Source organism: Ranitomeya variabilis, chromosome 1 (assembly GCF_051348905.1).
Source record: "Ranitomeya variabilis isolate aRanVar5 chromosome 1, aRanVar5.hap1, whole genome shotgun sequence".
Taxonomy (NCBI): domain Eukaryota; kingdom Metazoa; phylum Chordata; class Amphibia; order Anura; family Dendrobatidae; genus Ranitomeya; species Ranitomeya variabilis.
Window position 1 is genome coordinate 321,094,962 of NC_135232.1, and position 130,922 is coordinate 321,225,883.

General features: G+C 46.1%; 3 protein-coding genes across 9 annotated transcripts; 1 reads left to right on the forward strand and 2 right to left on the reverse strand.

The window, feature by feature from the left end:
• Window positions 1-20,834: 20,834 nt before the first annotated feature.
• PIP4P1 (phosphatidylinositol-4,5-bisphosphate 4-phosphatase 1) lies at window positions 20,835-28,026 on the reverse strand. The gene is made up of 7 exons (XM_077298002.1): window positions 27,696-28,026; window positions 25,602-25,789; window positions 25,372-25,478; window positions 25,172-25,277; window positions 22,594-22,646; window positions 22,419-22,509; window positions 20,835-22,333 (listed from the first exon to the last, which is right to left on the reverse strand). Exons 1-7 carry the CDS (start codon window positions 27,850-27,852, stop codon window positions 22,190-22,192), a joined length of 846 nt encoding a protein of 281 aa, XP_077154117.1. The 5' UTR covers window positions 27,853-28,026; the 3' UTR covers window positions 20,835-22,189.
• Window positions 28,027-35,614: 7,588 nt separating this feature from the next.
• On the forward strand, window positions 35,615-44,597 carry EMC4 (ER membrane protein complex subunit 4). 3 transcript variants are annotated; one of them, XM_077298032.1, is made up of 6 exons: window positions 35,615-35,752; window positions 36,531-36,619; window positions 36,942-37,053; window positions 42,250-42,403; window positions 42,504-42,664; window positions 44,457-44,597. In XM_077298032.1, the coding sequence occupies exons 2-6, from the start codon at window positions 36,540-36,542 to the stop codon at window positions 44,490-44,492; spliced, it is 543 nt and encodes a 180-aa protein (XP_077154147.1). In that variant the 5' UTR covers window positions 35,615-35,752; window positions 36,531-36,539; the 3' UTR covers window positions 44,493-44,597. The 3 variants fall into 3 exon arrangements, with proteins under 3 accessions (XP_077154147.1, XP_077154129.1, XP_077154138.1); XM_077298014.1 differs by lacking the exon at window positions 35,615-35,752 and adding an exon at window positions 35,757-35,827; XM_077298023.1 differs by lacking the exon at window positions 35,615-35,752 and adding an exon at window positions 36,033-36,104.
• A 44-nt stretch (window positions 44,598-44,641) lies between these two features.
• On the reverse strand, window positions 44,642-114,585 carry SLC12A6 (solute carrier family 12 member 6). 5 transcript variants are annotated; one of them, XM_077297972.1, is made up of 26 exons: window positions 113,851-114,585; window positions 113,121-113,393; window positions 92,392-92,436; window positions 92,230-92,318; window positions 86,777-86,899; window positions 86,526-86,672; window positions 86,381-86,435; window positions 85,959-86,089; window positions 84,555-84,796; window positions 83,954-84,168; window positions 83,709-83,867; window positions 82,474-82,572; window positions 63,324-63,381; window positions 63,079-63,253; window positions 62,832-62,950; window positions 59,308-59,406; window positions 57,465-57,584; window positions 57,268-57,372; window positions 57,013-57,181; window positions 55,000-55,195; window positions 54,726-54,895; window positions 54,402-54,533; window positions 54,202-54,309; window positions 53,459-53,643; window positions 52,987-53,120; window positions 44,642-45,588 (listed from the first exon to the last, which is right to left on the reverse strand). In XM_077297972.1, exons 2-26 carry the CDS (start codon window positions 113,353-113,355, stop codon window positions 45,497-45,499), a joined length of 3,402 nt encoding a protein of 1,133 aa, XP_077154087.1. In that variant the 5' UTR covers window positions 113,356-113,393; window positions 113,851-114,585; the 3' UTR covers window positions 44,642-45,496. The 5 variants fall into 5 exon arrangements, with proteins under 5 accessions (XP_077154087.1, XP_077154074.1, XP_077154079.1 ...); XM_077297959.1 differs by lacking the exon at window positions 113,851-114,585 and adding an exon at window positions 113,741-113,758; XM_077297964.1 differs by lacking the exon at window positions 113,851-114,585 and adding an exon at window positions 113,578-113,596.
• Between the last annotated feature and the right edge of the window lie 16,337 nt (window positions 114,586-130,922).

Sequence of the window (130,922 nt, forward strand, 5' to 3'; positions counted from 1 at the left end):
CATGGCAAACATTAGGACCACAAAATCATGATCTCATGGTGCCAATTGGGATAAAGGGGAAGCCCCCACACTCTTTTTACCATTTATAATGATGTAGTCACTACTTACAGCAGCATCTAAGGGGTTAAACACATTTGGACGGTGCAAACACTGATTGTGGCTGATGCAGCAAGTTGTCAGCTATAGTGTACAGCCGACAGATGCTGGATTGTCACCTGTATGGGGAGGCTATTCTCTTATATCTCAGGTCAGTTAAAAGACGTATTGGCTGTCATTAAGGGGTTAAATAACATTGTACTTTTAATAATCCATAACAGTATTTTAGTAGTTTCAAAATAAGGATTTTAATGGCAAGAGGTTGGGTGCAGAAATAATATCTGAAGCTATCCCTTTCTAAACTTTGTTTCCATTATCGTGCGTTCTAGGACATGGTGCTAAATCTTTTCCTATTACAAGATTTAAGGATGAAATGTGGAGTTCAACTCTTACATACCAACCTTAAAATATAGTGTGGGTGGCACAGCCGAAACCAATGAGAAGTATAACTGCAGCAAAGTAACCAGAAGACCAAACCGTCTACTCCGCATTGTCTAGGATTCACATGAGCTTTCACTAGAGAGCAAGTTTTATTATATACTGTATATATTTAAGGATATACAGATGATATTTCTATTATAGTATGTTGCTTTATAAATATGCATGCTGGACACTGCCGAAATAATTCCCCATGGGAAAGAACTAGAACACTGAAATCCACCCTGCATGTGCTGTTTTTCTATAATGTCTGGAGAGATGGATTAGACGATCTTTAGGAACCAACTCACCAGATTTGTTTTACAGGCACCATGAAAGCTACATTTTTAAAGGGAATGTGTCGGCAGGTTTTTGCTATGTAATCTGAGGAGCACATGAGGTAGGGGTTAAAACACTGATTTCAAGGATGTGTTACATGTCTGCTGGGTGTTGTGAGGTTTATTTAAAATAAAGGTTTTGTCACCTTGTGGTCATAATTGCTGGGACTACAGTAGCACATGCCTTCTGGTCTGACCCTGCTGTGATCAGCAGCTCACTGTCTATAGATAATGTACATATAGAGCCTGGTATGGGTGGGGTTAGCTGTCTAGGCTCAGCATTGTTAATCTAAAAACTCCGTTTAATGGGTGCAGCCGTTCTGACAAAGTGACACATCATTGGATTCAGCTTCTCTTTGCCTACATTAGGCTGCTCTCAAATTTGGTAGCAAAAACCTGCTGACAGATTCCCTTTAACCCCTTAGTGACATGGCAAATTTTTAAAATCTGATCAGTGTCCCTTTATGTGGCAATAACTCTGGAATGCTTCGACATCATGTGATTTAGTGTTTTTTTCATGACACATTATACTTTATGATAATGGTAAATTTAGGAAGATTTGTTTTGTCTATTTATAAAAAAATAAATCAGAAATTTGACAAATATACAAAAAATTGCAATTTTCTAACTTTAAATGATCCTTTAACCCTTTTCTGCCATCTGACGTACTATCCCGTCGAGGTGACATGGGACTTAATTCCCAGGGACGGGATAATACGTCATAGGCGACCAGGTGTCAGCTGATTACAGCTGACATCCGGCACTATGTGCCAGGAGCAGTCACGGACCGCTCCTGGCACATTAACCCCCGGTTCCGGCGGCATAGGGAAGCATCGCGCAGGGAGGGGGGTCCTTGCGTGCTTTCCAGAGACCCTCAGAACAATGCGATGTGATCCGAGTGTCTCCTCCCTGCAGGCCCCGGATCCAAAATGGCCGCGGGGCTCCTTCCGGGTCCTGCAAGGCGCCGGCAAGCCTGCAGCACTGCCTGTCAGATCAGTGATCTGACACTATACCATGATGTCCCACCCTGGGACAAAGTAAAAAAGTTAAAAAAAATATTTCAGTGTAAAACAATCCTAAATAAATTTAAAAAAAAAAAATTGTTCCAATAAATACATTTCTTTATGTAAATAAAAAACAATAAAAGTACACATTTAGTATTGCCGCGTCTGTAATGACCCGACCTATAAAACTGTCCCACTAGTTAACCCCTTCAGTGAAATATTTTTTGCAATAAAAAGTGTCTTTTAGTGTGTGACAGCTGCCAAACATAAAAACCCGATATAAATAGTAAATCAAATCCCCCTTTATCACTGCTTTAGTTAGGGAAAAATAATACAATTTAAAAAATTTATTTATTTCTATTTTCCCATTAGGGTTAGGGTTTGGATTAAGTTTACGGTTGGGTTAGGGGTGTGTCAGGGTTAGGGGTGTGGTTAGGAGTGTGGTTATGGTTGGGATTAGGGTTAGGGGTGTGTTGGGGTTATGGTTGGAGTTAGGATTGGGTTGTTTCCACTGTTTAGGCACATCAGGGGCTCTGCAAACGCAACATGACGTCCAATCTCAATTCCATCCAATTCTGCGTTGAAAAAGTAAAACAGTGCTCCTTCCCTTCTGAGCTCTGCCGTGTGCCCAAACAGTGGTCTCCCCCACATATGGGATATCAGCATACTTAGGACAAATTGCACAACAACTTTTGGGGTCCAATTTCTCCTGTTACCCTTGGAAAAATACAAAACTGGGGCTAAAAAATCATTTTTGTGGGAAAAAAAGATGTTTTATTTTCACGGCTCTGCGATATAAACTTTAGTGAAACACTTGGGGGTTCAAAGTTCTCACAACACATCTAGATAAGTTCCATGGGGGGTCTAGTTTCCAATATGGGGTCAGTTGTGGGGGGGGTTCTACTGTTTAGGTACATCAGGGGCTCTGCAAACGCAACATGACGCCCGCAGACCATTCCATCAAAGTCTGCATTTCAAAACGCCACTTCTTCCCTTCCGAGCTCTGCCATGCTCCCAAACAGTAGTTTTCTCCCACACATGGGGTATCAGCGTACTCAGGACAAATTGGACAACAACCTTTGGGGTCCAATTTCTCCTCTTACCCTTGGGAAAATACAAAATTGGGGGCTAAAAGATCATTTTTGCGGAAAAAACATTTTTTTCATTTTCACGGCTCTACATTATAAACTTCTGTGTAGCACTTGGGGCTTCAAAGTGCTCACCACACATCTAGATAAGTTCCTCAGGGGGTCTACTTTCCAAAATGGGGTTACTTTTGGGGGTTTTCCACTGTTTAGGCACATCAGGGGCTGTCCAAACGAGACATGGTGTCCTGTCTCAATTACAGCCAATTTTGCATTGAAAAGTCAAATGGCGCTCCTTCCCTTCCGAGCTCCGCCATGCGCCCAAACTGTGGTTTACCCCCACATATGGAGTATCAGCGTACTCAGGACAAATTGCACAACAAGGTTTGGGGTCCAATTTCTCCTGTTACCCTTGGTAAAATAAAACAAATTGGATCTGAATTAAATTTTTTGTGAAAAAGTTAAATGTTCATTTTTATTTAAACATTCCAAAAATTCCTGTGAAACACCTGAAAGGTTAATAAACTTCTTGAATGTGGTTTTGAGCACCTTGAGGGGTGCCGTTTTTAGAATGGTGTCACACTTTGGTATTTTCTATCATATAGACCCTTAAAAGTGACTTCAAATGTGATGTGGTCCCTAAAAAAAATGGTGTTGTAAAAATGAGAAATTGCTGGTCAACTTTTAACCCTTATAACTCCCTAACAAAAAAAAAATTTGGGTTCCAAAATTGTGCTGATGTAAAGTAGACATGTGGGAAATGTTACTTATTAAGTATTTTGTGTGACATATCTCTGTGATTTAAGGGCATGAAAATTCAAAGTTGGAAAATTGCAAAATTTTTCACATTTTCGCCAAATTTCCGTTTTTTTCACAAATAAATACAAGTATTGTCAAGGAACTTTTACCACTAACATGAAGTACAATATGTCTGAAGAAAACATTGTCAGAATCACCGGGATCCATGCAAGCGTTCCAGAGTTATAACCTCAAAGTGGACAGTGGTCAGAATTGTAAAAATTGGCATGGTCATTAACGTGCCAACCACCCTTGGGGGTTAAGGGGTTAACATGTGTAAAAAAAATAAAAGTTAAAAATTCCTAAATAAAGAAAAAAATATATTGTTCCAATAAATACGTTTCTTTATGTAAATTAAAAAAAAAAAGTACACATATGTTACTACATGCGTCCGTAACGACCCGACCTATAAAACTGTCCCACTGGTTAACCCCTTCACTGAACACCGTAAAAAAAAAAAAAAAGAGGCAAAAAAACAATGCTTTATCATCATGCTGCCGAACAAAAAGTGGAATAACACGCAATCAAAAAGACGGATATAAATAAACATGGTACCGCTGAAAACGTCATCTTGTCCCGTAAAAAACGAGCCGCCATACAGCGAAAAAAATAAAAGTTATAGCCCTCAGAATAAAGCGATGCAATAATAATAATTTTTTCTATAAAAGTTTTTATTGTATAAAAGCGCCAAAACATAAAAAAAGATATATAAATGAGGTATCTCTGTAATCATACTGACCTGAAGAATAAAACTGCTTTATCAATTTTACCAAACGCGGAACGGTATAAACGCCCCCCAAAAGAAATTAATGAATTGCTGGTTTTTGTTCATTCTGCCTAACAAAAATCAGAATAAAAAGGGCCATGTGCCCAAAAATGGTACCAATAAAAACGTCAACTAGTCCCGCAAAAAACAAGACCTCACATGACTCTGTGGACCAAAATATGGAAAAATTATAGCTCAAAATGTGGTAACGCAAAAACTATTTTTTTTTATAAAAAGCGTCTTTTAGTGTGTGACAGCTGCCAATCATAAAAACCCGCTATAAATAGTAAATCAAACCCCCCTTTATCACCGAATTCATTAGGGAAAAATAATAAAATAAAATAAATTTATTTATTTCTATTTTCCCATTAGGGTTAGGGCTACAGTTAGGGTTATGGTTGGGATTAGGGTTAGTGGTGTGTTTGGTTAGGGGTGTAGTTAGGGTTGGGATTAGGGTTGTGTTGGTTAGGGGTGTGGTTAGGGTTGGGATTAGAGTAAAGCAACGTTCACACTAGTCTGTTGGTACGGGCTGTCGCAAACAGTCGGCCCGACGTACCGACGGACAGTGTGTTAATGTAGCTCAACGTGGGCAGCGGATGCAGTTTTACAACGCATCCGCTGCCCATTGTGAGTTCCGGGGAGGAGGGGACGGAGTTTCGGCCGCGCATGCGTGGTCGAAAATGGCGGACTCAACGCACAAAAAAAGTTACATGGAACTTTTTTTGTGCCGACGGTCCGTCAAAACACGACGCATCCGTCACACGACGGATGCGACGTGTGGCCATACTTCGCAATGCGTCACTAATGTAAGTCTATGGGAAAAAAATGCATCCTGCAGACAACTTTGCAGGATGCGTTTTTTCTCCTAAACGACGCATTGCGACGTAGGCAAAACGATGCTAGTGTGAAAGTAGCCTTAGGGGCATGTTCGGGTTAGGGTTGGGATTAGGGTTAGGGGTGTGTTCATGTTAGCGGTGTGGTTAGGGTTATGGTTGGGATTAGGTGTAGGGGTGTGTTGGGGTTAGGGTTGGAGTTAGCATTGGGGGGTTTCCACTGTTTAGGCACATCAGGGGCTCTCCAATTGTGACATGTCGTCCGATCTAAATTCCAGCCAATTCTGCACTGAAAAAGTAAAACAGTGCTCCTTCCCTTTCGAGCTGTCCCGTACACCCAAACAGGGGTGGGGTATCAGCGTACTCAGGACAAATTGGACAACAACTTTTGGGGTTCAATTTCTCCTGTTACCCTTGGGAAAATACAAAACTGGGGGCTAAAAAATAATTTGTGTGAAAAAATATGATTTTTTATTTTTACAGCTCTATATTATAAACTTCTGTAAAGCACTTGGGGGTTCAAAGTGCTCAACACACATCTAGATAAGTTCCTTAGGGAGTCTACTTTCCAAAATGGTGTCACTTGTCGGGGGTTTCACCGTTTAGGCACATCAGGGGCTCTCCAAACGCGACATGGCTTCCTATCTCAATTCCAGTCAATTGTGCATTGAAAAAGTCAAACGGCGCTCCTTCCCTTCCGAGCTCCACCATGCGCCCTAACAGTGGTTTACCCCCACATATGTGGTATCGGGTGTATTCAGGAGACATTGCACAACAAATTTTGTGGTTCATTTTCTCTTTTTAGACTTGTGAAAAAAAAAAAAAAAAAATTGGTTCTGAAGAAAAATGTTAGTAAAAAAAAAAAGTTAAATGTTAATTTTTTTTCCTTCCACATTGCTTCAGTTCCTGTGAAGCAAGTAAAGGGTTAATAAACTTCTTGAATGTGGTTTTGAGCACTTTGAGGTGTGCAATTTTTAGAATGGTGTCACTTTTTGGTATTTTCTGTCATGTACACCCCTCAAAGTGACTAAGTGTGAGATGGTCCCTAAAAAAATTGGTTTGGTTAATTTTGTTGTAAAAAATGAGAAATTGCTGGTCAACTTTTAACCCTTAACTTCCTAACAAAAGAAAATTTTGTTGTTTCCAAAATCGTGCTGCTGTAAAGTAGACAGGTGGGAAATGTTATTTATTAACTATTTTGTGTGACATATCTCTCTGATTTAAGGGCATAAAAATTCACACTTTTGAAATTGCTAAATTTTATAATTTTTTGCCATATGTTTTTTTTCATAAATAAACACAAGTCATATCGAAGAAATGTTATCACTAACATGAAGTACAATGTCACGAAAAGTCTTAGTTACTCACCGGTTAATGGTGTTTTTCGAAGTCCATGACAACACCCCCCAAGAGAGGGGATCCGCCCTTCAGGAACAGGAAACCTACAGGTACATAAGGGCAGCACCTCTCCCACGCATCAGTTGGTTTACAGAGCACAAGAAGACCACCAAGGTTAATGACATTATTTATGTACAATACTATTAATACTAACTATTCCACCAAAATGTGGATCATAAGAGGAAGAATTGCACACCCAGAACTAGAAGGGAGGGAATCTATGGGTGCTGTCATGGACTTCGAAAAACACCGTTAACCAATGAGTAGTAACTAAGACTTAACATCCATGACAGCACCACCTGAGAGAATTAAAGAGAACAATAACTAATTTAGGGAGGGACTACAGCCTGCAGCACCCTGACACCAAAAGAGAGGTCTGAGGAAGCACCCGGATCTAGTCTGTAATGATTGAAAAACGTGCTTGGAGAGGACCAAGTGGCCGCCTTACATATTTGGTCAATCGAAACCTCCGATCTCTCCGCCCACGAGGTTGCTATGGCTCTAGTGGAATGCGCCCTCAGTCTTCCAGGTGCCTACCTGCCCTTTGAGATGTATGCTAGGGAAATAGTGTTTTTTGATGCCCTTCCTAGTGCCCTGATAGGAGACAAACAAGGCATTATCTTTTTTCCAGGGATCATTAACTGCTAGGTATTCTAGGAGACATCTCCTAACGTCTAGGGTGTCTAGTTTCTTTTCCTGTTCCATACCAGGATTAGGGATGAAGGACGGAAGGACTATTTCCTGTGTTCTATGGAAACTGGAGACTACCTCAGGCAGGTATGCTGGGTCAGGTCTAAGTAAGTAATACTCTATCTTCCCTGAATTGTGTATAAGGAGGAAGCCTGGATAATGCCTGGATGTCACTTACTCTATGAGCTGACGTCAGTGCTACCAGGAAGGCTACTTTGAGAGACAGGATTTTTATGGAGACTGCTGTGATAGGTTGAAATGGGGCCTCAGTCATGGCTGTGAGAACTAGGTTTAAATCCCACGGCATGACCCTATCTTTCACTACTGGTCTGGACCTGCTCGCGCCTTAATGAACCTATTGATCCAGTATTACTGGCGATGTTACAGCTAAAAAGGGCTCCTAAGGCTGACACTGCACTTTAAGGCTATGTGCACACGTCCAGAAAGTATGCAAAAAAATCCTGAAGTTTTCCGCAGGAATTCTGCACGTGTTTTTGTCCTGTTTTTTGTGTGGATTTTTAGCGTCTTTTTTCCGGAGGTTCCCAATGCAATAATATAGTGGGAGATCCGCAAAATTAATGAACATGCTGCGTATTTTTCTGCATGCGTTTTTTTTTAGGGAAAAAAACGCAACATGTGCACAATAATTGCGGAAACCATTAACAATGAGGGGATGCTTAATGTATGCGTTTAAGCGTTTTTGCCGCGGAAAGCCGCCGAAAAACTCGCAAAAAATCTGCGAATAATCCGGAACGTGTGCACATACCCTAAGTGGATAGCCCCATGGCCAGACCTCCTTGTAGGAATACTAGAATCTGATTTATTGGTGTTGATTGTCCAGCTACCACCCCCGAGTCCTGAAGGAGCCTTTTCCAGATTCTGACATAAATTTGGGTTGTAATAACTTTCCTGCTTTTAAGCAGGGTATTAATCAACCCTGGGGAAAAACCTCTATACCTCAGCAGTGACCGTTCAAAATCCACGCCGCCCTGGGATAGGAGATCTGGGATGTCTGGTAGGACCCACGGGTCGGACACTGACATAGTCCTGAGACATAAGAACCATCCCCTCCTGGGCTAAAACGGAGCGATCACTATAATTCTCGCCCTGTCTTTCTTGATTTTCCCCATCACCAGGGGTAGTAGATACACGGGGAGGGAAGGCATATGCAAGTCTGAAGTCCCACTTTATCAAAAAAGCGTCTACTGACAAAGGGTCTTCTCTGGGATTTAGTGAGCGAAACCGACTCACCTTCCTGCTTTCTCTGGTGGCAAAGAGATCCACCTCTGGCTGACCCCACTTTTGTACAATCAGGTCAAAGATTGAGGTTTTTAGGGACCATTCCCCTTGTTTTAGAGGATTACGGCTTAAGTAATCCGCTGTCGTGTTTTCTTTCCCTTTTTTGTGCAGAGCGGTTAAAGACAGAAAATGCTGCTCTGCTAGTTGGAACAAACGTTCTGCTACATTCATCAGGGGTCTGGAACCAGTCCCGCCTTGGTGATTTATATATGCCACGGTGACCTGATTGTTGGAGAACACTCATACGTGATGACCCTGTAGATACACAAGGAGTCTTTTAGCCACCTGTTCCACTGCTGTTAATTCTTTCAGGTTAGAAGACATCTCTACCTGGTGATGCTCCCATAGTCCCTGGACTAAAACCTCACCCATATGAGCCCCCCAACCGGAAGAACTTGCGTCCGTAGTGACAATACGGGTTATGTTATATTCCTGGGGACCCCTTTGGACAGATTATTTCCCTCTAGCCACCAATCGAGGGATTTTATAGCATTTCAGGATAAAGTAAGCTGGCCTTCTAGATAACCCCCCCAAATCTTTTGATGTAATAAAACCTCGCCCTGTAGTTTCCTTGTATGGAACTGGGCCCACCGGACCGCAGGAATACAGGATGAGAGCCCAAAAGAGACATGGCTTTCCTGAGGGACATGGTAGGGTTATTGGAGGCACTCATGACCTGATAGTGTAGGCCAGGGGTGTCAAACTGCATTCCTCGAGGGCCTCAAACCATGCGTGTTTTCAAGATTTCCTTCTCATTGCACAAGGTGCTGGAATCATTCTGTGCAGGTGATTAAATGATCACCTGTGCAATACAAGGAAATCCTGAAAACATGACCTGTTTGCAGCCCTTGAGGAATGCAGTTTGACACCCCTGGTGTAGGCGAACTAACTTTTCGGGAGGCAGACGGCATTCCTAATTCTGGGAATCTAAGATTAGGCCTAAGAATTGCTGAACTCTCATGGGCTGTAGTCGGGACATTTTGATGTTTAACAGCCACCCTAACTGCTCCAGGGCAGACATTGCTTTTTGTAATTGTTCCAAACAATGTTCCCCTGTTTTGACTATAATAAGGAAGTCATCAAGGTAGGGGATCACTAGAATGTCTGACTCACTCAGATGGGCCATAACCTCAGCTATAACCTTAGTGAACACTCGGGGGGCGACCACAATAGCAAAGGGAAGGGCAACATATTGGAAATGTCGGACCGACCCCTCTAAGGCTACGTTCACATTTGCGTTGTGCGCCGCAGCGTCGGCGACGCAACGCACAACGCAAACAAAAACGCAACAAAACGCACGCTAAAACGCTGCGTTTTGCGACGCATGCGTCCTTTTTTGCTGAAAGTTGGACGCAAAAAAATGCAACTTGCTGCGTTCTCTGCGCCCAACACTTGCGGCCACAAAAACGCATGCGTCGCAAAACGCAGCACAACGCATGTCCATGCGCTAAACGAACCACCACTCTAAGGAAATCGCTGGTGATCTGCATGAATGGGTATATGGTAGTAGGCGTCTTTGAGATCTAACACCACCATAAAGCAGTTTTCAAACAATTTTATTGTGGAATTGATTGATTCCATTTTAAACGGTCATATGACCAGAAATTCATTGAGGGCTTTCAAATTTATTATGGTCCTAAAGGAGCAGTCTGCCTTACGGACTAGAAACAGACGGGAGTAGAAACCTTTGCCCCTATCTTCCTCCAGCACTTGTATCAGGACTTTTTTGTTGCAAAGGTCATGAATTTCGGTTTCCAGGGCCGCCTGCTCCGATGGGGAAGAGCTAAGTGGGGTAATCTTAAAACTGTTTCAGGGGATACCGGAAAATTCTAATCGTAGTCCCGTGGCTATTAACCCTAGAATCCTTTTGCTATTGGAAATCAGGGACCAGGCCGGGTAGAAGGCAGTTAGCCTACCTCCTAACGGAGCCGCTAGACATTGGGGTGGTTTCTTAGGCTCACGGGATGCTCCTTCCTGGCACCCCCCACCTTCAAACATAAATCCGGTGCCTCTACTTTTTTAATCCCATCTGCCTTGATCTCTGGATGACCTTCTTTGATAAAATCTTTTCCTGGGGAAGGGACGTCTATAAGAAGGGTCCGGCAGACTGGGGAATTTCTTTTTATCGTCTCCAGCTTTTTCCAGACGTTCGTCCAGAGCCAAATAGATATTTTCCCTCACATGGAATGGAGCAGAGATGGGATCTGGCCTGGATGTCCCCTGGAAAACACTTTAGCCACAGAGCCCTTCATGCAGCATTTGATAGTCCTGGCCCTGCCCTGGCCGCCATCCTTGCAGAGTCTGCCGAAGGATTGGCTAAAAAGGCTGCAGCGTTCTGAATTATTGGCAGGGAATTCAGGATGGATTCTCTCAAGGCTTCATCTTTAAGCTGGGATTCAAGCTGGTCCAGCCAGAACATCATGGATCTGGCTGTACATGTAGCAGCCACCGCTGGTCTTAGGCCAGGTTCACATTACATTTTGGTCGTCCGTTAAACGGACTATGTTACACCGTGGCATAACGCGGTGTAACGCAGTCCGTTAACTCCGCCATTACTTCCTATATCGGACGCATCGCTAGCGCACGCCCACAATGGGCGTGCGCTAGCGATGTGCCATCATTGAGTGACGGACCCTGGGACGCGGGCTGCAGCATTTCCGGGTCCGTCACTGCTAGCGCAGATAGAGCATCTGCTAGCTCTATCTGCGCTAGCGCGATGTCATGCCGGCATTTGCGTTAACAGCAGCCCGTTAACGCATGTGTTGAACGGGCTGCTGTTAGCACAATGTGAACCTAGCCTTAGGGCACCAGCTGACATTTCCCATGTCCCTTTAAAAACGGGTCCGCTTTCTCGTCCAACGGATCTTTTAAAAAGGCCATATCATCAAACAGAATGGAGGATTTTTTAGAGGCTTTAGCTACAGCTGCGTCCAGCTTTGGGGCTTTATCCCATCTGTTCACCAAGGGGTCCTCGAAAGGATATCTCTGTTTGAAGGCTGGTGGTAGAGAGCCATTTTTTTCTGTTTTTTTCCACTCTATTTATCAAGCCCTGAACTTTGTCATTTAGCGGAAAAGATTTGCTTTTCCTAGGGTCAAGGCCGCCGAACATCAGATCTTGTGCTGAAAGATCCAGTTTTGTGTCAGTTACCCCCATAGTGGACCTTACTGATTTGACCAATCTGTCCATCTGATCTAGGGGGAAGCAAAAACGGTTGGAGTCTTCTTCTGAAGATGATGCAGAAGAAGAGACCGAAGCCTCTGAAGAATGATCCCTTTACCTAGGGGCAGCTGAGGACTCTGACCCTGAGAAATTTGCTCCTCTTTTCTTCTTAGAAGATTCCCTTGAGATAGGGACTTTAGTGAATCCTTAACTTCCATCCTAATAATTTCCCTTAGGCTTGCGGTGAAGTCAGGGGCTTCTTCCGACACCTGTAGAAGTGGGGGAAAGAGTAAAGGACTACCGCTCCCCCTTACTTGACCCCCTACAATCTGTCGCAAACATGGCTGACAACTAATTAGGGCAGGTATTTGGCAAAGGGCACATTCCCTGTTTTTTATTTTTCCAGAGCATTTCTTCTTCTAGAAAAAATAAATAAGGGTACATTCACAAAGACTTCTCACCCAAGCAGTAGCGGTAGGTACCGGATCACGGGGGAGTGAGCTGAATCCTTCATCCTAGAAGAACCTTTGCTGCTGGGCTGCTCACTTCGTCCTCAGTTTTTTTTGCTGGGGGTTTGCATGGGACCTCTCTGAGGCATGCTCCTGCTCCAGCTTCATGGGAGCCTCCAGCTTCATGGGAGCCTCCAGCTCATCCATTGCTGCAATGGGCTAAAGCAGCCCTGCAGCATCTCCTGTGGCTTATTATAGCCCTCCCCCGGACTCCGGGTCAGCAGGTGTGTGGCCAGGGGACTCGCTCCCCCCATTCAGGACGCTCCGCAGTCCATCCCACCGTGCTCCACCCCCCCACATCGACGCAACCCAGTGGTGCCCACAAGGAAAAAAAAGCCAACCGGCATCCGACTTCCGGGCCGGCGCCGCGGCACATCCGGCGCTCAAGGGGACACGCAGGACAGCGGCGCCAAGGCCCGGCACGGCTCCAACCCCACTCGCACCACTACGCCACCTGGACTGCAGGAGGACCGCACACCAGGAGGACCAGGACGGACCCGGGGGGCATACTTGCGTACCGGCGCTGGCTCTGGAGACTGCTATCCTCCGAACCCCGCTCCACCTGCTTCGCACTGTCGTGGAGCCCTGCCCGGGCCCACCGTGGCGCTTCCAGGGACCCCGCACTGAGAGGTAGGAGACACCCTGCTACCTGAGTCGGACAGCCAGCCTGGGAATTCCGCCGATCGAAAAATGGACGATCTGTAGGGCATTCTGTCCTTTAGGAACAGGAAACCAACTGATGCGTGGCAGAGGTACCGCCCTCTTGTATCTGTAGGTTTCCTGTTCCTGAAGGGTGGATCCCCTCTCTTAGGTGGTGCTGTTATGGACATTCGAATAAAAACAAACAATCTCAGAATCATTGGGATCCGTTAAAGCGTTCCAGAGTTATAACCTCATGAAGTGACAGTGGTCAGAATTGTAAAAATTGGCCTGGTCATTAAGCTGCAAATTGGCTTCGTCACTAAGGGGTTAAATTTCAAATAATTTGAAACTTCATTATACTTGTGACTTTATTGGAGTGCTGAAGGTTACCTTTTTATATCAAGTACAATATGTCACGAGAACATGTCAATCACCGGGATCCGTTGAAGCGTTCCAGAGTTATAACCTCATAAAGGCACAGTCGTCAGAATTGTAAAAATTGGCCCGGTCATTAACATGCAAACCAACCTCGGGGGTAAAGGGGTTAAAAAACACCCCTTGACATACTGAAAACTGCTGTCAGGTAGTTTATTAACCCTTCAGGTGATTTTCAGGAATTAACGCAAAGTGGCAGGATAGGCATGAAAATAGAATTAGACTTACCAGTAATTCGGTTTCCAGGAACCTTCCACGACGGCATACGGAGTTTGCCTCTTTGCCCTGATGGGGGACACGAAACACAGAGGTTACAAGGCCCTCCCAGTGACTTATAACTGAGACAATAGCACCCGTTTACCTTCTGAATCTCAGATTTTACCCAGGAATATAGGGGGGAATTAGTGCCATCGTGGGAGGTTCCTAGAAACCGAATTACCGGTAAGTATAATTCTATTTTCTTTAGTCACCTTCTACGACGGCATACGGAGGAATACCAACTAATTTGGCACTAGGGAGGGACAACGTCCGGAGTACTTTACGGCTGAAGATTAGGTCCCTATTGCACAATACGTCCAGTCTATAATGTTTGGAAAAGGTATGTAGTGAGGACCACATTGCTGCCCTGAAGATCTGCTCTGCAGATGCGCCTGCTTTTTTTGCCTAGAAAACTGATGTGGGCCTTGATACCCGCTGGGGGTGACTTATTCTGAGCAAGATACGCTTCCGTTATAGCTCTTAACTCAATTAGAGATGGTGTTCTTAGCCACCTTTTTCCCTTTTATTCTGTCCTAAGAGGTGGACAAATAGGTTCTGATCAAATCTGCAAGAACGGGTTTGGTCTAAAGGTACCTTCACACGAAGCGACGCTGCAGCGATAGCGACAACGATGTCGATCGCTGCAGCGTCGCTGTTTGGTCGCTGGAGAGCTGTCACACAGACCGCTCTCCAGCGATCAACTATGCCGAGGTCCCCTGGTAACCAGGGTAAACATCGGGTAACTAAGCGCAGGGCCGCGCTTAGTAACCCGATGTTTACCCTGGTTACCAGCGTAAAATCTAAAAAAAACAAACAGCACATACTTACATTCACGTCCCCCTGCGTCCACTTCCTGACTGACTGAGCGCCGTACAGTGAGAGCAGAGCGGTGACGTCACCGCTGTGCTGCTTTCACTTTCACTTTGCGGCGCTGAGTCAGAGGAGGAAGCAGACTGCAGGGGACGCAATGTGAGTATGTGCTGTTTGTTTTTTTTACATTTTACGCTAGTAACCAGGGTAAACATCGGGTAACTAAGCGCGGCCCTGCGCTTAGTAACCCGATGTTTACCCTGGTTACCAGTGTAAAATATCGCTGGTATCGTTGCTTTTGCTTTCAAACACAACGATACACAGCGATCGGACGACCAAATAAAGTTCTGGACTTTATTCAGCGACCAGCGACATCACAGCAGGATCCTGATCGTTGCTGCGTGTCAAACGAAACGATATCGCTAGCGAGGACGCTGCAACGTCACGGATTGCTAGCGATATCGTTATAATGTCGTTTCGTGTGAAGGTACCTTAAGTAATGTAGGACACAGAGTGTGTTGCATGTTCCCTCTTATTTTTCCAGGTTCTTGGCAAAAGGATGGTAGAATGATCTCTTGGGAACGGTGGAACTCAGAGACTACCTTTGGAAGGAATGATAGATCAAGACGAAGGACTATTGAGTCATCTCTATTCAATAGATAAGGCACTCTTATTGATAAGGCTTGTAATTCTCCTACTCTCCTAGACGTAGTTATGGCTACCAAAAAAAAAGTTTTGTATGCGAGGTTTTGAGAACAGGAAGACAAGGGTTCAAAGGGTGGACCTGTGAGTCCCTGGAGTACTAAGTTAAGATCCCATGGGGGAACTACAACCTGTCTCTTAGGATTCATCCTGATTGCTGATGTCATGAATCTTTTGATCCAGTGATGACCTGCTAGATCCTGGTCAAAAACAGAGCTGAGAACAGACGTGGACCTTTAAAAGGTACTAGGTCTAAGACAGATCTCTAAGCCTTTTGTAAAAAATCTAGAATTCGCTATATATTTGGGCTAAGCGGAACTTGAAGATGGCGTTGGTTGGTTACAGGCTTCCTGGATCTCTGCAGGGTAGCAATTACTGGGTTTGATAATCCTTTGGCTTTCAGTACCTGGGCTTCAGTAACCACGCTGCTAGATTCCACCTCTGAGGATATGAGTGGAGAATGAGCCCCTGAGAGAGTAGGTCGTCTTTTACTGATAATAGAATCAGCCCATTCGCCTGTAGTTGAATGATCAAGTTGAACCAACTTCTTTTGGACCATAATGGGACTACCAAGATAGTCTGGGTCCGGTCTTCTCGAATCTTTTGTAGAACTTTTTCCAGAATTGGGATCGGCAGGAACGCATAGGCCAGGTGAAAATTCCAACTCTGGACTAGGGCATCTACTCCCCTGGAATTGTCCCTGGGGTTTAAGGAGAAGGTTTAGACTTTCGCGTTTTGATGAGAAGCGAAAAGATCGATTTCCGGCAGGCCCCACCTGTCTACCAGAACTTTGAAGCTTTGATTGTCCAAGTTCCATTCCCACAGGTGGATGTCTTGGCGACTTAGATAGTCCGCCTGGATGTTGGAAGAGCATTTTAGGTGGACTGCTGTCAGAGACAGTAGGTGTTTTTTGGCCCAACAGAATATTAGAGCAGAAACACTCTTTAGGCCGGAGACACACTGGTGCGAGATACGGCCGAGTCTCGGTGGTTAAAAGCAAGCTGTGGCACCGGCACTCCGGAGCGGAGCGTGCGGCTCCATGTATTGCTATGCAGCTGCACGCTCCGCTCCGGAATGCCGGTGCCACAGCTTGCTTTTAACCAGCGAGACTCGGCCGTATCTCGCACCAGTGTGTCTCCGGCCTTAGGCTGTTGATCCTTGTACTGCCTTGGTGTTTGATATGAGCAACCGTGGTCATGTTGTCCGAATATATTTGGATGTGCTGTCCAGTAATCGGACGACTTACTGCCAGAAGGGCTTCTTCCACAGCCTTCAATTCTCTGAAATTTGACGACTTTCCACTCATTGTCTGGTCCCAGAGACCTTGGAACGGAATATGGTTTATCATGGCTCCCCAGCCTCTCCTGCTGGCATCTGAAGTGATCGTAGTCAGCGGGACCTGAGTCCAGCTTACGCCTTTGTGGAGGTTTTTGGAATTCATCCTCCATGCCAAGGAAGCTTTCACCCGACCTGGTGTGTGAATCCTTTTGTTCAGAGTACCGGGATGACCGTTCCAGTTCTCTAAAGTGTGATCTTGGAGGACTCTGGAGTGGGCTTGTGCCCAGGCCACCGATTTGTATACAGGCTGACATGGAGCCTAAGACCGACATGCCTTCCCGGAGAGTAGGATATCTCATCTCTCTGAACCTTTTGACCTTTGCTATTAATGCTAGCCGGTGGTCGTCCGGAAGAAAGGACATCTGTTTTGCAGAATACAGAAGTATTCCCAGAAATTTTCTAGTCTTGGAGGGTCGCAGCTGAGACTTTTTCAAGTTTGGGATCCATCCCAGGGACCTCTATCTCTAGGGTGACTGACATGTGGGATTTCAGGATTGTCTCGGTGGAAGCTACTATCAGAAGGTTGTCCAGATAGGGCATTATACAGACACCTTGTCTACGGATAAATGACACTACCTCTGCCATTACTTTGGAGAAGACTCTCGGCGCTGAGGAAATGCCAAATGGAAGGACTCTAAACTGATAGTGCTCCACGAGACGACTCCCCTGTACCGCAAACCTGAGATATTGTGTGTCTCGGGTGGATTGGGATATGGAAATAGGCATCTTTTAAGTCAATGGTCGACATAAGGAAGTGAAGCCCAACCAGTGGAGTGGCTGATCATACAGACTCCATCTTGAACTTGCGGTATTTTAGATGTTGGTTCAGTCCCTTCAGATTTATAATACGAGCCTCGCTGATGGTTTGAATACCAGAAACAACCGAGAGCAATGGCCCAGACCCCATTCCGATTCTGGAACCGGTGAGCTCACGTTTGATTTTATAAGGTCCCTGAGACCTACTAGCAGTGTTGTGTTATCTTTTGGAGTTGGAAGGGAAGTGATCTTCAGACCCTGTGGAGGAGAGGAGATGAACACTATCAATAGGCCCTCCTTGATAACAGTGAGGACCCAGTGGAAACTGGTGATGTTTTCCCACTGATGTGCATATCTTGAGAATATCCCCCCACCGGGTCAGAGTCATTGCTTCTCCTGTTGTGACTGCTGCTGCTGTGGGACGAAGATATTTTTACCCCTACCCTTTGCATAGCTCCATCTCCTGGTCTTGCCCTTCCCTCTCACCTGGGAGGTTCGAGACTGTGGGGCGGGTAAAAAACTTTTTTTAAGAGGTTTTTGCTCTGGGAGGGCTTTTTTCTTGTCAGTGACCTTATCTAGGACTGGTCCAAAGACTTAAGGCCCCGTCTCACACAGCGGCGCTGCAGCGATACAGACGATGCTGATCGCTGCAGCGTCGCTGTGTGGTCGCTGGGGAGCTGTCACACAGACAGCTCTCTCCAGCGACCAACGATCAGGGGAACGACTTCGGCATCGTTGAAACTGTCTTCAACGATGCCGAAGTCCCCCTGCAGCACCCGGGTAACCAGGGTAAACATCGGGTTACTAAGCGCAGGGCCGCATTTAGTAACCCGATGTTTACCCTGGTTACCAAAAAAAACAAACAGTACATACTCACCATCTGTTGCCCGTCAGGTCCCTTGCCGTCTGCTTCCTGCTCTGACTGAGCCGCCGTACAGTGAGAGCAGAGCGCAGCGGTGACGTCACTGCTGTGCTCTCACTTTACGGCGGCTCAGTCAGAGCAGGAAGCAGACGCCAAGGGACCTGACGGGCAACAGATGGTGAGTATGTACTGTTTGTTTTTTTTGGTAACCAGGGTAAACATCGGGTTACTAAGCGCGGCCCTGCGCTTTGTAACCCGATGTTTACCCTGGTTACCAGTGAAGACATCGCTGGATCGGTGTCACACACACTGATTCAGCGATGTCAGCGGGACCTCAATGACCAAAAAAAGGTCCAGGCCATTCCGACACGACCAGCGATCTCGCAGCAGGGGCCTGATCGCTGGTACGTGTCACACATAGCGAGATCGCTACTGAGGTCGTTGTTGCGTCACAAAACTAGTGACTCAGCAGCGATCTCGCTATGTGAGACGGGGCCTTTACTCTCCTTTAAAGGGTATGGTACACAACTTGGCTTTGGAAGTAATGTCGCCACTCCACATTTTGAGCCGAGCCATAGATCTCCTGGCAGAGTTGGATTGTACTAGTGACCTGGCGGTAACTAATAGTTTCCATAGAGGTATCCGCTATGAACCCGGCAGCCCGTCCAGCATTTCACTTCTGGAGGTACCCTGAGAAATATCAGTTTCTAGTTTTTCTAGCCAGCGGGAGAGGGCTCTAGCTACACAGGTGGAGGCGGCGTCAGCCTTCAAGGCAGATGGAGATGTCTCCCATGATTTCTTTAGGAGACTATTTTTCTGTCCATAGGATCCTTCAATTGCAAAGAATCTTCAAATGGGAGAGCAGTTCTTTTCGCGACTCTAGCCACCTGAACATCAACTTTGGGAGTATTCCATTTGACCTTCCAGGGGAAATCTATTTAATTTCCGAAGGGGTGCTAAGGCGCTTCTCCGGTAGCTCCCATTCCTGATCAATCATACCAAGAATGTTAGCATATACCGGGAACCCCAACCTTTTCTTCATTTTCAGCCAAAACATTTGATCCTGTATGAACTGAGGCTCAGATTCCTCTTCTAGTCCCATGGTGTTACATACTGCGGACACCAGATCTTCAATATAGTCGGACACCAGATCTTCAATATAGTCAGAGAAGAAGAGATACTTTCTGGCTTCAGCCCTGGGTGATACGGGATCCTCCAATCTACCTGATGACGAAGTATAGGACAGGTCTGACTCAGACCCCTCGACCTATAATTTCCTCTTTTTTTCCCGGAGAAGGTGGTGGCGGAGGTGGAGGAGTAAAAGCTGCCAAAGAAGATTGCACCTCTTGTTTAACCAGCGAGCAAATTTCCTCTAACAGGGATGGTTGCTCCGCTCTGACTGGTCTGTCAGTGTATGACTGGCAGAGCTTATTATCCCATAGCGTTGGGAGAGAGAGAGCGATAGAGAGAGAGAGTCACGACAGGGGATCCCCTAAAAATCAACCACCTCCCGAACCTCTTCCCTGCATACACTCACTGTAGCAGGGTCAGCGCTGGGCTCTGCAGACGCAGGGCATGAAGCGCCATCCATACTGAGGGTTAGTCTTACCTCTGTGGCGACTTCAACAGGATTTTTATAGCCATCAGACGCCAGCACCTGCCTCCAGCGTGGTTACACTCCCCCCTCCCGGATCCATGTGCCGGCGTTTCCATCGTATCAGGCATGACACGCCGGCCACATGACAGCTGGAAGCCGATGCGCTCCAGCTGGAACGCAAGTCCTGGAAGTGACACACGCGCACCCGCTGACGTCACCTCCAGGATGCCGAGTGCCCTGCATTGGGGGGGGGACAGACCGGGGAGCTCCGGGAGGCCCCCGGCCAGGGATCCCTGGCCTGCTTTGCCCTCTTGGGGGGCGCAGAAGGCCAGGAGGGGTCCCGAGGTCACCGCACAGGGGACGATGGAAGCAGCTTCGGAGAAGGCGAGGAGCAACCACCCGCTGTCCAGCTACGCAGGTAATGCCTGCACCCAAGGTACTGCAGTCTCCGGCCACCACAGTATACGGAACCTCTCTCTGCCCCATGGGGAACAGGAAAGACACTGGCAAGTGGGAGATGGGAGGGCCTTTTACCCTCTCTGTGTTTCCTGTCCCCCATCAGGGAAAAGAGGCAACCTCCGTATGCCGTCGTGGAAGGTGACTAGAAAAAAGTGTATTTTTACCACCTAAATGTCACCAACTTCTGAACAGGTCATTGTAGCTGGCAGACTCTAAAGGCGGTTATTTGGTCGTGAATTGCCATGGCAACCATCAGGACTACACAATCATGATCTCAAGGTGCCGATGGGGATAAAGGGGAAGCCCCCACGCTCTTAAGCATTTATATGATGTAGTCACTATTGACAGCAGCATCTAAGGGGTTAAACAGATATGGACGGTGCCAACACTGATAGTCGCTAATGCAGCAAGTTGTCAGCTAGAGAGAACAGGAGAGAGCTGCTGGATTGTCACCTGTGCGGGGATACTAGACTCTTGTATCAGGTCAGTAAGGGGTTAAACCTGTAGATGAAGTATTGTCCATAGTAGCATGAAACTGCTGGTAAGCAAGGTCTCCTCCCACACATTAATAAAAGTCCTACAAACATGTCATTTTTCTTTATTGTTTTAGGAACAATGTTCAGCACAATTCTGGAAATAAGCCAAGACCATTTATAAAAAAGGAAAAAAAAATAAACATTTATATTTTCAAGTGAAATAAAGTTTGCAGGAAGCACAGCAGCAACAGAAAAGGAAAAAAAAAATCAGATTATTTACAATTCTGCACAATCATAAAAACAGATTGGACCCTACAGACATCACAATGGATTTCATCCTCCACAGCAAGTCCCACTTACTTTCCCACCCAAACTGCCACCATTTAATTCCCTATTATAAAATCAATAATGCCCTCATACAGAGCAAGATAACACAGGAGGAGACTTAAGCACCACATGTAATGGTGTCTGCGGCCCTATGTAGTGTCCTAGAGGTAGCAACAACAAAAAAGGTCTAGCCATCTAAGGCTCTCAGTTTAAAATATTAGATTGCAAGGGTTAAAATTCCAGTGTTCTAAAATTTGGTGAAACGATCAGTACTGGGCAAACCATGGTTAATGTGACAAATCATATGAGTGACGCTGTTATATTGGGGTTCAGATTCTAGATTACCAGTGGCCGCTAATTAGGAAATAGAATGGATTTATAGCAAAAGGAATAATAAAAAAAAAAGATTCTTTGTAAATTCACCTAAAATCGATGTAGGGGCTTGCGTTGGTCTCTTCATGCAGCTATGCTACTGGTGGTTTGAAGCAAACAGAAAAGGTCCTTCTCATAGTGATATAGTGTTCCGAAGGCTTTTCTGAAAAGGCTGGAGGTGAAATGGTAAAGCCTTAATGCTACTCCTTCATTACCCCAAGTACCCCTTCCTCCCTCTATCAAAAAATGAAAAGGTGCAACAACTAGGATATGACACAATGTAGCGAAACATCGTCCCACAAGGCTGTCTAAACCTCACTGTCCCCTATGCCATTGCTTTTTGTACAGTCACCCTACCTAATGCTCGCTTTCAGAAGGGCCTGCTCCTCCTCAATGTAAACAATACCCTGGATCTGCTGCAAAATGAAAATGGAGCGTGCAGCCCTTACCTGTCTCTATAGTGGCCCCTACGCCCCTGAAGGTTCACACCATTATCAAAAAGCCATCAACCCCTTAGCAGCTACAGGGTCCTGCCACATTTTGCAGCCCCTGGCGGTGAAGAGGTTAACATCGGGTAGCAGTAAATATATTAGCAGGTGGTTCGAAAATTGTCAAATCATCATATTCAGTACTGCTTCATAAGGCAGCAAGGGTTTAGTCCTCTGATTAATGGCCATAGCAATGACGGTCCTCTGCCTTTACAAGGTTACTAGCCATTCTGGCCACCAAGGGGGGAGCTGGAGGAGGTAGGGCTAGGTGGGTTCACGAGAAACTCTGGATGGGATGACTGACTCTCATACATGCCCAGTAAATAGCACGACCCATACAGATCAATGCCAACAGCAGCAGCAATGCCCACGAGGCATAAATTCCACCATACTGATGTGCCGGTTTCCATGTTCCAGCCTGCAAGACAGAACATTCTCAGGTAAATAGAATATGGCTTCACTTGGTGCTGGACCACCTTATAAGATTGTATTTGGGTGCTCACCACAAGTCCGGCTGCAGCTACTACAAAAAAAAAGCCCAGCAGAAAGCAGCAAATGCATCTTTTTCTTGGGTACCTCTGTCCAATAGAGGAGCTGGAAGTGTAGAAGAAAAAAGTCAGAACCAGAAATCCTTGCATAAGTATCCCACCCTTAAGTGATCACTTCTCCCATGCTTACACTTTTCGGCAGTGTGGGCAGCGGGCCAAGGTCCGGTCTGAAAAATCTGTCCACTAAGAGGGAGAGAGGGAACCAAAGTGTGAATTTTAACATTTAAGTTATTTTAGTCTTTTCTGCAGGTTTTCTACAGATTCCCTCTGAGTATTAATCTATTGTGCCAGAGGAAGAATAAGGCTACTTTCACACTAGCGTCGTGCACTGCAAGTCGCTATGCGTCGTTTTGTTGAAAAAACGCATCCTGCAAAAATGCTTGCAGGATGCATTTTTTTCTGCATTGACTTGCATTAGCGACGCAGTGCGACGCATTACCACACGTTGCAACAGTCGTGTGACGGTTGTGTCGTGTTGCGTCGGACCGTCGCCACCAAAAAACGTTGCTTGTAACGTTTTTTGGTGCGTCGTTCCCGTCTTTTCCGACCGCGCATGTGCAGCCGGAACTCCGCCCCCGCACCTCACAATGGGGCAGCGGATGAGTTGAAAAACAGCATCCGCTGCCCCCGTTGTGCGGCGCATTCACTGCTAGCGTCGGTACGTCGCAACGACGCAATTCGTCGTGCGTCGTCCGACGCTAGTGTGAAAGTAGCCTAACGGCTAAAGGACTATATGCCAGAACTATAGAAGAAAATAAACACAACATGGAACGCACATCAAAAAAATCTTACAAAGATCCAGTGCCACTAGGCAAAAATGACAAAACTGAACATGAGGTTCTTAAGTGTAACATTCTGATCAGACTGTAGGAAGCCCACTAGCGCGTCATTGCGAACCTCTCAGGGGGTCCCTAATCTATTGTAGCCTAAAGGGTGTGGGGACGTGCGCAAGCCAGCAGTCTGGGCAACCTGGTGCCTCACAGCACCGATGCTGCAAGGCCGAGTCCCCATGACTCCAGGCCACACCGCCCCACAGGCTCAACACCACAGCAACAATGGCCGCCACACTGCACCAACACAGGTGAATAGGTGTAAAAAGGACTCCCCTTCCACAAGCTCTAAGACTGAGCTGAGAACAAACATAGGCGGAACTCCTCTTGCACTTTCCTAATTTGGGGTTCCCCCTATTTCTGCCCTCAGAACAGAGGCTGAGAGCTTGAGGAAGGTGAGGATTTTTTTGCTCCTTTCACTTTGCATTGGTGTTGTGTGGCAGTCATTGTCGCTGGGATGGTGCTTTTCGCATGGCGCAGCACCCTTTGGTCTAGAGACCCACAGAGGTTCACCATGACATGGCAGTGGGCTCCATACAGTCTTATGTTAAATTAAGAACCTCATGTTCAATTTTGTAATTTTTGCATAGCCCAGGACAGGGCAAACTGTGGGCTGCGGCCACATCCGTCCCGCTGGCTGATACATTCTGGCCTGCGGAACAAGACAGTTGAATGGCTGAAACCGTGACCCAATGGTGGAAAATGGGCCGCCGGCTCCATCTTCCATTAATCACCATGCGAGACAGCTGACGTCATTTCATCGTGCTGCTGCCAAGACTCAGCGCACAGGAAACAGGAATAGAGTGCTGGAGGAACAGGTGGGAGACAAGTGTTTTTTTTTTTGTTTTTTCAAGTGTATGGGATATTTGTATGTATATGGGGGAAGCCACGCGTGCTGGCTCACACGGTATATGGGAGAACATCCGCATACTTAATTCTGTTCAATATTAAGTGATATTAATTACTAATATTGAGGATAATTTTTTTAGTCTATTGGTTTGGCCTCTACAACGGTCACAGTCCCTCATGTGGCCCCTCTGGAAAATAAATTGCCTAGCGGCATCAGAGAAATGCATGATTTTTGGATGTGCGGTCCATGTCTTTTTTTTTCCTCTTCAGTTCTGGCTAATGTAAATTATACTCCGCTAGCAGACCTGCAGAGCAATGATTTTGATATCAGAAAGCTAGATGATAAAGAGTAAAGATAGTCTTGTGCTTGGTGCAAGCGGTGTAGCCTCTTCCCTGCTTACAGCACCTTGCCCCTGGTTCATTCTCGCCTGCCCATTTTTTAGCAGTTAAGCAAGATATTGCAGTGTTGTTCTTTCTAGTAATAGGAGAACGTTTCATTACCTTTCATCACTGCTGTGAAATGCACAAGTCATCCTACAAGTTGCTGTAAACGGTGGAGAGGACATCAACTCAAATCTGCTGTATAACCCCTTTAACTATTTGGAGTTTAGATGTTTCAAAACTTCAGCAAGCAGCCCAGTAAGTGACACATTACTGGAATCAGGTTCTCTGCCCCTACATTATGCTGCTATCAGACATACCAAAAAGCTAGTGACAGATTCTCTTAAAATGATATAACGACTGCAGTTGGGGGAAAAAAGTGATTTCTAATATATGCAGACTTGCCAAAATTTATGAATTTTCTTACTAGTCACAATATGAAGATTTCATGCAAGCCACTGTGTAGCCCTAAACTTATCTTTGGTGTGCCAGCTACATTTCCATGTGACTCCTTCATGTTGCTTTTATAAGGGTGAATAATTACAGAAAATGCCCAACCCAGCACAAGTCAGCAGTATGTGTAGCTCGATGTGTGAAATGGACAAGCCCTGCCTACAGTGGATATAATGCTAAATATACAAGAAATACCAGAAAGTTGTTCTTGCAGTGTCCACAGATGACCCTGACTCCGACAGGCTGTGGTTCTGGGCTCAGGGGTCCGGGATGTACGGGGCCCAGGTTAATGATTCTTTTACTGGTAAAGAGACAGACCTGTTACTTCTTGATCAACAGCTTAATATCAGCTCCTACGATACAGCACGTGATCACTCTGCTCGGAGAGCACTTACCAATATGGTCTTGGACAGGCTATCCTCTGGGACGTGACTTTACAGATCAGTAAGCAGTTACAAGGACAGCGGACATACTTCTTCCCCTGGGGAGCATTCTTTATTGGCTGCAGATATAAATGGCATGTCACTGATGTATTGCTACTGAATAATAAGATCATCCAATGAACTTCCGACAGCATCAATCTCCACTGTTCAGTGTCGGCACAATCGTCGTTTCCATGTCTTACCGTGGCTTCATTGCAGACTCCACACTTCACCACATGTTGGTGCATCTTTCCTTCCACATTGATGAGTGACTGGCAAACTCTGCATGTTATCATGGGGGCTGAGCCACTTTCTGGACTTGTTAGTGGAGAATAGGGCGGGGGGTCTTCACCAGGTAACACAGAGCCAGCGGCAGGGAACACCTGAAAGCCTGGACAATGAAGGGTTACAAAAAGGTCAAAAGCAATATTTAACAGCAAGGAGCAATCATAGGCTCCTGATAAGAGACCAGAAGTGGCCTACAGAATCTAATTACTGGCGAGAACGTCTCAGTGCTGCTGGGCTGGTGAACATGGCCCTTGTAAACATGCCAATAAATAAGTCAGCCATCCTTCAGCCACTGTCTTGGGACACATGTACTAAATATGAAAAATAAGGAAACCTACCGACAGAGGGGTCTGGCATCTACTTACTCTACTCTCCCAGTGGAAAGCACATTTCAAAAGTGCTTGTGTATCAAGGAAAAAGGGGGCCAGAAAGAAGAATTTGCTATATGTTTCCTCAACAGTACTAAGGCTGCGTTCACACCTTGTGGTTGAAGTGCGGTTTTATGCCACAATCCAGGTAAAACAGTAACTTTTTATAGGAGATTGTAGTAACAACAAAAAAAAATAGCCTCAAAGCAACCCATCTGGTGTATGGCCAACTAAAGGGGTTCTCCAAAAGTGTCGTAAAACGGCCCCCCCACACATAATTCAAATGATAGCCTGCAGCCTGAATTAACACAGTCCCCGTGGAAGACTAGCATCATAAGCACACATTCCTTCATGAGCCAAGGAGCAGGGCTGCAACATCAGACGAAATAAATCTTGGCGGACTGAGCATGCAGGACTGAGGCTGGAAGAAATCCTCCCTTCTCAGTCAGCAAGAAGATTGGTTTCTTCTGATGTCGCAGCCCTTCTCGGCTCACGGAGTTGTGTGTGCTTACAACGCAGCTCTTCTGTCAGTCTGTCTTCTGTCAGTGAGACACGGCTCGGGCTGCATTTCTTCACCCCGTAACCGTCCTGTCGCATTACTAAGATGGCCTGCTGTTAGAGCACTTTGTTACATTCTTGGAGAGCCCCTTTAAGGCTGCCAGTAGATTATCATAAATGTGACACCAACTCTGTGAATCAACTTCAGAGGGAGAGTGTAGCCAGGACAGGGTGCAGGACACTGGGCAACACCGATGTAACAGGGCTGCCGCCATCTTGGCCAAGCATGTATGAAGCATTAGATGGCTGTGATCCTGTGCTGTCGGCCAACATCAATTCCATGAGTATGGAGAGCTTTACAGTTAAAGGGGTTTTCCAGTTCTGGAGAACTTCTGTGCACTGGCGGCAAAGTCGTTAAAAATAAATAAAACTGCCTGTGCTTCACTCCCCAACCCTGGGACCTGTACGGTCTCCACTCCCAGCATGTAAACAGCCAGGGAGCACAACACTGGACCTGTGGAGGGTGAGCAAAGCGCCGTGCCTTCTTAAAACAAACTGCAATGGTACAACCATTTGTTTTCTGGGGCCGAAAACCCCTTTAAAAGGTTGTTCCCCTCCCCAAAGAGGGGGTGACTTGCTGCTGGATCCTTGCAGAGCCCTGTGGCTGGGGCAGAGGTACCACCTCTCCTCCATGTACAGTGGGGCTCTGCTGGGCGCCAGCCCTGTGACCCCTCAGTGGGGTAATGCTCCTGGGCACAGGGCTATATGGAGGCGACCCCGCACTGTGGGCCCGGACAGGTGCATGTGATGATGCGTCCCCCGGGCACCATGACCTCACAAGTCCCATGACTGCTGTAAAGTGCGCTCCCGGTCACATGACAGGTAACGCCACACGTGTCTGCACCCCCTCCAGAAAGGCGGCCTGGACCTGCCTCCATGCCAGGGACCGTATAGCCACCCGGCCACACAGCAGAGCAGCACCACATGTCCCAGCAGGACGCACGGCCGGGCTGGGTGCGACCTTCTCCCCACTCTCTCCGCCAGCCAATCAGGAACGCTCACCCGAGTACTCCGTGACCTGATTGGAAAGCGGGCGGGACCAAAAGGCTCACTAATAAACAAATCACTGGGGGCGGGGCTTACCTTGCGGCTTGTTGCTGGGGGCGGGCCCGGGACCACCGTATGGAGGAGCTGAAGGAAGTGTAGTCCCCGGTGAAGGGGCCCCTGGACCTATCGAGGCTCCCATGCCGCCTCCGTCCCCGAGATCGGAGAGGAGAGGGGAGCGCTCTCCATCCGCCATGGCCCTCGCTCCCACCTAGTACCGGCACACACAGGTCTTGCTGCTGCTTCTCCTGTCTGCTGACGCACCTCACAATGCGGCTGCGCGGGACGCCTGTGCTGAAGTCGGGGAGGGGAAATTCCAGGAAGCATGCGCAGTACAAAGTCACGTGCAGGCTAATTGCAAACAAAGGTCTTGACTTCACGTGACCGCCACCTGATGTAATAATTAACTCTGTCTCCCCCGCCCCCACCCTGGCTGCTCACATGATGACACACAACTTTATTGACTGTGCTGTTTAGGACAGCGGCTGTGACTAAAGACCCAGGGATATATCTGAGTCACGTTTTTTAGGGGAGACTTCTGCCTCTAAGAACAGTAGCTGACAAGACAAGCGCCCCTCTAATGACTGGCATTCCTTCTGGGGGGGAGTCACCGTGGAGGATCTGCCCCAGTTACCACAGCGGTGTCCGTCTAGAGTCCATTTCATGGCACGGACGGAGTTTAGGACTCGTGACTGGCGATACCTCAAAGTGCCAACGGTGGTGTAAGAAAACCCCACAAAGCTAGGGCGCCGATTAATTCCACCCTCATACACGTCTGCAGTCACGCCGTGCCGCTGCAGACTTGTCCCCCCGTGGGCTGTGCGGATTCTCTGGGGCCGGCGGTAGGCACACGACCTCAAGTATGTGATTTGTGTCCATGCGATGCGTCTAGTCGGAGTGTGGCCGGGAGTATGCATGGCGCATGTTTGTGGTCACATGACCACCTCCTGGCACCGGAGAATCCTCGCAGTTCACACAATGGACGAATTCACAAATTTGCAGTCGCATAGAGTGACAACCTGTACCCCAAGGCCGGACAGCCCCTTATAATAATAATCTTTATTTATATAGCGCCAACATATTCCGCAGCGCTTTACAGTTTAACAGCTTCAAACACAACAGTCATAAGTAACAACGTTAACAATACAATAATAAAGCACAATAAGACGACCCTGTCATGAGAGCTTACAATCTACAATGAGGTGGGGGAGATACAAAGCACAGGTGTGTGTTTACAATGATGGTCCAGCCATCTTCAGGGGGTGGGGGATAGATGGAGATAGTGAATGGACTACACACACACAAAATATCTGATTAGGGAACATGATAGGCCGATCTGAACAAAAAGGGAATCTGTCCCCCCCTGGACAATTTTTATATATTACTATGGGCATACAGGTAATAGAATGGTTAAACCAGTCTAACCTGTATGCCTGATAGCTGCGGTGTAGATGTTGAGGAATGCACTCTTAATCTGTTATGTTGATGATTTCTTCCAGACTTCGGGGCGAGCAGTGCCTGGAAGAAATCTCTGCCTCCTCTACATTACAATAGCATCCCCTCCCATGTATGTCAGACTGCCCTGTGACGTGCAGTTGTGGCGCCGTTATCCCGCACATGCGCCATGCACCCGCACGGTTATGGGACCTTATCTGCCGTTCTCTGGGCAGCATCTTTATCCTGATTTGGCACAGGCGCCGACGAGTTACTGCTAATTTCAGGTGCACAGTGCGATCAAACTAATGCTGCCTGGCGTGCCTGTTGCTCAAGTGAGTGGAGTTGAAGCTAGATCAAACCTCTACATCAGACTCGTGGGGATGTTCAGAAGACGCCGCTCCCTCCTATAATCAAATGTATTTGCGTCTTTCAGACATGATTACATTTAAAGGGAACCTGTCACCCACAAAATCAAAGATGAGCTAAGCCCACCAGCATCAGGGGCTTATCTACAGCATTCTGTAATGCTGTAGATAAGCCCCCGATGTATCCTGAAAGATGAGAAAAAGGTTAGATTATACTCACCTGGGGGGGTGGTCCGATCCTATGGGCGTCGCAGTCCGGGGCCTCCCATCTTCTTACGATGACGTACTCTTCTTGTCTTCACTCTGCGGTTCCGGCACAGCTTGCCTGTTGAGGGAAGAGCAAAGTACTGCAGTGCGCAGGCGCCGGGCCTCTCTGACCTTTCCCTGCGCATGTTTGGTGTCTATAAACTTGTAATTACCTGGAGAATCATAATGGTTGGGCAGTTTTAGCATTTAGTGACCATGGTAAGAAAAAAAAAAAAACTGTGGGATTGCACTTTTTTTGCAATTTCACCGCACTTGGATTTTTTTTTCCCATTTTTCAGTACACGATATGTTAACCCCTTTCTGACATTAGACGTACTATCCCGTCGAGGTGGGGTGGGCCCGTATGACCACCGATGGGATAGTACGTCATATGCGATCGGCCTCGCTCACGGGGGGAGCGCGGCCGATCGCGGCCGGGTGTCAGCTTACTATTGCAGCTGACATCCAACACTATGTGTCAGGCGCGGTCACGGACCGCCCCCGGCACATTAACCCCCGGCACACTGCGATCAAACATGATCGCAGTGTTCCGGCGGTATAGGGAAGCATCGCGCAGGGAGGGGGCTCCCTGCGTGCTTCCCTGAGCCCCCCGGAGCAACGTGATGTGATCGCGTTGCTCCGAGGGTCTCTTACCTCCTCCTCGCTGCAGCAGGCCCGGATCCAAAATGGCCGCGGCATCCGGGTACTGCAGGGAGGTGGCTTCACAGTGCCTGCTCAGAGCAGGCGCCGGGAAGCCAGGAGCTGTGCACGTCAGATCGCTGATCTGACACAGTGCACAGCAAAGTGTCAGATCAGCGATCTTACACTATAACATGATGCCCTCCCCCCCCCCCCCCCCCCCCTCAGGGCAATGTTATAGTGTAAAAAAAAAATATTCACATGTGTAAAAAAAATTAAAAAAAACTCCAAAAAAATATATATATTGTTCCTATAAATACATTTCTTTATCTAAATTAAAAAAAAAAAAAAAGTACACATATTTAGTATCGCCGCGTCCGTAACGACCCAACCTATAAAACTGTCCCACTAGTTAACCCCTTCAGTGAACACCGCAAAAAAAAAAACGAGGCAAAAAACAACGCTTTATTATCATACCGCCAAACAAAAAGTGGAATAACACGCGGTCAAAAAGACGGATATAAATAACCATGGTACCGCTAAAAACGTCATCTTGTCCCGCAAAAAACGAGCTGCCATACAGCATCATCAAAGAAAAAATAAAAAAGTTATAGTCCTCAGAATAAAGCGATGCAAAAATAATTATTTTTCCTATAAAATAGTTTTTATCGTATAAAAGCGCCAAAACATAAAAAATGATATAAATGAGATATCGCTGTAATCGTACTGACCCGAAGAATAAAACTACTTTATCCATTTTACCAAACGCGGAACGGTATAAACGCCTCCCCCAAAAGAAATCATGAATAGCTGGTTTTTGTTCATTCTGCCTCCCAAAAATCGGAATAAAAAGCGATCAAAAAAATGTCACGTGCCCGAAAATGTTACCAATAAAAACGTCAACTCGTCCCGCAAAAAACAAGACCTCACATGACTCTGTGGACCAAAATATGGAAAAATTATAGCTCTCAAAATGTGGTAACGCAAAAAATATTTTTTGCAATAAAAAGCGTCTTTCAGTGTGTGACGACTGCCAATCATAAAAATCCGCTATAAAAGTAAATCAAACCCCCCTTCATCACCCCCTTAGCGAAAAATTAAAAAAATGTATTAATTTCTATTTTCCCATTAGGGTTAGGGCTAGGGTTGTGGCTATGGTTAAGGCTACAGTTAGGGTTGGGGCTAAAGTTAGGGTTGGGGCTAAAGTTAGGGTTAGGGTTTGGATTACATTTACGGTTGGGAATAGGGTTGGGATTAGGGTTAGGGGTGTGTCAGGGTTAGGGGTGTGGTTAGGGTTACCGTTGGGATTAGGGTTAGGGATGTGTTTGGATTAGGGTTTCAGTTAAAATTGGGGGGTTTCCACTGTTTAGGCACATCAGGGGCTCTCCAAACGCGACATGGTGTCCGATCTCAATTCCAGCCAATTTTGCATTGAAAAATCAAACGGCGCTCCTTCCCTTCCGAGCTCTGCCATGCGCCCAAACAGTGGTGTACCCCCACATATGGGGTATCAGCGTACTCAGGACAAATTGGACAACAACTTTTGGGGTCCAATTTCTTCTCTTACCCTTGGGAAAATAAAAAATTGGGGGCGAAAAGATCATTTTTGTGAAAAAATATGATTTTTTATTTTTACGGCTCTACATTATAAACTTCTGTGAATCACTTAATGGGTCAAAGTGCTCACCACACATCTAGATAAGTTCCTCAGGGGGTCTACTTTCCAAAATGGTGTCACTTGTGGGGGGGTTTCAATGTTTAGGCACATCAGGGGCTCTCCAAACGCAACATGGCGTCCCATCTCAATTCCAGTCAATTTTGCATTGAAAAGTCAAATGGCGCTCCTTCGCTTCCGAGCTCAGCCATGCGCCCAAACAGTGGTTTACCCCCACATATGGGGTATCGGCGTACTCAGGAGAAATTGCACAACAAGGTTTGGGGTCCATCATTTTCTCCAGTTACCCTTGGTAAAATAAAACAAATTGGAGCTGAAGTAAATTTTTTGTGAAAAAGTTAAATGTTCAGTTTTATTTAAACATTCCAAAAATTCCTGTGAAACACCTGAAGGGGTTAATAAACTTCTTGAATGTGGTTTTGAGCACCTTGAGGGGTGCAGTTTTTAGAATGGTGTCACACTTGGGTATTTTCTATCATATAGACCCATCAAAATGACTTCAAATAAGATGTGGTCCCTAAAAAAAAATGGTGTTGTAAAAATGAGAAATTGCTGGTCAACTTTTAACCCTTATAACTCCCTAACAAAAAAAAAATTTTGGTTCCAAAATTGTGCTGATGTAAAGTAGACATGTGGGAAATGTTACTTAGGCCTCTTTCACACGTCCTGATTAGGGTTGAGCGACCTTTACATTTATAGGATCGGGTCGGGTTTCACGAAACCCGACTTTTTCAAAAGTCGGGTCGAGTGAAATCGGCCGATCCTATAAAAAAGTCGGGGTCGGGGTCGGCCGAAACTCGAAACCCAATGCAGTGCATTGGGTTTCCAATGGTTCCCAGGGTCTGAAGGAGCGGAAACTCTCCTTCAGGCCCTGGGATCCATATTTAAGTGTAAAATAAAGAATTAAAATAAAAAATATCGCCATACTTACCCTCTGATGCGCCCTGGTACTAAGCGGGAACCTTCCTTCCTTAGAATCAGCCTTCCAGGACCTTGCGGTGACGTCGCGGCTTGTGATTGGTCGCGCGGCCGCTCGCGCGACCAATCACAAGCCGTGACGTCACCGAAGGTCCTGGAAGGGCTGATTCTTAGGAAGGAAGGCTGCCGGAAAGAAGCCGAGGGTGAGTATATTCCTATTAGGTATATACTCACCCTCGGACGCGCCCTGCTTCTTTCCGGCAGCCTTCCTTCCTAAGAATCAGCCCTTCCAGGACCTTCGGTGACGTCACGGTGACGTCGCGGCTTGTGATTGGTCGCGCGGTCACATGGGCGGCCGCGCGACCAATCACAAGCCGCGACGTCACCGCAAGATCCTGGAAGGCTGATTCTAAGGAAGGAAGGTTCCCGCTTAGTACCAGGGCGCATCAGAGGGTAAGTATAGCGATATTTTTTATTTTAATTCTTTATTTTACACTTAAATCTGAATTCCGATACCAATTCCCGATATCTTAAACATATCGGGAATCGGTATCGGAATTCCGATTCCAGATTCAGAAGATCGCCGACTTCATGGCCAACCCCACACAGGGGTCGGGTCGGGTTTCATGAAACCCGACTTTGCCAAAAGTCGGCGACTTCTGAAAATTGCCGACCCGTTTCGCTCAACCCTAGTCCTGATATTTCCGGTACTGGAAAAACCGGTACCGGAGATATCCGTGTCCGTATGTCCGTGTGCTCAAGTGGCACATCAGTGTGGCACACGTGCGGCATCCGTGTGCCGCCCGTGTGCCGCCTGAGGACCACACGGACCGTGCAGGAGAGACAGCGCTACACTAAGCGCTGTCCCCCCTGCATGTGATGCGGAAGGCAGAATTCATCTCTTCTCCCCCAGCGTTCGTTGGAGAGAAGAGATGAAAGATCGATTTTTTTTTTTTTTCTTGTGAAAATTAAATTTTGCATGTGCCCCCCGCCTCCCCCCTCAGTGCGCCGCCTGGTCCCTTGCCGCAGAAATACTCACCTAGCTCCCGCGATGTCTCCTCTGTCCTCTCCGCGCTGGCAGCTTCTCCTGTGTGAGCGGTCACGTGGGACTGCTCATTACAGTCAGTGAATATTCCCTGACTGTAATGAGCAGTCCCACGTGACCGCTCACACAGGAGAAGCTGCCAGCGCGGAGAGGACAGAGGAGACATCGCGGGAGCTAGGTATTTCTGCGGCAAGGGACCAGGCGGCGCACTGAGGGGGGAGGTGGGGGGCACATGAAAAATTTATTTTTCACAAAAAAAAAAACTTGATCTTTCATTTCTTCTCTCCGGCGGGGGAGAAGAGATGAATTCCGCCTTCAGCACCACAGCGGGGGGGACAGCGCTTAGTGTAGCGCTGTCTCTCCTGCGGGCGGTACGTGCACACGGAGGAGAGTCCACACTGTTCTCCGTGTGCACGTGTGCTGTCCGTATTGTGGTCCGTGCTGCCGGTCAAAAACGGACATGTCTACGTGTTTTCAGCACGGACATACGGTCCGTGTGAAAACACGCACATGTGCATAGACCCATTTATTTAAATGTGTCTACGTGTGTCAGTGTCTCCGGTACGTGAGAAAACTGTCACTACACGTACCGGAGACACTGACGTGTGAAAGAGGCCTTATTAAGTATTTTGCGTGACATATCTCTGTGATTTAAGGGCATAAAAATTCAAAGTTGGAAAATTGCGAAATTTTCAAAATTTTCGCCAAATTTCCGTTTTTTTCACAAATAAACGCAGGTAATATCAAAGAAATTTTACCACTATCATGAAGTACAATATGTCACAGAAAACAGTGTCAGAATCACCGGGATCCGTTGAAGCGTTCCAGAGTTATAACCTCATAAAGGGACAGTGGTCAGAATTGTAAAAATTGGCCGAGTCATTAACGTGCAAACCACCCTTGGTGTTGTTCAAAAGTACAATTCGTCGTGCAAAAAACAAGCCCTCACATGGCCATATTGACCAAAAAAAAAGGCTCTGGGAAGAAGGGGAGCAAAAAACGAAAACGCAAAAAATGTAAATACCTCCGGTCATGAAGGGGTAGGCTACGTTCACATTTGCGGTCAGCGCCGCAGCGTCGGGCGCCGCAACAGCGCCGCATGCGTCATGCGCCCCTATATTTAACATGGGGGCGCATGGACATGCGTTGTGCTGCGTTTTGCGCCGCATGGCCGCAAGCGTTGGACGCAAGAAACGCATCAAGTTGCATTTTTTTTGCGTCCAACTTTCGGCCAAAAAGGACGCATGCGGCGCAAAACGCAGCGTTTTAGCGTGCGTTTTGCCGCGTTTTTGTTTGCGTTGTGCGCTGCGGCGCCGACGCTGCGGCGCACAACGCAAATGTGAACGTAGCCTAATAGCCGCTGGGGGGGGACGTATTGCATACGAACTGCAAGAAAAAAGTGGTCGGCGTTTCGGATGATTTTTTATACTGTGGTGTGAACCTGGTCTAAGTCTCACTCGTGGAATCAACCAAAATCCAAAACTCCACCGTCCACACCACAGCGACATTTCCTTCCCACCGCGCACCACCTGCGGAGCCCTCCTCAATGCTGATCGCTGGGCACTAGTACTCGGGGCGGCTACAGTTCATGTCCTCAGAAAACGCGAGACTTCACACACGAATTACTGCGCTTCGGCAAAATGGCCGCCGCGGCAGCAGTGAACGTCTCCGCTAACCTTCCCCTGGTGCTGGGAGAGGATAATTGTGACGTCACTTAAAAGTGTCTGCTCACGTCAACATCTGTGGTCGCTGCCTGCGGAAGAGTCTGACGGTAATGAGCCGGGTGGCGATGGGTTGTGTTAGCGCCGCCTGCAGGTGCCGGGGTGTATCGCCCTCCATCTTACAGGCAGGCTCCAGTACCTCCGGCCGTAATATAACGTCTTCTGTCCTTAATGTGCCCATATTGTAAGGTCCCAAATTCCCTGTTCCTGGCCTGTTCTCTTCCCCAGCCGCTCAGTGATGGGGGCCATGTTCTGTATATAGATAAGGAAGCGAGGAGACAAGGAATGCTGAGTTTGGGATTGTACAGTAGCAGCAGCCATTCTGGAATCGTTTCTATAGGTTGAATGGCTCTTTTATACGGTGACATCCTCTCCCCCTCATTGTGTCCTGCTGATCTAGTGGTCAGTGATGGTGTGCAGTGTGTGGGTTACTGCTGAGGTTGGCGATTGGCTGCAGTGGTCCCATGAATGATGTATGTGACGTCACTACTGCACAGAATAAATGTTATCTAACTGGACTTTTACTGATAATAAAGATGGCGGCGGTCCTCTTACTGAGTGACTCTAGTATGCCTGTACACTGCCATATTAGTGACCCGGGGTCTAAATGTCTCCCTTCCGACTTGCTTCACTTGTTGTGGAAGATTCGGGGCTGCGGAGAGGTGACGTTCGCCCGCTCGGCTCTGCGGAATGGCTGGAGACACAGGTGGCAGGAGAGCGACACTGTTACCATATGTTGTGCATTTCCCAGGGGGCAGATCAGTGGGTGCAGTCTGGAAACTAATAATGTGTGAATAAAACACTAATATTTCTATATTCTCCCGTCAGGACACAGACATGGCAGCGTCATCACATTTAATTGCAAAAAGTGGACGGCGATTTAAATGGGCCATTGAGTTCAGTACTGGTGGAACCAGGTATGTTCCATCTTTTCTTATGGAGCCGCAGCCCTAGAGGACATCAATGCTCCTCTGATTTCCTGCCCCCACAATAACTCACACATCATCAGGTGCGGGAACATTTAGCACCTTCTTGGGAGCAGATAACTTCCTGTGCATCAGCAGCTCTAATGTTCATCACAGGGGGTTTCCACCTGGAGGAGGACCCCCACTATGAAGCAGTTGTCCAAATGGGACGGCCCTTTTTAATCATTGTCTTTTTGTTTGTACCATCCTCCTCTGCCTATTCTGTTCTGTTTCCCCCCACACTGCTATGAATTCCTTCTTTCCATGTTGTTAGGGGCCGCGGTGAGAGGAGCGCCACACAAGACAGCATGTATCCTGTGGGATATTCTGATAAGCAAGTCCCAGACACCAGTGTACAAGAGTCCGACCACATTCTAGTAGAGAAGGTAATTCTCACGGCTGGGGATTATTAGAAATGTAGCTTGTCTGACAGGTACACCATTCATTATATAAGGGTCATGTGAGTATGCTGCACTATGGAATGCAGTAGGAGAATAGCTAAAAGCAGCGATCAAGGAATGCAATGGAGTTATAGTAAGAGGGGATGTCGGTAGGGATGAGTGCATTTGCTCGGGTTCCCTCTTATTTGGCACGCTATAGCACTTTCTGAATAAGCTGCAGAGAACCCGGATACATGGAGAGCACCGGCCGATCAGCTGTTCGGCTCCGCAGCTGCATGTGTCGCGGCTGTGTGACAGTCACATCATGTATGACCTGTCGGGCTCTCCATGAGTTGCTGTGACTGTCACACAGCCGCCACACATGCCGCTGTGAAGCCGGACAGCTGATCGGCCGGTGCTCTCCAGGTATCCGGGTGCTATAGCTTGCCGAATAAGAGGGAACCTGAGCAAATTCACTCATCTCTAGTTGTCAGAGAACAAAATGTTGATGACTTACCTTAATGCTAGATCAGTGGGGGGTCCAACACCCAGCACCACCACATATCCGCTATGGCTGCCACCTCTGAGAACTACAGATCAGTTCCCATTCATTTGAATAGGGGCTGATCTATAATACTCATAGGGCAGCTGCTGCATAATATACTGAGCCGTGTTGTCCAGCTTCATTCATTGTTCACATCCCGTCCAGAGATAACGACAGCTGGTTTTGATGGTGGTCTGATATGCATGACCTATCATGAGGATAGCTCCCCTGCCACTTCTCACCATTGATTGAATGCCGTTGTCTACATATGCAGTTAGATGTGGCAGCACTGTTTGTTCTGGGCCACTGTACTCTCTCTTGGGCTACTATTGGCCAATAGCACAGATGCTCTTTGGGCTAATAGTAGAGCAGACACGTCCTGTAATATTCTGCCTTTAAAGGGAAGGTACCGCAATCTTTATTTTTCTATTAATCATTATTGACTATATAATTATTTTTAATACAAAATTACATTCACTTGTAATAAGTTTTTTTATTTATTAATATTTTCTTCAGCTACTGGGGGCTGGCATTTGCTTTCAGGGGCTGTAAGTGTCTGAAAATGACACTTTCACACCTCAAATATGGCATTCCCTGGGCATAAGAGACTACATTCCCGTCCAACCACATCTCTTGTATTGAGATTGCCTTAGCTGTGACCTAGGCATGCCCCCTGGGCTGTCCAGGTCACAGCCATCTTTGTGGAGCCCGCAGTGTATGCTGCAGGCTGCACATTCCCCTTGTCATCGCACACACTGCACAGTGCATGTGATGACGAGCTGCTAGGAAGCCGAGGTCCTGCGTGAGGTGAGTATCATCGGCAATGATCAGCAGCCTGGGATTAGTAGTACATTACCAGACGCCAGCTCACCCCTGTGACCGCAGTGTTCAGAGCACAGCAGAGTAATTATCACCCTTCCGTGCCCTGATCACTGGCACAGCTTTGCTATGGCACTGTAACGCCTCTGAAGCAGGCATGCACTTCCAGAGCTGTGTATGTAATGCTATCATTACACCTGACAAACAAGTGTATATGTGTGTGTATATATACGCACACACACACACACATACTAGATGGTGGCCCGATTGTAACGCATCGGGTATTCTAGAATATGCATGTCCACATAGTATATTGCCCAGCCGCGTAGTATATTGCCCAGCGACGTAGTATATTGCCCAGCCACGTAGTATATTGCACAGCCACGTAGTATATTGCACAGCCACGTAGTATATTGCCCAGCGACGTAGTATATTGCACAGCCACGTAGTATATTGCCCAGCGACGTAGTATATTGCCCAATTATGTAGTATATTGCCCAGCCACGTAGTATATTGCCCAGCCACGTATGTCACAGGTTAAAAAATAAACATATACTCACCTTCCAAGGGGCCCCTTGTAGTTCTGTCGCCTGTGTTCGGTTCAGGCGGCAGCTTCCGGTCCGAGGGTGTGATGACGTCGCGGTCACATGACCGTGACGTCACGGCAGGTCCTTCTCGCGCAGGGCCTGTGATGACGTCGCCGTCACGTGACCGTGACGTCATGGCAGGTCCTTGTCGCACACCAACCTTAGCACCAGAACCTGCCGCTTGCATGGACCGGTCACTGGAGCGTCGGAAAGGCGGCGGAAGGTGAGTATATAATGATTTTTTTTTTTATTATTATTATTTTTAACATTAGATGTTTTTACTATTGAGGCTGCATAGGCAGCCTCAATAGTAAAAACTTGGTCACACAGGGTTAATAGCGGCGGTAACAGAGTGAGTTACCCGCGGCATAACGTGGTCCGTTACCGCTGGCATTAACCCTGTGTGAGCCGTGACTGTGGGGAGTATGGAGCGGGTGCCGGGCACTGACTGCAGGGGAGTAGGGAGGGACTAATCAGACTGTGCCCGTCGCTGATTGGTCGCGGCAGCCATGACAGGCAGCTGGCGAGACCAATCAGCGAATGAATATCCGTGACGGAAGTTGCCGACAGAAAGACGGAAGTACCCCTTAGACAATTATATAAATTAAAATTGGAACAGCACAGTGCTCACCGGTGGGTGCCAGGCCTCCTGGGTCGAGTGGTCCTCTCCTCCACCCAATATGTATACAAAAAGAGCAAAAGAGGGCAGCACTCCAAGTCCTTTTCAGGGTGAAAAAAGTGAAATTTATTCAGCCCACACCTCTGTGCGACGTTTCGGCTCCCACTGAGCCTTCTTTTGCTGTGTGTGTGTGTACGTAACTCACAAGACATCAGAGAACAGCAGTGCACGTTGAGAGCACTCATATCTGTTGTATGTGGTGCCCTCTGCTCAGCACACTCCAGGTAACCTGTGCTGCTGCTTTCCATCTCCCATTTTGCAAATTATTGACCATAGCAGGTTAGGCTGTGTGTTGTACTATGTGTATTTTCCTGTGTGTATGAGCATATGTGGAGACACGGCAGGTCAGCAGGTGCTCTAGTCTGCTAGCCCAAAACCACATGTACCAGGACTCATCCCACCGAACGCCCGCTCTTCTTTTGCTGTGGGCATAATACTACTCAGACAACACAGGGTGAGGGTAAAATAGTGTGGAAATACTTTATTGCACCACAAAACAGGCAAATAACACATAGAACAGTCCCAGCAAAATACCCAAGATGGTGCAAAATTACAGAGTCTCACCCTTCCGCTGACTCGCCATGATAATAGCACCTTTGACTTCCCCCACCTGTGGCACACACAGAGAGGAGATACCGACAAGTCCATGTAGATACAAGGCCAGGTGACCGGAGGGTCATAACCTGGCTTTCCCAACCGTGTCCATGGTGACAGGTGGGTCCCAATCCTGGCTTTCCCAAACGTATCCATGGGGCTCAGGTGACCGGTGGGTCCAAATCCTGGCTTCCCCAAAAATATCTATGGGTTCAGTGATGTCAATGGAGCAGATCTGTATTCTTCCAGGCTGGGCCGTAGTCCCCCTAAGCTGGCATCCTATAGAATGTCAAATCTATGTCCCTCGTGATGGAGCCATGATGTTCTGGCTGATGTCCTGTAGAGTTCCTGGCTGTCGTTTTGTAAAGAGTCTCTGGTTCTTTGGATCTCTTGGATAACCTGTTACAGAGGCATATCCCATTTATATATTTCACAACTGTTGACCTTCAAGCCATCATCCCAGAGGTGAGGAGGAAGATGTGATGAAATTTATTTGCATTGTTTGAGTATTTAATCAGTTTGCATAGTTTTTACTCCTCTGTTTTGCAAGTCAACAAACCAACGAGTCCCACACAATGGTCAATCAAATATTATCAAACATCCATTGTTCAATGACCCTGCATCCTTGTCTTGCAAAGATAGCAGACAATATGCAATAGGTGCTGGCATAAGAGCCAAACAGCAGCCATTCAAAAATCAATGTTTAAGACTCATATGACAACAGTCTATGGTTCTTAACAAACTGAAAATAGACATGTGGATAATTAAGATTAAAAATGTTGCATTGTCACAGCGTGCATGTGTATTTTTATGTCTGTTTTCCTTTGTGTATGAGCGTGCATGTGTTATTTACTATGTATAATAGAAAAGATCACATCTTCAAGTAAGATATAGAGTATAAGGTGAAAAGATGTCTGAACCAATCATGCGCGATGCTCCCTAGACCGCTGCGTCTGAACCAATCATGCGCGATGCTCCCCAGACCGCTGCGTCTAATCCCGTCATGTGCGATGCTCCCCAGACCGCTGCGTCTAATCCCGTCATGCGCGATGCTCGCCAGACCGCTGCGTCTAATCCCGTCATGCGCGATGCTCCCCAGACCGCTGCGTCTGAACCAATCATGCGCGATGCTCCCCAGACCGCTGCGTCTAATCCCGTCATGCGCGATGCTCCCCAGTCCGCTGCGTCTAATCCCGTCATGCGCGATGCTCCCCAGACCGCTGTGTCTAATCCCGTCATGCGCGATGCTCCCCAGACCGCTGCGTCTAATATCGTCATGCGCGATGCTCCCCAGACCGCTGCGTCTAATCCCGTCATGCGCGATGCTCCCCAGTCCGCTGCGTCTAATCCCGTCATGCGCGATGCTCCCCAGACCGCTGTGTCTAATCCCGTCATGCGCGATGCTCCCCAGACCGCTGCGTCTAATATCGTCATGCGCGATGCTCCCCAGACCGCTGCGTCTAATCCCGTCATGCGCGATGCTCCCCAGACCGCTGCGTCTAATCCCGTCATGCGCGATGCTCCCGAGACCGCTGTGGTTAATCCCATTACGTGATACACTACACTGTGCACTGAATCTAGATACGTGTAGTGTATCACGTGCTTCAAATAATCCCAGCGTATCTAACCCCAGTTTATGATACAGTGAGCTGCACCAACTAACAGTATTGGTGCCGCCGTCCATCTTCAGTGACACTGTCTACTTTTCTGTATCACTGTGATCTTAAACTTCCTCCTTTATCTTTTTACAAACCTCCAGAAGGGGAGGCGAGGGGTAACGTTAGACACTTCAGCAGATTCCGACCAAATTTACTGCAGTCGTAATGTGAGCTAGCTGTGCATTAGGTTTTGTGGCAAATTTCAGCAGCTGCTCCATCTAGTGTTTAAAAGTGGAAATACCAAACCTTTTAAAATTATTTTTCATAATTTACTTAATTAAAAACAAATGACATTTAAAAAAAAAATGTTATTTTGAACAGCGTTGCTGGGACATCGCCCTGGGACCACTCAAGCAGATCCCCATGAATTTATTCATAATGTATATGGCTGGGAACACGATTTCCATCTTCCCCATTATGATGGTGTGTATGATGGCATGGCGACCCATACAAGCACTGCTGGCGACACCTGCTAGTAAGTGATTATTTTGTTTCCATTCAGTAACTGGTATGAGCCATGTGTTTTTTAAAAAGAAAACATCCATTTTTACTGCCTTTTTTTTTTTCCCCATAAGCCTTTAAACTCCTGGAAAGCTCCGGTCAGCGGTTTCTCCAAGGCTTGGTTTATCTCATTGGAAACCTTCTGGGTCTTGCATTGGCGGTTTATAAGTGTCAGTCTATGGGACTCCTGCCCACGCATGCTTCTGATTGGCTGGCCTTTATTGAACCACCTGAGGTTAGTCGTCATAATTTATAATAAAGTGACATTATTCTGCTATCCGAAGCGACAGAATGGGCATAAAAAAGCAAAATGGAAACCAAGACACTAATGTGATCAGGGCCTTGGTGTTTCAATTCATCACCAATTGTAATGATATATATAAATTATTTTTATATAGCGCTAACATATTACGCAGCGCTTTACAGTTTGTACACATTATCATTACTGTCCCCGTTCGGGCTCACAATCTAAATTCCCTATCCGTATGTCTTTGGAATGTGGGAGGAAACCGGAGTACCCGGAGGAAACCCACACAAACACGGAGAGAACATACAAACTCTTTGCAGATGTTATCCTTGGTGGGGTTTGAACCCAGGACTCCAGCGCTGCAAGGCTGCTGTGCTAACCACTGTGCCACCGTGCTGCCCATACTGCTTACTATTAAAAGAAACCTGACATTTTATACGTGCTGACTAGTGAAACAAGCAATCCCTGCATGTGTTGTGGCTGTCGGATATGCAACCGTGGGGACTCAAACTTATTTTCTGAGCACACCGAAGACACTTGGTTAGTACATGAGCATGCTCAGATAACACCTTATCTGAGGATGTTCACTAGTGCTGCCCGAGTCACTGGCAGCATGTCTCTGACATTGGCCGCATGATTTCAGCCAAGTATATTTCACTATGCTGCGGCATTTTAGAGAAGAAAAAAAAAACACTTTAAAAACTGCAGGGGACCCAACCCCAATGGAGACCAGTTGCACAGGTTTCTCACCGCCCGCTGCCACTGTCAGGTCTTTCCCTGCACATGTCTGTATAGGGAGACACCTGTCACTGAAGGAGAAACTGGTGAGGAGAAGCCGCCAGGGAACCACATGGTGGATTTAAATTTTTTTTTTTTCTCTGAAATGCCATAGCAGAGTCAGATAATTGGCAGTAATACATGCTGCCCATGGATCAGTCGGCTTGTATTATCGGTCAGGTTCCCCTTAGTTTACATCCAACACCCTCATCATTCCCATGTGACAGATGGCTGGCTTATATGGGCACTGTGTACTCCGGCCAGACCATTATGATCCTTAGGCCGGCGTCACACTGGCGTTTTAAAAGGCCGAGTGCAATGCGTTAAAAAAAATCGCATTGCACTCGGACCAATGTTCAGCTATGTGGCAGCTCCCACCAGCCGACTTTTTGTCGGCAGTTTTCCTCGGTCCGAGACAATCGCAGCATGCTGCGATTGTCTCGGACCGAGGAAAACTCTCAGCTCACTTGCACCCATATAAGCCTATCGGTGCGAGTGAGACAACGCACATCACTTGGATATCATCCGAGTGCTGTGCGTTATAAGCGGACCCCAGCAATGGAGGAGATGGATTAATTCATTTCTCCGCCTCCTCCGCAGCTGTGCTCCGATCCTACCTGTGCGAGAGAATCGGAGCACAGACGCATGACACTCGGCTCCTGCTCTGCTGCGAGCAGGAGCCGAGTGTCATTAGCATATCGCATCCGATGCTCTCGCATCGGATGCAATATGCCAATGTGACGCCGGCCTTAGGGAAGAGTCAGACGGCCGTATAACTTGGGCGAGGATTGCAAGGCTCGGACTGGCCCTCGGATCTCATGACCTGCGCATGATACTATGTATTTCTATGCAGCTGTCGAGAGCACCGCCGGCCAGTCCATGCGTTACTTTGTGATCCTCATACCTTACCTTTAGTGATGAATCGCTACATTAACAATCCATTGTGAACCTCATTCTACTTGCGGCCATCGGCTTACTTATTACTTTACCTTTCTTCTTTTAGAGAATGGAGTACAACGGAGGCGGCCTCTTACTATGATTCCTTGCCATAAAGAAGCATACCCAGGGCAGCGGCTGGCACCTCCTTTTCAGATTCCTGCTGTATTTTTAGTTCTGTTCCCTTGTAATAAATTATTATACCTACTGTATGGTGTGGATTATATCATGCAAAATAATAATCACAGCCGGCTCTATAGAAAACGTTTTATTCCAGCGTTTGTTTGGAACATCCTATAACAATGAACAGTGACTGACGCAAACACTGACGAGCGAGGAGGAAGCTGCTGCGTCGCTCAGTCCTAGCATCATTCCCTTGACAACTGCTTCTTCCCACACTTCATTAATGATCATTACAGAAACATGTAACCCGTGGAATGACGCATCTACCAATAAATTAAATCTGGGTGACTTGTTCTATCCCGCTAGACATAAAAATGTGCAATACAAGTAAAAACATGAAACGTTTACTTTGTTCCTGCTGCTCTCGGTGTACAGCTCCAGTACGTGGGACATTCCCGCAGAACGAGGACAGACACATGGGTTTTAATGTACAATTTGGAAAGGAGTATCTAAAAAAAATGCATACTGACTAGGGTCATTTGAATGGCCATGTTCCCAGCCATGTGCGGAGTTAAGGCGTGCCGACTCATTGTACCCTTAATGAATGAACCCCTGGTTTCTCTACCCCACCCCCTATAAAAACTGTTCTGAATGACTGGGGGTCCTTTCTGATATGTTGTAGAAGCATTTCATGCTCGCTGCTGCATAGAGTTCAATGAGGGATCTCTGGACAAGGCGAGAATTACTGTTCTAGTCATCCCTTTTGTTACCCGCCATGTGCCGCCAACTTCCAATCAATAACACCATGTTTTTTGGCTTGTAAAGGGTTCAGGGTTTCTTTAACTTCTGTAAGGTTTCTAGTTTTCTGTTCCTCTCACAGAAACACTTCTATGAATGGTTTGTAAGTTCAGTAAAGCAACATCTTCATCAATATCTGTTGTCTTCTGCTACGGCTGGAGTAATGCCCCGTGTACCCTACGTGCATTAGGAGTAGATGGTGATGACCTCTGTGCCACCACCTCTCACCAGCAACACTCGCTCCAGGCCTTCAGTCAACACTTCCAGGAACTCCATATCTGGAGACATCTTTGGTTAAGGAATAATGTGCACCAAGTGTATATGGAAACAAACTGGTTTTATAAAGTTTGTCTTTGGGCTTGTTCACATGCTGCGTTCTTGCCACTTTTATTCCTGTGACATGGAAAAAACAAGACAGCATCAGTAAAGCAAGTGAAATTTCTGAAATCTCATGCACATGTGCTACTTATTTTTTTTTCTTGAAGATTTGAGCCACAACATTTTTTCGATTATGCGGCATGTCAGTTCTTTCAGAGGTTTTTTTCAGCATTTTTCTCCCATTTAAATGAATGGGGAAAAAATACATAAAAACTCATGTATTTCAAACCGCATTTTTCCTGCCAACATTCTGCATTTTTGAGTGTGTGTACAAACTCTTAGGGTATGTTTCCACGTTCAGGAAACGCTGCTTGTTTGACCCTGCGCAGCGCTGCAGCGTCAAACAAGCAGCGTCCAGATGTTCCTGCATAGTGGAGGGGATTTTATGAAATCCCGTCTCCACTATGCGTGGAAACCCGCACGCGGCGGCCCTGCGACTACGGACATGCTGCGCGTCTTTTCAGATCGCAGCATGCCCGTACACCTTGCGGGGACGCAGCGTCCCCGCAAGGCATATCACAGGGCCCTATGGGAGAGAGCGATCATCCCGGATGTGAAGAGTTAACACATCCGGCATGATCGCGTCCCATTAAGGGGGCGGGGCTTAGCGCCGAGCGGCTTCGCCGCTGCGGCGATACCGGCCCCCATCCGTACCGTGGAGACATACCTTTAGGCTGTGTTCACGATGAGTTTTTTTTCTGGCCTTGAGTTTTTCAAGCAGAATCTTGAAATCGGGAAACTTTCTGGTGGGGGAGTCTTTCTGATGCGATTTTTAAAGGATTTTTTTCCTATAGTGTTATTTGATTGGACAGTGTCATGTTTGGAGAGATATCACTTGTGATCTGCTTCAAAGAAGAGCCATCCACTATTTTTTCTCACCACGTGGAAGCTCACTATACCGCAGTTTTTGTTTGTTTTGTTTTTTCAAGGCATTAAAACATGGCGAGTTCTCTAGTGGAAGCCATTTAAAAAAATGCTCCTAGTTTCCTGATGAAAAGCCACAACACTGATATAATAAAAATATATGAAATCTGTGAGCTCTGTAGTTGTACTGACATGAAGAATCAGGTCACTTTTAGCAGACAATGAATCTCATAGACAAGAAACTGTACTGGAGGTCGCCAGTTCCTCATCAACCTGAAGGGACTGGTTGACGGCCTCAATGAGACTATAGAGCTCATCAGACTCCGGTTCAGAGTCCTGGTCGGAAGGGGTGCCTGGGGAGCGGGAATCGGAGCTAACGGACACCGAGGCACCAGAGAGCCTGGGGGACGAGCTATGGCCGCGCTTCCTAGATGGCCGCTTGTGCTTAGAATGAGAGCGACCCCTGCAGGCTGAAGATTCCGCAGCCGTAGGGGGTTTCCTGAATAGGCGGAATAGTGGTCCTGCTCCTGGATGGATCCTGGAGGGACTCGATAGCTTTAGTCAAAGAAGCATTAGATTGCGAAAGTGACAAAGCCCACTCAGGGGGACTGGTCACCATGGAGTCGTTTGCAGCGGGGGGCTCCTGAGCGCATTTAGGGTTACAAGCATAACAGAGTGGAACAGTATGCCCGCTTGGTAGCGCAGCATGACAGTAGGTGCAAGAAGTGAAGAACACCGTATGTGTTTTTGCAGATTTTTTGGAGGGTTAAGGCAGAGACATGTTGTACTGTTAACCCCCGTGCTGGGCTGATGTGGGGCACTTGTGCAGCTAAGGCTACTTTCACACTAGCGTCGGGAACAACCCGTCGCTGTGCGTCGGGCCGCCGTTCCCGACGCTAGCGTGGTCTCCGCCGCACAACGGGGGCAGCGGATGCATTTTTCCCACGCATCCGCTGCCCCATTGTGATGTGCGGGGAAGTGCGGGGAGGTGGGGGCGGAGTTCCGGCCGCGCATGCGCGGTCGGAAAAAGCGGACCGTCGGGAGCAAATAACGTTACATGTAACGTTTTTTTCTCCCGACGGTCCGCTACCACACGCCCAAGCGTCGCAAAACGGACGCGATGTTTTGCAATGCGTCACTAATGTTAGTCTATGACGAAAAAACATATCCAGCAAGAACTTTTGCTGGATGCGTATTTTCGGCAAAACGAAGCATTTGCGACGTATTGCAGTTAACGCTAGTGTGAAACTAGCCTAAAAAAGCGGAGCGCTGTGTATGCAGGAGAAGGAGGGCCTGTCGCAGATGCAGCGCACCTACCCAGGTCCTGTTGCAGCGCTGTGACGGGGAGAAGGTGCAGCTGGCGTCCTGAAGCTCCTTGTATTCAAGATGGCCGCCAAGAGTATGTGGAGCGCTTCTCGCAGTGTGCGAGAAGCGCTAAACCGGTGGGCGGGCCCTTGCGCGTGACGCGCGCTGTGGGCGTAAACGTGGTCTAGCTGGCGCCGAAGACTAAATTAGCGGTGCCCGGCCGCAAGATGCGGCCGGGCCCGCGGTGCGCTCGGGAGCCCCCCACCCCTGCCAGACTGCTCCTCTTCAGGCGAGGTGTGAGGGGGAGGTGCAGTAACCCTCAATCCGCCGCCCTCTTGATGAGGAGGTGGAGAGGGACTGGGGAACTCCATGCAGCACCGCTGTTCTTCAGTGGTGGTGCAGAGGGAGGGCGGCCGGACTGTGCCTATGGATGGTGGCCTCTGTGTATCCTAAGGGTTCGCTGCCCTAGGATTTCGCTGCCGTCCATCCCAGGAGAGGGTACGGGGAGTAAACTCACCGTGCTCGCCTGATGATGTTTTGGGGGAGATTGGCCCCCATAAAAGGGTCCATTGTCCCATCATCCTCTTGCGTAAAGTTAAAAATAAGAATGTCTGGAGAAAAACAGACGCAGTGTGCCTCCTACGGACACTAAGCAAGAACTGGTATTATCAGGAGCCAGTGGGCGGTGTATACTGCAGAGGAGGAGCTAACCCTTTTTGTATTTACTTAGTGTCAGCCTCCTAGTGGCAGCAGCATACACCCACGGTCCTGTGTCCCCCAATGTGGCGATGGAGAAAACAGTGATATTTTTTGTTTTTTTCCCTCAAAGTAATATTACCGCACTTGGATTTCATTCCAGTTTTGTAGATAAAATGAATGGTTAAATTCAAAACTACAACTTATCCTGCAAAACCAAGTCCTCATAGGGCCATTGACAAAACTAAGAGTTATGACTTTGGGCAGAATGGAAAAAAAAAAGTGTAATAAATGGTAAAGTTCAGAAGGGGTTGAATGGAATCTGTCAGCAGGATCCACCTCCCCTCCCCCCAAAAAAATATTTAGACGTGCATGTAGTTCAAAGACATGTCCAGCAATGCCTTTACATTCTCAGTCCATTACTGAGAAATCAGCAATTGAATTGACATGTAAATGAGGATGAGGATCTATTTGTAGACCTGAAGCCTCTGTCACTCCAGCTCTATTCCCCCTTCCCCTATATTGCTGCCTCCTGCATGATTGACAGTCTCTATGCTCTGTGACGTCAGGCAAAAGAACCCTCAGTCAAACAGCATCTATGCAGTGTCCAGCCTGCTATTAAAGCAAAGTGGATGAGATTTCTAGAAATCCCATGTACACTGTGTCTATGTGCGCCTGCGAACACGGACATGCGGCGCTTCTTTCAGGACTGCAGCATGTCAATTTCTATTGCGTAGGTTCTAGTTTCTGCAACAAATTTCACCAATGAAATGTATTGAATGTGGTAAATCCGCACAGTTCAGTGAACACATGCGGACTCACCTGCGTTCAATAGACGGCAGCGAAAATACGCTGCGTCCAAAGTGCTGCTACTTCCGGATTGTGGGCACATAGCCTTATACTTTTCCTCTGATTGTGCCACTCCTGATTTTGGCTTAGATATAGGAAGATCAAATGCTGAACGTGGCCTAAGGCCGGAGTCACACTACAGCGAGATACGTCCGAGTCTCGCAGGTTAAAAACAAGCTCTGGCACCGGCACTCCGGAGCGGAGCGTGCGGCTCCATGTATTGCTGTGCGGCCGCACGCTCCGGAGTGCCGATGCCTGAGCTTGGTTTTAACCTGTGAGACTCTGCCGTATCTCGCTGTGTGTGATCCCGGCCTAACAGTCTGACTTGCAATGCATCAGAGTGAATTGTAGAACCTAGGAAACCTCCGAACGATCGATAAAACAAATTTTATTGATAAAAACAAAAGCGCAATAAAACAACACAAATGAGACGATGTGTATAAGGAAACAATCTTACCAAGAAAAATAAGGTGTGAGGTTCCCAGATAAAGCTCAAATTTAAGGAGACACACATGGGTATAAACAGTAAAGAGGTGTTCCCCTAAAATGTCAAATATGGAGGAAATAGCACTGGATAGTCAGAAAAATATACAATATTAGCTGACTTTTTATTGATAAGAAGTCCCCAAACAAGCCCAAGTGAAATGTGCGTTGGGACATTGAGGCATACACCCTGGGATATGGGTAAGGTGTCCAGATTTACTTGGTACATCTCATTCTTCATGTTTAGTGCTTGTGTTTATTATATTGCTTGTTTATAGTGCAACGTTGCATTTGTACACGTGTACATTATACATTTATCTTAATACACAAGTATCCCTATTTGCTCTGGAGTTTTATTGAATAGTTAGGGGTTTATCTCTGTGAATAACTATCAATATAGTCAGCTAATATTGTATATTTTTTGCATATTTTTCTGACTATCCTGTTCTATTTCCTCTCCATATTTGACAATTTGGTGGAACACATCTTTACTGTATATACCCATGTGTGTTTCCTTACATTTGAGCTTTATCTGGGAAACCATACCTTACTATTCTTCGTATTATTGTTTTGTGATACACGGTGTTATTTGTGTTTTTTTGTGGAGCTCTCATTGTACTTTTGTTTTTATTAATACAATTTCTATTTTATTTATACAATTTCTATTTTATTTATCATTCAGAGGTTGTGACTTCATAGTTTTCTAGGTTATATACAGTATGTTTTTTTTATTCCTCTCCTTTTTCTAATGACTATTTTGGTTCAGAATATCTTATTCCTTAAATTAATCAGAGTGAATTGTGCCTGTATCGCGCTTTTTTTTTTTTAATAAAGTCAGACTAAAGTGTTTTTTTGTATGTTTAACCATCTGGTGCTGGAACTAGACCTTGCCATCACAGTTTTAAAAGGTTGCATGGTCTGGGAGAGGTGTCATGTGGACAAATTGCCTCTGGTTTCCCCCCAACCTGTTTGATTGACAGGTCTTACCCCATATGCAAATAGGGCACATGACAGAAAACATAGTTCTTTGTTAAAAAAGAAAGAAAGGGGGTCTGTATGTCTTGCTACAGCTAGTGGTGGCTTTCCTTGAGGCCATGTGCACACGTTCAGGATTTTTCGCGTTTTTTTCGAGATAAAAACGCGAAAAAAACGCTAACAAATGCCTCCTATTATTTACAGGGTATTCCGCATTTTTTGTGCAAATGTTGCATTTTTTTCCGCGAAAAAAATCACATCGCGGAAAAAAAAGCAACATGTTCATTAAAAATGCGGAATTGTGGGGATTCCGCACACCTAGGAGTGCATTGATCTGCTTACTTCCCGCACGGGGCTGTGCACACCATGCGGGAAGTAAGCAGATTATGTGCGGTTGGTACCCAGGGTGGAGGAGAGGAGACTCTCCTCCACGGACTGGGCACCATATAATTGGTAAAAAAAAAAAAGAATTAAAATAAAAAATAGTGATATACTCACACCTTCGATGGCCCCGGAGGCATGCTGCCGCTTCCGTTCCTTTAGATTGTCAGTGTGAAGGACCTGCGATGACGTCGCGGTCTTGTGATTGGTCGCGTGACCGCTCATGTGACCGCTCACGCGACCAATCACAAGCCGCGACGTCATCGAAGGTCCTGCACACACACAGCATCTATAGGAACGGACGCCGCTGAGGAGATCAGCTGTCTGCAGGTGAGTATAACCTTTTTTTTTATTTTTTTAAACATTCTATCTTTTACTATAGATGCTGCATAGGCAGCATCTATAGTAAAAAGTTGGTCACACTTGTCAAACGCTATGTTTGACAAGTGTGACCATCCTGTCAGTCAGTTTTCCAAGCGATGCTACAGATCGCTTGGAAAACTTTAGCATTCTGCAAGCTAATTACGCTTGCAAAATGCTAAAAAAAACGCAAAAAAAAAAAATGCGGATTTCTTGCAGAAATTGATCATTTGCATATGCATTTTCGCCATTTCAAAGGTGTTGTTTGGTTACAAATTGTGGTTAGATGTGTCCCTAATGCAGACCTATATCACTTACTAATTTACTTCGGTTACCAAAGCTCCTCTGATGTCCTCCTTTCACTTATGGTCCTGTCAGCTAAACTTCCAACCTTGTGCTCCTGTCTTGCTGTATCATTATGTTCAATGGATATACAAAGAAAAGAGTGGATGCAGGAAACTCTCCCGTTTAGGCTATACAGGGCCGAACGTGGAGCTGCTGCGACCGCAGGTACAAAATATAGGCCCAACTCATTAAGACTGGTTTGTACTCCAGTCGTAATGATGGGCCTGCAGGAATAAGATGCGCCAAATTCATGTCCCTAGCTAGAAATGTTACTCCAGTCAGCAACTGGCATAATGTATGCTGCCACTTTTATTAAAAGGCTGTTCCCATCTCCAAGATCCTAGATGTAATAATAATGATAATAATATTGGCAAATACCTCCAATTAGAAATGTAGTATAGATTTTCTGATTTGCTGTGTCTTTCTTCATGTGCAGGCATTGCAGGACCTTAGGTATCCATGATTAAGACCACTAGCAACTAGCTAACTGTCACTATATTAGTGGTTGTAACCATAGATGCCTAAGGTCCTGCAGTGCCTGCACAAGGAGTAAGCGACATATCTAATCAGAAGAACTATACTAAATTTCTAATTGGAGGTATTTGCTAATATTATTATTACTACATATTGGGATAGGATCTTGGAGAAGGGAATACCCCTTCAATTTGTTACATGGATGTTGCCACCCCTAGTCCTGCCTGGCTCCTCCCACTTTGCAATTTTTTTTGCACAAATTCACGTTGCACGGAAATTGTGTAACTTTTCAAAGTGTTTTACACCAGAATTCTGGCATAAACACAATTTGAGCCACTTTCACTTTCTGAAGATTGCACCATATTTCTGCAAACTAGAACAGATAAAAGCAGCAGTGATGTGCACAGGACCAACACAGCTCCGGTAGCCCAGGTTAGGAAATAAAAGCATAGTCCAGATTGTGCTGCCCCGTGCAACTTCTTTTAGTCTGCACTAGATTTTAGAAAGGAGACTGTGTTGTCCGTCCTAATGTCATGAATGCGCACGTCTGTGTAGGAAAAGGATACAGTTTTCATCACCCTGAGGGTTGCGTGGGGGTCCCGGCATATTCAGCAGAACCAGTTTAGCATCATGAGATTTGTTCACAATGACCTCATTTAGCTTGACAGCAGTGTGCATGCGCCGAACATTTGACTGATCCCTGGAGAAAACAAGGAAAATCATCAAAACCAACGGTAAATTGGCCAATCCTAAAAAGCGTAGCTGTCACTTCTGGTGAACGTCTGTGTCTGCCTCCTCCCATCTCCATGGAATCCTAAGGCAGCAACTGTCCTCTCCTATCACAGTAATATGAATACAGATTTCACCACTGAATACAGCGTTTACAGAACGATAGATCAGTCCAAGAGGAGAAAGAACAATGGTTTCCTGATAAGATATATTAAAAAGTTTCTTATCCCCACTTCTACTATTGATTTATGACAACAACAAAAAAATTGAAACGGCGGTTACTCTTAAAAAAAAAAAAAAGACTCTTACGGGCGCATGCTGAGCAAGTCTTGAAAACTGGGCATCTGCTTGCTTTGGGCTACACGCACAGATTGATGTTTATCCTTGGTCCACGTCATATGTACTCTGTCTGGGGCGGCATCTGTTTCATCATCTTCGTCGGAGCCCACACTAGTCAGACGGAGCATGGAATTTCGGTCTTTCACTAACTGGGCCTAAAAGCATAAGTGAGCGGTGTAAGGATCGCACAGATGTCCATTACATTCTTATCAGATCTGCACGAGCGTTGTTGGCCGCCTTCACACAATATGCCAACGTACATTTTCCTGGACCAGTCCTATAATGGTTTGGGTCAAACAGACCCAGCCTTCCAATAACGCAGGGAGTCCGATATTCCCATTACTCTTATGGTACATATACGCATTCAAATAAAAGCTACTTTATTGCCACTTTTGCTTAATGTTGGTGCAGAGCGTGTCTGATAATATGCCGGCTATTACAGTAGATTATCAGAAGCGCTACGCTTCAGGAGAATAACATTACTGCCATAATGTCATTCTCTTCTCCCTTATCTTTCTATCATGCCAGCAGATCTGAGTGCTGGCGTCGGTCCTCCAGTTCTAACGTAACACTTTGTGGATATTGTATTACATCCTCATTTCCTTATCTTCTCGCAAATGTGATCCGGGGGTGTCACTTGAAATAAAATTACAAAAATCGAGTTACAAATTCTAGAGAAGCTGAGGACATGACATGGCTACAAACATTCCCACCTCTCGTTCTCGGTCCGTTTTTGACAGTCGCATCTGCCGTAGCATCTGTGATCTTTGCTCCATCATAAGCGTCCGCTCATACGTATAGGCTGAAATGTCGCTGTCATGCTGTGTAATACAGAGGGTTTATTCGAATGAGACATTTTTTAGGTTTCCCGCCACTAGCTTACTTTATGTTTCGGGTTATTTTTGTTTCTTACCATCTCCACTACCTCCACTTCTGCCTGAATGCGTAGATGGTAGAGGAAGGTGGCTAAATCTTTCTTCATCTGAATGCTGTTATCTTCCATTTGGGCTACAGTAAAAATACGCATCTTGCATTTACGCCACACCTGGTCACGACATACCGCGAGGAGACAAAGATCTGTTAAGTTACGACCTTTGGATTTACCATCATCAAGTACTTTTCCTTTACAGTAAATCACAGAGCTTGTTTTTAGTGTAAATCCAGAATGCAGGTGGACAGTAAAAGTTGGGTCATTCTGAAGGAAATGTGAAGTGCTGGTGGACTGTCCTAATCTTACCTTGTGTTGTTTCAAGAGGAAAGGTAGAAGCATCAGCATGCCTCCATCATGGACGACCCACCACACATCTATGTTGCCCTCTGCTAGAGTCTCCCGAGATCCAGGGAATAAGGAGATGTTCTTAGCCACAAGCAGGGCTTGCCGAGCAGCTGTACAGATACGCACCGTGACTGGAAGAAAGCAGGGGGTTACATGGAGGATTTCACAACCACAGAAATTACGGGAGAATAAAATTGGCACTAATAAAAAAGGGAAAAGCAAATCTGATTCTTACTGATGAATGTTTTCCAGGCCCGAGAGTCATCACTCTGCCTCCACCCACTCGGCCAGCCCATGATCACGGTGTTGTGTCTCATTCCTCCAAGACCACAAGACTGGATAAGGTGGGATAAACCTTCTTTTTGTTTCTGTGCCACAACCACCTGGCAGAAGCCTTTTACCCTTTCCTGCTCCATCAGCATCTTCAGTGCCTGTAATGAAAGATAATTATATATCCACTGTATATATAGTATAATTATATATGTCAAACTGTCTCTAAGGTTTTGGGTTTTCCATCTCATTTAATTACCATACATACTCGAGTATAAGCCGACCCCCCTAATTTTGCCACAAAAAACTGGGAAAACTTAATGACTCGAGTATAAGCCTAGGGTGGGAAATGCAGCAGCTACCGGTAAATGTCAAAAGTAAAAATAGATACCAATAAAAGTAAAATTAATTGAGACATCAGTAGGCTAAGTGTTTTTGAATATCCATATTGAATCAGGAGCCCTATAAAGTTTATGATGGCCCCATAAGATGCTCCATATTAAAATATGCCCCATATAATCCTGCATAAAGGTTAATAATGGCCCCATAAGATGCTCCATAGACATATTTGCCCCATATAATGCTGCACAAACGTTAATTATGGCCCCATAAGATGCTCCATAAAGATATTTGTGATATTTGCCCCATATAATGCTGCACAAACATTGATTATGGCCCCATAAGAAGCTCCATACAGACACTTGCCCCATATAGTGCTGCACAAACGTTGGTTATGGCCCCATACAGTGCTGCACAAACGTTATGGCCCCATAAGATGCTCCATACAGACACTTGCCCCATTTGCTGTTGCTGCGATAAAAAAAAAAAAAATCACATACTCACCTCTCCGTCGCTGAGGCCTCCGGCGCTTTCAATATTCACCTGACTTCGTTCTGGCGCCGCTCCATCTTCAGCGTCTTCTGCACTGACGTTCAGGCAGAGGGCGCGCACTATCCACGTCACTGCGCCCTCTGACCTCAGCGTCACTGCAGAAGACGCTGAAGACGGAGCGGCGCCGGAACGAGGAGCAGGTGAATATCACGCAGCGCTGCGCTCCCCTCCCATTATACTCACCTGCTCCTGGCGCGGTGCAGTCCCTGTTTCCCTGGCGCCGCAGCTTCTTCCTGTACTGAGCGGTCACCGTTACCGCTCATTACAGTAATGAATATGCGGCTCCACCCCTATGGGAGGTGGAGCCGCATATTCATTACTGTAATGAGCGGTACCATGTGACCGCTCAGTACAGGAAGAAGCTGGGGCGCCAGGGACCGCGCAAGGAGCAGGTGAGTATGATTAGACAGCTCCCCCTCCCCTGCCGACCCCTGGGTATGACTCGAGTATAAGCCGAGAGGGGGACTTTCAGCCCCAAAAAATGGGCTGAAAATCTCAGCTTATACTCGAGTATATACGGTACCTTCTTTTTATAAAGAAGAATAATAGAGCAAAATAAAAAGAGAGAATTAATATGTTAACAGCTCAAATTTGCCTTTTTGGAGGAGAGTACATGAGGCACATTTTCCATTCTTGGCAAGTGAACGGGACCCCTGTCTCAAGTATATGGTATTGAGTTGCAATAATTCCAGGAGTGGGATTGTAAAGGGAAAAGTTCCGAATAAGTTGCAGTGCTCGACACAGCCCCTTCATTTTTCCCATCGGATTCCCACCTATTAAGAAGTGGCTGCAAATAAAAGCTATTAATTGCTCTATTGGGAAAGCCCTCTTTAGGTATTGCCAGTTTTAAATGATTATCGTCTGCGGACAGCACATTAGGCTTATAGGCTGCATTTGACGGACTAGTGTCTTCTTTCAACCTTAAACTAAAGGACTGTATATAGGATGTGAAGCAGGAGCACGCTGTGAATGAATATCCGAGGCTGCGCTGTCCTCCTGTGATCCAGATAATCAGCTTAGTCTAGGAAACACAAGTAAACATGCTGTAAACACCAAGAAAGAAGTGACAGGGTCTGAATGGTTCTACCTGCTCCGCTGCCAGGGCTTCAGCATAGTTCTCCAAGTAATCACCAAGCAGAACAGATCCCACAATTGTTAAACCTTTCCCAGCTTTCAGCTGAGAAGCAAAAGAGAGTAGACGTGGCTGGGAAACATGGAGATCGGAGTCTAGCTTAACCAAGACAAGCAGCTGGGGTCTAGAGTGGGAAAAAAATGCTGATCAAATAGAAGTAAAGTATGTACATGCACATGTTACTACTACACAGATGAACTGATCATTTACCTCCAGTTTTTAGTATGCGGAGGGCCTTCCTCCAGCCGCAGTAAAGCAAAACGTGCTGCACTCAGAGAAAGTCCTCGTATGCCATCTCCCCATTCTTTCTCAGCTCTATATACAAGGATAAAAAGGTATTCAGGGAAAGAATATAGGAACAACATTTATAGAGGAGAAAAGTCTATAAAACTGGGAAATCTACTCACCCATGATACTCTATGTACTTGTAGATCATTCCGGCAATCACCATGGAGATGAGAGCATAATACCACGAGGAGATGAACATCAGAGCCAGACAAAGTGCCATACCCAGAAATGATAAAGTCCTGCAAAAGGCAAAACAAAAATAAATGTGGTTAAATGACCTAGTATAATTACTTTAAGAACTCAACAAGCAAGTTCTGTACTGTACCTATGAATATCAGCCAACATTTGCCAGATCTGACACAAGACTATGCTGACTACATCAGCTCTGGACCCAGTAAACACGCAGCCCCCAGAGGAAGCCAACGCGAAACGCACGCTGGGGCTGCATGCACAGTGTCCTAAAGTGGAGACTATGGGTAAGAGCAGCCTCTAGTATGGTTTAGGTTGATTTTGTTCCCTTAAAGTGATATACACCCTTTTTTCACTATTGGTTTATGATTCTCTAGTGTTGATTTTATTTCACTCACTGACTCATCAGTTTTGCATTTTTCACATGATTTATTATTTCTATTACTTTAACTTGTGTATTGTGAGACAGTGAGTGTTTTTATCTCCAGAGTTTCATACCAATATGGGAACATCTATAAACTCGTTGCACTTGCACTTTAATCAATCTGCTGCTATATTCTTCTCTTCCCTTTCACTATAATGGAGGTAGACTCTGTGTGTTACACCAGTGATATCAACTATCCAACTTTGTCTCTAATCTGATTACTACGTTCTATTTGTTGTGTTTTATATGTTTTTTTAATAAACTATGATATAATTTTATTTGGGGACTTTTTGTGCTCTTTTTCTTTCTGTGTGGTTATGTACTATAGGAGCGTCTTGAGCTATTATAGCTTCCCTCTCCACTTGGTGGTATAGGGTGTAATGGACTAAAAATATGTTTTCTATTATGAAGATTTTGTTAATATCTGTCACAAGACTATACTGACTACATCAGCTCTGGGCTCAGTGTACGGTCTGATCCTTCCTAACCAAAAGGTACAATATGTAGTAGGACAGTAAACTTGCCCCCATACTATGCTGCCTTGAGATAGTGTCACTAGGACCCCGAGACAGAGAGAGGCCACAAGATCGAAGCGTCTGGTTATACAAAATCCTGCACTGATTAGTACTGCTTCAACATCTTATTAAACAGTGCAGATTTTTGCTGTCATTGCAAGGGTTAATCAGTTCAGTTGATCTCCTGGAAGTCTCCATCCTGAAGTGTCTCAGCTGTTCTGTGTTGGCTACTCCCCTCAGGTAAATATGTTCGCCACTGGCACTTGGGGATTGCCAGTGATAGTTCTACTTCCTGGTTAGGTGTTGGTGGAGAAATTCATTGTTTCAGTCAGTAGAATTCTGCTTGGAGTTGGTTTTCATGCTTATCCTCATCTTCTCCCATTTGGTTTCTCCTACCTATCCCTTCCCTATGTTCCACTCTGTTTTTTTGTGAGTATATTTGCATGATTATAGTTTTCTTTCATCCCTGTCTGTCTACGCTTGCCTGTCTGTTTAGTGTAATCCTATAAACTGCAGCCTACACCTCCCTGGGTGGGGGAGAGAACAGATAAGGGCTAATTTATGAGCACAGCAAGGTACATGACCCCGGTGTCTCCAACTTCCAGAGTAATCCGGGGGACAAGGATAGACTAGGGCGCCGCCTAGTTCGAGGATCGGGTAGGCGGCCACCGTCCCTAGTCACTACGTGACACAAAGACACATGACATATCCACTTTAATTGATCTTCAATTCTATATCAGATGTCCATATAATGACCAAAATGCTTTTAAAAGTCAGTAGTTTGAAGTTGTAGATCACAAATTACAGCGAGTTTGTAGAAAATCTAAGACTTACCAGTGGTAATACTGAAAACGGGGGCGCCAGTTTGGAGATCGAAGCAGAGTCTGTAAACCACAGGCCAAGTTTACAAAAAGGTAACACATAAGGAAAAACCTAAGTGAAAGAGGGGTGGATAATGCTGGGGTTAGCATAATCAGAAGATATAGGTTGCAAACTCTTCAGCAAATGATAAAATTAAATTATTTCCATTAATAAGAACTAAAGGATTGCTTTGTTTAAAAGCAAAATCTCTATAACAATGCATTAGGGATTACAGTCATGGCTGAAAGTGTTGGCACCCTTGAAATCGTTCCAGTTAATGAAGTAAAAGGAAGTATTTCTCCCAGAAAATTATTGCAATTACACATTTTGTTATACACGTTTATTCCCTTTGTGTGAAATTATGCCTAATTTGCTTCTTTTTTCTATCTTTTTTGTACAAAGGAAATAAACACGTGTATAACAAAACATGTGTGATTGCAATAATTTTCTGGGAGAAATGCTTCCTTTTCTGGAACAATTTTAAGGGTGCCAACACTTTTGGCCATGACTGTAATTATAATAGCGTTTAAATGGTTGTCTTATTCCACATTACATAATAAATGGTTCTGTAACTAATACACTTTGGCGTTTTTAAGATCTGTTTCTTGTCATCACTCATGGTACTTGCAGCTAAAAAAAAAAATCTACAGAATCTTCACTTTTCTTACAATGGAAACAGCAAAAATTCTTATTGTCACTCTGATTCATTCTCATCTTGACTACTTTAACTCACTACTAATCAGTCTCCCTCTCACAAAACTCTTCCCTTTTTGTATTCTTAATGCTGCAGTGAGAATATATTACTGTCCAGCCACTACACCGCTGCTACCACCCTATGCCAGTCATTGCACTGGTTGTTTATCCACTATAAAATAAATCTGCTCCCTCATCTGTTTACTAACTAAACATCAAGGAACTTGACCCAGGCACAGTGAGGAGTATCTGCTCAGTATCTACTGACTAGCTGCGGTTATCTCATGACTACCCTTCCTTGCCCTATGGTGATGCCAGCAGTTTGTTGGGGAACACAGCTGTGACAGAAGAAGAGCAATGTAGGATGGGATTACAGATTTTTTCTTTATTTTGTTACACCCCAGTGGAGAAAAGGAGTTTTAGTTATGTAGTGGAAAACCACTTTAATTCCTGACATCCATATATTTAAGTGTGCTTTAAAAGCATATATAACATATCTTATTCTGATGTTTAATGCTGCATATTTGAATATATGAAATATAAAAAAATACTTTGATGCTGAATTTACATTTTCCTTTATTGTTCCTGGAACTTACAAGATTTCCTTGCATCTACAAACATGTGAGCCGACTTAGGGTACCGTCACACATTGAAATTTCCATCGCTACGACGTTACGATTCGTGACGTTCTAGCGATATCGTTACGATATCGCTGTGTCTGACACGCTACTGCGATCAGACACCCTGCTGAGAATCGTACGTCGTAGCAGATCGTTTGGAACTTTCTTTCGTCGCTTGATCACCCGCTGACATCGCTGGATCGTTGTGTGTGACAGCGATCCAGCGATGTCTTCGCTTGTAACCAGGGTAAACATCGGGTAACTAAGCGCAGGGCCGCGCTTAGTAACCCGATGTTTACCCTGGTTACAAGCGTAAACGTAAAAAAACAAACCGTACATACTCACCCATCGGTGTCCTTCAGGTCCCTTGCCGTCTGCTTCCTGCTCTGAGTGCCGGCCGGAAAGTGAGAGCAGATCACAGCGGTGCTGCGCTCTGCGCCTCTCACTGTACGGCTGCACTCAGAGCAGGAAGCAGACGGCAAGGGACCTGAAGGACACCGACGGGTGAGTATGTACTGTTTGTTTTTTTACGTTTACGCTGGTAACCAGGGTAAACATCGGGTTACTAAGCGCGGCCCTGCGCTTAGTTACCCGATGTTTACCCTGGTTACCCGGGGACTTCGGCATCGCTCCAGCGCCGTGATTGCAACGTGTGACCGCAGTCTACGACGCTGGAGCGATGATTATACGACGCTGCGACGTCACGAATCGTGCCGTCGCAGCGATGAAAATTTCAGTGTGTGACAGTAGGGTTACGCTCACTCCTTTTTAGAAAGACCTTTCAAAACATTTGACTACTCTAGCTTTCATCTCTTTCCCCCTTTCTATCTTTCCTGGTAACCTGGCTGTTTCGTTCCACAGTATCCAGTAGATCTTCTAATCTACACATACATTGATAAGATCATATAAGAAAAAAAGCGTACAAAGAACAAATAATATAACAATCTTTATTAGAAAAAACCCCAAAAAGGATATAATCCTTATAAAGCATACAAAAATCTTCTTTACACTATACGTTTTTTTGCACTATATGACATATATTTTATGTGCACATTTTTTATTTATACTATTAATTAAATTTATATATGTCCCTCCTTTTAGGAGTTTCTGTGGTATAGGAGGTAGAGGACGTTATAATCTTTGAGGTGTTCCTACCAGTTTATTATCATGATTTCCTCTAAAGATTCCATCCCGATATATACTTTTAATGCGGGTGGCCTTTGTGGCGGTGATTACGGCCGGTGTGCATGCGCTCTGCCATCCTGGGAGTGTGGTTGACGTTGGTGTCTGTCACCGACGGTGGGCGGTTTGCTGGGTCGAGCTTCCTTCCATGTACGGCCGAGTGGTTGGTTGCTTGTATCCGGCGCCTCGCCGACCGCTGGAGGCACGCCTGTTCACCTCGTCTCCCTGAGGAATGTCAGCGTCGCGTGCGCCGTGACGAGATTAGTCTATGGTAATGTTTGCGGCTTAGAACCACTTATACCGAGACTACAAGTCCCGGCATTCCATTCACGCCGATACCATGTGTAGTTTGTTGGGCGTAACCCTGCCATTATTGGTCTCCCTCAGCTTAAAAGGAGCTTCCTGGAATATGATGCCACTCCCCCTGACGAAGGCACGCTGCCGAAACGCGCGTAGGGGCTGTGGCACCATCTTCTGAGTGTTGGTAAGGCATTATGTAGCTTTTCTCTGATTGTGCAATTTTTATGTTGCTACTAATTTAATACATGTAGATTTGTGCAGTGGGTGTCGGCACACGCCATGGTGGCTTGATACAATGGTCGATATAATGATTGTGTGTCTGCAGTCCCACTTAGTACTATTATAGTTAAAGCAACACAGTTAGTCTATTAGCTTGTACCTTTACTCTTCTGCCATAATATCCACTCAGCAGTGGTGCCACTTATATCTTTTTGGCTCACTATTCGGACACACCTGTGGCTACCAGTTTTAGATTTTTGTATGCTTTATAAGGATTATATCCTTTTTTGTTTTTTTGCTAATAAAGATTGTTATATTATTTGTTCTTTGTACGCTTTTTTTCTTATATGATCTTATCTATTTAGCGTTGAACGTATATCTACTACCAGTTATTTTGGATGCTGCACGTTTCCCACTACTGGCTGTTGACTATAGTGTTAATGCGTTCTTATAGCTGGGGGTAACTATTTGATTTTCACATACATTGATAAGATGGGTGCTACCAGATCCAAGGAGGCAATTAGGATTCCCAACTCCGCAATCACAGCCGTGAGAAGCAATGCCCAGGTAGGTTCTCCATTCTTTTTTCCATGTCCAAACACCTTTTGAGTTGAGGAAAAAAATAAAAAGTTATAGCATGTTCAGTGACCCCTTTGTTCTAGATCACCTTCCTGAAGTTTTCCTTTATTTTCTACCATACCCATACATACTCATCTCTGTAAATTCTTACCCGCAAAAAGGGGATAATTCCATCTTTAGCTATCGCCTGCAACAATCTCGGGGCCCCCGTCAGACTCTGCAGTCCAGCTCCACACGTGGAGAAAAAAGATCCAATCACTATGACCCATGGTGATGGCCAGGAGATCGCTCCTACCACAAGGGTTCCTTTTACTGCATCTCCGAACCTAAGAGACAAGATCAGACGGCGGCTCTGGACCACCCATCCTCCAGAGCCGCTGAGCACATCATACTTACTTATCTCTGAGGACCACCCCATCGATACAGGCTCCAAATAGAAGAACATTGCTCAAATCTGATGTTCATTTACAGTCAGAGGAATTAACAGAAAATGGATCAATATCAGCACTTCACAGAGATAAAAAATAAATTATATTATTGCGTTATCTACTCAGTGTTCCATTAGAGGGGTTATCTAGCCTTAGAAAAAAAATGTCAAAAGCAAGAACGGTGTTGTAAAATAACAAAAAAAACTACACTAACCTTGCCTTTCTCCCAATAAGGGAGCACAGAATCTCTGGCAGGCCTTGGTCAATGAGCGCTGCAGCCGATCAGTGACATTACTGGCATCAATCGGTATCGCCTTAATACGGCAGATGACGGCTACAGCGGTCACATAAAGGCCAGATGAAAACAAAGCACCTCTGGAGATTCTGCACCAACTCACCGAGAGTAAAACAGATAGAAAATCTAATATAAAGAATACTTATCACATCCCGTTTCTTTTACATTTTTCTTCTAATGCTCCCAAATTATACACACCCATAGAGTGTAACAGATCGGACAAATACCAAAGAGTGGCATCCATAGGCAGCGCGCCACTCACTGAAGGACGCAATAAATGCACGAGACACTGCTGAATGGAAATGATAACATATGGCCAAACTAAAGCCGTGTCATGCAATAATATGGGGTGTCCACACTGTATTCTCGCCTAAAAGCAATGCTTCCATAATACTGTGTGTGATAAGACATGGTAATATTTTTTTCCTCATGGGTTCACATATTTAATGCTTTAATATAATGTTTTAAAACTTTAAAAATAATCTGTCAACCCCAAACCTGGATTTAATCTACTTCTACAGTCCTGTGGGGGACGTCACTCCTATATCATAATGCCTGCAATATACATTTCTCTTTTTTAGCTGTTCAAAAAAAAAAGGAGATTTTTGTGTACTCACCGTAAAATCTCTTTCTCTTAGCCTCTAATTGGGGGACACAGGACCATGGGTGTTATGCTGCTGTCCACTAGGAGGCGACACTATGCATAATCTGAAAAAGATTAACTGTGGCTCCTCCTGTGCAGTATACACCCCTGGACGGCATCAGCCTTCTCCAGTTTTGTGCAAAAGCAGTAGGAGGAACGTAACATGAATAACATAATTATGCCTGTAAGAAGGCAACTATGTACGAGCTCAAGAAACAATATGAGAACTCAACAGTTACAACAGCCCGGAAAGGGCAACAGGGTGGGAGCGGTGTCCCCCAATTAGAGGCTAAGAGAAAGAGATTTTACGGTGAGTACACAAAAATCTCCTTTACTCTGTCGCCTCATTGGGGGACACAGGACCATGGGACGTCCTAAAGCAGTCCCTGGGTGGGAAGCAATGGACGAATATTGTGCAGACAGGCCCGTACACTTAGGGCACCGCCGCCTGCAGGACACGTCTACCCAGGCTCGCGTCCGCTGAGGACTGGGTATGAACCCTGTAGTGTTTAGTAAACGTGTGTACGCTAGTCCAAGTGGCCGCCTTACACACTTGTTGTGCCGAAGCCTGGTGCCGAATGGCCCAGGAGGCCCCTACCGCCCGTGTAGAGTGTGCCGTAATGCCGGCTGGAAGAGGAGAATTCTTAAGGCGATACGCCTCTTGTATGGTGGATTTGATCCACCTGGCAAGAGTAGCTTTGGAAGCTGGCATACCCTTGTGGCCGCCTTCCGGAAGGAGGAAAAGGGAATCAGACCTCCGGAAGGACGCAGTCCTAGACACGTATATACGCAAAGCCCTGACAAGGTCAAGCGTATGCAGAGCCTTCTCCACTCTATGAACCGGAACCGGACAAAGGGATGGTAGTGAAATTTCCTCATTGAGGTGGAAGTCGGACACAACCTTCGAGAGGAAGGATGGGACCGTACGAAGAACTACCTTGTCCTGGTGAAATGCCAGGAAAGGCCGTCTGCAGGAAAGTGCTGTCAGTTCAGACACCCTGCGTAGCGAGGTGATTGCCACCAGGAAAACCACCTTCTGGGAAAGAAGGCGGAGCGGGACCTCCTTAAGAGGTTCGAAGGGTGGTTCCTGCAATGCTGTCAGGACCAGGTTGAGGTCCCACGTTTCTAGTGGTCGTCTGTAGGGGGGAACCAATCGGGAAACCCCCTAAAGGAAAGTCCTTACTTGCGGCTTGGTAGCAATGCGCCTTTGGAAAAGCACTGAGAGGGCTGACACCTGGCTCTTAAGCGAGCCCAAGGACAGCCTGGCCTCCAGACCCGATTGGAGAAAACCAAGTAATTTGGGTATGGAATAAGGGAGTGGGATCTGGCCACGAGATTCGCACCAGGTAAAGAAAGCTTTCCAGGTACGGTAATAAATCTTGGCAGAGGCTGGTTTCCGTGCTCTGATCATGGTTCCAATGACATCTGCCGAGAGCCCTGCCTGGGTTAGAACCCAGGTCTCAAGGGCCACGCCGTCAAATTGAGAGCCCCTGAGTTCTGGTGGTAGAACGGCCCTTATGATAGAAGATCGTGGCGGTCGGGGAGACGCCAAGGGGCGTCTGCTGTGAGTTGTACGATGTCGGCGTACCATGTGCGTCTGGGCCAGTCTGGTGCAATGAGGATGGTTGGAACTCCCTCTTGTTTGATCTTCCTCACCACTCTGGATATCAGGGGGAGAGGTGGAAAAATGTACAGAAGCTGGAACTGGGTCCAGTCCTGAACCAGAGCGTCTGCTCCGAGCGACCGTGGATCGTGTGTTCTGGCAATGAAGTTGGAGACCTTGGCATTGAAATGGGATGCCATTAGGTCCACATCCGGGGTCCCCCAGCGGAGACAGATCTGTTGAAAAATTTCGGGATGGAGAGACCACTCTCCCGAGTCTATTCCTTGTCGGCTGAGGAAGTCTGCTTCCCAGTTGTCCACACCCGGAATGTGGACCGCCGAAAGAACCGACCCTGTGTCCTCCGCCCAGCGGAGGATATGTGACACTTCCCGCATCGCCTGGGTACTGCGGGTCCCCCCTTGATGATTCACATATGCCACAGCCGTGGCATTGTCCGACTGTATCCTGATGTGAGAGGCTGCCAGTAAGTGATGGAAGGCCCTCAATGCCAGTAGGATGGCACGAATTTCCAGGATGTTGATGGGCATGGTCGCTTCCGCTGGGGACCATTTGCCCTGTGCCCTGTGGTGTAGGTGCACCGCACCCCAACCCGTCAGGCTTGCGTCGGTGGTCAGGACCTTCCATTGACCTGAGAGAAAGGATTTCCCCATTGCTAGCGAGGTTGGCTTGAGCCACCAGTGCAGGGACCTCCTGGTTGACGACGTTAGCTGGAACTCCCTGTCGAGAGACAAGGGATTCCGGTCCCAGGACTTGAGAATGGCTAGTTGGAGAGGTCTGAGGTGAAACTGGGCAAATGGGACAGCTTCTATTGCCGCTGCCATCTTGCCGAGAACTCTCATGGCAAACCGGAGAGATCGAGGGGGTTTGCGGAGGAGGGTGCGAACTGCTAGTCGGAGAGCCAGTGCCTTGTCCTTGGGAAGGAGCACTAGACCCCTGGAGGTGTTGAATAACATTCCCAGGAAGGTCAGGGACTGACTCGGGGTTGGTGATGACTTTTGTAGGTTGATTAACCAGCCCATGCGACTGAGAGTATCGGTTGTGATTGAGACGCTGAGCTCGCAGTCCTTGAAGGTGGGAGCCTTGATGAGTAGATCGTCCAGGTATGGAACGACTACTATGCCTCTGGAGTGCAGGACGTCCATGGTGGCTGCCATGACCTTGGTGAACACTCTGGGAGCCGTGGCGAGTCCAAAGGGGAGAGCCACGAATTGGTAGTGGTCCTGGCCTATTGCGAACCTGAGAAACCTCTGATGGGCAGGTGCAATGGGTATATGCAGGTATGCGTCTTGTATGTCTATGGAGGCGAGATATTCTCCCTTCTCCATGGACGCAATGATGGACCGAAGGGACTCCATGCGGAAATGACGGACCCGTACATATTTGTTGAGCTGTTTTAGGTCTAGTATGGGCCGTACACTGCCTCCTTTCTTGGGAACTACGAACAGATTGGAGTAGAACCCTCGGAAACGGTCGGTCGTGGGTACCGGTACTATGACTCCTGATTGACAAAGCGAGGAGACCGCTTGGTGGTAGGCTCGAGCCTTGGCTGGCGGTTTTGGGGGGACAGAGAGGAAGAACCGGTCCGGTGGGTTGGAGGTGAAGTCTATTTTGTATCCGGAAGACACTAGTTCCGTGACCCACCTGTCTTCTGTAATAGGCAGCCAGACTTGATGAAAGAGCAAAAGTCGGCCGCCTACTGGTGTGGTGTCTTCCGGAGTCCGTGAGTCATGAGGAGGAGAAGGTCTGAGATTTTCCTCCTCTGGGCTTAGACTGGCCTGCTTTTGACTGCCAGGTCTTGTCCGACCTTTGCGTCGATCGTGAGTTGTCCCTGCGTGGGGAACGGTTACGATTTTGTACTGGACGCGAGACGGACCAGCCGGAGGAATTCCGAAAGGATCGGAATCGAGTTTGGTTACGCTTCTTGTAAGTGCGTTTAGGTTTCAGTTGGGGAAGAGAAGTACTCTTACCCCCTGTGGCGTTGGATATCATAGTGTCCAACTGTTCACCGAAAAGTCTCCCACTGAGGTAGGGGAGGTGCGTGAGGGACTTCTTTGAGGCTGCGTCCGCTTTCCATTCCCGCAGCCAGAGGATACGCCGAATCGTGATGGCGTTTGATGCTATCCCCGCGACTCCCCTTGCTGAATCCAGAGCTGCATGGAGCATGTAATCTGCTACAACAGCAATTTGAACCGCTTGGTCCGACAGTTCAGGAGCGGATGCTTGGAAGGCTTGTAAATTGTTTGCCCAGGCCAGGATGGCCTTGGCAGCCCAAACTGAGGCGAACGCGGGAGCCAGGGATGCCCCTGCAGCCTCGAAAATTGAACGAGCCATGCGTTCTACCTGCCGGTCTGCTGCGTCCCTTAGGGTTGAGCTATCTGGCAGTGAAAAGGAGGGTCTGTGCTGCTAGCCTGGAGACTGGGGGATCCACTTCAGGTGGATCTGTCCATTCCTTGGTGTCCTTCTGTGGGAAGGGGTACCTCGCCTCCAGATATTTGCGATTAGCGAATTTTTTCTCAGGCTGTGAGAGCTGTTTTTTTAAGGATCGCCTTAAACTCTGGGTGGTTAGAAAAAACCTTAGGCGGCTTCAGAGGTCCTTCAAAGGAAATCTGATGTTCTGGGGCCTCTGGTGGCGGATCAGAAATGTCCAGCACCCGATGGATGGACGATATTATGTCCTCAACTAGCGCTGTATTGCTAGGAGGGATTGGGATCAGGGACCCCTCAGTTTCTCTGTCTGAGTCAGAGTCGCAGATGCCTTCCGAATTCTGTGTATCACTGAGGCGTCCCCTGCTGGGTGAGCTGGGGAGGAGGCCTTCTCTGGTTGGGGATTGCGGAGATCTGCATTGTCTGTCCCTGGAATGGGACGGTCTAGATGACCTGGAGCAACGGTGTCTCTCCCTAGAGGGGGATGACCGTGTGCTATGGGATGACGCAGATGGACTTGATCTATGGATCCGCTTGCGTCCTGACCTAGACGTGGATGTGCCAGGGGCATCTTGTTCCTGAGTCAAGCTCTCCCGTTGTTGGGTAACGGTCATAGCCGGGGCATGACCCTGCAGAGCCTGAAGCAATGTGGAAGTTAGGTTATCTATAGACTGCGTCATAGATTGCGATAACTGAGTAGCCCATTCCGGTGTGGCATTAGACACCGAGGCATTGGCAGGGGCTTCTTGAGGCTGTGACACAGTAGTTTGTATACAGTTCTGACAATGCGGGTACGTGCTGCTACTGGGGAGAGCGGTCCCGCAGGCTGTGCAGAATGCATAATAGCAGTTCTGCCTGGTTCTCTTAGACCTTGAGCCCGGCATAGTGCACATAGTGCAGAAGTGCTGCCAGCAGATGGACCTTACAGGGGTAGAGAACCTACAGGGGAGCCTTATAGGTAATATGGATTCACAGCTGAGTAAAGATAACCCAGCTGTGATCTTACCCCACCAGTGTACCCCTAGGTCCAGCGCCGAAAATCCACAGTCCTGTGCCCCCCGGAGACTGGCTGCCTGGTCCTGCAGACCGGGAGATGCAGGGTTAATCTGCAGCCGAAAATGGCTGCAGAGACAGAGGAGAGAGGAGGAGAAGGGGGCGGAGAGCTGGAAAAAGGCGGCAAGGCTATAAAAAACCCGCCCTTTCTGTCTCGATCCGCCCCTTGTATGACACTGTAGAGTGTCATATTTGTCATCCGGGGGGCGGGCCGGGGGGCGGAGAGGAGGCTGCTGCTTCAGCTAGGCCGAAGCCGGGGCCTAAATTAGATGCCTGAGGCCCAGAAGGGCTCCAGGCCGGCGCGAAAGTCCGGGAGGGGGTCGGATCTGAACCGGACCCCTCCGGATTTGAAGGCAGGATGGCGGTGGGGCTATAAGCGGAAGGGGGAGCCCGGCTGGGGTCCCCCTGAGGCAGTATAGAGCTGGTGCTGCCGCAGAGACAGGGACGCAGGGAACCCTGTGTCTGTATGTGCCATGCCTGCCTGCACTCCCCCCGGCCCCAACAGGAGCCCGCAGCTGGGCTGGGGTCCCTGGATGCAGGCGCAGTGTGCTGGCCCATTGCTGGGAGCTGTAGGATGCTGCCTGTACAGGCCTTACCTGAGGTGTCTCAACCTAATACCCCCAGAGGGGGATAGGGAGGGTGCTTTTGTCACACACCTTCAGGGGCCTTTATCCTCGCCTCGACCTCAACCCAGAAACCAAAAGGAATTGGGGAAGGAGGGGGGTCTCGACTTCGAACCAACACCCGAGAGGTTGGGGAAGGAGCAGCATGGGGAATAGCCATCTCAACTTCAACTGGGCACCCCATAATAGGGGGCCGAGGAAGGAGCCATGCCGGGGGTCTCACAGGAGACCCTCTTTTCTTCATCTGTAATCCCGTCGGAAAACGGGAAACGGAGTAAAACGGAGTAAAAATCTTTAGGTGTGCCTCCTTTGCGACACTAAGCAAAAACTGGAGAAGGCTGATGCCGTCCAGGGGTGTATACTGCACAGGAGGAGCCACAGTTAATCTTTTTCAGATTATGCATAGTGTCGCCTCCTAGTGGACAGCAGCATAACACCCATGGTCCTGTGTCCCCCAATGAGGCGACAGAGTAAAAACCATTATATTTTACATGTACGGTAAATGAGAGCTCCTCGGTCCAGCCATGGCCAAGCTCAGTGCGTCCTTCCATCCCCTGCAACTTGTGCAGTGTGAGCGCTGCCTGAATTCAACCTGCAGCCCTGCACACCCGCACTGACACCAGGAGGCGACCAGGAGAGCACACAGTGTCAGTGCGGATACTGCTTCATACTGTGTGCAGCAAGAGGGCACACAGGAGAGAGGGATGAGTGAGCACCTGTACAGACACTGTGTGCACACCTGTCCGGCTCCTGCAGTGTCAGTGCGGATGTGCGCTTACTCCTGTCTGCAGTGCTGGCTGCTGTGTGATTCTGTGTGCAGCGAGAGGGCGCTGCACACAGGAGATGGATGAGCGAGCACCTGTACAGACACTGTGTGCACACCTGTCCGGCTCCTGCAGTGTCAGTGCGGATGTGCGCTTACTCCTGTCTGCAGTGCTGGCTGCTGTGTGATTCTGTGTGCAGCGAGAGGGCGCTGCACACAGGAGATGGATGAGCGAGCACCTGTACAGACACTGTGTGCACACCTGTCCGGCTCCTGCAGTGTCAGTGCGGATGTGCGCTTACTCCTGTCTGCAGTGCTGGCTGCTGTGTGATTCTGTGTGCAGCGAGAGGGCGCTGCACACAGGAGATGGATGAGCGAGCACCTGTACAGACACTGTGTGCACACCTGCCCGGCTCCTGCAGTGTCAGTGCGGATGTGCGCTTACTCCTGTCTGCAGTGCTGGCTACTGTGTGATTCTGTGTGCAGCGAGAGGGCGCTGCACACAGGAGAGGGGGATGAGTGAGTACCTGTACAGACACTGTGTGCACACCTGTCCGGCTCCTGCAGTGTCAGTGCGGATGTGCGCTTACTCCTGTCTGCAGTGCTCGCTACTGTGTGATTCTGTGTGCAGCGAGAGGGCGCTGCACACAGGAAATGGATGAGCGAGCACCTATACGGACACTGTGTGCACACCTGTCTGGCTTTTGCAGTGTCAGTGCGGATATGCACGGCAGCTGGTTGAATTCAGGCTGCACTCGCTCTGGGCAAGTGAGCATGTCAATGGAGCTAAGGGGAGGAGTTGATTGAAGAGGAGGAATAGTGCACTGAGCCTTTGGCCATGCCAAGGGGGCACCAAGTAAACCTCGCTTACTCTTGAAGTAAAGCGGTTTAAATATCCAGCTAAAGAAGAGAAATATATACTGCAACAATGAGTTTTAAAGGGGCCACATCAAATTTTGGGAGTGAAAGACTCCCTTTAAAGTCACATCACATATGCACTTTATATTTTTTCCTGTATGTACGGGGATATAATTTAGGGTATGTATAATGTTCACACACACTATACATACTATATATGTATAGTAAGGATTGTACCCACTCAGATGCGCAGGAAGAAACAGGAGGCAAATTCTCTTCAATGTCCATGTGGTTTTATTTGCTCCATAAACCACCAAGGCAGCAACAAAAAGGTAAACAGTCCGTACATCAGGACGACACAGCATTAATGTCTATAGAAGACCTCTGCTCTCTCAGGCCTGAAGGCACACAGGCTGTGCAATGTCCAGCACTCAGGCTCTATCTGAAGCCTCAAGCCACAGACACAGAAAGGCTTCTCCCTCTCAATACACAGACTACTCTGTAGTGTCCAGCCTGGACACATGGAAGTCTGTCCACACTGGCAGACTCCCAAACACTCACTAACATGTGCCAAACACACCTCCATTAGGTAGCCTGAAACCACACCCATTGGTGAGGTAACATCACATGCACTGTCACATGAACATGACATCATTGCAGGTCCTCAAACTGCTGCAGGGAAAAGGGTACAGTGAGCACCCCCACTCAGAGGTGAGGTATGTGGGTAGCTAGACCCTCCCATCTCTCATAGCTACCCGCAACCCGGACCCAGGTGCACTAAATTATATCTTTAGTGCTCACGTGCACCAAAGACAAAATACCCCGGGTTGCATCGCAGGGAGCATCCATCCCTGTGACACATACCTCCCATAACCACGCGACCACCAGTTACACCACATACTCCCCCCTCTGTTCAAACCTGTGGGGTTGAACACTTGTCCTAAACCCAGGGCCTCGAGACAGGGCACCCACATAACCTTGCTCTACCCGTCTAGAGGGGCTTCCCAATTGGTTTTGAGCGTCAGCTCCTGAGACATAGTCCGTCACTGTCACCACATGCCTGTCTGTGAACAATGTGCTATCAGACTTTGTCGCCTCATGTTTCAGCGTCAACAATCTATTAGGCCTTCCCCGCCTCCATCGGTCAGTACGTAGGCATAATCCCCTTGTACCCATACGTCCTGTCTGATCTGACTCTGTCATTTCGTCCGCTACAGGGTCTCCCACTAAGGTCACTCAGCCCTGAGCTAACTGAGGCATCACTGCTTCTACCTGTTCCATCAGGCCACCTTCTGTTATGTCTCAGCTGCCCACTTCTCCCATGGTCTTTATTGCCTGGAGAGCAATCCATCCATTTTTCTCTATGTCCTCTGTTAGCTTCAGCTTGAGGACTTTCAGTCTTATACGAACCTCTTCGCCTCTCTATACCGCAAGTTGAAGGTTGCGGCAATCTGTTTGCCATTTCCTGCAGTTCTATATTGATCTGCTCCCTCTCACGTCTTAGCAGCTCAACTTCTTTTAGGTAACCCACGCGATACCCAAGGAGCATCCCGATATTCTCAAGACTCTCCATGGATCCGACAACAAGGAATGGAACCATCCCATCTTCACCCACGACCTGGGCCTTGTCATCACCCAGAACCCTCAATCTCTTCACACCGGATCTATTTACAATCTCCTGCATCACTCGCCCAAGCCTTCCAATGACTTTTCCCACCAAATTTCTGGGTACCAGAATGATGTCTTCCACCAAGCCGAGCCGATTTTGAGCTTCTCTCGTTAGCTCCAGACGTCGAGCGGCTTCCTCATTCTTCAACGTGATCATTTGTTTTGTGCGGAGGCATTGTAGATGCATCTCTCTCAGGACAGCCACCCGCTTCACTGTGACTTCCCTAGTCGACAGTATGACCAGTTGATGAGTCTCAGGCGCCCAGTGCACCCTACATGCTTCGACCGCCTTTTTAAAAGCCTCATGCACCTCCTCACTGGCGCACGCTTCTTGCATGTCTTCGAGTATGTCTATTACGCACTTGAAAACCGAAGTCTCACCTTCTTGGCCATATTGTTGGACCTCCTCGTCCTTAGCATCAGCGCAGTTTTCCAAGACCTCGACGTCCTTTGTACGGCCATCTGCGTGGCACTTCCCCTGCTGGATTTCTTCCACCATGGAGGCCCCTTCTTTGGTCAGCCTCTACAGCTCACTCTCCTTCATTGCGATCAGATCAGGAGAGGGCAACAGTTTGATTTCCCGGTCATCCATGGATTTCAGGAGCTGGGGATTAGTCTCCTTCATCTTGAGCTCCTAAGCCAGGCAGTCGCGCTCATCCTCTCTCTGGAAAAGCTCCTGCTGATACTTCTCTTGGGCCTCTCTGAATACCTCCATATCTTTCAATATGGCCTTGTTCATGTTTTGATACGCTGATAGGTGACCTCTGAGCTCAGAGACTTCCTTCTCCAGGTCACCCACTCTGTGCTCAATTGCTTGCCTCAGGACCCTTTCTCGCTCAATTGTTTATTTAAGCAGCTCTATGTTATGGTCCTGCTCTCTTTTGGCTAGCACATGTCGCACCACCAGTTCTTTAATTAGACTTTCAGATGGGGTCTCTTGCCCACCCACACTCTGCCTCTTCAGGGTTCCACCTGTTTCTGCACCCACATCTATGGTCTCTGCAGGGCTCTCTGTCTGTTTACTCTTAGGTACCTCTTGACTCTTGTTAACTTCAGAGTTCTCCATCTCTTTAGCATCAGGTACTCTGGAGCCTTCATCATACTGAGCCACTTCACCCTTTCCATGCATTGCAGATGTGGGTCTACTACAGGTCTGTTCTAACCCCAGCCCATCACCAACTACCTCAGTGCTAGGGTTTGTCAGAGATAAAGTGACCTCATCAAGGACAATAATGTGATCTGCACCTGACCCTGTCTCTTCCTCATCCTTCTTCTGAGAGGGTGTAGCTTGTCCCGCCTTTCTGTGGCCCCCGCGACGAGATAAAGATGTGTCTTTTTTTTTTAATTCAAATAAATTTTTATTAAGAATGACATTGCATTTTACATATTAAATTCATGTATTCAGTACAAAGTTTTCCCAGTTTTAAAACCCCACCATTCCCAACTAATCCCTCCCCACCCCCATAAGACAACTCACCTCGTTTAGTAACACCTCTATTAATGATACTTAGAGAATTTTATTCCACCTAGGACCACATACTCCATATGTAGTTTTCACCGAGTCAGGCCCTTGACTTTCCCATCCTTTACCTGCCCTCAACCCATTTCAAGCCACGAAGACCACAGTTTATCCAACATTTCTATTTTCCCTCGTTTCTTGTAGATCCCTTTTTCCAATGCCAGACCCTGCTTTACATATTGAAGAAATTCTCTTCTTGTAGGCGGTTCTTCCTGAATCCAATTTCGTGCTATTACCTTTCGGGCCATATACAATAATCTGGCAATTGCTATCTTCCAGGTGTTATCTACTCCAAGCTCATCTACGTACCCCAGTAAGCACACCATCGGATCCCTTGGTACCGTGCATCTAACACGACTCAACACAACCAACCAAAATGCAGCCAGTCTCGGACACGTCCACATCATATGAAGTATTCCAGCATTTATAGTCTTACACCTTGGGCACTCAGAATCAGCACGCAGACCTGCGTTATACAGTACTTCCGGAGATTTGTAAACTCTATGTATTATATAGAGCTGTGACAGCCTATACGGTTCACTTAGTGACAGCCGTAGAACCCACTCCAGCACCGACTCCCAGGTTTTGTTCTCCATTGGGCCCAGCTCCCTCTCCCACTTAGCTCTCACATTTATTGGAAATCCCAAAAGGTATGTATGCATCAAATCTTTATATAGGGTGGAGATAACCCCCCTCGTAGTCCCTTCACCACACACATATTCCAGTACTATATCTCCTTGGATTCATTCACCCCTATTTTGAGCTCCGAATGCGTGCCTTATCTGCGCATATTGATATGCCCCCGAGGGCTTGAGTACAAACTCCACCTGCAATTGGGAAAAGGATTTCAGCTCTCGCTGTTCAATTATCTGATACACATAGTGAATTCCCTTGGCCTGCCACTCTGGTAATATCCCCATTGCCACAAACTCCGGTAAGTTGTTATTATGCCATAACGGTGAGAATCTAGTCAGACCCATAACCCCATGAATTTGTTTCAATCTGCCCCACAGCTTACATATCAAAAATATAGTTGGATACAATTTCCCCAATGCCCCCAGGGAGCCATCCTCCAGACACTGTATTACTGGACATCTTTTCGTCACCGTTTCCATCAAATGCTGTACCGCACTGGACGATACTTCATGCGCCCAGCCCTTTAAATGTTGACTCTGGGCTGCAAGAAAATATACTTCAGGGTTGGGCAGAGCCAGACCACCATCTTCCTTGGGTCGCTGAAGGGTCTCCAGTCTGATTTGTGGACACTGTCTCCCCCATACCAGAGTCCTAAACAGGGAATTAATCTGCCGAAATTTCCCGCGCGGTATCCAAACTGGCGCATTGTGAAGAACATATAGTATTTTAGGCATCAAAATCATTTTAATGAGATTAACCCTGCCCACCACCAATAGATGTAGTTTAATCCATGCATCTACTTTTGCCTTAAGTACACCTAAAACCGGTGTCAGATTCCTATGCAGGAAGTCCGTGACTGGTACAGAAATCCATATCCCCAAGTATTTAAATTGATTTACCACCTTAAGTCGCCCATCCTCCAGAGGCTCCCTCCCATCCTCTCCCACGTCATCCACTTTAAACAGAATTGACTTACTCCAATTTATCGTCAGTCCTGACAAAGAACCAAATCTTTCAATAAGCCCAATGGCACCCCCCAAGGAAGCAGCCGGGTTAGCCAGAAATAGTAGAATATCGTCCGCGTATAGCGCTATCTTCTCTTCAATTATCCCGTACTTGAATCCAGACACCTCATCAGACTGTCGAATTTTGGCAGCCAATAGTTCCACAGCCAGAGCAAACAAAAGGGGAGAGAGCGGACATCCCAGCCTTGTCCCTCTAGCTAGTTTTATAGACTGAGATAACTCCCCATTCACTCTGACTCTAGCCTCCGGCTGTGAATACAGCAGCTGAATCCAGGACACAAACTGCGAGCCAAAACCCATGCACTTCAGCACCTGCCAGAGATATCTCCATTCCACACTGTCAAATGCCTTATGGGCATCTAAGGATGCGATAACTCTCTGGCCACAGTTGTCAGACCTAAGCTGCAAATTCATAAACAGCCTCCGCATGTTCACCGCTGTGGATCTGTCAGGCATAAAGCCAGATTGATCTGGGTTCACCAGATTAGTGATGACACTCAATAAGCAGGTCGCTAACACCTTGGCCAGAAGCTTGACATCCATAGTGAGCAAAGAAATTGGCCAATATGACTTAGGTTTCCCCAAATCTTTATCCTCCTTTGGAATTACCACTATTATGGCTTCTCTCATGGAAGCCGGCAGATACCCTCTACACTTAGCCTCGTCTAAAACCACCTTTAATCTGGGAATTAGCACCTCCCCCATATTTTTATGAATTTCGGCGGGTAACCCATCCACTCCAGGCGCCTTCCCATTAGCCATAGACTGTAGTGCCTGACCCAATTCCTCTTCCGTAATAGGAGCCTCCAAGGCTTCTCCATCTGCTTCACTCAAACTCGGTAGCCCCAGTCTCTCCAGAAAAGCCACTGTGTCTCCCGCCGATGCATCCACTCGAGAGGAATATAGGCCCGCGTAAAAGTCCGCGAAGACCTACAAAATCTCAGAGGTTTGGGAGACTATCACCACTCCCAGAAACCAGCGAGTGCACAAATGAAGTACTCCTCTGGGCAAAAGCCACCAGCGACAGCATGTGATCAACAGTCTCTCCCTCCTGATAATAAGCCAGACTCTGAAATTCCCGCTTCCTTTCAGCCTTCCCCAACAAAATTGTCTCCATATGATTTTGCGCTGTTTTTAACCTGTTCCCAGCCTCAGGAGTTCCCATTATTACCATCTCGTCTTCCGCAGCCCTCAGCTCAGCAACCGCTACTTTCTCCTTTCTCTGCCTCCCTCGTCTTCCGCTTACACCTACTAATATCTCTAAACAGTAGCCCTCTTAAGTACACCTTCATAGCTTCCCAAACAGTGAGAGCATCTGTACTCCCATCATTCAGCTCAAAGAATTCCGCCACCTCCTGTTTTATATTATCTACATCTATACTGTGCAGCCAGTTATGGTGGATCTTCCACTCTCTCCTGCTCTCGGCCTGTGTCCCCAGCAATCAAAACTCTACCTCAATTGGGACTATGGTCTGAGAGGGCCCCACGTCTCCCACCATCGTGTCTAACAGACAATTACCTAGAGCCATAGCAATTCTGGACAAAGTACCATGCGCCGGTGAATAACAGGAATAACCCCTCTCCCAAACATTTCTAACTCTCCATAGGTCAATCATACCTATTTCACAAACATAAGTACCAAACGTAGTAGTGTGCCTCCCCGTCCTATTCTGGATGTTTTTATTTTTGTCCCAAAAGTCATCGCATACATTGTTAAGGTCACCAATAATAAAAAATGGTGTCGGGCCCCACCGTTCCACCCGCTCCAACACTTCTCTAATTTTCTTACTTGAGTAAGGAGGCGGAATATACATTGCCGCTATACACATCAACACTCCATTTATTTTACATTGTACCACCACATACTGACCATCCACATGCATCTTCACCTCTTCATACTGCACTCCCGCGGGTACCAGCACTGACACACCCCTTGAATACAGAGAAAAGGTAGAGTGGTATGCACTCTGTATCCATCGCCTATTTAGTACATCCACCCTCTCCCGCACCAAATGCGTCTCCAGCAGGCATATCATTGAAGCTCTCTGATCTCGAGCATACTGCAGACTCACTGCTCGCCTAGACTTATCCGCAAGTCTATCCGGCGGGACCCTATGAGCTCTATGAACTGCAAACACTTTTGTCAGCACTGCGCCTCCAATTTTCTCCATCAGCCAGCTTTCAATAAACTCGGTGGGGTTTCTCCCCTCAGTTTTTTCAGGGATGCCCACTATACGTATATTATTCCTTCTGGACCCATTTTCCAGATCCTCATTTTTGGCGGCCAGCTCTGATATCGCTTGAGCAAACTTTTTCTCCGCTTTTTGCAGTTTAACTATGTGGTCTTCTGCCGTGCTCACCCTTTCCTCCACCGCCCCCATGCGTCTGTCCATCTTTTGCAGTGCTGCGTTTATCTGCGCTGCTTCCCCTTTAACCTCCTGCATCTGGAGAGTCAGGGTATTCAGGGACTGCTTGCACGATGAAACCAGTACAAAAACATCCCTGAGGGTCGGCTCAGCTCCCGGTGTCATAACTTCAGGTCCCCCTATTGCCACCGCCATGCTGCTTTCCTCCCTCCCCTTCTGTACCTCTTGCTCTCCTGCTGGGATCACCTCCTCCTCTTCAATACCAGCTCCAGCTCCGGTTACCATCTCTGCCTCCTCCGCTGCCCCCACTCTGGCAAACTGCTGAAGCTTCGCCGCCACCTCCATGCGCTTCTGACATGCGGCATTAGCTTTGTCGGCGTGTTCTCTGGCCTCGGCGCCATCTTGGCTGGCTCCTGCATCGCCGGCTCCAGCGTCTCTCTGCCGCCTCCTAGTCATTTCCTCCGGTGTCGGGGCCACCGCTCAGCACCGCTTTGCTCCCCAGACCTTCAGCCAGACGGTAAGCACCAAAAAAAAAGTCCGGTCAGCGGCATCTGCTCAGGATTTTTACACAGGTCGGTAGCGGGAGCGCTCTGCTGTGCGTCCGCTCACATGGCCAGTTAGGACACGCCCCAAAGATGTGTCATTTTTACTCAGCTCCCCCTTACTGCACTCTTTTTCCCTTGTGTTCGAGTCACAGTCTGAATAGGAGTCACCCCCTCTCACCCTGTCATCCTGGAACAGCAATTCCCCACTTAAACAGGTATCAGACCCACACTTTCTTCTGGTCACCCGTAACTCTGGACTATTGACCTTAGGTGGCGCTACCTCCTCCTCTTTATGCATCCCATTAACAGGAATCCCCACAGCCTGCTGCTGTAGTGGGGCTTCAATACAACCGTTCCGTCTCTCCTCTGAGCAACCCCACACTTCGTCAACTTCCCATACGTCTTCAAAGATCACAAAGTCCTGGCCCCTCTCAAAGGGGTAGAACAAGTTTGGTGTTATACCGCCATCTTGGCACTCTACACTTTTGGACATATCAATGATCACTCTGTCCACAGTATAGTCTACAGTGACCCCATAGATGCAGCGAACCTTGACATTTTTCTCGGTTAGACAGAGAACGAGAGGAGTTCCCGTCAGAGTCATCTGACTCTTTGAGTCCAGCAGTCCAGATACTCCTTCACGGTGTAACATAACAGTACACACCTGCGGCCTACCAAATGGCAAGTCTATGCTGCACTCAGAATACGCAAAACACAAACACTGCTGTTCCCCAGACATGTCTACTGAGGTAACCAGTGCCGTCCCTTTTGAAAGCTCCACCCCTTTTTGGGCCACTATCCCCTTTTGGGACTCTGACCCTTTTTGGGCCACCACCCCCTTGTGGGCTATTTTCTCCTTTAGGGCCACCACCCCTTTTAGGGACTCCACCCCCTTTTGGGGAACTACTCCCTTTTGGGATGCCGCCCCTTTTTTGGGATGCCCGGCCCCTTTTTGGCCAACCATAATTATTTGGGTCACTGCTCTGTTTTTGGGACTCCATCCCACTCTGGGGTACACCCCATGGACTTTCCATGGTACTCTCAAGTCCTAACAGTACCACAGTACACTTAGGTCTTTTGTGGGCCGTTGCTCTTTAAGAGTTTGTGTGACCTGGTTCACACTGTCCTCTTACAATACCTCACCAGCTCCTGCTGGTACTGCCACAGCTCCTGTTGCAGTCACAAACCACTGGCACCTCCAGCTGCCGATCACCAGCGGCTGCTGCTGCAACTGCAGCTCCTGCTGCTGCAGAACCTCTTGCTGCAACTGCTCTGCACGGATCTCCAAACCTCCAGATGGCTTTGCGGACCTCCAAACGAATCTACATTGATGAAGTTGATCACCTTTGTAACTCCGCTGAGTTACCGCCAGACGCCTTCAGTCTTCGTGGCCCCGCCAAGCCACAGCAAGTTGAATCAGAGGAGAAAAAAAAATAATAATTTATGGACTCGCCGGTCCACAGCAAACACCTGCACACATGCTTTATAGAAAATAAAACACAGTCTCTCACTGACCCCGGTCAGCATAGAACAGACTCCTGTCTGTTACACACTCGGAACCCTCTTCTCCTCAGAGGTATCCCACAAACAGCAGTTCTCACTGACCCCGGTCAGCATAACACACGGTTGTCAGACCATTCACTCGTTTGGCTCAGACCAGCCAGCGCTGCAACATGTGCTCCTTGGATCGTTGCCTGCAGTCTAGCACCAATTGTAAGGATTGTACCCACTCAGATGCATAGGAGGAAGCAGGAGGCACTTTCTCTTCAATGTCCATGTGGGTTTTTTTGATCCATAAACCACCAAGGCAGCAACAAAAAGATAAACAGTCCGTACATCAGGCCGACACAGCATTAATGTCCATAGAAGACCTCTGCTCTCTCAGGCCTGAAGGCACACAGGCTGTGCAATGTCCAGCACTCAGGCTCTATGTGAAGCCTCAAGCCACAGACACAGAAAGGCTTCTCCCTCTCAATACACAGACTACTCTGTAGTGTCCAGCCTGGACACATGGAAGTCTGTCCACCCTGGCAGACTCCCGAACACTCACTACCATGTGCTAAAAACACCTCCTTTAGGTAGCCTGTAACCACACCCACAGGTGAGGTAACATCACATGAACTGTCACGTGATCATGACATCACTGCAGGTCCTCAAACTCCTGCAGGGAAAAGGGTACAGTGAGCACCCCCACTCAGAGGTGAGGTATATGGGTAGCCAGACCCTCCCATCTCTCATAGCTACCCGCAACCCGGACCCAGGTGCACTAAATGATATCTTTAGTGCTCACGTGCACCAAAGACAAAATACCCCGGGTTGCATCGCAGGGAGCATCCATCCCTGTGACAGATACCTCCCATTAACCACAGGACCACCAGTCACACCACAATATATATATATATATATATATATATATATATATATATATATATATATATATATATATATATATATATATATATATATATAATTTTTCTTTTTTTAAGTGGAAGCACCACTCCCACACCACTTTTTATTGTCTCAACCTGTGTAAATATATATGAAATGTAGTGTAAGTGCGGTAACATCCTCACCGATTGCCGTCTTCCCGGTTTTCTGTGCCGCTCCAGCCCTATTCTGGGTCACCTGATGGCTATTCCGACTTGCCGGATCACACTGGGGTTTATATGTGAAGTGGCTTTTACCATGTAAGCCTATATAGTGTCAGAACGAGATCCCATAGACTTACACTGTAAAAGCCACTTCCAGCTCCCACACAAACCCCAGTGGGACCTTGCAAGTAGGAATAGCAGTGAGTATATTACTGCACTTACATAGCATTACATATACATGTACATAGCTTTAAGCAACAGAATGTTTGGTGGGAGAGCTTCTTTAACCCCTTCATGGCATGCGCCGTACATGTATGGCGCATGTTGCGTCTCTCCCTTGTCCTGCAAAAAAAAAGTCCTCACATGGCCATATTGATGGAAAAATAAAAAAGGTCTGGTTCTGGGAAGAAGGGGAGCGAACAGAATCACAAAAACGGAAAAGGGCTACGTCGTGAAGGTGTTAAATACTAACATGTAAAGGATACAGACTAAAGAAGTCGTGAGAATTGCAAGGATCGTGCCAATTGGAATGGATTTTTGAGCGTCCTTAAGGTCACCAGAACGGTTAGAGCCGGCCATAATCCCTGCAAGTAAGCAAAGTGCAGAGTTAAGCCGAGTTGCGTGCAGTATGGAATAACATGGATGCTTCTAAAATCTGTTGAGCTTAAATATTAAAAGTAAAATAAGTGAATGTGACATGTTGGGTTGATGTGACATGGCATTAGAATTAGCACTCCAGATATCCATCAGTCTCGCGGTGAGTGCTCCTTATGACAGAGCATGGAGCTGGGGGTGGACACTGACTTTAGCCACACGACAGTGTCACGCATGAGAGTCGCAGTCAGATTTTTGTCATGCATCTTTCATGAACCTGTGCGTAATCAAATGGTGACACAAATGTGTAGACTAAAGAGGTGCACAAAGTACAGTTCCCTCACAGACATAGGCACACTAACACCGCAGGGCACGGGCTTTGTGTAGATGTACGCACAGTGCTGGAAGGAGCCAGAGGACATTCTATAGGACACAGATGATGGTTGGTTGAGTGTATGGAGGATATATTGGGGAGAACGCTAGATATGACTATACTTAAAGCTGTGCAATATGGATAGTCTTACGGAAGGCCACGTTCACAAACAATTTTACGCTTGTATCACAGCCACAGGGAATGGACCCTTCAGGGTTCAGCCACAATGCACTTAGATGACCATAAGGTTCTTTTGTGGTCTAAGTTTGGTCACATGAACCTTGAAAGATCCAGGCATTGCAGATGTGCTGTCCATGGGTGATGGAGTCATAGACATATTTTAGGGGAAACTATGTTTTACAGTTAGGTGCCTTTGTGCAGTGATCTCTCAGGTAATCACACACATTGCTGCACTATCAAGAGACCGGCTAAGCCTAACTGACAGCCCACTTAAGTTCTTGGATCATATTCTTTGTAAGCACCTCCATCCATAACCCACAAGCACAAAAGCAGCTCACCAGCCTCTGCAGGTACCAAGCGTTATTGGGATTTATAGGACAAAATGTGGACACTAAATGACACTATTTGTAAGAGGTGGGAACAGGCAAAATGTAAGATCTGTTGAGAAAACGAAAGGCGCTTTCATCATATAGTACACTGAAAATGAGAAATGTGCTCTTACACACCTGAGGAATCACTGCTAGGTTTTATACATGTCTGTCACTTAGAATAATGAGAAACTACGTAAATTACCTGTAACTGATGGGAAAAAGATGCCAACGAGGAGGGTGAAAGTCGTTGTAATGTCAGCCAGGACATAACTGCTGGAAAGAGAGCCAACTGCATCTGATGAGGGTGAAGACCCCCTTTCTATAATTTCTCCCTTCTGCAGATAATTGCTCCACAGGTTTTCTGTTAATAAAAACAAAAAGCAGAAATAAACCATAGGCGACATGAGTGAACCGCTTGTGAACGAAAAGTAGAAAACATCTATATACCAGCAATAATGCCACTGCCCAAGCCTGGAATTCCCTTTACTTCTGTGACATTATTATGGACAAAATATTCATCACAGGTCGCATTGAAGAGCCCGGGCGGGTGACAGAAACGGTCCCACAAGTCAGATGGCAATGTTGTATTCTCTTTCTGTTCTGTTTTGGCACACGTGCTAAACTCGAGCCTGGACAGGGTTCGGTTTCCAAGCAAGCAAACACTAAAACACACAAGGAGTGAAAGAATAAAAGAGGACAACCTGTGGAACATCTACACGGAAGTCCAGGGTTGAGTGTTGTACAAACCGTTGGATTGTTAAACCGTAGAAATATACTGCTAATGTCACGAGAAAAACAGAACAATGAAATATTCGGCCTGGGAGTGAAGCACAAACTACGCCTAGTATTATACCCGCTATTCAGTTACACTAAAGATATCTGCCAAGTTGGACTTTGGTAAGTTAATGTCAAGCTGAGGTCATGTGCTGAGACTGAACGTCTGAAAGCCAGCCAACGTGTCCACCAGGCTATAGATAATAATATTTTTATTTTTATATTTCCCTCAATCCCAGAATTCTGAAGTAAATAATTCACCATTAAAACTTACGGGAACTCGGGAGGCAGAAAGGCAGATTTCAGTGCTCCTGCATAGATGGCCAGGATAGACAGTATGACACAGGCCAAAAACACGGATGCCAGCTTGTTCACGTAGCGTACGCCCACAAAAACAATGACAGACATGAGAAGGAGAAATCCAGTGCCATAAACCCGCATGTTATTGAGCATAGCCGCTGAGTTCTCAATCACTCCTTCACTTTCAAAAATGACCGCCTTGGGAGCGATGTACACCTGTGCAAAAATTAGAGCCGGTCACAACCTAAATAATAAATGGAGAGTGCATAACAACAAAGAAACTGTGGAGATGTGTGCTGTTTACAGGTGTATGCCCAAACGGGAAATGCCAGATGCTCCTAAAACATCTCCATTTCTGATTTCCAGCTGCAATTTTCATTCATTTATCTTACAGAAGTCTCAATATCAGTTTTACTTTGTAATCCCTCTTGTTTACCTATTTAATGGTGTGTAGGTGCATTACCAATTGTCGTCTCCCCCAGTTTCCAATGTTTTCTGGGTCACATGACTCAGAGACCAATGTGTGGTGGGGGGTTACTTCCACTAACGTAAGCCTATGGAGTAGCAGAACGCGGCTCCTTAGACTTTCCTTGGAGAAGGTCCACACAAACACCTTTGTGAGCCGGTTGGTCTGTTTACATGTCACGTTGGTCAGAAGAAGAGCAAAGCGACGCTGGAAACCAGGGAAGACTGCGATCGGTAAGTATTTTAATGCACTTACACTACTTTACACACGTGATTAGGAGGGACTACAAAATAAAAAGATAAGACATAACATATTAAAGGAAATATTAAAACAAAATAATAAGATCATCCCCACCATTGTACAGGAACCGCACCAATCTGCAGATATACTACGACACATCATGTCCGGTAACAAAGAGCAATGGCGTGGCTGTAGTTTTGACCTTTGTTCTAGTCACATTTTTTTATTTATAAGTATGGCTACAGATTCCACAGAAAAGGGTTGCCCCGATAACATCTGTTCCTGTATTCATCAGGAAACACGTTTGTTCTTAGCTCTTGCTTTGAGACATAACTGTATAAGCAGCGAACGTAGCACTGATATTATAATAATAAAGGTTTGAGTCAATCTATGGAAATATATATATTTTTTTAATATTTAGTCCAATGTGAACAAGAGCTGATCTGCAGTTTTCAGCAGTGGCTAATACGCATTGATCTGGTCTGTTCTGTATAGGTTACATCTGGATGCCACCGCTGCTAATAAACATTGATCTGTAGAGGTGCCAGGTATCGACCCTCACCGATCTGATACTGATAGGCCAAGGACAGGTCATCAATATTAGATACCTAGACAATTAACACTAGACTGCACAATTGGACAAGGGCTTTCATTGAAAAATGGTTCTCTTACCAGAAATATCTCTATGGCTCCAAGAATATACATGGCTGTGGCAAATGTTGTGCCTAAATAAAAGCAGAGACCAACGGCGCCACCAAATTCAGGACCAAGAGCCCGAGAAATCATAAAGTATGAACCTCCAGCTGAGGAAAAAGGAAAAGTAACATATAAGGGGGCACAGTTACTGAGAATGGGAGGGGGAAGGAGTAGATGTGGAGACGTCCCGTACAAATGAGGAGGTCTCAGACGTTATCTCATCTGTGGAGGCCCAAGAATACAAAGATTGAGAAGCCCTTGTATTCACCATGTGAAAGGATGCAGTGATATGATAAGCTATTAGAATATACTCCACGGCCGGTGACACATACTAGATAATATGCCACGAGAACCTACTAGCTGACTGAGATAACTCCTATGATTTGCAGACCTCTTACCTGGTACTACCCCATTAGTTGCGATCGCACTCATAGATATTGCTGTAAGCATCGTCTGAAAGGAGAAAACATAAATGTTGTTACATACGCAGAAATAAATAACCGCCCCTAAACGATAAATGCCCCCCTGATCTGTAACACTTACACAGCAGCAGCAGGCAAACACAATGCTGAAGGCGTGCAAGATGCCGGCCGTCCCCACCACCCACGGCAGACGAAGAAATAGGATCACTCCAAATATGTTTTGCAGACAAGGCAGGTAAACACCCATTATTGTGCCCATTCGAGGAGCCTATGGATATATAGCATTGGAAAACATTGGTGTAATGAATACTATCCTGCCTTACCAACTACTTTTATCAGAATGATACACTTTCACAGCTTTCTGCTCCTCACCTTCGTTTGCTTCTTCTTGCCCTCACTCTCTTCTTCATGCTCTCTGGCACCCTGAGGGAGGTTGGTGTAGTTGGCCAAGCGATTTAAGAGTGAGGAAACCTTGGGACGTGTGTCCATTTCCTCCTATACATAACAGGGAGTAAACAGCAGATTTTATGCAGTAAATCAGGACATAATATGTACGCGTACACACAAGCAAGAGCGCGATATGTACATGTACACACAACCAGGGTATGATATGTACGTGTACACACAAGCAGGGCACGATATGTACGAGTACACACAACCAGGGTATGATATGTACGTGTACACACAAGCAGGGCACGATATGTACGAGTACACACAAGTAGGGCATATGTAAGTGTACACACAACCAGGGTATGATATGTACACACAAGCAGTGCAGGACATGTACATCTACACACAACCAGGGTATGATATGCATGTGTACACACAACCAGGGTGTGATATGCATGTGTACACACAACCAGGGTGTGATATGCATGTGTACACACAACCAGGGTGTGATATGTACACACAACCAGGGTACGATATGTACGCGTACACACAACCAGGGCACGATATGTACGCGTACATACCAGGGCACAGTATGCATGTGTACACACAACCAGGGTATGATATGTACACACAACCAGGGTATGATATGCATGTGTACACATAACCAGGGTATGATATGCATGTGTACACACAACCAGGGTATGATATGTACACACAACCAGGGTATGATATGTACACACAACCAGGGTATGATATGCATGTGTACACATAACCAGGGTATGATATGTACACACAACCAGGGTATGATATGTACACACAACCAGGGTATGATATGCATGTGTACACATAACCAGGGTATGATATGCATGTGTACACACAACCAGGGTATGATATGTACACACAACCAGGGTATGATATGTACACACAACCAGGGTATGATATGCATGTGTACACATAACCAGGGTATGATATGTACACACAACTAGGGTACGATATTTACGCGTACACACAACCAGGGCACGATATGTACATGTACACACAACCAACCAGGGTATGATATGTACACACAACCAGGGTATGATACGTACGCGTACACACAACCAGAGTATGATATGTACACACATCCAGGGTATGATAAATACATGTACACACAACCAGGGCACTATATATACGCGTACACACAACCAGGGCACGATATGTACGCGTACATACCAGGGCACAGTATGCATGTGTACACACAACCAGGGTATGATATGTACACACAACCAGGGTATGATATGCATGTGTACACATAACCAGGGTATGATATGCATGTGTACACACAACCAGGGTATGATATGTACACACAACCAGGGTATGATATGTACACACAACCAGGGTATGATATGCATGTGTACACATAACCAGGGTATGATATGTACACACAACTAGGGTACGATATTTACGCGTACACACAACCAGGGCACGATATGTAAGCGTACACACAACCAGGGCACGATATGTACATGTACACACAACCAACCAGGGTATGATATGTACACACAACCAGGGTATGATACGTACGCGTACACACAACCAGAGTATGATATGTACACACATCCAGGGTATGATAAATACATGTACACACAACCAGGGCACTATATATACGCGTACACACAACCAGGGCACGATATGTACATGTACACACAACGAGGGCACAATATGTACGCGTACACACAACGAGGGCACGATATGTACACGTACACACAACCAGGGCACAATATGTAAGCGTACGCACAACCAGGGCACGATATGTATCAATACACACAACCAGGGCACGATATGTACATGTACACACAACCAGGGTATGATATGTACACACATCCAGGGTATAATACATACATGTACACACAACCTTGGCTAAGTAGGCAAATCGATTTTCCCATTGTGCTCTATGGACTAGCAAATCTGTAACATTCATCTGTTATCATCAATTATAACAAAGCAACGTAACAAGACTTGGTCATTAAAATGCGATTTTTGTCTTCAGATTCCATTGTATTTTAGGGGATCTAACAAATGACATTTGATGTTGGGTGAAATAGGGATCAGATAGGTGGGATTTCTACCTGACCAGTTGTATTAACAGGGGTTGGCCATTTCAGAAATTCTTGGTCCGTAGGCAAAGTTTGTTATACAAAAAACGCAACAAAAAAAAACAACAACAAGAGCCTCGCATTACTCATCATCCATGGATCCAGCGCCGACTCGCTGCTCCTGGTGTCTTCATATAGAGAGAGTGGCAGGCAATCAGTGAGCGCAGAGTGAGGCAGTCTACACAGGCTGAGCTCACCGATCGGCTGCCATTCTCTATGTGAAGACAGCACTGCAGCCAATACCTGACCCCAGGTGCAGTGGCAAAGACTCAGCGCTGTATCCGGGAACGAGAAGACAGCTGATGGCTGTGACGGGAACTTACAGGTCCTTCTCAAAAAATTAGCATATAGTGTTAAATTTCATTATTTACCATAATGTAATGATTACAATTAAACTTTCATATACTATAGATTCATTATCCACCAACTGAAATTTGTCAGGTCTTTTATTGTTTTAATACTGATGATTTTGGCATACAACTCCTGATAACCCAAAAAACCTGTCTCAATAAATTAGCATATTTCACCCGACCATTCAAATAAAAGTGTTTTTTAATACCAAACAAAAAAACCATCAAATAATAATGTTCAGTTATGCACTCAATACTTGGTCGGGAATCCTTTGGCAGAAATGACTGCTTCAATGCGGCGTGGCATGGAGGCAATCAGCCTGTGACACTGCTGAGATGTTATGGAGGCCCAGGATGCTTCAATAGCGGCCTTAAGCTCATCCAGAGTGTTGGGTCTGGCGTCTCTCAACTTTCTCTTCACAATATCCCACAGATTCTCTATGGGATTCAGGTAAGGAGAGTTGGCAGGCCAATTGAGCACAGTAATACCATGGTCAGTAAACCATTTACCAGTGGTTTTGGCACTGTGAGCAGGTGCCAGGTCGTGCTGAAAAATGAAATCTTCATCTCCATAAAGCATTTCAGCCGATGGAAGCATGAAGTGCTCCAAAATCTCCTGATAGCTAGCTGCATTGACCCTGCCCTTGATGAAACACAGTGGACCAACACCAGCAGCTGACATGGCACCCCACACCATCACTGACTGTGGGTACTTGACACTGGACTTCAGGCATTTTGGCATTTCCTTCTCCCCAGTCTTCCTCCAGACTCTGGCACCTTGATTTCCGAATGACATGCAAAATTTGCTTTCATCAGAAAAAAGTACGCTTCTGCCGCTGTTTATGGTTCAAAAGTGGCTTTACCTGGGGAATGCGGCACCTGTAGCCCATTTCCTGCACACGCCTGTGCACGGTGGCTCTGGATGTTTCCACACCAGACTCAGTCCACTGCTTCCTCAGGTTCCCCAAGGTCTGGAATCGGTCCTTCTCCACAATCTTCCTCAGGGTCCGGTCACCTCTTCTCGTTGTACAGCGTTTTCTGCCACATTGTTTCCTTCCAACAGACTTACCATTGAGGTGCCTTGATACAGCACTCTGGGAACAGCCTATTTGTTGAGAAATTTCTTTCTGGGTCTTACCCTCTTGCTTGAGGGTGTCAATGATGGCCTTCTTGACATCTGTCAGGTCGCTAGTCTTACCCATGATGGGGGTTTTGAGTAATGAACCAGGCAGGGAGTTTTTAAAAGCCTCAGGTATCTTTTGCATGTGTTGAGAGTTAATTAGTTGATTCAGAAGATTAGGGTAATAGGTCATTTAGAGAACCTTTTCTTGATATGCTAATTTATTGAGACAGGTTTTTTGGGTTATCAGGAGTTGTATGCCAAAATCATCAGTATTAAAACAATAAAAGACCTGACAAATTTCAGTTGGTGGATAATGAATCTATAGTATATGAAAGTTTAATTGTAATCATTACATTATGGTAAATAATGAAATTTAACACTATATGCTAATTTTTTGAGAAGGACCTGTATATCCATGGCCTGGTGAAGGGCAGACGTCTCACCCGCAGGTCCCCTTACAATTTAGTGTCACCCAAACCTTTTGATTTTAGCAGGATGAGCCAATCATCTATTGTGTATTGGGGCTAATGACTCTCCCAACAGACTAATAAAGGTACCTTCACACTAAACGATATCGCTAGCGATCCGTGACGTTGCAGCGTCCTGGCTAGCGATATCGTTTAGTTTGACACGCAGCAGCGATCAGGATCCTGCTGTGATATTGCTGGTCGTTGAAGAAAGTTCAGAACTTTATTTGGTCGTCAGACCGGCGTGTATCGTCGTGTTTGACACCAAAAGCAACGATGCCAGCGATGTTTTACACTGGTAACCAGGGTAAACATCGGGTTGGCAAGCGCAGGGCCGCGCTTAGTAACCCGATGTTTACCCTGGTTACCAGTGTAAAATGTAAAAAAAACAAACAGTACATACTCACCTTCGCGTCCCCCGGCGTCCGCTTCCCACACTGACTGAGCGCCGGCCGTAAAGTGAAAGTACAGCACAGCGGTAACGTCACCGCTCTGCTGTTAGGGCCGGCACTCAGTCAGTGCAGGGAAGCGGACACCAGGGGACGCGAAGGTGAGTATGTACTGTTTGTTTTTTTTACATTTTACACTGGTAACCAGGGTAAACATCGGGTTACTAAGCGCGGCCCTGCGCTTAGCAACCCGATGTTTACCCTGGTTACCCGGGGACCTCGGCATCGTTGGTCGCTGGAGAGCGGTCTGTGTGACAGCTCTCCAGCGACCACACAGCGACGCTGCAGCGATCGGCATCGTTGTCGATATCGCTGCAGCGTCGCTTAATGTGAAGGTACCTTTACACCAGATCCTTTATTTCTCCCTGGAGATAAATCACCACTTCCCCATTGAAAAAACATTAGTGCTTGGTAAAGCGTCCATGTGTATAGGAGGTCAGGAGAGATCGCGATCAGCCTACACTGGTTGTGAACCTCAAGGTCTGCTGTCTGTAAACCCCTAGAGTACGATTCTACCCTTCAGGGAAGGATTGCCTTCTCTGCAGAAGATCCAGCATGTCCCCATAAGGGAGGACAAGGCGCCATGTAGGTCTTGTGTGACAGTTTATCCAATGTTGACAGAACACAACCATTGCTAATGAAGACAGTAGTGATGAGCGAACGTGCTTAGATAAGGTGTTATCTGAGCATGCTCCGGTGCTGACCGAGTGTCTTCGGGGTGCTCGAATAATATGTTCGACTCTCCGTGGCTGCAAGTCTCGTGGATGTTCGACAGCCGCAACACGTGCAGAGATTCCCTATTTGTTAGGCAATTCCTGTATGTATTGCGACCATACTCAGATAACGCCTTATCGCAGCACGTTCACTCATCACTATTATTCATGAATGAAATCCCCACACCTCCTTCTCACCTCAAACAACGCCAGATTCCTGTCATAAGAGTCTTCCCCCTCGTCGCTGTGGTTCTGATACAGAGCGGAGTTTTTCCTCCGGTCGATGTCTGAATAAGATAGAGAGAGGTGTTAGAAGAGCTGGCCTGCACCTCAGCCTCAGGCCACCACTGGTCAACGTACCGAGCAGCTTGCTGTTCTCCTCCGTCACTGATGTTTGGCTTCGATCTGAGACAGAAAACACGATCAGATTAGCAATCAGAATTGATGATGCCCTCGAAGTGTCACTACAGTCTTTACGGTACAAGAGTGAGATCTTCAGAATTTTTCTGAAAACATTGTCAACTTTCAACTAAACTGAGTTCATCAGGAGCCATAAGAGGTCCATCTGGGGGGGGACATCACCAAATGAAGCCCTACAGCTACATAAAGGTAATGCAAGGATCTCAGATAACCTATAGTGGTCACTGTGGAGGAGGGTCTATGTTCTGTAGTGGTCCTCAGCTTGGGTATAAATATACAGAAATAGTGACCCATTAACAGAGCGGTAAGCTGTAACAATATCATTCCATATAGTCAGAAAGGTTGCTGTCGTTTTCTATATTTTTCTGCACTTGATGTCCCTGATGCTCCTGAAATATTAGAAAATAGCCGACAGCACAACTGATATACGGATGCCCGTCCTAGTTCCACTGGACCCAAATGGAAAAGTACATACCGCAGCAAAGCGAAGGACAGCATCCAATCCAGGTGAAGTATAAAGTCCTTTATTGTGCCAAATGCAACGTTTCAACCATATAGGTCTTTTTCAAGCATACAATACAGTCAGAATGGTGGTCTTATATAGGAAGTAGATTCACAACCCTCCAATCAGCATCTCATGACCGCCCACGTTATTAACATATTAGCAAACACGAAATATACAATATAAAATATACATAATACATATACATTTAATAGCGACCCATAACACATCTAGTATATATAAAGAAAAGCAAAGAAATAAACCTCCTTATCACATATATAGAGATATGAGCACCCCAAAAGTCAGGCAAATATCGGTTACCATGGTATTCATTCACCAATCTGTGCATCTGTTTCTTGTGCATGCACATTAGTAACCAATGAAACACCGTGTCTCAACCAGTTTACCCACATGACTAAAGCTCACCAATACACCATCCATCTAACACAACCAATCACCAACTCCCAAACATGTCGTCAAATGTGGTCATATCTCTATATATGTGATAAGGAGGTTTATTTCTTTGTTTTTCTTTATATATACTAGATGTGTTATGGGTCGCTGTTAAATGTATATCTATTATGTATATTGTATATTTCGTGTTTGCTAATATGTTAATAACGTGGGCGGTCATGAGATGCTGATTGGAGGTTGTGAATCTACTTCCTATATAAGACCACCATTTTGACTGTATTGTATGCTTGAAAAAGACCTATTTGGTTGAACCGTTGCATTTGGCACAATAAAGGACTTTATACTTCACCTGGATTGGATGCTGTCCTTCGCTTTGCTGCGTGATGCTACTGAAATGTCTGCTTACTGCCAGCTGAGAGATACCTTAGGGTTATTGGCTCTGTAAGGAATATCATCTAATGATAATTAAAATAAAGACGTCGTGCATTGGCAATAAGGAATATTAATGCGGGCTCACATACATGGAAACTGCTTGTCTGGCCTCTTATAATAATAATTACAAAAAATACTGCAAAAAAAAAAAGTATTCCTTACCTTAACGATCTCCTGTCGGTTCCATTCCAACATTTCTGATAACCTGCGGTCTACAGACTTTTTATTCTGGGTAGGCATGTGAACGCTGCAGCCAATCACTGGAAGTATCAGTGACATGGTGGTCATCACTGTGGTCAGTGAATGGTGGCAGCGGACATGTCAGTCCAGGGACTTGGAAACATTGGAATAGGGGTGGCTTAATGCAACCATGGCTACTTTTTTTTATTTGGCACCATATGTAAGTTGGTCGGACCACCCCACTAATAGATGTGTCATAGACCCACCTATAAGCGAGTCCGCAGCCGATTCTGGGGTCACAGAGAAGCTTTCTGTGATTTATGCTACATAATAGAATTGCTTGTTTTTCTAAACCACAGATTAGACAGAAACAGGCAAACAGATCAGAAGAAGAATAAAAGAAGAGCCCCTGTGGCTTACCGGCCCCCCAGACATCATCATTTTCAGCTTCTCTGAAGGACACAGAGCATGCTCCTTCGGCTTCATCCTCAGGATCGGGCACTTTGGTCACGGTGAAATGTGGCATGTTTGCACGGCTTTTTGTCGCTTTTCCCCCTTCTCGAGCTCAGCTGCTATCTCTGGGCTTTTATACTTACTGATCTTCCATCTTTATTTGTCTGTTTCTGTTGAGGTCCTAAATGCTTTCATGTAACATTGCACTTCTAGTTCTTAACAACTCGGAATCCTCTGTAACTTTTGGCTGATCCTTTCCTGTCTTATCGGTTATTGTGGCTTCTCCTATTTTGGGAACCTAAGTGGCCCTTGTTCTCCTGTCCACTCTTCCTCTCTGTCTTCTGGGATCACTTATTATCAGAGCTTCCCTGTCACATGTTGCAGCCATGTGGGAGGTGCATGATCTTAAAGGCAAAGTGCCACGAGCAGTACCTGGTGTGACCACACAGGTGTGTAACACCTCACATCTGCAGCTTTGTAGGCTGGGTGTTGGGCTGCATTTGCCATTTGTTTCTCAGTGCGGCACAACAGGTGCCAAGTGGAGCGTCTGTGATTAAGATCTTCTCATAAACAGCTTGGGGTGTGACTCACGAGTGTACAATAAATACATCTGTTCTAGCTACAGCTAAGTGACATTAATAAGGGTGCGCCATAACCCCAGGTCACGCTAATGAGAATACAACCAGAGTAGTCGGATCAGACAATCGTGTGTCTGTGCGCAAACCGTTCAGAGGTGTTCGGTATGTTACCAGCACTGCAGTTATGGCATGATCTGACAGCCAGAACCCGGCCTTGGGAAAGATGTCAGTACCATGTAACCATGGTACCATGTAACATGCTGGGTAGAAATGATCACTTTGTCTTCCCCTATAAAATCAGTAATTGCCTTATAAGCGGGTTATGTAGTACAATCACTGGGACACTACAAGCGCCTATTAGATAAATCCTTTGTAAGGACGCAGTCAATGAAAGATGGGCACCTGGATAGACCCCCAGGCAGGACCACGCACTTAAATACCAACTGTCAGAGATTTACAGCAATATTTAGGGTGTAAACAGCAGATGGCGATATGGAACAAGATCAGCTCCTGAGCTCGCTCCATTATACACAATGACATACTGGTAGATCATGATGCCAGAAGTGTCTAATAGTAATAATCATTTTATTTCTATAGCACCAACATATTCCGCAGCACTTTACATTTTAGAGGGGACTAGTACAGACAATAAACGACATTACAAAATTAACAATAATCACATAAAATCAACAGATACAAGAGGAGTGAGGGCCCTGCTCGAAAGCATACGATCTATAAAGGATAAATGTCAAACTCTGGTCCTGGAAGCTGATACAGCTGAACATAATGATGGATGAGGGGGCCGTCCGATCCCTTCTCCATCATTCTCCCTATACATCTGAGCTCTGACATCTCAGCACAGCAGGCACAATCACGCCACTATTTTGCACCCACTGTGCCAAGCAGTGGACTTCAGAATACACACTGAAGAGACCGGAGCAGCGGGGGAAAAAGGAGAGATTAGTATTTATATATATTTAAAGTGTGGTCCATTATACTGTATGGAGGACTATGTGGGGCTATTATACTGTATGGAGGACTATGTGGGGCCCATTATAGTATATCGAAGTCTAAGTGGGGCCCATTACATTGTATAGAGGTCTTTGTGGTGTCCATTATTCTATAAGAAGGTGTATATGGCACCCATTATACTGTATGGAAGTCTACGTGTGGCCCATTATACTGTATGAAGGAATATGTAGGGCCCATTATACTATACGGAGGAATATGTGAGGCCCATTATATTGTATGGAGGAATATGTGGGGCCCATTATACTGTAATGCGGAGTATGTGGGGCCACAGTTGGGGCATCATACCGTGTTTGGGCTACCATACTTTGCCGAGGTGGTTGAGGGAAGGGGGTACAGAAGGGTCATCATACCGTGTATGTGGAGGGTTCTGTGAGATATGCTCTTCTGTGACCCCATCGAATTAGAACTTCTACTATGGGTCCCCATAATTTCTATGTGTACCTGTGCCCGCAAAGAAATATCCAATGCTCCGGTCATATAATCTGAGTCTTAAGATCTATTAATTAAAATGTACTTTGTTCGTGGGACAACCCCTTTAAGCTTGTTTCCATATGTAAAGGTTCATCACTATATTTTAAAAAGGAAAAACGTCCTCAATTGTAGACACTATTTTAATAAATAAATATCAAGGTTGACCCGCGACTTTGTCCAAGTTTTTTTTTGGCCCTCTGTGTATTGGAGTTTGACATCCCTGATCTACAGCATTTCGAATCGTTTGAATGTGTATGGGAACCTCCTTACTTTCCCAGGCAGATGATGTTGGGGAAAGAAGGATCAGGCAGTTTGAACAGAAATACCCAATCCTTTTTGTTAAGAGGGAACCTAAGATGACTGCTCGGCTCCCTCTGCTGAACATTCTCGGAGAAGTCCAGCTGACAGCTACAGTATCTCATGTGTATGGATGCATCTATTATTATTGAGGATGCAATGTTTTATTACAACTGTAGCAAATACTAGACTGATTTCAATAAGTTTTTAACGAATAACCCCTGTCCATATGCCCGATTAGGAGAACATAGATGGAGGTCAATTGCTTAGGACCCGTGCGAGTCTAAAATACAGGGCACTTTTCTATAGGTTTGGGCAGCCATTGACACCGCATACTGATGTACACTGTCAGGTCATGTTCATAGAACTAATTTATCCAACAAAATCCACTGCAGATTCAATGGCAGAAATCCATTCTGTAAAACCCCATCCAATGGTGCTAATCCATGTGTGGCCACCATACACAGTCTTCTTTTTATGTACAAATTGTGATCTATAACACAGACTCACCGGGAGACAGAATACACATAGATTTCAGGGCAGAATCCAAATTAAAGTAGCACTGGATAGGTATCGGTAATGTTTTCTGCTGTTCCCAGCGCCGCTCTGCTCCTCTTCTTCACCGTGTGCCCAGAGTGGTGACTGGCTTCTTCACCATGTTTGCAGGAAGACGTGAAGTCACTTTCCAATGTAAGTCTATGAGACTTAGAACCAGGGTTTCATAGATTTACATTAAGAGATATAAAGACTAGCGGTGAGATCCGGCCAGTTAGAGCTGCGGTTTCAAGATGGCAGAGCTTGACCAGATCAGTGCCAAAAACAGTAGAAGATGGTGACTGGTAAGTATTTTAATACACACAGGCAACATAGACTACTGATACCCATCTACCTATCTGGTAGTGGTACTTTACATTTTCGTTGAGTAAATATGACCATATACCAGATTGTGCACATAGCTCACTCAATTGATTATTATGTGTTGCCAGGAAAATTATTTTTTTTTTACTTTTTGTCTGATAATGCTATTAACCTGCAGACATAGGGTTAATCGGTGTTATGAAGGTGTCCGGCCGCTGTACTGAGGGTGCGTCAGTGCAGAGCGGTCAGTCAGTGTCAGGGTGCCATTACAGCCGACACTCCCGGTGCTATAAGTGGTGGCTGTAATTGCTCCAGACAGACCAGAAAGCCGGCAGCTAATAGAAGAAATAAAGTTCATTTTCTTCCTGGTGCCGCACTTACAGTACAGCGGCCGGGCACCTTCATAACGTTATTAATCAGCAGATTAATCCTATACCTGCAGGTATATAGAATCTGACAAGTTCCCTTTAAATGCATCATTTTTGCAATTTTGCACCACTTGTCTCATTATTGCAGGGTCTATAGTTGGCTGAAAAATAAGTTAACTGAGAATCCATCATGACGGTCGGAAGGAGAATATAACTCTTTCGGCTGTCTTTAGAGTCTCTATTTATGACCGCAGGGCACATTGAGTGTGCAGGGAAACAAAGAGTCTGTAAAAGCTGAACTATTAATGAAACACAATAGTAAAAAATGATTTTTTTTAGCCCCAACTACATGAATTTAAGTAAAAATAAATAAATAAATGTCCCCAGAGGTGGAGAATCCCTTTAAGAATGCATGTTAGCTGGATTTGTAGACACTCAATCATTTTTTATTTTGACATTTATTTTGATAGTCACCCTGTTGAGTGCTTTTTTTTCAGGGCATTTACCCGTCGGATGTTTATGGTACAAAAAGTCAGTTACAGCCTAGCAGAAGCTGTCGTAGAGCATGCTTTTGTCACTTGTACTTTTTTTTCAGATCCTGTCTCTGTTTAGTGTGAAAATATTTATACTTGAAATCAGACTCAACTGTAGTATTACAACCATTTAAAGGGAATCTGTGAGCAGGTTTTCGCTGCCTCATCGGAGAGTAGCCTGATGTAGGCAAAGAGAAGCTGAATTCAACGATGTATCACTAAGATTACTGGGTGCTGCCGTTGTGACACAATCAGAGCTTTTAGATTTAGCAATGAAGCAGAGCTGAGGAAGCTAGCCCCGCCCACATCAGTCTCTCTATTTACAAAATACACAGACAGGGAAGTGCTTACCACAGGAGGAGGGGGCCTTGCCAGACTAAGGCCTCTTTCACACTTCCGTCTTTTAGCTCCCGTCGAAATCCGTCGATTTTTGAAAAAACAGGATCGAGCAAATTTTTCTGCTGGATCCTGTTTTTTCCCATACACTTGTATTAGCGACGGATTGTGACGGATGGCCTTCCGTTTCATCCGTAGTGCACTGGATCCGTCGGGCAGAGACAACGCACAGAGGAACGTTTTTTCTGCATGTCGGAAAATCGCTCAGCGACGGGTCCTGCGCTGCTCGTCGTTGGCTATAGTGGAAGCCTATGGACGCAGGATCCCTCGCTGACTGTGAAAAGCATGAATCCAGTGACGGATTCCGTCCTTTGAAACTGAGCATGCGTGGAAGAATTTCCAGTCAGGGAAATTCTCTCTCACTTGCTCTCTCTGTCTATTTACTATTGATGCTGCCAATGCAGCATCAATAGTAACAAGATATAATGTTAAAAATAAAATCACAATATTCTTAACTTCCAGCGTCCCGCACAGAGTTACCGATGCTCCCGGCAGCTGGCGTTCCCAGTAATGCATTCCGAAATGACCCGATGACGTCGCAGTCTCGCGAGACCGCTACGTCATCAGAGGTCATAGCATGCAAGGCATTACTGGGAACGGCAGCTGCCGGGAGCATCGGTAACTCTGTGCGGGATGCCGAAGTTAAGAATATTGCGATTTTTTTATTTTTTTAATTATTTTTAAACCTGGGTTGTGTTGTGTATGCGTTTTCGCAGCGGAAAACGGCTGCGAAGACGCATACACAACAGAAGCACATAGCCTCGACGGGTCCGTCAGAAAAATGGGCCCTGTTCACCCGTTTTTTACAATCTGCACAGGATCCGTCATTTCAACATTTTGACAGATCCTGTGCAGATTGTAAAAACAGAAGTGTGAAAGAGGCCTAACATGAATGTGCTACTGTGTCCTAGCAATGATAAGCTCCTAGTGCTAAAATAATCATTACAAGCAAATAAAACCACAAAGCTTGATAAGAGAGGCATCCCTGAAATCTGTGTTTTAACCCCTGCATCTTGCTCAGATTACGTAGCAAAAACCTAACAGATTCCCTTTAAATTGACAAATACCCATCTCAGGGGTCATCTTTTGGGTATGTTATTGGTGCCTGCAGTAACTGTTGACTGAAAAAAAAAAAACTATTTAGATGGCATTATCTAAATAGCTGTGGACATACAGAGTGCGTAAAATACAGAATCAGAAGAGGAATATAGTTAGTTAGGCATTCTTGCACAAAGCATGTGGTCATAATGTCACAAAGAATACAGAACTCCCTCACATGACAGACATAAGGCCCGTTTAGGCTTGCATTCACACAACGGTCAGGGTATGTTTCCACGTGGTGTAATACATCAGGATTTGCTGCAGATCGGACGCTGCGTACATCCGCAATGTCAAATCCACAGCGTCCAGATGTTAGGCTAGTTTCACACCAGCGTTTTGCTGAGCTGCGGACTTCCTCCGTGAAGCCACGCCCACGGCCGCACCGCCGCAGCTCAGCTCCGCCTACGTCCGCATGCCGCCTGCGTATCTATCTTTAACATTAGGTACGCAGGTTGTGCGGATATATGCGGATGCCTCCGCATGCGTCATTTTGACGATGCAGAGAAAAAAAGAAATTCCAACCAGCTGCTTTCGACGCGGGTTGCCGCATCGTCAAAACAATGCATGCGGAGGCATCCGCATTACATCCGCACGACAGGGGTGGCGCCTTGGGCGGAGCGGGGTATCAGCTGTGCCCTAAGCGCTACATTTTTAACCGTACCAGCCTTGGGCCACTGCTATCTTTTCACTGTTTTTTGCACAAACACTTTATTTAGCAGGGAAGCAACTGCCTTGCCTTCTGAACCACGTGGCCATTAGGATAGGACATGTTGTCTTCTGATCAAACAGATGTTTCCGTGCAAAATAAAGTGACTGTGCAGTAAAAAGTGAAAGTTCCATGGCAGTACAGGGCCACAGCATGACCACTGGATGTGAATGCAGCCTTACATGGACCAAAAATGATCAATAAGCTGGGTATGTGCTGACTATATGCACACTGTATGAGGACCAAACAGTCATAATAATAGGAGTGCCATCATCTTAGAGGCACAGACGCAATTTCACAGACAACACTGTGCTGTGACCTAGTGGACGGCTCAGGCCTTCATCACACCTGTCTCTTCTTACTGTGTCTGTCTTCACAGTGGAGCTAAATAAAGCCAAACCTGGAGGCCGATCAGTGGCATTTGTCACCGAGGACACATGACAGACTTACCGAAGACCTGTCACCAGGTTAAAAGTGGCCTGTTCAATTATTTTTAAATCTGTCATATGGTTCCAGAGATACAGGTCTTTTATTTGGTGCTACTATTTATGGTGTATACCAAGGGGGCAGTGCTCAAAGGGCCACATAAAGACATGCCCCCAGAGAATCCAGTGAGCCATGGCCTCCTCTCCATAGAGGAGATATTAGCTTGTAAAGTGTATATGAAAATTTCCCCTACAATCAAGGGGACGATATCAGAGATTCTTCTCTGGGGCTGTGTACTTTTTTCCCTTTTATGGCGTTGACCAAATCACAAAGTAGCATCAAGTAGGGAAAACAAAATGCCCCCAGAGAGGGTCAAAAGTGTTTTTTTTATATATTGCAAGACCTGTCATGACACACAACTCTGCTCTCCTTCCCAGTTACGCCAATTTTTTGATGGGACGTTTTGAGCCCCTGTACATTGCACAGTTTTCCTTCCGATCGGTTACATTCTATTCTACGAAAGATCCGTAGATGATCTTTTCTTAAATTGGGCAGGGACACGGGAGGGAGCACAAGTTTTTGTTGAAAGATTGAATCTAAATCCGTGGGGTTTGGAGTTCTCTTTTTCCTACTCGGACTCATGTATAGAATTTCTGGATTTATCAACTCTCTAGAGATGACAATGGGGGAATCTGTACATTTACCCACTTCAAAAATGTGGATGTAAACAGCCATTTAGATTTTTCTAGTGGGCACTTCCAAAGATGGATCAACAATGTGCCTTATGGACAATATTGGCGCATACGAAAAAACTGCACAAAGGATATTGAGTTGGAAGGGAATCACATATGCTTCAAATGAGATTCAAAGAAAAGGACATTCTGAGAGATGCCTATAGAAGAACTAGGGGACTGAAACAGACTGATTGTTTAATTAAAAAAATCCGGGGAAGATCAGATACAAAAAAGGAAAAAATTCTTAGTTGACAATAAATTTAAATATAGTTTTGTCACCAATTTTAATAAATCGCATGAGACAATTAGGGGGATACTCAATACTGGTTTATACTGAAGAGTAATCCAATACTAATCAAAAATTCTACCTGAAAATCGCATTATAGTTTTCAAGAGGAATATGAATCGAAAAAAATCACATTGCACCAAGTTTTTTCTATCATTACGGGTGAACCTTTTCTAATTACGGTAATCAAATTTTAAACTGTCTGTAATAACTCTTTTGTAGTTTACTTCAATGTAGGTACAATCTGAAATACGTGGGACGTATTATGCAACCTGTTCACATTAGAATGAACAGACACAGAGCCAACATCAGGAATGGAGTAACAAATATCATGATAAGTCTTTGGAGCCTATCATAATAAAGTCCATGATAGGTTCCAAAGACTGACGAACAGGGAATCTTTTTTGGAGTCTCAAATTATCTATGATAATATAGCAATAGTTACCGTATCCATTTTATTTTGAAATAGTATAATTTTATTAAAATTACTGTGCAATATTTTTATAACTGTGTAATATCAAAGTTTGTGTTAATTTTGAATATGTTTTTATTCTGTGCGTGCTCTCTACTACAAGCAGTGTGTGTGAATAATATATATATATATATATATATATATATATATATATATATATATATATATATATATACATATACATACATACATACATACATACACACACATAATACATACACTATATACTACGTGGCTGTGCAATATACTGCGTGGGCTGTGCTATATACTACATACATATTCTAGAATACCCGATGCGTTAGAATCGGGCCACCATCTAGTATATATATATAAAATCCCACATCCTAGATATCACTGAATGAAATATTCCAGTTGTAAATCTTTATTCATTACATAGTGGAATGTGTTGAGAACAATAAGGCTATGTGCACACGTAGGTCGGGTCCTCTGTGGGTTCTCCAGCAGCGGATTTGATATATCTGCAGGGCAAAACCGCTGCGGTTATCCCTGCAGATTTATCGCGGTTTGTTTTGCGGTTTCCGCTGCGGGTTTACTCCTATACTATTGATGCTGCATATGCAGCAATATGCAGCATCAATTGTAATGTTAAAAATAATAAAAAATGGTTTATACTCACCCTCTGACGTCCCGATCTCCTCGGCGCTGCACGCGGCGGTCTGGTTCCAAAGATGCTGTGCGAGAAGGACCTTCGTGACGTCACGGTCATGTGACCGCGACGTCACCGCAGGTCCTGCTCGCACAGCAACCCTGCGACCGGACGGCCGCGTGCAGCGCTGAGAGGTGAGTATATCATTTTTTATTTTAATTCTTTTTTTTACACAAATATGGTTCCCAGGGCCAGGAGGAGAGTCTCCTCTCCTCCACCCCGGGTACCATCTGCACATTATCCGCTTACTTCCCGCATCGTGGGCACAGCCCCATGCGGGAAGTTAGCGGATCAATGCATTCCTATGTGTGCAGAATCACAGCGATTCTGCACAAAGAAGTGACATGCTGCGGAATGTAAACCGCTGCGTTTCTGCGCAGTTTTTCCCGCAGCAGGTGCACAGCGGATTGCGGTTTCCATAGGGTTGCCATGTAAATGTAAACGCTATGGAAACTGCTGCGGACCCGCAGCATCAAAATCGCCGCGGATCCGCGGTAAAACCCGCAAAGTGTAAACATGGCCTTAAACCTAAAAATGATCAACGTATTTCACAACTAATATCCCATGGAGGTCTGGAGTTGGAATTTATATTTATATATATACTACTCAAAAAAATAAAGGGAACACTTAAACAACAGACTATACCTAAGTAAATCAAACCTCTTTGAAATCGAACTGTCCACTTAGGAAGCAACAGTTTGACACTCAATTTCACATGCTGTTGTGCAAGTGGAATAGACAACAGATGGAAATTATTGGCAACTATTCTGTTGTTTAAGTGTTCCCTTTATTTGTTTGAACAGTGTATATATACACTGCTCCAAAAACAAACGGGAACACTAAAATCCCACATCCTAGATATCACTGAATGAAATATTTCAGTTGCAAATCTTTATTCATTACATAGTGGAATGTGTTGAGAACAATAAAACATAAAAATGATCAATGTAAATCAAAATGAATATCCCACGGAGGTCTGGATTTGGAATGATACTCAGAATCAAAGTGAAAAGTCAAATTACAGGCTGATCCAACTTCAGTGGAAATGCCTCAAGACAAGGAAACGATGTTCAGTTGTGTGTGTGTGTAACCTCCACATGCCTGTATGACCTCCCTACAACGCCTGGGCATGCTCCTGATGAGGAGGCGGATGTTCTCCTGAGGGATCTCCTCCCCAGACCTGGACTAAGGCATCCGCCAACTCCTGGACAGTCTGTGGTGCAACGTGATGCTGGTGGATGGTGCGAGACATGATGTCCCAGATGTGTTCAATCGGATTCAGGTCTGGGGAACGAGCGGGCCAGTCCATAGCTTCACTGCCTTTATCTTGCAGGATCTGCTGATACACTCCAGCCACATGAGGTCTGGCATTGTCCTGCATTAGCAGGAACCCAGGGCCAACCGCACCAGCATATGGTCTCACAAGGGGTCTGAGGATCTCATCTCGGTACCTTATGGAAGCAGGCTACCTCTGGCGAGCACATGGAGGGCTCTGCGGTCCTCCAAAGAAATGTCACCCCACACCATTACTAACCCACTGCCAAACCGATCATGCTGAAGGATGTTGCAGGCAGCAGATCGCTCTCCACGGCGTCTCCAGACTCTGTCATGTCTGACATGTGCTCAGTGTGAACCGGCTTTCATCTGTGAAGAGCACAGGGCGCCAGTGGCGAATTTGCCAATCCTGGTGTTCTGTGAGCACAACCCCCATCTGTGGACGTCGGGCTCTCAGACCATCCTCATGGAGTCGGTTTTTAACCATTTGTGCAGACACATGCACATTTGTGGCCGTCTGGAGGTCATTTTGTAGGGTTCTGAAAGTGCTCCTCCTGTTCCTCCTTGCACAAAGGCTGAGGTAGCGGTCCTGCTGCGGGGTTGTTGCCCTCCTACGGCCCCCTCCACATCTCCTGGTGTACTGGCCTGTCTCCTGGTAGCGCCTCCAGCCTCTGGACACTACGATGACAGACACAGCAAACCTTCTTGCCACAGTTCGCATTCATGTGCCATCCTGGATGAGCTGCACTACCTGAGCCACTTGTGTGGGTTGTAGAGTCCGTCTCATGCTACCACGAGAGTGAAAGCACAACCAACATTCAAAAGTGACCAAAACATCAGAAAGCATTGGTACTGAAATGTAGTCTGTGGTCCCCACCTGCAGAACCACTCCTTTATTGTGTCCTGATAATTGCCAATAATTTCCATCTGTTGTCTATTCCATTTGCACAACAGCATGTGAAATTGATTGTCAAACAGTGTTGCTTCTTAAGGCTACTTTCACACTAGCGTCGTTTGCAATACGTCGCAATGCGTCGTTTAGGAGAAAAAACGCATCCTGCAAAGTTGCCCGCAGGATGCGTTTTTTCCCCATAGACTTACATTGCGACGTATCGCCACACGTCGTGCGACGGTTGCGTCATGTTTTGGCGGACCGTCGGCACAAAAAAGTTACATGTAACGTTTTTTTGCACGTCGTGTCCGCCATTTTTGACCGCGCATGCGCGGCCGAAACTCCGCCCCCTCCTCCCCGGACATTACAATGGGGCAGCGGAAGCGTCGTAAGACTGCTTCCGCTGCCCACGTTGGGCATTATTTTCACAACGCACATCAGCACGTCGTGCCGACGCATAGCGACGGCCCTGTGCTGACGCTAGTGTGAAAGCAGCCTAAGTGGGCAGTTTGATTTCACTGAAGTTTGATTTTCTTGGAGTTATATTCTGTTGTTTAAGTGCTCCCTTTATTTTTTTTGAGCAGTGTATATATATATATAAATTCCAACTCCAGACCTCCATGGGATATTAGTTGTGAAATACGTTGATCATTTTTAGGTTTTATTGTTCTCTACACATTCCACTATGTAATGAATAAAGATTTAAAACTGGAATATTTCATTCAGTGATATCTAGGATGTGGGATTTTATATATATATATATACTAGATGGTGGCCCGATTCTAACACATCGGGTATTCTAGAATATGTATGTAGTATATAGCACAGCCCACGTACTATATTGCACAGCCACTTAGTATATAGCACAGCCCACGGAGTATATAACACAGCCCACGTAGTATATAACAAAGCCATGTAGTATATTGCACAGCCACGTAGTTTATAGCACAGCCCACGTAGTATATAACACAACCCACGTACTATATTGCACAGCCACGTAATATATAGCACAGGCCACGCAGTATATAACACAGCCCATGTAGTATATAACACAGCCCACGTCGTGTATAACAATGTGGGCACCATATCCTGTTAAAAAAACAATGAAAATAAAAAATAGTTATATACTCACCTTCCGGCGGCCCCTAGATCCAGGCCAGGCCTTGACCGATGCTCGTCGCAATGCTCCGTTCCCAGTAATGCATTGTGGCAATAACACGTGATGATGTAGCGGTCTCGTGAGTCCGCTACGTGATCTTGAGTCATTGCCGCAATGCATTCTTGGGAATGAAGCATCGCAAGGAGCGGGAAAGGCGCCGGAAGGTGAGAATATAATGTTTTTTTATTATTATTATTATTTTTAACATTATATGTTTTTACTATTGATGCTGCATAGGAAGCATCAATAGTAAAAAGTTAGGCACACTTACACAGTTAATGGCAGCGTTAAGGGACTGCGTTACACCGCATTATGCCGTGGTGTAACGCAGTCCTAAAACGCTATGTGGGCGCTGACTAGAGGGGAGTATGGAGGGGGCACTGACTGGACGGAAGCAGCGAGGGGCTAATTCGCGGCCGGACTGTGCCCATCGTTGATTGGTCGCGAACCGGGATTTCCGTTACAGACAAACAGACGGAAGTACCCCTTAGACAATTATATATATTTATTATACACACATACTGTATATGAATGTACACACAGTATTTATTTTAAGAATGGGTTACACAGAGTTAATAAGACCTGTTATGTTGCTCCCGATTGGCCTAAAGGTTGGGAACAACTTCCTGTTCAACTGTACCTGATGGAGGGGATAGATCATCCCCAATAAAATGTTTTAGCAAAAACTGAATTGTCCTTCATTGTGGCAGTGCCTGGAGAAACTGCATTTTCTCTTCTCTGCAGATTATCAATTGGTTCCTTGCTGTGGCATCCAGAACGGCCGGTCGGAGCAGTAGCTTTGGGTGGTTCCAGTTTTCGCCTTTCCATTATTGTGCCTATCCAACACAACTACCTCAGGTGAGCAATTCCATCACACTGAGTTTTCCGTTCCTTTACGCTGATTCACATAGTGCTCCTCTGTGTTTTCTTTGTTACTTCCCAGGGCACATCTCTCACTTCTAGCATTTACCATGATTACAAGGGGGAGGGGAGAGAGGAGCAGAGCTGTGTGTCATTACAAATATCTCTTTGCATCTATCCTGGAAATCGAGGAACAATGCTCTGATAGCTGCCACAGGTCCAGAGCAGTGTATGTGCAGCGCTCATCTCACTGCACTGTCAGCTCCGCTTTTCGCCCTCCCCCTTCTCCTCCCACATTGTCATTGCTGTAAGATGAGACTGCAGCATGTCACATATGTACATATATCACTCTGGATGAGATGTAGAGGCATAGATGCAAAGAAGTTTGTAATGACGCACAGCTCTGCTCTCCTCTTTCTTGTGCACATGTAGTCAGTTGTGTTCTGAGGAGGAGAGCAGAGCTGTGTGATATTACACGTCTTTCCATATCACACAGAGAAAGTTGGTTCTGTCCTTTTTAGGGGGTGTTTTTTTCGCCTACAGGATGATGTCTGGTTATTGGTCAATGCCACACAAGGGAAAAAGTATAAGCCCCCAGAGAAGTATTAATGATCAAACAAGGGGTCGTTAATGTGAAATTAGCATACTAACTTTACAAGCTAATATCTCCAAAATTAAAAAACATCAGCCATTAGTCCATGAGGTGGCCAGACAGAAAAAGTATGCAATCTGTACGAGAACTAAACAAGGTTATTAATGCTAGTAACAAAATGTAATGCTTCTAAAGACCAAACTACCAGAAACTGTACGGGATGTCCCTGGACGCTTACACAACAATGCATCTTATCTGGCCTCACAGACATCTACCCACCACAGCAACAGACGACGATTTTATTTATCACGCTTGTAATTACACGTAACAGTTCTTCAAACCAGCAGTGAATACTCGGTGCAAGTATCTGATGGACATTTCCCTGAGTATACACACTGCACATATATTGCCAACTAACACAATTTGCATTGTAGCGTAACATAAAGTAAAGTGAGAAACATTAAAATGACCAATATTACTAATGAAAGATGATCTTGATGTATGCATGATCAATTATGATCAACAACAAGGAATAAAGTTATCATTGATCTGGTCTCAGACTGATCAATAGTCATCACAATCGTGAAGAAACAAATCATAATGATTAATAATGCTGAGTGTAAACTGCCCATACGCATGAGATAACTGCTGGCTGGTCATCTTTCATGTACACTATATGACCTAATTATGTCTGCTCCCCACCACCCCTTTTTCACTGTATTCAATTGTTTAAGTTGCAAACTGCCCTGCAATCTCCATAGACAAACACGGCTGCAGTATAAAAGCCCCTGTTGACTCTGAAGTTGAGCAAAAAGTTTGACCGAATTCTAATCCAGCTTCAAGGCATGCGCTCCATGGCAGCCAGACCAGTGTGCTATGACCTTCCTCAGCTCGCACTCGAATAGTAGGATCATGGGCACCTCTCTGATTACTAGTCCCCTGTGATGTACACCGAAAATATGCACAAGGCGCACTAACATGAGCAAGAGAAAGGTAAAACAAAGGGGTGCACTATCAGCACCAAACCGTACTATGCCAAGGGGAGAAACAGAACCACTGTATAATGTGCACACAACCAATATTGTCAAAATGAAAAACTTTATTAAACACACATCAAACATTAAAACATAAGTAAAAGCATGTAGCCCCTCCCCCATGTTATGCACAATCCCAATGAATAGCAACAATGCATTGACAAGGGATTGGATTTCCCCAATGCATCAAAGTAACATTAGTCAATTGACTGATGTTGATGAGAAAAAGGATCCAAACGGTTTCATTGGAACACCTTGATCTCTTGAAGTGCTCATTACATACTTTATGAGGCCATCTTTACCAACAGTGAATGACAACTAGACACATATCTTGAACCCCACTTATCTTGGAAAAATAAACCAAGAATAATAATAATAATAATAATAATTTTATTTATATAGCGCCAACATATTCCGCAGCGCTTTACAACTTATAGAGGGGACTTGTACAGACAATAGACATTACAGCATAACAGAAATCACAGTTCAAAACAGATACCAGGAGGAATGAGGGCCCTGCTCGCAAGCTTACAATCTATGAGGAAAAGGGGAGACACAAGAGGTGGATGGTAACAATTGCTTTAGTTATTTGGACCAGCCATAGTGTAAGGCTCGGGTGTTCATGTAAAGCTGCATGAACCAGTTAACTGCCTAAGTATGTAACAGTACAGACACAGAGGCTATTAACTGCATAAAGTGGAAAATCTAACACAATAAATTCATTACACTAGTGGCCTCTGTGCACATTCTGCATCCGTCTGAAGCCTCCATATACATATAGAAGATTATATATTGAAGGGTCTCTGTCACCTTGCAGATGCCAATCTATATAACACAGCATGCAGCAGCAGCGTATAGCCACTCATATCAATAGAACATACGAATGTGCAGGCTTAACCAGAATGTACGTACCATAACAGTTTTTTCTTCACAATCAATTAACCAACAAAACTCCTCACAAGATCAGAAAAACACTAAATCCATTAAAGAGGATCTCTCACTTTATTCACGTTGCTTTTGTAGTGCAGTATGGGAAATCTCTTTTTGCAGTCCAATAGGGCCTTTTTTCAGAATCTTCTCAGGGGGGAATATGCCTTCACCAATCCCTCCTAGAAGTTGCCAATTGCAGCTCAACAGTGTCTGAGAAGTCTAGGTCAGCTGCTGAGCTGTTATTTGCAGTGGCTGGGGCACACGCTCCCCCAGAGAAGTCTCTGAAAAATTGCCCAGTTGGACTGCAAGCAGAGATTTCACATACGGTGCTCCAAAAGCAACATATGTGAATTTCTCTGCAATGGAATGATGCAGTGCAAAACAGAAAAGAGTGGCAGAACCAGGGGTATTTAACTCAATATTTTTGAGCAATTGACAGGTCTAACATCCGAGAGCAGTCAGATATTTCACACGCACTCATAGACTTATGTGGGTGCGTGTGATCCGATTATTGGATGCGCTGCCCATACTATAACATTGTTCCGAGTGCTATTAGATAGCATTCGGCTGTGTTACCGTATATGTTCGTGCTGGAGTCAGACACTTCTGATTCATGAAGAAGCTTATGCCTCTTCATGAATCAGGAGTGTTGGACAAGATGCATACACATCAGTGTGCCCTGCCAGAAATCCTACTCCAGTGCCTGCGGTGGTTGCCAGACCTCCATCCCGCTCCAACTCTGCCCACTTTGTCAGAGCTGCGCAAAAACAGCAAAAGTCATAACATTTTAATGTAGCTAAAATTAGGTGGCTTTTCAAAGTTTTGATAATTTGGGCCCATCGTTTTATTTTTTCTCCTTATTTTAACAGAAATGTGTATAACTATATGGATTGCAAATGGAGAAAACCACTGCATGCCTTAAATTTGCTCAGGCTCTTGCCGCCACATGCAGTTGGGCTTTTTATAGCTCTTTTTAGATGTATTGTACCATAAATTGTTGCGGATTATTATGTGCGGAATGTGCACGTAAAATCTGCAATTCCACAGCAAGTGAATTATCACTGAACGAATGGCACAATATGGGTCTGGTATTCTTACAGGTACTATTGTGGCACAGACACTGTGGCTAGCACTGTTTAGGGGACACTGTAGGTCCGGCACTGTTATGCGCTGCACTGTGGGGCACTCCAGGACCAATGTGAACTTTCTAACATAGAAAGTAGAAAAATAATACAATGATTGCTACACCAGGCAACCTGGCTACATGCCTACAGAAATTTGTCTATACCTGTACCAACGTGGCACTTTTGGATGTCACTTTGCTAGAATATCTGTAGGATGATGACATTGGGGAAAATGAGTATTTGATATACTGCCGATTTTGCAAGTTTTCCACCTACAGAGAATGAAGAGGTCTGTAATTTTTATCATACACGTCAACTGTGAGACAGATTCTAAAAAGAAAATAAAACAGGAAATTACACTGTATGATTTTTAAATAATTAAATTGCATTTTATTGCATGAAATATATTCTATATTTGATCACCTACCAACCGGCAAGAATTCTGTCTCTCACAGACCTGTTAGTTTTTCTTTAACAAGCCCAAACTCCACCCTCTACACCATGGCCAAGACCAAAGAGCTGTCTAAGGATACCAGGGACAAAATTGTAGACCTGCACAAGGCTGGGATGGGCTACAGGAGAATAAACAAGAAGCTTGGTGAGAAGGCAACAACTGTTGGCACAATTATTAGAAAATGGAAGAAACACAAGATGACTGTCAATCTTCCTCGGTCTGGGGCTCCATGCAAGATCTCACCTTGTGGGTAAGAATGATTCTGAGAAAGGTCAGGAATCAGCCCAGAGCTACACAGTAGGACCTGGTCAATGACCTGAAGAGAGCTGGGATTACAGTCTCAAACATTACTGTTAGTAACACACTACGCCCGTCATGGATTAAAATCCTGCAGGGCACGCAAGGTTCCCCTGCTCTTGCCAGGACATGACCAGGCCCGTTTGAAGTTCGCCAATGACCATCTGAATGATCCAGGGGAGGCATGGGAGAAGCTCATGAGGTCAGGTGAAACCAAAATAGAACTTTTAGGTATCAACTCCACTCGCTGTGTTTGGAGGAAGAAGGAAGATAAGTACTACCCCAAGAACATCGTCCCAACCGTGAAGCATGGTGTGGGAAACATCAGACTTTGGGGGAGTTTTTCTGCAAAAGGGACAGGAAGACTGCACCGTATTGAAGGGAGGATGGATAGGGTTATGTATCGTGAGATTTTGGCCAACAACCTTCTCTCAATAAGAGCACTGAATATGGGTGGTGGCTGGGTCTTCCGGCATGACAATGGCCCAAAACATACAGCCAGGAGTGGCTCCATAAGAAGCATTTCAAGGTCCTGGATGGCCCAGCTAGTCTCCAGACCTGAAACCAACAGAAACTCAATGTTGCCCAGCTGCAGCCCCAAAACCTGAAATATCTGGAGCAGATCTGTATGGAGGAGTGGGCCAAAATCTCTGCTGCGGTGTGTGCAAACTTGGTCAAGAACTACCTCTGTATTTGCAAACAAAGGTTTCTGTACCAAATATTACAGTTTTTCCATTGTATCAAATAATTAATTTGCATTTTAATGCATGAAATAAGTAAGTTAAAATCATACAATCTGATTTTCTGAATGTTTTTTTTTTATTTTAGCTTCTGTCTTACAGTTGAAGTGTACCTACAGCAAAAATTACACACCTCTCCATTCTTTGTAGGTGGGAAAACTTGCAAAATCGGCAGTGTATCAAATACTTATTTTCCCCACTGTATGTAAAACATTGATCATATATGCAAATGAAATACAGCAAATATTCTCATGATTTACAGCCATCTACACGTACAAGTGTATGCTCCTTTGCTGACAAAAAGGTATTTCGCTGCTTCACCCTTGAGTCATGTCGAGTCATGATCTAATCTTAGGACAGGCGACTAAATAATGCCATCTCACCGTTGCCACTCTTATCACCTACCTTCCCCACTGTCCATCGGGTTAGTGGTCCTTTCACTTGCCGGATCCACGGCGGTGGTTGCCAATGAGCTGTCACTGTACCCTTCACTTCGACTGGCGTCCCTGACGCTTTCTCTGGAGCTAAACCGCACTCTGGACGAAGAACTGAGGTCTGGGCTCGTGTCCGATATTGCCCCCATATCATCGATCTTGGTCGGTGTGACCGTAAATCGCACGGATGCCATTTTGGGAGGCATTGGTGCAAGTTCCTCGCTTTTCGCGGGCACCTTCCCACCTGGCAAGGAAATAAAGCTTTGTTTAAAGAATATTTTAAATAAAAGTTAACATTTATAATTAAATAAGGCATGAAATTGCTAAATTCTTCAATAAGCCCAAACAGGTAATGACGGCATACATGTACGATGCCCCCCGCCTTATCATGCCACCCCCGAATAGCCCCTAATTCTAAGGGCACTGACATGTAATAATTGCGTTACACAAGTTACCGGACAAGGGGGCATAAACGCACTCTTAAAGCCACGCATCCGCCATGCCCCAAGAGAAAAGAGCAAAATAAGAAGCTGGAAATATTTATAGCACCGAAAATAACAAGCGACAAAGACAGAACAAATATTATATTACCACCGGAGAGGAAAACACAGAAAGGGGGGAAGTTACGAGACAGGAACCAGCCAGAGCACAGTTTTAGCCCAGAATGTAAAGAATAGAGAACACGAAGAAGAAGACGAAACCTTCTGCGCTGCCACCGTCACAATCCAGCTTGGAGCGGACGAGCTTGATGGGAGGAAATAATGGGAAGTCACAAAGGCTAGTGACCACCAGCAGTCATCAGGGGGCTAGCATGGCACTGTAATGCCCAGTGATGAGGGGGAGGGAGGGCATGGCACAGGGCTAGGACAGCAGAGAGTGCCCAGCATCTGGGGGAGGAGGAGGCAGGGTGGGATGCAGTGTGGGGTTAGTAATGGGGCGAGGGAGACAGGAGAACAAATGAATAACAGGACGAGGAAGGGAAGAGAGGAGAGCAGCTGCAGGGCCGGGCACGCGCACTGCTATTTTGCATAGGACGCGCAGGAAACACTCGCGGGGGCGCGCCTAGTCAGTGCATCAGGTCTGCGGGCGCGCGCCGTCAGAATAAAACATGGCGGGGACGCGCGTAACCGCACCAAATTATGGAGGGCCCCCTCCAGTAAGCGGAGCCTTGTAGGGCTGTGTGTGCGCCCACAGGGAAAGGTCACATAGAGCACCGCACAGAGAGAAATGGCGCCGGCTGCCCTCGCTTTACACTAGAACCCCCTGTAAGGAAAGGAAGACATAATGAGTGTGGGCTCTGTCAGGCTTCTGCTATATGGGGGTATCCTGGCTGTTCTGCCATTGCAGGGGAAGAAGGTTTGGGCTCCTTGGAGTGGGGTCTTATCTCCCCATAGGGAACACATGGAGGCTCTGCTGAGGGCGCCTCACCGGCCTCTATTACATCCCAATACTGCCCTGTGACCGCTGCAGCCAATCAGTGGCCACATCAGTGGTCCACCACAGGCAATGATTGGCTGCAGCGGTGACAGGATGTATGCACATAGTACGCAGGGCGGCCTGTAACTGCATGTGGTGCACATGGCGGCTTTGGTTCTTGTCTGATACTCCAATATGGAGTCCTGAAGTGAAAGTGATGACCGTGCACAATCCAAGTGGGAACCGAAGACAAAAATCTGTTGGGGTAAAACATTTTTTATCTTGTGACTCAGACTGTGTGTGGTCACCACTGAGGCTATGTACACAGATAGGGCCCCAGTACACAGATAGGGCCCCATTCATCTCAGCTTTCACTTCAGAACTCAAGAGTCCCAGCAAAATGGTTTGGGACTCTTAGCAGTTTCACACCAATCTCTCCCAGCTATGCCGAAATGGGCAGAGATGAGGTATGGCGGGGCAGGATCTAATTCATGACAAGCTGTGGCGTTTCACATGCTAGAGCTCTTATTCTAGTCTGTGACTGGAGTAGGATTTCTGGCGTAATTCTCAGATTCGCCCGTCACTCGTCAGACACTCCAGATCCTTGAAGAGGTGGATGGCTCTCCATTAATTGTGAACATCTGACTCCACCAGGCCTCCTCATCAAGACCAGTGAGAAAATTGCCAGTCTTGCTGAATCGTGGTCAAAGTTTTTTAAGGTGTTCAAAAACCACAAGTTTTTTGGCGGAAACTGCTTCGGGAAACGTTCCTTTGAGGAGTTTTTGGAGAAAAATGTCATTTTCTGAAGAGTTTTCTCCTAAAGCGTTTTTACAGATTTTTGAGGACGCTGCCTAGTTTGGGTGGATTCCATCAGCAGATGCTTCATAGAAGTGACATGCCCTGTAATTTCTCCCACTAGGCATTTTTCACAACCCGAAGCTCAAGAAAAACACTGAACATATGATCAGCAAAGTGATTTTATGACAGAAAAGAAAAGAAAGAGTCTTTCAAGCTTTTTTTTCCTAATTTTTTTTTCTATTAGTAAACCCTCTCCAAAAGACTCCTAAAAAACCTCCCATGTGCACATACTCTTATTATTAGGAATTGCAGCAGGGAGTATAAACCAAAACAGGAGACCCAGGATCGGTGCGTATTGCTTTTATGATAACCCAAGGCTTGAAGGAGATGGCCACTGAATTGGCATAGGCGCTGAGGACAGTGATCGGCTGCAGCGGTCATGTGCACATTAGTCCTGATATTAGTTCTGCAGCCTGTCAACTAAGACTGGAGAAGCTGCAGGGAGGCAGAACTGGACCTGGGATTGGTGAGTAAAACTTTAATTAATTTTTTTTAAAAGGTGTGGTAGATGAAAAACTTATAAACTAAAAACCCCTTTAAGTATTTTTTAGAAAAAAAAAAATCTGTTTTCACCAGACAAATTTTAAAAAAAACCTATTGCCCGGATTTGTTTCTTATTAATCAAAACCAGTGAATGAAACTTTTTTTTTTCTTTTCTGATTGTGGATGTTTTATTTTAATTGCTTAATAAATATAGGAAAACTGACTGAACAGCAATCTAGTCTGAACTGGTGCATAACCAAAAAAAGTCTTACATAGCAAATAGATAATGGCTGCACTCAATTTTACTGTGCTAAAGCAAGGAAATGTGCAATACATGAAATGTGAACAGCATACTGGCTTGTGAAATCTATGAAAAAACACATGAGATGCTTAGCACAAGATTTGGCCAAAAATTGTGAGTCCATCCACCAAACGTCAAGGTAATCTCAGATCGGATGGGTAACTGACCTGTCTGCCTAGTGTGAACACTTACCTATGGCTAATAACATGTTATGGATATACTTTACAGCAGGGGTGGGGAACCCCGGGAAACGTCCCACGATGACCTTTTCTGCGGCCCACGGGTAGATTACTGGGGACCTCAGTGTCGTGTTTTGCCGGCTGCCAGCCTTTTAACCCCATCCTGATGGAGACCTATTTCGTTTTTGCGTTTGTTTTTCGCTTCCCTTCTTCCCAGAGCCATAACTTTTTTTAATTTTTCCCATCAATACGGCCATGTTAGGGCTTGTTTTTTGTGGGACGAGTTGTACTTTTAAATGACACCATTGGTTTTACCATTTCGGGTACTCGAAAATGGGGGAAAAAATCCAATTGCGGTGAAAGTGCAAAAGAAGTGCAATTCCACAACTGTTTTTTGGAGCTGTTCAAAACAGCTGACATGTGCCGGGAAAGATGTGGGCACAGCTCCGGAGCCCACATCAAAGGGGGAGACTCAACATGTGCATGTCGTGAAGGGGTTAAACCTTTCTTGCACTGGGAGCACCGGCACATAGTGTTCAATACTGAACTCTACATTCACATGCATTGAAGGACTACGTACTGACCCTGGTCAGTGCCAGTGTCAGAACGTACTTTATACTCAATCTTTTTCTAACAAAGCTATAGATCAATCTACTCCTCTCCCCCTGTTCTATAACATGGTGTCTGCAGATCAGACTGCATTTTCATGGTGACAGGTTGCCTTTAAATGTAGCTGAATGACGGGTCGGTCAACAAGCATTGTTGCCCCACTATGTGCTGTCTGATGCTTCATGCAGAGGCATTTTTGTCTTGGCAGCGTCAGAGCTAGCCTCATCCAGCAATCTGGCCTGTTATAGAGCAGCACTTACAAGCGATATTGGAAAGAGCTTGTAAGCACTGTGGTCCAGTGGTGGCCAATAACCTAAGCAATGAGCAGTAGACAATAGAACTTTTAATCATATGTAAATTGCAAAGTGGTTTGTATTTACAAGTACTTTATAAGTTTCCCCATGCATGATGATGAGACAACCCCTTTAATTGTTTCTTTTGTTTTTAACCCCTTCATGACCTTGCCGTTTTTTGCAATTCTGACCAGTGTCCCTTTATGAGGTAATAACTCAGGAACGCTTCAACGGATCCTAGCGATTCTGAGATTGTTTTTTCGTGACATATTGGGCTTCATGTTAGTGGTAAATTTAGGTCGATAATTTCTGAGTTTATTTGTGAAAAACACGGAAATTTGGCAAAAATTTTGAAAATTTCGCAATTTTCACATTTTGAATTTTTATTCTGTTAAACCAGAGAGTTATGTGACACAAAATAGTTAATAAATAACATTTCCCACATGTCTACTTTACATCAGCACAATTTTGGAAACAAATTTTTTTTTTGCTAGGAAGTTATAAGGGTTAAAATTTGACCAGTGATTTCTCATTTTTACAACAAAATTTACAAAACCATTTTTTTTAGGGATCACCTCACATTTGAAGTCAGTTTGAGGGTTCTATATGGCTGAAAATACCCAAAAGTGACACCATTCTAAAAACTGCACCCCTCAAGGTGCTCAAAACCACATTCAAGAAGTTTATTAACCCTTCAGGTGTTTCACAGCAGCAGAAGCAACATGGAAGTAAAAAATGAACATTTAACTTTTTAGTCACAAAAATGATATTTTAGCAAAAAATTTTTTATTTTCCCAAGGGTAAAAGGAGAAACTGGACCACAGACGTTGTTGTCCAATTTGTCCTGAGTACGCTGATACCTCATATGTGGGGGTAAACCACTGTTTGGGCGCACGGCAGGGCTCGGAAGGGAAGGAGCGCCATTTGACTTTTTCAATGAAAAATTGGCTCCAATCTTTAGCGGACACCATGTCGCGTTTGGAGAGCCCCCGTGTGCCTAAACATTGGAGCTCCCCCACAAGTGACCCCATTTTGGAAACTAGACCCCCCAAGGAACTTATCTAGAAGCATAGTGAGCACTTTAAACCCCCAGGTGCTTCACAAATTGATCCGTAAAAATGAAAAAGTACTTTTTTTTCACGAAAAAATTATTTTAGCCTCAATTTTTTCATTTTCACATGGGCAACAGGATAAAATGGATCCTAAATTTTGTTGGGCAATTTCTCCTGAGTACACCAATACCTCACATGTGGGGGTAAACCACTGTTTGGGCACATGGTAAGGCTCGGAAGGGAAGGAGCGCCATTTGACTTTTTGAATGAAAAATTATCTCCATCGTTAGCGGACACCATGTCGCGTTTGGAAAGCCCCTGTGTGCCTAAACATTGGAGCTCCTCCACAAGTGACCCCATTTTGGAAAGTAGACCCCCCAAGGAACTCATCTAGAGGCATAGTGAGCACTTTAAACCCCCAGGTGCTTCACAAATTGATCCGCAAAAATGAAAAAGTACTTTTTTTTTCACACAAAATTTCTTTTAGCCTCAATTCTTTCATTTTCACATGGGCAACAGGATAAAATGGATCCTAAAATTTGTTGGGCAATTTCTCCTGAGTATGCCGATACCTCATATGTGGGGGTAAACCACTGTTTGGGTGCACGGCAAGGCTCGGAAGGGGAGGCGTGCCATTTGACTTTTTGAATGGAAAATTAGCTCCAATCGTTAGCGGACACCATGTCGCGTTTGGAGAGCCCCTGTGTGCCTAAACATTGGAGCTCCCCTACAAGTGACCCCATTTTGGAAACTAGACCCCCCAAGGAACTTATCTAGATGCATAGTAAACACTTATAACCCCCAGGTGCTTCACAGAAGTTTATAACGCAGAGCCGTGAAAATAAAAAAATAATTTTTCTTTCCTCAAAAATGATTTTTAGCCCAGAATTTTTTATTTTCCCAAGGGTAATAGGAGAAATTGGACCCCAAATGTTGTTGTCCAGTTTGTCCTGAGTACGATGATACCCCATATGTGGGGGTAAACCACTGTTTGGGCGCACGGCAGGGCTCGGAAGGGAAGGCACGCCATTTGGCTTTTTGAATGGAAAATTAGCTCCAATCATTAGCGGACACCATGTCGCGTTTGGAGAGCCCCTGTGTGCCTAAACATTGGAGCTCCCGCACAAGTGGCCCCATTTTGGAAACTAGACCTCCCAAGGAACTAATCTAGATGTGTGGTGAGCACTTTGAACCCCCAAGTGCTTCACAGAAGTTTATAACGCAGAGCCATGAAAATAAAAAATAATTTTTCTTTTCTCAAAAATGATTTTTTAGCCCACAATTTTTTATTTTCCCAAGGGTAATAGGAGAAATTGGACCCCAAAAGTTGTTTTCCAGTTTCTCCTGAGTACGATGATACCCCATATGTGGGGGTAAACCACTGTTTTGGCACACGTCGGGGTTCGGAAGGGAAGTAGTGACGTTTTGAAATGCAGACTTTGATGGAATGCTCTGCGGGCGTCAGGTTGCGTTTGCAGAGCCCCTGATGTGCCTAAACAGTAGGAACTCCCCACAATTGACTCCATTTTGGAAACTAGACCCCCAAGGGAACTTATCTAGATGTGTAGTGAGCACTTTGAACCCCCAAGTGCTTCACAGAAGTTTATAACGCAGAGCCGTGAAAATAATAAATGTGTTTCCTTTCCTCAAAAATATTTTTTTAGCCCAGAATTTTTTATTTTTGCAAGAGTAACAGGAGAAATTGGACCCCAAAAGTTGTTGTCCAGTTTCTCCTGAGTACGCTGATACCCCATATGTGGGGGTAAACCACTGTTTGGGCACACGCCGGGGCTCGGAAGGGAAGTAGTGACGTTTTGGAATGCAGACTTTGATGGAATGGTCTGCGGGCATCATGTTACGTTTGCAGAGCCCCTGATATGCCTAAACAGTAGAAACCCCCCACAAGTGACCCCATTTTGGAAACTAGACCCCCCAAGGAACTTATCTAGATGTGTGGTGAGCACGTTCAACCCCCAAGTGCTTCACAGAAGTTTACAACGCAGAGCCGTGAAAATAAAAAATCATTTTTCTTTCCTCAAAAAAGATGTTTTAGCAAGCAATTTTTTATGTTCACAAGGGTAACAGGAGAATTTGGACCCCAATATTTGTTGCCCAGTTTGTTGTGAGTACGCTGATACCCCATATGTGGGGGTAAACCACTGTTTGGGTACACGTCAGGGCTCGGAAGGGAAGTAGTGACATTTGAAATGCAGACTTTGATGGAATGGTCTGCGGGCGTCACATTGCATTTGCAGAGCCCCTGATGTGCCTAAACAGTAGAAACACCCCACAAGTGACCCCATTTTGGAAACTAGACCCCCGAAGGAACTTATCTAGATGTGTGGTGAGCACTTTCAACCCCAAGTGCTTCACAGAAGTTTATAACGCAGAGCCGTGAAAATAAAAAATAATTGTTCTTTCCTCAAAAATTATGTTTTAGCAAGTAATTTTTTATTTTTGCAAGGGTAACAGGAGAAATTGGACCCCAACAGTTGTTGCCCAGTTTGTCCTGAGTACGCTGGTACCCCAAATGTGGGGGTAAACCACTGTTTGGGCGCACGTCGGGGCTTGGAAGGGCGGGAGCACCATTTGACTTTTTGAACGCAAGATTGGCTGGAATCAATGGTGGCGCCATGTTGCGTTTGGAGACCCCTGATGTGCCTAAAACAGTGGAAACCCCTCAATTCTAACTTCAACACTTACCCCAACACACCCCTAATCCTAATCCCAACTGTAGCCATAACCCTAATCACAACCCTAACCCCAACACACCCCTAACCACAACCCTAACCGCAACACAACCGTAACCCTAATTCCAACCCTAATCCTAACCCTAATCCCAACCGTAACCCTAATCCCAACCCTAACCACAACTGTAACCCCAACACACCCCTAACCCTATCCGTAACCCTAACCACAAGCCTATTCTTAACCCTATTTCCAACCCTAGCCCTAATTCCAACCCTAACCCTAAGGGTATGTGCCCACGTTGCGGATTCGTGTGAGATTTTTCCGCACGATTTTTGAAAAATCTGCAGGTAAAAGGCACTGCGTTTTGCCTGCGGATTTACAGCAGATTTCCAGTGTTTTTTTGTGCGGATTTCACCTGCGGATTCCTATTGAGGAACAGGTGTAAACCGCTGCGGAATCCGCACAAAGAATTGACATGCTGCGGAAAATACAATGCAGCGTTTCTGCACGGAATTTTCCGCACCATGGGCACAGCAGATTTGGTTTTCCTTAGGTGTACATGGTACTGTAAACCTGATGGAAAACTGCTTCGAATTCGCAGCGGCCAATCCGCTGCGGATCCGCGGCCAATCCGCTGCCAATCCGCTGCGGATCCGCGGCCAATCCGCGGCCAATCCGCTGCGGATCCGCGGCCAATCCGCTGCGGATCCGCTGCAGATCCGCGGCCAATCCGCTGCGGATCCGCGGCCAATCCGCTGCGGATCCGCTGCCGATCCGCTGCGGATCCGCGGCCAATCCGCTGCAGATCCGCGGCCAATCTGCTGCGGATCCGCGGCCGATCCGCTGCGGATCCGCGGCCGATCCGCTGCCAATCCGCTGCAGATCCGCGGCCAATCCGCTGCGGATCCACTGCGGATCCGCGGCCGATCCGCTGCGGATCCGCGGCCGATCCGCTGCGGATCCGCGGCCGATCCGCGGCCGATCCGCTGCGATCCGCGGCCGATCCGCTGCGGATCCGCGGCCGATCCGCTCTGTGTGCACATGCCATAACCCTACCCCTAACCCTAACCCTACCCGTAACCCTAACCCTACCCCTAACCCTACCCCTAGTTCTAACCCTAACCCTAGTGGTAAAAGAAAAAAAAATATTTTCTTTATTTTATTATTGTCCCTACCTATGGGGGTGATAAAGGGGGGGGGTTATTTATTATTTTTTTATTTTGATCGCTGTGGTAGAACCTACCACAGCGATCAAAATGTACCTGTAACGAATCTGCCAGCCTGCAGATTCGGCGGGCGTACTGAGCATGCGCCCGCCATTTTCCAAGATGGCGGCGCCCAGCGAGGAGACGGCCGGACACCGGGAGGATCGGTAAGTATGAGGGGGTGGTGGGGGGGTGGATCGGAGCACGGGGGGGGGATCGGAGGACGGGGGGAGCGGACAGGAGCACGGGGGAGCGGACAGGAGCACGGGGGAGCGAACAGGGGGACGGAGAGGACCGGGCCACATAACGGACGACTGGGGAGGAGATCGGGGGCGGTGGGGGGGGCCAGTACATGATTTCCAGCCATGGCAGATGCTATTGCAGCATCGGCCATGGCTGGATTGCAATATTTCACCATTTTCATAGGTGAAATATTGCAAATTGCTCTGATTGGCTGTTGCACTTTCAACAGCCAATCAGAGCGATCGTAGCCACGTGGGGGCAAAGCCACCCCCCCTAGGCTGAAGTACAACTCCCCCTCTCCCTGCAGATCGGGTAAAATAGGAATTAACCCTTTCACCCGATCTGCAGGGATGCGATCATTCCATGACGCCGCATAGGCGTCATGGGTCGGGAAGGGGTTAAACAAATTGTAATCTTCTCCATCATAATCATGTAAAATCTACAAAGCTTGTTTGATTTTGATATGTGCCTCTATTTGTTGTTTTGCTGTTGGTTCACATGACTGCTGTTTCATTGCTTAATTTCTTATTTCAGTCACATCCTGTACATTGTTCTTGTGCTCATGTGCAGGAACTAGTCTCAGAAGGAGTCTATCAGGAACAAACTTACGCCTTAGAAGATAAGAAAATTCTCAATTTCTCTTCATAGAATTGTCTCTAAGCAGGACTAAAGTCTACTAAGAGAGAAACCTTAAATCAGCATTCTCTAAAGGCTCAAATAGAGGCAAAGTCGGCATATTTAGGAAAACCGATCTATAACAGCACGTCTCAGATTCTGATGGGAATTACTTATTAGTAATTGATTAGGAACTTCTATGTTGATAATGCTCCACTTTTCAACCTCCATAATATAAGATGTCATTATTTACTCTGAGAATGAAAGAAGTCTTTCTGATTCAAACAGTCAGCATATACTTAGAGTTTCAAATAGCTGCCCCTGGACAGGTATAATAACAGAAAACCACGTTCTGATTGGCCAAAAATGGATAATATCGGAATATCCTCTGAGCTGTGTGTCCTGATTTTCCTCAATGGGTATAGGAATTGAAGGCCATATGTAGATCAATCTATGCTTACAGAAAATGGACAATGCCTCCATCATCTCTGAATTGTTCTGTTCAGAAAATGGTAAGCTGGGTATTCTCCCTAGAAGCTAGAGGCCATCATGTCTATCCATGGAAAGCCAATCTTCCTAGTGACTTTCCCAAACACCTTTTTTTTCTGGAACCGTTCCCTTGGATGATGGAAACTTCTGCTCAGATGATCTGTAAAATATGACTGCCAGGAGTCTTCTTAATGCAAATCTCATTAGAAAAAGGACCTGGTTCCTCTCAGCTTGGTCACGTAGAAGGCAGCTCTTCTGTTTTCTTTGCATTCTTACAACTTTCTACAAAATCCATTAGACGTGAAATAATGCCAACTCTATGGCCTTGAGCTCCTTTATGTTGACTCTCCAGCCCAAATATGGTGCATCTATTTCTTGAGGTTGTAATAGATACCTGTTTTATCTGTGTGTGTGTGTCTCTTCAGCCACCAATGTAAATTGTTGCCAGTCTAATGTATTCCCAGATACATATTTTTGTATCCAGGATGGATGAAATATGCCCATTCTGAGTTGTACCCAAACAGAGGGTACTACTTCTATGGCTGGGGTTAATAGTTGAAGCATGCAGAACACTATTATCTTGGTACACCTATGATAATGTATTTTATGAATAACTCCATTTTTATCTACTGAATTTCTGGTGGTGGCCGAAAGCAATCCTGCTTGCTGACATTAAAAAATGGCACAGCCACCCTCCTGCAGCAGCTTGAGCTGCGCACTAGTGGTGTGAGTCTGTATGAACCAGGGAGCCCCACTGTTATGGTGCCCTATAGACAGCCCCACAGGAGCTCTTACAAAATAATTGTTTAATAGGAGCTACACCCCCTAAAGTACTTGCGTGTTTCATTTCCAACCTGGTCCATATACACTGCTCAAAAAAATAAAGGGAACACTTAAACAACAGAATCTAACTACAAGTAAATCAAACGTCTGTGAAATTAAACTGTCCACTTAGGAAGCAACACTGATTGACAATCAATTTTGCATGCTGTTGTGCAAATGGAATAGACAACAGATGGAAATTATTGGCAATTATCAAGACACCCTCAATAGAGGAGTGGTTCTGCAGGTGAGGACCACAGACCACATCTCAGTACCAATGCTTTCTGGCTGATGTTTTGGTCACTTTTGAATGTTGGTTGTGCTTTCACACTCGTGGTAGCATGAGACGGACTCTACAACCCACACAAGTGGCTCAGGTAGTGCAGCTCATCCAGGATGGCACATCAATGCGAGCTGTGTCTGTCAGCGTAGTGTCCAGAGGCTGGAGGCGCTACCAGGAGACAGGCCAGGAGACGTGGAGGGGGCTGTAGGAGGGCAACAACCCAAGCAGCAGGACCGCTAACTTCGACTTTATGCAAAGAGGAACAGGAGGAGCAATGCCAGAGCCCGTCAAAATGACCTCCAGCAGTCCACAAATGTGGATGTGTCTGTACAAACGCTTAGAAACCGACTCCATGAGGATGGTCTGAGTGCCCGACTTCCACGGATGGTGGTTGTGCTCACAGCCCAACACCATGCAGGACGCTTGCCGTTTGCCACAGAACACCAGGATTGTCAAATTCGCCACTGGTGCCCTGTGCTCTTCACAGATGAAAGTAGGATCACACTGACCACATGTGACATGACAGAATCTGGAGATGCCGTGGAGAGCGATCTACTGCCTGCAACATCCTTCAGCATGACCGTGGGTCAGTAATGGTGTGGGGTGGCATTTCTTTGGAGGGCCGCACAGTCCTCCATGTGCTCGCCAGAGGTAGCCTGACTGCCATTAGGTACCGAGATGAGATCTTCAGACTCCTTGTGAGACCATATGCTGGTGCGGTTGGCCCTGGGTTCCTCCTAATGCAGGACAATGCCAGACCTCATGTGGCTGGAGTGTGTCAGCATTTCCTGCAAGATGAAGGCATTGAAGCTATGGATTTGCCCACCCATTCCCCAGACCTGAATCCGATTGAGCACATCTGGGACATCATGCCTCGCTCCATCCACCAATGTCACGTTGCACCACTGACTGTCCAAGAGTTGGCGGATGCTTTATTCCAGGTCTGGGAGGAGATCTCTCAGACCATCCTCCGCCTCATCAGGAGCATGCCCAGGCGTTGTACAGTAGGGAGGTCATACAGGCACGTGGAGGCCACACCCAATACTGAGCATATTTTCCTTGTCATGAGGCATTTCTACTGAAGTTGGATCAGCCTGTAATTTGATTTTCCACTTTGATTTTGAGTATCATTCCAAATCCTGACTTCCATGGGATATTCATTTTGATTTACATTGATAATTATGTTTTATTTTTCTGAACACATTCCACTATGCAATGAATAAACATTTGCAACTGGAATATTTCATTCAGAGATATCTAGGATGTGGTATTTTAGTGTTCCCTTTATTTTTTTTTGAGCAGTGTAGTTTTCCCTAAGGTGATGCTATGGTGTGGCCTGAATGCCACTTTTATCATTTTGTCTTACTTGGTTTCTCCATTATTATGTTTGTATTTCTGGTATATCTGGCACCTCCTGTCAAACTCTTCCCCCCCCCCCCTTTTTTCTCTCTCCTCTTATAAAGGGTGTTTGGAGAAATGTTTATAGCCTTGTGGGGGTGCACGCGAGCATCCCCGAAGCAAAGCATCCCGAAGATAAGCATCTCTCAAAAGGCAGTTATTCCATGGCAAGGAATGAACATCCATCTTGTCTCTTCACACAGGTACAACCTCCTACTTCTGCTTGCTGTCGCATCTGCTGCCATAGACTCTAATGGTACAACCTCCCACCTCTGCTTGCTGTTGCATCTGCTGCAATACTCTAATGGTACAACCTCCCACCTCTGCTTGCTGTCTGTCATCTGCCACTTTCCCATCTAGCAACATATTTTAATGCGCCTGCTTAAAGGGACTCCCCCCTTCTTTTTTCTCCTTCCCTGAAGCACCACCACTGAGGTCGGCGGACCTGGAGGGTGAGTGAGGAGGGGGAGGCAGTGAAGAGGATTGAGCCTGTCTCCCTCCCAAAAAAAAAAAAAAAGGGGGGGGAGGAAGGAGGAGGTGACGGCGGTCACCGAGATAGCCTCCGTATCGCTGCTTAACAGCGCATGGGGGCAGCGGCGGCTACCAAACCATGGAGTCCCATACAGGAGACCGCACGCCCGAGGCCGGACATGGGGCAGCCGGACGCCGGCGCCATCGTCGCCGGAGACTAATAAGTGAAGAGCGGGCGCCGGCAGGAAAATCCTGCCCTAAAGAAGGCTGTGGCTGGAGCACTGAGGACGGCGGCAGCGGCCGCCGAAAAGAATTGCCGGCACATAACAGTGGCGGCTGTGGCGGCATGTCCGACACCCCGGGAGCCGGTGACCAGCATGGCGCGCGCGCACGTGCCTCTCAGCAGGTTAAAGCGCAGGCACGACGGGAGCACTTCCGGTTCAGCGCAGAAACCGGAAGTGAGGCAATATGAGCGGCAAATTTAAACAGCTGAGCAGCCTGGATTCGCTGCTCAGCTACCTTCACTAAACAGTGCGGGACCATGAGCGACCAGGAGCAGCAGGATGCGCAGGAGGTTATACAGCTATCTCCTGAGCAAGCGGCAGCAGCGCACACAGCATCAGCGCAAGAGTACTTCCTCTCAGCAGCGCAGCAGCAGCGGACGCTCAGGGTCACAACGCAGCCGAGCTTCTGCGAAAACTACGCGGCCTGTGACGAACCCAGCGGTGGATATAGTTCCCAGGCCCGAGACGGGAAGGAAATGTGTAATCAAATTAAAGCACAGGATATGTGCTATTTGTCCGGAAGAGTTACCTTCCTCATGGGAGAAGAAGCTATGCAGCACTTGCATAGAGAAGACAATTCAGGAAGAGTCTCCGGCATTTGCTTCAGACCTAAAATCATTAATAAGGAGTCAGGTGGAGAGTGCCCTCAAAGGCATTAAAACGTCAAAGAAAAAACGCAAAACAAGTCATAGATCCCCTGACCCTAGTACGGGTGAGTCGGAAAGCGAAATATCCGACTCTGGTGATTCATCAGAGACGCCTTGGTAAAGGCCGTCAGGAAAACAATGGGTCTGGTAGATGAACGTCCTAAAAAAACGGCGCAGGATATAATGTTCAGCGGGTTGGAACAAAAGAAAAGAAGAGCGTTCCCAATAAATGAGAAAATTCACTCTCTAATTAAGAGAGAGTGGAAAAAAACGGACAAAAAAGTTCTCTTGACTCCCAAAAGAAAATACCCTTTTGATGACCCGGCCTGCTCATCCTGGAGTAAGGCACCAAAATTAGATGTGGCCATAGCAAAGGCCTCCAAAAAATTCGCCCTGCCTTTCGAGGACATGGGTACCTTAAAAGACCCAATGGACAAGAAAGCTGAGATTTTCTTGAAAAGCTCCTGGGAAGCGGCAGGGGGAGGACTGAAACCAGTCATTGCGGCCACCTGCACGGCCCGCGCCCTCATGGTATGGCTCGAGCACCTGGATTCTCAATTAAAGGGGAAAGTTGCAAGAGAGACAATCCAAAAATCAGTGTCTGTGATGAAAGGTGCGGCAGCCTTTTTGGCTGACGCATCGGTAGATTCAGCCAGATTAGCAGCCAGGTCAGCCTCCTTCTCGAACGCCGCAAGACGTGCCCTGTGGCTAAAGTGTTGGCCAGGGGATTTGCAGACAAAAACAAAACTATGCTCAATACCTTGCGAAGGCGAATTTCTGTTTGGATCAACATTAGATGACATCCTCGACAAAGCCGGGGATAAAAAGAATTCCTTTCCCAGGTTCCCCAACCAGTCTTACAGGCGCCCCTTTCGGAACAGAAAGTTCATGCGGAGGAGACCCCCAAAAGGGAATAAGGAGGCATGGGAAGACAAAAGAAATAAAAACAGAGGATTTTTGTTTACAAAACTCCCCCCGATAATAAGAAAACACAATGAAGGTGTTCCCCAGGTCGGAGGGAGACTAGCCAGTTTTCTTCCAGCCTGGGAAAGAATTTCAAACAGTCCCTGGATATTAGGGATAATACGAGAAGGTCTCAAACTAAAATTCCGCATTTCACCGGGCAATTCCTTCATGACAACACCACAGAGACAAGCACACGAACAGTCAGCTCTCCAGGGAGAAATTTTGAACTTGATCCAGAAGGGAGTCTTACAAGAAGTCCCATATCAGGAAAGAGGCATGGGCTTCTACTCGCCCCTCTTCCTTCGGAGGAAACCGGACGGATCATACAGAACGATCATAAATCTCAAAAGATTAAACAGTTTCCTCGAGATTCCACACTTCAAAATGGAGACAATAAAATCTTGCGTGAAAATACTCTTTCCCTTGTGTTTCATGACTGTTCCAGATTTACGAGATGCATATTACCATGTGCCAATTCACAGGGATTATCAGAAGTATCTCAGACTGGCAGTGAATATCCAGGGGGAAGTAAAACACTACCAATTCCGGGCTCTCCCCTTTGGGTTAGCTATCGCACCTCGGGTATTCACGAAGATAATGTCAGAAGTGATGGCCCACATACGGGAACAGAATGTTCTAATAGTTCCCTATCTGGATGACCTCCTGGTGGTAGGGACCTCATTCCAACATTGCAAGCAACAGTTGGATTTGGTCATGGCTTCACTGTCGAGTCTAGGTTGGCTGCTGAACATGCCCAAATCCAGGGTAGTGCCCTCCCAGGTACAGGAGTACTTAGGGATAGTCCTGGACTCGACCGCGCAGACGTGCTACCTTCCTCAGGGGAAGATTCAAAAAATGACACAGGCTGTGTCACAGTTGACGATGTCTCCAGTCACCACTCTCAGAAAGGCAATGTCCCTGCTGGGCTCCATGACAGCTTGCATCCCGGCCGTGCAGTGGGCACAGTGTCATACCCGGGACCTACAATGGGAGACTTTAGATTCAAGCCTATCTCTGCGCGGAAATTTAGACGGGCAGTTAAACATTTCATCAAGCACGATACACTCCCTAGGGTGGTGGGCAAACCCGGTCAATTTAACCAAAGGGGTTCCTTGGGCACTACCGATGGAGAAAATCCTGACGACGGATGCAAGCCCCTGGGGGTGGGGCGCACACATAGACGATCAAGTTGCACAAGGGAATTGGAGCAAAAGTCAAGAGCTAGTCTCTTCAAACATGAAAGAACTATTAGCGGTAAAGTTGGCCCTAATGCACTTTCTAAATCTCCTTCACTCCCATCACGTAAAAGTCTTTTCAGACAACCAGGTTGTGGTAGCATATCTAAACCACCAAGGAGGCACCAGGTCTCGAGCACTGATGGAGGTGACCCAATCCATCCTCCACTTAGCAGAACACAATCTGAAATCCTTAACAGCTCTCTACATAAAAGGCTCAGAAAACCAAACGGCAGACTTCTTGAGCAGGACACGCTTAAAACAGGGGGAGTGGGAGCTAAAACAAACGGTGTTCAACCAGATCGTAAAACGTTGGGGACAGCCAGAAATAGATTTATTTGCGAACAGTCGAAACCAGAAGGTAAAAACATTCTGCTCAATCGATCCCCGGGGGGGCCCAGTAGCTCTGGATACTCTTACAATTCCCTGGAACTATCGCCTCGCCTACGCGTTCCCTCCGATATCCCTTATCCCCTTAGTACTGAGGAAAATTCAGGAGGAGGGAGCAACAGTGATAGTAATAGCTCCATTCTGGCCCCGCAGAATATGGTTTTCTTGACTAAGAAAAATTTCCATAGCAAGCCCTTGGGTTCTACCAGATACTCCGAATCTTTTATCCCAGGGTCCAGTCTTCCACCCCAGTGTAAAGAGCCTACACATGACAGCCTGGCTTTTGAAAGCAAGCTACTAAGTGATAAAGGTTTCTCACCCAGCCTAGTGTCTACTTTATTACAGAGTAGAAAACTCGTAACCACTAAAATATATGGGAAAGTGTGGAAAAAGTTCATGTCAGTATCGGGCGCAGATCCATCCAGGGAAATCCCAATAGGAAAGATTCTTGAGTTCCTACAGAAGGGGCTGGAAAAAGGCCTAGCTACAAGTACTCTAAAGGTTCAGGTAGCAGCGTTGGGAGCTTTGTATAATCATGATCTAGTCAAAAATCGCTGGATCATGAGAATCATTAAACCCTCGGGTAGGTCCAGGCCTATCCCTCTTCATAATGCTCCCCCATGGCATCTAAACCTTGTTTTAAATGCTCTAACCAAACCTCCCTTTGAGCCCCTGGCGGACGTCCCTTTAAAGATCTTATCTCTAAAAACCGCACTTCTAGTGGCCCTAACCTCGGCCCGCCGCGTCAGCGATATACAAGCATTATCTGCATGTCCACCCTTTACTCAAATCCTCGACGATAGAGTCATTCTTAAAACTGACCCGGCTTACCTCCCTAAAATC

Excerpts from the sequence above, each read along its gene's own strand:
- PIP4P1 (XM_077298002.1), bottom strand. The coding sequence starts at position 27,852 with ATGGCGGATGGAGAGCGCTCCCCTCTCCTCTCCGATCTCGGGGACGGA. Across the intron at positions 25,479-25,601 it reads GAGTCTGCAATGAAGCCACG|CCAATAAAGAATGCTCCCCA; the intron begins GTAAGACATGGA and ends TTATATCTGCAG. Across the intron at positions 25,278-25,371 it reads GCCTGTCCAAGACCATATTG|TAAAAGAATCATTAACCTGG; the intron begins GTAAGTGCTCTC and ends TCTCTTTACCAG.
- EMC4 (XM_077298014.1), top strand. The coding sequence starts at position 35,771 with ATGGGTTGTGTTAGCGCCGCCTGCAGGTGCCGGGGTGTATCGCCCTCC. Across the intron at positions 36,620-36,941 it reads TTCAGTACTGGTGGAACCAG|GGGCCGCGGTGAGAGGAGCG; the intron begins GTATGTTCCATC and ends CCATGTTGTTAG. Across the intron at positions 42,404-42,503 it reads ACTGCTGGCGACACCTGCTA|CCTTTAAACTCCTGGAAAGC; the intron begins GTAAGTGATTAT and ends TTTCCCCATAAG.
- SLC12A6 (XM_077297972.1), bottom strand. The coding sequence starts at position 113,355 with ATGCCTCCCAAAATGGCATCCGTGCGATTTACGGTCACACCGACCAAG. Across the intron at positions 86,673-86,776 it reads GCAAGAAGAAGCAAACGAAG|GCTCCTCGAATGGGCACAAT; the intron begins GTGAGGAGCAGA and ends ATATATCCATAG. Across the intron at positions 57,182-57,267 it reads CCGCATACTAAAAACTGGAG|ACCCCAGCTGCTTGTCTTGG; the intron begins GTAAATGATCAG and ends TTCCCACTCTAG.